Source organism: Carcharodon carcharias, chromosome 2 (genome assembly GCF_017639515.1).
Source record: "Carcharodon carcharias isolate sCarCar2 chromosome 2, sCarCar2.pri, whole genome shotgun sequence".
Classification (NCBI taxonomy): domain Eukaryota; kingdom Metazoa; phylum Chordata; class Chondrichthyes; order Lamniformes; family Lamnidae; genus Carcharodon; species Carcharodon carcharias.
The window spans coordinates 115,754,069-115,898,247 of record NC_054468.1 but is presented as its reverse complement, the minus strand read 5'-3'; positions in this window follow the sequence as shown (position 1 = coordinate 115,898,247).

The following is a 144,179-nucleotide window of genomic DNA, read 5'->3' as shown; positions in this document are numbered from 1 at the left end:
CCTATGATGACCAATTGCCAAGCTATATCTTTGAATATTTCCAAATTCCCTGGCCAGCTCAGTAGGTTTTCCAACTACCACAGGCACACCACCCACTCCCCCACCCCTCCCCACCCCCACCACCACCACAGGCAGAATTTGAAGCAGTCTACCTAGCTCTATTAACAAGAAGGCTAGTGCATAAAACCAAACAAATTATTCTGCATTTTTCAATAAGAATTGACCAGCCTTCCTTACTGACTAGACTCCAAAATTAATTAGGTCAAAGATTGCTTGGTGCCTTGGAATTCACCATTTGAAATGTATATGAGTCCACAGACTGGGGAATACGCTAGGAAGGAAAATAGTTAATACCTCACTGTTGACATCTGTGACATAAGACTTGGCATGAAGAGCCTAGCTCTTCGATCTTGTTTGAGTTTGTTCGTGATATTGAATTCCATCAGCTTGAGATAGGAATTGCATTGTTGACTAATATCTTCATATTAGGAAGTCCAGGATTAAAGTCTTGGCATTGATGGGACCGATTATGTGCATGCTAAGGAAGATATTTTAACACGTTTCTGACTGATTTAAACTTTAATATTTTAAGCACTGTATTAATGGCTTCTTATCATGTCTTGCTGCCTCTGTGTAATTATTCTATTTGTTAGTAAATCTGACTGTTTGTTTTAACCTGCACATAATCATATTAGAGTACAGTATCTACCATCATTCAGAGAAGAAAGCATGGTGATCATTACTTAAAATTCCTGGTGTGCAATATCATAATTAAAAAAGAATTGTTCATCTCATGCCACTCAAGGTACTTTGAAAGCCATATAGAAAGGAAGGAAGACCGTGCATTTATTTAGTGCTTTTTATGACCACTAGATGTCTCAAAGTGCTTTACAGCCAATGAAGTGGAGTCACTGTTGTAACGTGGGTGATGCAGCAGCCAAATTGCATACAGTGGGTGGAATTTTTCGTACCCATTAGCATCGGGCATCATGGCAGATATGAGCAGACAACATGGCGGGAAGGTCAAAAATCAGTTTCACGTCGTTGTGAAACCAGTTTGCAATCATCCACTCCACCCACCAATGGTGGGCCGCGTTTCCTGTGCCGCACAGAGGGAATGTCATTTTAATTGACGTGTTTCACAAATGAATATAAGCGACATGCACCTGGCGAGCTGGTACTTTGCACTGGGCCTTGAGGTTTGTTTGCCTACCTTACTCTGGGCAGCACTCATGGTCATCATTGCCAGGCTTCACAGGCAGCTCCGCATCAGTTTTAGGGCGGAGTGATGGGGGGTGGTCACGGGTAGGTTTCTACCTACCAGACCAGCAATAAGGCAGACGTAGCTCTTCAATGGCTGCAGGGCTTGGGCTTTACTGGGAAGGGTGAGAAGTGGCCTCAGGTAAGGAAAGAGGCTGCAGAGCAAGGGCTATACTGGGGAATGAGGGTATCCCAGGGTGTGTGTGGAGGCAGATGTTGATTTGTGCAAGTGGTCTCAAGAGGGTGAGAGCTGAGGAAGCAGACTCCAGAGGTGATGAGGCCTAATGGAGATGTGAGGGTGAGAGAGTGAGTGGTGATATCCCTTGAGCTGGCAGTGAGTGAGATGCCAGTGAATGTGTGATGGCCTTGTGAGTGTGTGAGCTTAGAGTGATGAGATGGTTGCCTTAGCCTGGGGGCTCGGATGAGATCATTCATCCTCTTTCTGCACTGGATGGTGAACCTCTTCCAAACAGCTTTGGCATTGACCACCTTTGCCACCACCTCCCAAGCTGGAGCGGTGACACTGTTGGGTCTCCTGCGGCCAGAACGGGGGTAGAGGACAAGGCAGCAGGCTCCAACAGTGTCCAGAAGTAGACCTAGGGATGCATCACTGAATTGGCAGTTTGGGGGGAGGGGGGGTGTTGTGGGGTGCTGCAGTCTTCTTGCCTTTTGGGGTCATGTCTTCTCTGCAGCAGTTCTGGTCTGGAAGCACTGAGAGGTGCGCGCGCAGCTGCACTTTAAATATGGCGCCCGGCGTGAGGAAGCAGCAAGGTGATGGCGTGACGGGCGAATCAGTCGCCTGCCAGAGAAATGGCATGTTTCCCGGGAATGCGTGATTAATGAGGCGGGATTGGGACAATATGGTGCGAAAACCCGCCAGCTGTGGCCAGCAGTTGGAATGTTCTTTCTCCCGCCTGCTACCTCACTTAGTGAACGTCTGGGACAATTCCACCCAGGAAGCTCCCACAAACAGCAATGTAATAAGGACCAGGTAATCTGTATTTTTTAGTTGTTAGGTATTGGTCAGAACACTGGGGATAACGTCCCTACTCTCCTTTGAAATAGTGCTGTGGAATCTTTTACATCCACCCAAACAGGGTCTCTGGTTTAGTATCTCATCCAAAGGACAGCACATCCAACAGTACAGCATTCCCTCAGTACTACACCTGAGTATTGGCCTTGATTTTTGCACTCAGGCCCTGGAGTGGGACTTGAATCCAGGCACTTTTTTTACGCAAAGGGCAGAATGCAACCAACTGAGCCATAGCTGGCATTCAAAGCTTGCACAAGTCTTGCTTTATAGATAGTGGTCTACTTGTGGCAAGCGACCTTCTGCCATGAGCACAAGTCAAAAATATTGAGTTAAACGACAATAACAAGCTCAATATTATAAAAGCATGAGAACCAACAAATTATAACTTCATATCAGGAGGTGATCTTAATGAGACTGAAATATTTTCACTGATTATAACATAACTTTTTGCCAGAACTCAGGAAGAATATGTTATTTCAGATTGTGCACTTGTGATAACAATTATCCACAATAGAATAAATCATTGAATGAAATGTATGGATGAAAATGACAATCTACGTGCACAAGAAGTTTATATATAATTCAAGCAGTTACTGAAAAAAGGATGTGTGTGTGTGTTTGTGTGTGGGGAGTTTGTGCACATGGGGAGTTTGTGTGCGTGGGGAGTTTGTGTGCGTGGGGAGCTTGTGCATGTGGGGAGTTTGTGTGCGTGGGGAGCTTGTGTGCGTGGGGAATTTGTGTGCGCGGGGAGTTTATGTGCTGGGTGAGCTTGTGTGCGTGGGGTGCTTGTGTGCGTGGGGAGCTTGTGTGCGTGGTGAGTTTGTGTGTGCAGTGAGCTTGTGTGCGTGGGGAGCTTGTGTGCATGGGGAGCTTGTGTGCGTGGGGAGTTTGTGTGCACAGTGAGCTTGTGTGCATGGGGAGCTTGTGTGCGTGGGGAGTTTGTGTGCGTGGGGAGTTTGTGCGCGGTGAGCTTGTGTGCATGGGGAGCTTGTGTGCATGGGGAGCTTGTGTGCATGGGGAGTTTGTGTGCATAGGGACTTTGTGTGCTTGGGGAGCTTGTGTGCGTGGGGAGTTTGTGTGCATGGGAAGTTTGTGTGCGTGGGGAGTTTGTGCGCGTGGGGAGTTTGTGTGCGTGGGGAGTTTGTGTGCGTGGGGAGTTTGTGTGCGTAGGGAGTTTGTGTGCTTGTGTTTATAGGTGCACATGTGGCGGTGGCGGTTGGTTAGCTCAGTTGGTTTGAGCGTGATGCAGAATGATGTCAACAGCATAGATTCGACACCTGTACCAGCTGTGGTAATTCATGGAGGCTGCCTCCTTGCCTTGCCCCCATGCTCGATGTGGAATGATGCCCCTCGAGTGAGATAGCTACTTGTCTCTCTCTAAGAGAGATGTCTGTGATTCCCTGTGGACTATGGCCAACTACCTTACCTTGTATGGGTGCATATACATTGTGTAAAGGCATGGTTGAACTTGACTTGTTGCTCCTTACAATCAAACATTGGCAACACTACTGTCAAAGTCCACACATGAATAATAGCTGTTAAGCAAAGGAAATGGAGAATGAGCAGTCAGCTTTGAACTGTGACCAAGCAAGAAGTCCAATGCCTTTTGGGGGAGGGGGTAATTTGTGGAGGAAAGATGTTGAAGGTGGGGGGAAAGAATTCTAAAATAAGACAAATTGTTAATTAAGCATAGTACTCAAAGTACTTTACCCAAAGAAACTATAACTTTGCAAACATAAAAGCTACTAACTCTGATAATCTAGAGGTTATATTCACATCCAGCTGAGTTATTCCTGGTGGCCTGGTCAATGTTTGTCCCTCAATCAACAACACATAACAGTTTATCTGGCCATTATCACATCGCAATTTGTGGGAGATTGCTGTGCCCAAACTGGCTGCCACAGTTCCTACATTCCAACAGTGACTAGCCTCCAAAATTGGTAAGTCTTAAGGTCATGAAAAGTGCTATATAAATGCAAGTTTTGCATCTTGTAACAATATGAGAATAGTTTTCAGGAAATAACTAACTAATTTTGGTGTCAAAGGCATGTGTCGGCAAATATTTTCTTGACAGAGAATATTACAGACTATAGAATCAGGCTGATAGCAACTGAATCATGGGCATAAGAACTGGTTAAACACCAACCTTTAAATTATTCACTGAGACCCACCAGTATTGTTCAACCCTCTGGGTTTTTTTGTTTGGTCTACTGTCTGTCCAAAAGGAATCTCAATCCAAATAAGTTATGATCTTCCCAACATTTTTGGCTCACGGGTTAACCGAGTAACCTTCATAATCTGGTAAATGAATTCTTACAACTGCGTAGTACCAACAAAAATTCCTATTTCAGTAAATAAATGCTTCCATCTCCAGAATGATGATTAAAGAGCACTGAGGCATAAGAAATAAAAACTAAAGTATTACTGTAAAAAGATACATGTTGTCGAAGCTTTTCATCTTGCACTTATCAGGACAATTCGCAGAAATACTAAATGTAAGTGGAACAACAATTTATACAGCATGAGAAGAGAGTGCTGATTGGTTGGCAAGTTGACTCTGATTGATAGAGGTGTTGCCATGGGGAATGCACCAGTTAACTAATGATTGACATTTGAATGCCAAGCTTTGTTTAAATTCAAATCAGGCAGGCTGACTCCGATTGGTCAAGGCATTGCCCTGGGAAATGGACCGGGGAATAGCTGTCACGTATTGCATTTAGTTGAAACAGGTACAATATGAGTAAATATTCTTTCTGTCTGCAAAGAGCAGGGCCCTGTGTATTAACATATGTAGCTTCTAGCACACATAAGTGAGCCACACTGTGAATCTTGAATTGGTTTTCTGTGTAATCCTTAGCACACCCACAATTGTTTAGTAAATGTTATCTAATCATGGAATCACATCTCATGTTGGACGTTATGCTTTGAGTTTTGCAAGCACGGGCTGGTTGTGTACGGTTAGCACCTTGCCCATTGCGAACAGCGGAAGGGACATACTGTTTGATATGTTCCGGCAGTCTTTGGAGCGTACAGCCTACAATGCATCACACCAGCTTGAAATTCACCAACACTTAAAGAAAAACTAAATAGGAGACTTCACAGTTGAAGTCTGTCCCTAAACCTCCCTGCGTCTCCTCTCTCTCCTCCTTTGACATGCTCCTTAAAACCTACCTCTTTGATCAAGCTTTTGGTCATCTGGCCAGCATCTCCTTATGTGTTTCGGTGTCAAATTTTGCTTCACAATGCTCCTGTGAAATGCCTTGGGACATTTTACTATGTTAAGTGTTTAATATCTAAATACTTAATTTTAAATATCTATGTTCTATCAAGGTATTCAAAAAGGAATTGGATTGCTACTGAAAAGAAAGGATGTGCAAGGTTACAGGGATAAGGCAGGGGAGTGGGACTAGGTGGAATGCTCTTCCAGAGAGCCAGGGCAGACCCGATGGGTTGAATGGCCTCCTTCTGCACTGTAAAGATACCGTGATACTGTATAAACACCAGTTGTTTTTGCTGCTTCATTTTAGTGATTACATACTTTACTCTAGCTTGCTTATTGTGGCCTTATGTATGCTATGGCCTCCCAGGCAACCTTTAATAAAATTGAACATACTACATACACAATTGGGCCTTTGAATTTTAATGTGGCATGTTCATGTCAAACATGCAGCATATATAAAGCAAGACTTCTTACCACTGAGGAAATGTTTTGACTGAGACCTGACTTTATGCTAGTGCAAACGTGAATAGGAGATCTACACTTAAATACTTAACTAATACAAATGCGATGGCAAATGATAGACTCAGAGGCCAGTTCGAATGTGGATTCTTTTGAATCAATTCACCACTGTTTATGGAGCTGATTCAGAACACCTGCAACCATCAAACTGCTATCACTTGCAATGCAAATTCTGTTGAGCTTACACATAGATTGAAATCTGATATGTTCTATTCATAGACACCCGCTGATGTTGCATTTTCCCAGCACTGAGAATATGTTAGATGTGCTATCAAAACAAATCATAATGGAACGAGCCACTTGCTTTACATTTCATTTATCCTTAGTTAGCCATGAAAATCAGGGGAATTTCATTCTTCAAGAGCAGACTTGTGATATTGCTTTCCAGGTCACCCACTGTGAAGGTAAAATGAATATAATTTTACAGTAACTAGCGTACTCAACCGCCAGGACCAGGGGCATCCTTTGTCAAAGCTTTTCATCTTGCGCTCATCAGGACAGTTCACAAGAATACCAAATGTAAAGGGAACAACCATTTATACTATATGAGAAGAGAGTGTGGATTGGTTAGCAAGTGGACTCTGATTGGTAGAGGCGTTGTCATGGAGAATGCACCAGAGGATGGTGACTGACAGTTAACTGCCAAGCATTGTTTGAAAATTTAAACCAGGTAGCTTGACTCTAATTGGTCAGAACATTGCTCTGGGGAATGGGCCAGTGAATGTCTGTCACTTATTTTGTTTAGCTGAAGCAGGTACAACATCTGTATATGTCCTTTCTGTCTGCAAAGAACTGGGTCCTGTGTATTAATATATGGAGCTAACATGATGGTACCGTCAAGCCAAAAAGAAATTCTGCCTAGCAAACAAATGAGTAATGTGGTATATGAATTTCAGTGCCGGTGTGATGCTAGGTATATAGGTCATATGTCCCAAAGACTGACTGATCATATCAAACAGCATGTCCCAGCTGCTGTTCGCAATGGGTAAGGTTCAGGCTGTAACCAACCAGCCCCTGTTTGCAAAACTCAAAACACATTGTCCAACATTGGATGTGATTCTGTGATTGGACAACATTTGCTAAATAATCCTCAATGTGCTAAGGATTAAACCATTTTGAGATTGCCAGTTGGGCTTGCAGTGTGGCGCATTGTGGCACATTTATGTGTACTGGAACATTTATTAATACATGGGGCCCTGTTCTTTGCAGACAGAAAAAACATATACACACAACATGCCTGTTCCAGCTGAACAAAATAAATGACAGCCATTCGCTTGTTCATTCCACCAGGAAATGCCTTGGCCAGTCAGAGTTAAGCTGCCTGCCTGGTTTAAATTTTCAAACAGTGCTAGGCAGTTAACTGTCAGTCACTATCCACTGGTGGATTCTCCATGGCAGCACCTCTACCAATCAGAGTCCACTTGCCAACCAATCAGCACTCTCTTCTCATATAGCATAAATTGTTGTTCCCTTTACATTTGGTATTCTTGCAAATGGTTCTGATGAGTGCAAGACGAAAAGCTTCAACAAAAAATGTCCCTTTTTTCAGCAATACTCGAGTTCTATACTACCAAACAACTATTAGTCAGGAACAGGTTATTGTTGCAATATTAACCATCAACTATTAAATTAAACTCAATTTTGAACACAAGTGAAACAGCCTATACATTTTGCCTCTGCCCCTTTCACGTTGTCTCTAGGTTGTCTGTTGAATTCTACCCTTTCTTCTCTCAAAACATATTTGACTATTTATTTCAACAATCTGCTTTTATACAGCATCTTTAATGAAATAAAACATCCCAAGGCACTTTTTAAAAATTTCACTTTTTTTAATTCATTCACGGGATGTGGGCTTTGCTGGCTGGACCAGCATTTATTGCCCATCACTAGTTGCCTTGAGAAGGTGGTGGTGAGCTGCCTTCTTGAACTGCTGTAGTCCATGTGGTGTGAGTACACCCACAGAGCTGTTTGGAAGGGAATTTCAGGATTTTGACCCAGCAAAAGCGAAGGAACAGCATTACATTTCCAAGTCAGGATGGTGAGTGGCTTGGAGGGGATCTTGCAGGTGATGTTCCCATGCATCTGCTGCCCTTGTCCTTCTAGGTGGTAGTTGTTGTGGGTTTGGAAAGTGCTGGTGAAGGAGCCTTGGTGAATTCCTGCAGTGCATCTTGTAGATGGTACACACTGCTGCTACTATGCAGCGATGGAGGGAGTGAATGTTTGTGGATGGGGTGCCAATCAAGTAGGCTGCTTTGTCCTCGATGGTGTCAAGCTTCTTGAGTGTTGTGGGAGCTGCACTCATCCAGGAAAGTAGGGAGTATTCCATCACACTCCTGACTTATGCCTTGTAGTTGGTGGACAGGCTTTGAGGGGTCAGGAGGTGGGTTATGCGTCGCAGTATTCCTAGCCTCTGACCTGCTCTTGTAGCCACAGTATTTATATGGCTAATCCAGTTCAGTTTCTGGTCAATGGTAACCACCAGGATGTTCATAGTGGGGGATTCAGTGATGGTAATACCATTGAACATCAAGGGGCAAAGGTTGGATTCTCTCCTGTTGGAGATGGTCATTGCCTGACATTTATGTGGTGCGAATGTTACTTGCCACTTGTCAGCCCAAGCCTGGATATTGTCCAGGTCTTGTGCATTTGGACATGGACTGCTTCGGTATCTGAGGAGTCACAAATGGTGCTGAACGTTGTGCAATCATCAGCGGACGTCCCCACTTCTGACCTTATGATAGAAGGAAGATCATTGATGAAGCAGCTGAAGATGGTTGGGCCGAGGACACTACCCTGAGGAACTCCTGCAGTGATGTCCTGGAGCTGAGATGACTGACCTCCAACAACCATAACCATCTTCCTTTGTGCTAGGTATGACTCCGACCAGTGAAGAGTTTTCCCCCGATTCCCTTTGACTCCAGTTTTGCTAGGGCTTCTTGATGCCACACTCTGTCAAATGCTGCCTTGATGTTAAGGGTAGTCACTCTCACCTCACCTCGGGAGTTCAGCTCTTTTGTCCACATTTGAACCAAGGCTGAATGAAGACAGGAGCTAAGTGATCCTGGCAGAACCCAAACTGGGTGTCAGTGAGCAGGTTATTGCTAAACAAGTACCACTTGATAGCACTGTTGATGATCCCTTCCATTACTTTACCTATGATCGAGAGTAGACTGATGGGGCAGTAATTGGCTGGATTGGATTTATCCTGCTTTTTGTATACAGGACTTAACTGGGTAATTTTCCACATAGCTGCGTAGATGCCAGTGTTGTAGCTGTACTGGGACAGCTTGGCTAGGAGTATGGCAAGTTCTGGAGCATAAGTCTTCAGTACCATTGCCGGAATATTGTCAGGGCCCATATCCTTTGCAGTATCCAGTGCCTTCAGCCATTTCTTGATATCACGTAGAGTGAGTTTAATTGGATGAAGATTGGCATCTGTGATGCTGGGAACCTCCGGAGGAGGCCAAGATGGATCATCCACTCAGCACTTCTGGCTGAAGATTGTAGCAAATGCTTCAGCCTTTTCTTTTGCTCTGATGTTCTGGGCTCCTCCATCATTAAGGATGGGGATATTTGTGGAGCCTCCTTCTCCAGTGAGTTGTTTAATTGTCCACCAACATTCATGACTGGATGTGGCAGGACTGCAGAGCTTGGATCTGATCCATAGGTTGAGGGATCGCTTAGCCCTGTCTATCGCTTGCTGCCTATACTGTTTGGCACGCATGTAGTCCTTTGTTATAGATTCACCAGGTTGACACCTCATTTTCAGGTATGCCTGGTGCTGCTCCTGGCATGTCCTCCTGCACTCTTCATTGAACCAGGGTTGATCCCCTGGCATAATGATAATGGTAAAGTTGGGGATATGTCGGGCCACGAGGTTATTGATTATGTTCGAGCACAATTCTGCTGCTGCTGATGGCCCACAGCACCTCATGTTTGCCCAGACTTGAGTTGCTAGATCTGTTCGAAATCTACCCCATATAGCACAGTGGTAGTGCCAAACAACACGATGGAGGGTTTCCTCAATGTGAAGTACGGACTTCGTCTCCACAACAACCGTGCAGTGGTCACTCCTACCGATGCTGTCATGGACAGATGCATCTGTGGCAGGTAGGTTGGTGAGGATGAGGTCAAGTATGTTTTTCCCTCTTGTTGGTTCTCTCACCACCAGCCGCAGACCCAGCCTAGCAGCTATGTCCTTTAGGACTTGGCCATCTCGGTCAGTAGTGGTGTTACCGAGCCACTCTTGGTGGTGGACATTGAAGTCTTCCACCCAGAGTACATTCTGCACCCTTGCTACCCTCAGTGCTTCCTCCGAGTGGTGTTCAACGTGGAGGAGCACTGATTCATCAGCTGAGGGAGGGCGGTATGTGGTAATCAGCATGAGGTTCCCTTGCCCATGTTTGACCTGATGCCACGAAACTACATGGGGTCCAGATTCGATGTTGAGGGCTCCCAGGGCAACTCCCTCCTGACTCTATACCACTGTGCCGCCACCTTTGCTGAGTCTGGGTCCGTCCTGGGACACCTGGTGGTGGTGGTGCCTGGGACATTATCCGTAAGATATGATTCCATGACTATGTCAGGCTGTTGCCTATCTAGTCAATGAGAAGACTCCCAATTTTGGCACAAGACTTTTGCAGGGTCAACAGGGCTGAGATTGCTGTTGTCGTTTCCGGTGCCTAGTTCAATGCCGGGTGGCCCATCCGGTTTTATTCCTTTTTTGTGACTTTGTAACAGTTTGTTACAACTGAGTGGCTTGCTAGGCCATTTCAGAGGGGATTTAAAAGTCAACCACATTTTTGTGGGTTTGGAGTCACGTGTAGGCCAGACCAGGTAAGCAGATTTTCCTCCCTAAAGGGCATTAATGTTGCAACAATGGTTTCATGGTCATCATTAGACTTTTAATTCCAGATTTTTATTGATTTCCGCCATTTGAACCCAGGTCCCCAGAGCATTACCCTTTGTCTCTGGATCACTAGTCCAGGGACAATACCACGACGCCATTGCCTCCCCATTACTTCACAAGAGTACTATCAAACAGGAGAGAAATGGGGAGGTACATAGAAGGAATACCAGTGCTCAGGGCCCAGGCAGCTGAAGGCATGGCCTCCAATGGTGCAGTGATTCAAATTGGACAAGAAAGAGGAGTTGAGGTAGAAGATTCACCATGATTGTATTGATTGGGACAGCAGACTCAAGGGACCTGATCCTCCCCCAGTTCTTAAGTACTTAATAACTCAGCAACTCCTTTTAGCCAGATCCCTTATCAAACCCATCAACATTTACTGCTCAAACAAAACACATTAAAAAAAGCCAACAAAATAGATAAAAGTATGTTAATCATTTTGAAGAGATTAGCTTTATTAAAAAAAAACAAGCTACTGGTAGTGAGACTCTCTGATGGCAGTTCAGTACCATGTCAGGATGGAATGAGCTTTAGTCTAACCTCCTCACTGTAAAATATTATCCAAGCCGTGAAAAGAAATTTCCAATCTTCCGAATGGAAAAGCTGCCTGCTAAAGATAGACCATTGCCATCTCTCCCAGCCTGAATAGGCCTGCCCAGATGATATACATGGCAAGTGCAGTTTTAGTCCAGCCTTCGTCACGTTGAGCAGGATCGGCATTCTCTCTGAATGCCGTTCTCAATCCCTCCCCACCAACACAGGTGAAAGTTTCCATCCCAGCTGCAGACCAGAATGGAAAAAGTGAGTAAGGAAACTGGTACCTGAATCAGGAACAGAACACGCATATTGACTCGGACAGTGGGATGCAAAACCTCTTGATCTCTTCAGATAAAGAAAACTGAAACTACCTGCGCAGGTAAAGGTGGTGAAACCTAATGATCTGCAGAACTTGTGTTGAAAACATAGACAGGGCAATCATTTTCTTTTACTCATTCTTGGGATGTATGGGCCAGCATTTGTTGCCCATCCCCTAACTGCCCTTGAGAAGATGGTGGTGAGCTGCCTTCTAGAATCGCTGCAGTCCGTGTGGTGTAGGTACACCCCCAGTGCTGTTAGGGAGGGAGTTCCAGGATTTTGGCTCAGTGACAGTAGAGGAACGGCGATATAGTTCCAAGATGGTATGTGACTTGGAGGTGTGAATGTGAGAGAAAGGAGGCACAAAAATGTATCAGCAATAATTATAATTCCAATACCCCAACAAGCCTCTGCTGTCAGTAAAGGGAATGTCAGCCTGGGGTATCAATGTCACTTTTAAGAACTGATTACAATCATTCTGAACCAAGGGAAGGTGTATTCAGGCCAAGTTTCCCATTGGCATTCAGATTTCCGAGGATAATATAGACTTCAAGTTGGCACTGTGTTACTAGTGAAACAGTACCAGACCACTATTTACATCCAGCCCTGGCAAAACGTCAGGGCAGCAGCTGCTGATGCAACAGAGTGCATGAATATTTCTCCATGAAGGCCAACCCCTGAGTGTAAGATTACCTACAAGGAGAAGGACGTTCATTCATTCTACGCAAATAAAATCGCTGTGGGGTTGGAAAAGAAACTGGAGAGATTTTCTAGCCAATTGTAACAACTGAGGGAGAATCATGTGAGCTGGCAAAGACAGCCAGGGAAGAACGTATTTTAAATTCACACTTTCACTTGGATCCAAAGGCCCCGTGAATTATCATCAGATTCAACTCAAGATGACTTTCCATTCCTGTCTTCATTTATTCACAGCTGTGGACCAGCTAGCATTTGTGCGCTTTCTGTTTACCAAGGTATTTGGGTTAGGTTACTCCTCCTCTGCCAGCAGAACTCTGAATGCCAGAAACTAGGGTTTAACACCACCCATCTGATAGAATTAAACGAAGAGAATTGCTGGGATCTGTCAGACGGCTGGATTCCACCCACAGCCGGTTCCTGATAAGTTTATAAGGTCTGCACTGGGGAGGAGTGATTTGGGAACTTGGCAGGCTCACAGCAGTCAGAGAGTTGGGTCAGCTGTAATACTAGCTGAATGCTAGCCACCTAATCTGGACACTTTGAACAAGACTAGTTTGACTGACGCACTGGGTTTTTTTCTCTCTTAAACATTCTGCTCTACAGCCACTTCAGACTATTTTTGCTGTTCAAATTTAATGGTGCAATTTAAGGACCATTAGTTGTGCAATAAGATGCAGGCCCAAGTTTTGCGCTCTGTAGTTATTAGTAGAGAACTGAGCTTTTCGTCATGCGCATGAGCTGTCTGCAGGACTACAAGTGAACTGAGCAAGTCTGCAGGTAAGGACCTCACTCAGAACTCCACAGCTGATGGAGGGCTGTGCTTCCTCACGTGAACAAGGGGGAACTGTTTGGATTCAACTACTAGAACTGGTACTGCACATCACCAACAGCCAAGGTGTAAACCACCTTTTGGATAATGCTCCATTTCCTATCTCAGGCTCCATTATTCTCATCGTACGCATGACTAGATTACACTCAAAGTCACCTTCCATGGAGCTGAGTAGAGTGACTTCCTCACAGCCCCCACCACACCACCCAAAATGAGGTTGGACATGCATGGTGTTAACCAGACATGGTGTTAACCAGAATATTGAACTCAACCAGTTAGTTTTCCATAAAGCAGAACGGAAATAACCTTAGATCCAAAGTGAACAATGCAAGTAGCATCGGTTGATCATGCGAATTTACATGGATCCAGGGAAATGGTAGCATAGTGGTAATGTCAATGGACTAGTAAATTAAAGGTACAGGCTAATGCTCTGAGGACATCGGTCCAAATCCCACACCAGCAGCTGGTGGAATTTAAGTTCAATTACTTAAAATGAAAGTTGGAATGGAAAGCTGGTATCAGTAATGGTGAGCGCATGAAAGCACCATTGATTGTTGTAAAAACCTATCTGGCTCACTGATGCCCTTTTGGGGAAGGAAATCTTACCTGGTCTGGCCTAGATGTGACTCCAGACCCACAGCAATTTGGCTGACTTCTTAACTGCCCTCTGCAATGGCCTAGCAAGCCACTAAGTTCAAGGGCAATTAGGGATGGGGCAACAAATGCTGGCCTTGCCAGCGACACCCACATCCCATGAAAGAATAAAAGACTTCTGGAGATGGCTGGATTTCTGTTCAGCATTATAGTACCAGGTATAAAATGTTTACGACCCTGAGTTGACAATCTAACCTGTGCCAGGCCTCTGAAGGTGAGAAGGTTTTCTTGTTAACTGATAGCAGTTAGGTGCTGGATTGTTTTGGGGATTTCTTGCACACTGAGATACATAATTCCATAGATCAAAGCAAATCCTGTGAAATTCCAAAACTTATCGGCTCTTGTAGAAAGTTTCTATAATAGTTGACATACTGTATAAAGGAAGACGACATACAACAGTGGCCTTTTTTTTATTATTTCTGTATTAATGACTTAAGATTCACATTGTAACTGATGGGTACTGCTTCTCCAAATGCACACACCCCAGCCCCATTGATTAGGATTCATGATGAGTGCCTGGAAAATGTGGAAGACTTCCAGTAGCTTGGAAATTATCTTTCACAGATGGATGACATTGACAATGAAATCCAACATTGCCTGAAATCTGCTGATGCAGCCTTTGGCCACCTGAGGAAGCGAGTGTTTGAGCAATGTGACATCAAAACTGAAACCAAGTTCATGATCTGCCATCTGGTCGTGATCTCTCCCTTACTGTACGGGGCTGAAACACGGAGAGCGTGCACAGGGCACCTCAAGGCACTGGAGTCACACCATCAACACAGGCTGTGGCAAATCTTACATATTACATGGGAGAGCAGACACACCAACATCAGTGTCCTCTTACAAGCAGAAGCCAAAAACATCAAGGCCATGATCACCCACCATCAGCTTTGTTGGGTTGGTCATAGTTCGGATGTCAGATACCAGGCTTCCAAAGCAGGTGTTCTTCTCCCAGCTCAGTCAGGGCAGACGTACGAGAGGAGGACAGAAGAAAGACTTCAAGGATGTGCTGAAAGTCAACAAGAAGAAATGCAACATTGACATTAACTCCTGGGAGACCATCACCTTGGACTGAACCAGATGGCAGCGGAGTCTGTGAGAAGGATCCCAGCATTTTGAAACCCAACAGCAAAATGAAGAGGAAAAGTGAGAGTGGCAAAAAGAACACATCTTGATCCAAACTGGTAACACACAACCCGACATCCCACATGACAACAATAAAGTCTGCAGATCCCAAACCGGCCTCATCAGCTATCTTTGGACTCAAGGAGAATAATCACCCTCGCTAGCGAGGGATTGCAGATAGTAATAATACTGCTTCTTTCAGCAACAGTAGAGGTAAATGGAGCATTTGTTGCAAACAAAGATCATTCCAAAACTTCATTTTATCAGCAATTTAATTCCATCAGGAGTTGCACTGTAACTAAAATTGCAACTCATTTCATTAGATCACTTGGATGCACCGCAGACATCAAAATATGTTTTTTGTGGGCTCCTGAGGGATTTTCTCAATTTTGATTTTGATTTTCAGGAGATACTTTTTAGTTTCCAGGGGTTCCTTTTTCATTCCCACTAACCCCTTTATTTGCTGATGCAATCACATACCAACATTACCTCCTATATTTGTGTTGACACATGGGGTATTTGGACTCACATAGAAGCAGAATTAAAAGAATCCATCAATATCCTCAATAATCATCACCCCTCCATTAAACTTAAAGCCACAACAGCTAAGGAAAGTGTTATGCCCAGGGGAGGCATGCCCTATTCATATCTTCAAACCTGGATTGTGTCCCTCTGGAAGCTTCTGGAACTGTCTTTTATATTTTAAAATTGACTCTTACAAAGGTGGCCAAGATGGCGGCCAAGAGGTCAGGTGACTTTGCTTATTAAACAAACCATACCAAGCTTCTGGAAAATTCTAATTGAATCGCCCTGGGTCGGTAATTCCACCCCATCTGGAATGGATGTATCAAGACAGAATCCCTCCGTGGAATTCACATCTGCCATTGTTTGAAGCTCACTCCAAATACAGAATCAATGGACTCTTTACAATTTAACAAAAGAAATCTGACAAGACAGGTTATCGACATGTTAAGCATGAAAGATCAGCATCTACCTCCTATAATGTGGCGATGGCTTTGGACTTCCAAACCATTCTGGTTTGACAATATCAGTATTGGTTATATGACTGAAAATGGCTTCAGGTAACAAGTTTTATCCAAAGGCCCAGAAAGACAAGGGTAATCTTCAGAAAAACACTGAAAAGACAGCATTTTCAGAAATGGCAGTGTCCTCTTAGCCGTTTACGAACCAGACGGCTGTGAAGTCTTTTAAAAGCCTCCCAACCTGATTCCAAAACTGCAAGTCCATCTGTAAGCTGCAACTCAGGAGTGGAAAGGATTTTCTATGTCACCAGACCCAAAAAGATTATTTTCCTACAATGAGCTATATTTGTGATCTATTAACGATTCCTTTGTTTTAACACTTGTAGAAGTGCACTATTTTCTTTCACTGTATCTTTCTTGTGTGTGTGGTGCGTGATTGATGTCACATTTGATTTTCTGGGGTGAGTAAATGAATAAATAATCTTTATTTTTAAATCAACAGAAGTCTTCTGCTGGACGTTTAAATTGGCCACACACTGAAGGAGGTTGGAAACATATACATTTACCTTTTCAAAATAAACTCACTGATTCTGGACAGAAGGGGAGGAAATTGGGGATTTCAGTTTATCTCTCCTCCCCAGGCAGTAACAAAAGCTTTAGTTTCCTAGACACCACTGTATTTAAATTGCCACAGGAAAACAACAGGCAAAATCAGCAACAAAAGTCTTTTTTTCTAAATAACTGACACACACTTCTATATGCAAAAGGCCATCACCCTAAGCATGACTTCTGCAGACTGCTGAGGCCATTTTCATCGCATGTGCACAAAGCTGGAAGATTTTAACCAGGCAGTTACAACATCAGGAGTTAATCAATATTGGGTGCTCGCTAACTGAAGTTAAGTGATTGTCAATGTAAGAAAACAAAGTAAGTTCAGTTCGACTTAATGACATAAAATCATTGAACTGTTTACTTTCATTCAAAGGCTGATTTAAAATCACCCTGTTCCAAATAGGGTACCAGTCTCTTTGTGATACGAGCTTGATAGGAAACTAAGCAGATGCTTTGGTGAAAGGGTTGCGTTTCTGAATGTTTCTGGTAATGAAATAAATGGTTTGAAGGGAAAACATATTAAGAAAACCATCCAGTTCACAAACAAGCACTGTGGGAGTGCGTGCATCGATTCCATTGCTCCGTGAGGCACGGTTGACTGAATAAATTAAAACGACTGATCAACAGCGCTATATATTACAGACACTCTTTACAGGCAGAGGTTGGCTAGTCCACTGAACTCTCCTCACCTTTGAGTCTGTCCTGGCAGAGTTCAAACTCCGATTTCCAGATACATCACCTTCCAGCATAATACAGCAAGAGGAATTTTCATCTTTAACAGCCAGTTGGCAATGTGGTAGAACAGATAATCATCCCATTTGTAGAATTCACTCAGCGTGACGAAAAGTGAGCAGTTTCTGCGCTCGGCAGGAAACTTGCCTCTCTAGGTTGCCACGAGAATTCAGCCCTTCACATTCCAATGCTGGGATTCTTCACTTGTGTGAGACGTGAATAGTAAAATACAAATAGGCTGGCAAGTGTAAGTAGTGAGCTGTAGGGGTGGAACTCCATCAGAGGTTCTCCAGATCGCCTGCTGGAACATTTGTAGAGATGCCCAGAACCCCAGGAGAAATGATACAAATGCACATTTACACTGTTTCTTCAGCATGCCCATGAATCATCTGCCAAAGCTATAGTGGGCGGCTAGTAAATCCCTGTGGAAACCCAATCCCATGGGATATTTTTCTTTACTAGCGGTATATGTGCCTGGGAGTGCCCCTGGTAAAGTACTTCTTTCCAACATGAGTTGCATGTGTGCATATTCATGCAGCAACCCATAATTTACATCGAAGCTGCTCACAAACTGTTCCCTTTAAGACACCACAAAAAAATTTAAGGGTATCATACATTGCAATGAATAGGACATGCAAAATCAAAAGAATTTTCTTCAAAAGAATCTTCAAACTTTTGACACATACCTGTCACCCAACCACTGCTGTTTGATATTTCCTTTCCCTTGCTATTTATTCCTGGGGTGTGGCTAATGCTGGAAAGGCCAAGTTAATGTCATTTACTAGTTTCCCTAAGGAAGTAGCAGTTGTATATTTTATATATCTAAGAGTATTGCAGAGATGACATTAGTTTCTAAGTGTGCAAAAGGTTTAATTACAAGTGTTTTAAAATATCCCTGCAATCACAAAATGTCTGCATTCAGGCTTACAGCTCAGCTTCAAGTAGCTTCTGTGCTGTCTATTCACTTTACTCTGAGTCCGCAGTGAGCATAGATCAGTTACCAAACTCACATAATCAAACACAGAACAATTAAACCATTGAACACTACATTGTGGGCCATCTCTTCTCCAACTAGCTGGATTTCTAGCCCATTTGTAATGGCTAATCACATAGCATGGGTCTAGAAGTAGGGATGGACCAGAGTAGCTGTGGCAGTCAGGATTCCCTGGAGGGCATTAGTGAACCAATAGGGCTTGGATGTTGATCTGGTAGCTTTCCTGGTCATCTCATGTTCTCTCCTACCCAGTGGTGTCTTGCAGTAAAGTATGTGGCCCTTTTATCAGGCTTCCAATTTATAAAATATTGATCTCGTAAAATACAACTCGGCTTATAGTTTGAAACCAGGTAGGTGGCATGTTACAAGCAGTATGCAATCCTCTTTATCACAGTCGCATTCTCAACACCAGTTCATAGACCTCCATTAGTTTCTTGTCATCTTTGCACGGCAGCAAAGCTATCTTCAAAGTTGTGGCTGCGCAAAGTGCAAACAACCATTTAAAATTGGAGGATTAACCACAGGGGTATAGTGCAGGCATTTTTTAGTACAAAGCTGACAATGTCTATAATGAAACAAAATTGAAAACATTCTGCCAGAAATCTGCTGCATGAGATATTAAACTAAGTCCCCGTTAAGTGGTCGTATGAATACTATTCAATATTAGAAGTGATATATAAATGCAGCTTCTTGTTGTTGGAATGTTCTTGCATCTAACTTACTGTTTCCCTTACTCTGCTCCACCCTCAGCAGCAGACCCTTCAGCTACTAGCCCTCTGCAGATTAAATCTCTCTCCCAATACCTCTCCATCTGGCGACTTCCTCACCATCAAAACTCAGCTCGAAAGCTTTTTCTTTGACTGTGCTTTCAGACGCCTGTCTTAAAATTTCTCCCAGGTCTTTCTCCATGTCTTTCAAGTTTGTTGGAAAATGCCTGGAATATTTGTTATATGAAAGGCTCTATGTAAGTGTAGGTGATTGCAATATGCCACATATTTATCGACATCAATCTGTATTACAATGCCTATGTGCATGAATGCTCTTCCTCTCTGCCCCACATCCCAATGCTTACTTAAACATCACATAAAAATTCCACAGAGTAAGTGTGCTGGAGCGGGACATCTGTCTTTTTCTATTCATGCATGGGATGTGGATGTCGCTGGCAAGGCCAGTGTTTGTTGCCCATGCCTAATTGCCCTCGAGAAGGTGGTGGTGAGCCGCCTTCTTGAATACAACTGAGCGACTTGCTAGGTCATTTCAGACGTCAGTGAAGAGTCAACTTCTTTCTTGCTTCTGACCAATTCCCAAATCCCAAGGCTGGGTCATTTGAGGATTTGGGATCAGAGAGGTGCCTGCTCTGCCAAGGAAGTGGACTCCAGTACAGAGATCTGTCATTCCAAAAGAAGGTGCCCAAGGCCCAACTCAAACTAAAGATGAAGCATAGAATCAAAAAGAAGGAAAAAAAAACTTGCTCTTCATCAATAGGCCATCTTTTTAACGAAAAAATTAACTTCTCTTCTCCAAAGTATTGAAACTACCTTAATGTCCAAAAACAGGACCAAACAGCTGAGGAGAATTCCTGGATGACCTGGGAACACCCTGAAACATGCCCTCTGAAGTCGGTCTGTAATGCAGTGGAGGGGGAGAGCACGATATAAACTAGTGCCTAAATATGGGACATCATTTCCACTTATTATTGCAGGGAATGACAGCTTTTGAACAAGAAATATAATTTGTACCATTTTTACTCAAAAATCTTTACACAAACCCCTAACCATGAGGGAAGTAAAAAGGTTGTGTAATGGAAAACATTAATATTTAAAATTACATCTTGAGAGAGTTATAAACCTGGTGAAATTGCTTACTTTTATGCAATATGCCATAAAAAATACATACCTTTTATCCATTGGGGGGGTGGGCTTGAGATTTTTAAAATTTTAACATCTTAACCCACTCAACAGGTCTTATCCAAAAACAAGAACCTTCTGACAGTGCAGCACTCCCTCAGTGCTGCACTGGAGTGTCAGCCGAGACCTTTATGTTCAAGTATCTGGGGTAGGGTTTGAAGCAACACCTTCTAATTCTAAGGCAAGAGAACTACCCACCTAACACACCTATTCCGAAAAGATGTCTATCTTATAGCCAACCAGAACTTACTCGCCACTTTATAAAACATCAAATACTCGCATTACCAATATAAGCTATGAAATCTGATTTTTTAAAAAGATGCAAATGTATTTTGAAACAAGATCTTCCTACTCCAAGAGCACATAATAAAAGGCTGGACTGGACTCAGGCACAAATTGCCCCCAGAATGCTTAATGTTCATATTCAGCAGCAATTAGGATATGTATCAGATATCCTTCCTACAGAAACAGTAAAATAAATCTTTGAAAATCTGAATGCCAAAAATTGAAACAGATTTCAAACGTGATTGGTTAGTTTGAGTGGACTTTGTCAGCTAGACTTTAATCAACTCAATTTAGAGTTTCTGTGTGCATGGAGACTCCATAGTTCAGCAAGGATTACAATCAGGGTTAAAGCGTGCATTAAATAGTTACTGGAACATACCCTACAGTATGGCCACCCACAGCTCTTGGTATTCTGCATTTCAGAGCACATAATGGGAGTTAAGACATATTCTCTCCTATTCTGAGCGAAAGAAAACAAGTATTTTCTTGGCGGAGTTAAGATTGAACAGTGTTACTCTTAAGTGTTCGAAGAGGAATAAAAATGGTCAAGGCATCTGCCTGCTCAGTGTGGCCATAAACCAAGATTTAAGGGGCTAGTTGAGAAAGTGCCTAAAGTCTATATTTCCAGTTGGTCCAGCTGTCCTGACTTTAGGATTGGTTTGCTGTCTAACTTTTGGGATCAGGTGCACACAAACTGAGTATCTGAACCCAAGGCTGACATTTTTGCTCTGCCTCTTTGCCCCTTTGGCGCCTTAAGGGTTAATGAGCACAGCAACTGATAAAAGTGCCAGTGATGTATTTAATATCGCCCAGTATCACAGGGAACCTGAAGAAGATAAGACACTTCACATTTGACCTTAAATTATATGTACAGGTCACAAATTATGGTCACAAATGAAGACTAATTCACCAAAGTCAGAAAACATCAATTCCAGCACTTAATGGTAATTCAGCCACCGACAGATCTAACACGCTGGGAGGAGAGTTATTAGATTTTAAAATAAGTGATATGGCTCTAGGGAATAGTAATGAGGTCAGTACATAAGCCAGATGCTACCATTTCCAGGTTGTAACAGGGGATCTCAGATGGGGACAGTCACCCTCAAACAATTCAATTTTTGGAAGATAGATTTCTCCCCAGAGATTTAGAAAGTGAATTTAGGTGATAATGTTTCCAGTGAGTCATCGAGCAGGGATTAGAGTATGTTTCTAGTGTTCAGCATGAAGTATGTTCTGGGTTGAAGTGCTACTCCAGGACTGGAGCATAAAGATCAAGGCATCAAGGCTGGATGTCTTTTGGATGAGACATTAAGCCGTGATTCTATCCATCCTCTTCTGCAGCCAAAGAATATTCCATGGCCATTAATTTCGAAGAAGAACTGGGATTTAGCCCTGGCATCCTGCAATCATCACCAAAAACAGGTTTTTATGATCTTTAGCACATTATTGGTTGTTCGTCCTTGCTGTACACAAATTGGCTACTGCATTTCCCACATTATAACAGTGACTCCTCTTCAAAAGTACTCCACTGGCTGTAGAGCACTTCTGCATCTCCTGACCTTGTGAAGGGTGCTATATAAATGCAATTCTTTCTTTCTCCAGGGGAGTCATCTTCTTGCTGTTCTGTATTCATTTCCAAGTTCATGAATCTTGAAGATATCAGAAATTCCTTGTTACTTTTAGACAACCAGTCAAACAGAATCAGTGAGAAGACTTTGAGATTTAGAAAAAATAATTATTATACATTTACCCACAAGTACCCATCCTCTGCAAGCAAAAGGAATATGTTCAAGCCTTGCTAGTTTTTCAAATTCTGTTATAATGCAGTGTTCTTCCTTTTCAATTTTTGCTGACCTTTTGAAAGTGCTTTTAAACTTTATTAGCACATTTAGTATTCTAATCTTTTCATTGGTGCATTAGGGCACCAATCATCAAACAAAAGAAGATTAATTTAATGCAAGTGCCTCCTTTATAAAGGGGTAGAAACAATAAACACCCAAATTATACAAAAGAATGGAGACAAAATAAATTAAATGAGACTATTTGTCTCGATAATGTCCAAACATCTCAGCCCCCCTGGTGTCCACTTGTTGGAGAAGGCCTCAAGCTTACCGGCAGCTCTTACTCCAGGTGCACACAGGGAAGAGCAGCAGGCCACTAGCCAGAGCCACCCCCCAAGGGCCACATTCCATCTGGACCCATGGATCACCACTTTGGCCAGGACCAGGGTCAGACCCATGAGGAGACACCTCTCTTTCCCACTCCAGCACCACAACCCCATCCCCGCTGATTGTCCTGGTGAGGTCCTTGAATTCCTCCCTGCACCAGTCCTGGGCGTGATACTGCCAAAGGGTAACCGTGCCCCATAAGAAGAAGAGAGAACCTCCTTCTTGATCTTCCCTCCCTCCACCAACGCCACCACAGCTGCATCATGAAAACAGGGGCCTTTGCTGCCCACAATCTTCCTTCAGCTTATATATAAAAGCTCTGCCCACAAACAACAACTAAAATACATACTAACTTATGAAATAGGAGCAGGAGTAGGCCATTTGGCCCCACTAGCCTGCTCTGCCATTCAATAAGATCATGGCTGATTTGTTTGTGTTTCGAGTTCTACATTCCCATCTACCTCCAATAACCTTTGATCTCCTTGCCTAACAAGAATCTATCTACCCCAGCCTTAAAAATATTCAGTGACCCGCCTCCACTGCCTCCTGAGGCAGAGAGTTCCAAAGTCACACAACCCTCTGAGAGAAAAAATGTCTCCTCATCTCTGTCCTAAAAGGGCGATGCCTAATTTTAAAACAGTGCCCACTAGCTCTGGACTCACCCACCAGAGGAAACATCCTTTCCACTTCCACCTTATTAATATCATTCAGGATCTTATATACTTCAATCAAGTCACCCATCCCTCCACTGGAAACAAGCCCCATCTTTCTAACCTTATCTCATAAGACAACCCACTCATTCCAGGTATCAATCTAGTAAACCTCCCCTGAACCGCCTCCAACACATTTACATCCTTCTTTAAATAAGGAGACCAGAACTGCACAAAATATTTGAGGCAAAAACAAAAAATGGTAGAAAACCTCAGCAGATCTGACAGCATCTATGGAGAGAAAGACAGAGTTAATGTCCCCCCCACAACTCTTTCTCTGGTACATTGATGACTGTTCAGGTGCCACTTCATGCTCTCATCTGGACCTGGAAAAATTGATCAATTTTGCTTCAATTTCCACCCTTCCATCACTTTCACATGGTCCATCTCCAACACTTCCCCTCCCTTCCTTGACCTCCATGTATCAATTTCTGGTAGTAGACTATCCACCAATATTCATTACAAGCCCACCGACTCCCACAGTTACCTTGACCACAGCTCCTCACACCTTGCTTCCTGTAAGGACTTCGCTCCATTCTCTCAGTTCCTTCGCTTCCATTGCATCTGTTCCGATGATGACACTTTCCTAAACAGTGCTTCTGACATGTCTTCCTTCTTCCTTAACCGAGGTTTCCCACCCACGGTGGTTGACAGTGCCCTCAACCGTGTCCAACCCCATCTCCCACGCCTCTGCCCTCACACCTTCCCCTTCCTCCCAGAACCATGATAGGGTCCCCCTTGTCCTCACTTTTTACCCCACCAGCCTCCATATTCAAAAGATCATCCTCCGCCATTTTCGCAACCTCCAGCATGATGCCACCACCAAACACATCTTCCCTTCACCCCCCTGTTGGCTTTCTGCAGGGATAGTTCCCTCCAGGACACCCTGGTCCACTCCGTCACCCTCAACCCCTTCCCACCGCACCTTCCGATGCAATCGCAGAAGGTGCAATACCTGCCCCTTTACTTCCCCCCTCCTCACCATCGAAGGGCCCAAACATTCCTTTCACCAATGCAGTCTCCTCTACATTGGAGAGACCAAACACAGACTAGGTGACTGCTTTATAGAACACCTTCGGTCTGTCCGCAAGCATGACCCAGGCCTCCCTGTCGCTTGCCATTTCAACACTCCACCCTGCTCTCATGCCCACATGTCCGTCCTTGGCCTGCTGCATTGTTCCAGTGAAGCTCAACGCAAACTGGAGGAACAGCACCTCATCTTCCGACTAGGCACTTTACAGCCTTCTGGACTGAATAATGAGTTCAACAATTTTAGATCATAAACTCTTTCCTCCATCCTCACCCCTTTCTGATCCCCTCCTCCCCCACCACCTTTTTTCTAATTCATTTTTTTTTATTTTTTCCCCACTTATTATTATTATTTTTAAAATTCATTTCCATTTTATTCATTTTTTTATCCCCAGCTTTTAGCCTTTCCGATCTTTTTTCCCACCACCATCCTCTCTCCCCATCCCATCCCCACTAGGGCCACCTATCATTTTCTAGAGTGCTTACTCTGGTCCGGCCATGATCACATTCTGCTTTCCACTCTCAGTGTTACCATTAGCCAGTACCACCACTATTAACCATTTGACCTTTTGTTTCTGACATCTTTTGCAATCTCTCCTTTGCCTCCACCTATCATTGGCCTTCTATCCAGCTTCACCTGTTCCGTCCCTCCTTAAACAGTATATATAGCACCACATTTCTACTTCCCTTCAGCTCTGAAGAAGAGTTATACAGACTCGCAACGTTAACTCTGCCTTTCTCTCCACAGATACTGTCAGACCCCCTGAGTTTTTCCAGCATTTTTTGCTTTTGTTTCAGATTTCCAGCATCCACAATACTTTGCTTTTATCACAATATTCGAAATGTGGTCTCACCAATTCCCTGTATAATTGCAGCATAACATCCTTACTTTTATGCTCAATTCCTCTCGTAATAAAGGTTTATTAGCCTCCTTAATTACTTGGAGTATCTGCATACTAACTCTTTGTGACACATGCACTAGAACACCTAATAATCCAGAGATTATTACCTCTCAGGTTCTGCTTCTTAATTTGGTACCTAGCTTCTCATGGTGACTATGCAGAACCTCCTTCTTTGCCCTGCCTATGTCATTGGCACTTACATGGACCATGATGACTGGATCATCCCCCTCCCACTGCAAGTTCCTCTCCAGCCCTGAGCGGATGTCCTGAACCCTCGCCCTTCTCGTTTAAAAAAGGTAAGCCAACCCTAAGAAAAATGGTTGGAGTTTTCCCATTCATTAATAGCCATGTAGCACAATCACTCCACATCTTCCCTCTTCACCCTGCCATCTGATTAGTTTATACTGCGAATCAAAATCTGGTACAGCCATTCCTTGAATCAAAGAGAAATATCATATAGTCATACACAGTGACCTGTTCTCTGCAAACAAGGATAATATGTTCAAGCCTTATGCCTTTTTTGAATTAGCTGCAAGCTTGGGGAGCCTATAGTTCCCCATTGCTTTCTCCATGGAACACCTTGACCAATCAGAATCAACTTGCCAACCAATCAGCACCCTTTTCTCCTATAGTATAAATTGTTGTGAGCATTTGAAATTTGGCATTCTTGTGTTTGTCCTGATGAGTGCAAGGTGAAAAGTTTCCACAACATATCTCTCTTTTTAGTAATATTCAAGAATTGTTATTGCAGTTAAATTCTTTAACCAGGGTATTTTCAAATGCTTATACTGTGGTCTATCAGTTTGATATATTTTTACAGTTTGGAAAGTCTACTTCAGTGGTGTGGAAAGTAACACCCCAAATGTGACAGTACCTACTAACTGAAGACTCTACACCTCATGTTGATATCAATTGCCTTTCAGTGGATGAAGTTGGTCTGATTCCTGAGGAAGGAACATTGCATTTTCAAACCAGCATACTTCTTAGTTTCAAAGGATTATACTCAACCTGAGCAGAGCTTTCTCTGCTTTGACCAATATTGCATCCTCAGTTATTTTAATTATATAATATATGCTTCCCATGAAAGGAAACACAGTAACTTGCTATGTATTGTATCCAGTAAAAACCACTCTGCTTATGACATGACTGCATGAACAATAATATTTTCACTAGAATGCCACGTAAATCCGTCTCCCTGTAACACACTGAGTGCAGCCAGATTACATAATCATATAAGTTTCTGTACTGACAAGAACATTGCTCCCACTTCTGTTGCTAACACAATAAAGTAAGGTATATTTACATCAGTAAAACAAGCAACACAGAATTCCTGTAATATATTGTAACAGCAAAACCATTCCCCAGAGGACACCACACGCATGGGCGTTTAGTCAGCATTGAAAGCATCATAAGTGTTTGATCTTGATAATATAAAGCACCGTAGGTATGTTTTAAGTGAGGAACGCTGCAAAACAACTAGTCGTCTCCAAAGTGTACTTGGCGGCAGATTCTCTGAGATACCCAAAATTAGAACAGACGCAGCAGGTATATGAGGAGGACCTGACAACAGTGGGTATAGTGGGTCAGGCAGATGCAGACTGCCCCTGAAAAAACTGTTTAGAGCAATAACAGTTGTTAACAAAGTGACAGTTTTAAGCAGAAAGTCAAATCCAAACTTGGAAGCAAAACTGGTGCCAAGATTTTCCACTTTGGGACGCAGTTAGTAATCTAGGTGCAAATTGCGCTCACAATTGCACAGGTTCTGAGAAGTGTTTGTTTCCTTGAGTTTCTGCTCAAGCTCACTTGCATATTACGTGTTTGGCAATAGGAGCAATGGAGACATGAGGAGAAATGTTTTAGTGCAGCATGTTTTTTTTTATTTGGGATTAAATGAGATGTGGGCATCACTGGCTAGGCCAGCATTCACTGCCCACCCATTTGCCCTTGTTCAGACAGCATTTAAGAGTCAACCACATTGCTGTGCGTCTGGAGTCACACCTAGGTCAGACCAGGTAAGGATGACAGATTTCCTTCTCTAAAGGACATTAGTGAACCAGATGGTTTTTTACAACAATCGATGTTGGTTTTGTGGTCATCATCAGACTTTTAACTCCAGATTTTTGTTGGATTCAAATTTCATCATCTGCCGTGCTAGAATTTGAATCCAGATCCCCAGAGGATTACCCTGGGTCTCTGGAATACTAGCCCAGTGACAATACCACTACTCCACTGCCTCCCCCTTAGAATCTGAAATGCACTAAACTGAGAGTGTGGTGGAGGCAGGTTCAGTTGAGGCATTCAAGAGGGAACAGGATTATTCTCTAAAAAGAAAGAATGTGCAGGGCTATGGGGTGGGGGAATGGGACGAGGTGCATTGCGCATTCCGAGATCCAGCGCAGACATAACAGGCTAAATGGCCTCCTTGTGCTATAAAACTTCTATGATTCTGAATGTAAATCTTCCACAAACCAGTGCAATCAAGCAGTCATTTTATTATAAACAAAAACAGAATTACCTGGAAAAACTCAGCAGGTCTGGCAGCATCGGCAGAGAAGAAAAGAGTTGACGTTTCGAGTCCTCATGACCCTGTAACAGAACTAGGTGAATCCAAGGAGAGGGGTGAAATATAAGCTGGTTTAAGGTGGGTGGGGGGGAGAGAAGTGGAGGGGGGATTGTGGTTGTAGGGACAAGCAAGCAGTGATAGGAGCAGATAATCAAAAGATGTCACAGACAAAAGAACAAAAGAACACAGAGGTGTTGAAGTTGGTGATATTATCTAAACGAATGTGCTAATTAAGAATGGATGGTAGGGAACTCAAGGTATAGCTCTAGTGGGGGTGGGGGGGCATAATAGACTTAAAAATAATGGAAGTAGGTGGGAAAAGAAAAACCTATATAAATTATTGGAATAAACAAAAGGAAGGGGGAAGAAACAGAAAGAGGGTGGGGATGGAGGAGGGAGCTCAAGACCTAAAGTTGTTGAATCCAATATTCAGTCCTAGGCTGTAAAGTGCCTAGTCGGAAGATGAGGTGCTGTTCCTCCAGTTTGCGTTGGGCTTCACTGGAACAATGCAGCAAATGCACCTCATCTTCCGACTAGACACTTTACAGCCTTCCGGACGGAATATTGAATTCAACAACGCTGCACGCACTCCCGCAGTACTGCACTGGAGTGTCAATCTCAATTAGATGCTCAGGTCTATGGAGTGGGGCTTGAATCCACAATCTTCTAACGTTTACGAGAGAGTGCTACCCATCACACCACAGCTGATAACAAAGAAGTGCGCAGGTGTAGTCACTGTGGTAATGTCGGGAAATGCAGCAACAAATCTCTGCTTCTTTCGATCTTTTGCTTTACATGCTTTGTGCAGTTCCAGCCATTGTGCTCCAATGTTTATAAGTTAGTAGCTAAACGTCGTGGAATGAAGTCAGTCCTGTGGCTGCAGTACAATATCACGGTTAGCTTTTCGGTATTTACACCATATACTGTTAAGAAGATGTGCTTTTTCTCTTTTTTTAAAGATACAATTTCTAATTTTTCTTTTTCTAGCTGGATTTATATAAAAGCTAAAACCTTCTAAATACAATGGAGACTGCCCAGGCGGCTACAATATATAGCTTGCATTCCACCAAGTGGGATGGAAGAAAAAGACACTCAACTCCCTGGGGAGTGTGAAAGACCCCCATCTCCTGTTGGCTTTACACTCTTCTTGCAAATGATGAAATGAGACATCAAAACACAATTACTTGTTCTAAAACAATGCTTTCAGCAGACATCGACCGATAGAATTTCTCTGGAATATACAGCCAGCAGGGCGTGCTAAGGGAATGTTTGCCAAGCAGGTGAGAGATTAGGACAAATGCTTTACTGAAACAGGCTGAAAAACCTGTTTGCTCTCTCCCTCTCCCACCATAACCATAAGACGTAGGAGCAGAAATGGGCCAATTGACCTATCGAGTCTGCTCCGCCATTCAATGAGATCATGGCTGATCTGATAATCCTCAACTCCACTTTCTTGCCTTTTCCTCATAACCCTTGATTCCCTTACTGATTAAAAATCTGTCTATCTCAGCCTTGAATATACTTAACGACCCAGACTCTACAGCCCTCCGCAGTAAAGAATTCCACAGGTTGACTACCTTCTGAGAGAAGAAATTCTTCCTCATCTCTGTTTTAAATGGGTGACCCCTTACTCTGAGATTATGCTCTCTGGCCCTAGACTCCCACGAGGGATAACAACATACCCTGTCAAGTCCCCTAAGAAGCTTATATATCTCAATAAGGTCACCTCTCGTTCTTCTAAACTCCAATGAGTACAGGCCCAACCTACTCAATCTCTCCTCATAAGAAAATGCTTCCATACCTGGAATCAAGCTAGTGAACCTTCTCTGAACTGCTTCCAATGCCAGTATATCTTTCCTTAGATAAGGGGACCAAAACTGTTCACAGTATTCTAGGTGTGGTCTAACTAGTGCCTTGTATATTTTAGCAAGACTTCCCTATTTTTATACTCCATTCCCTTTGAAATAAAGGCCAACATTCCATTTGCCTTCCCTATTACCTGCTGAACTTGTATGTTAGCTTTTTGGGATTCATGCACAAGGACTCCCAAATACCTCTCTGCTGCAGCTTTCTGCAGTCTGTCTCCATTTAAATAATATTCAGCTCCTTTATTCTTCCTGCCAAAGTGCATAACCTCACATTTTCCCACATTATATTCCATCTGCCAAGTTTTTGCCCACTCACTTAACCTGTCTATATCCCTCTGTAGACTCCTTGTATCATGCTCACCACTTGCTTTCCTACCTATTTTTGTGTCATCCTCAAACTTGGCGATAGTACATTCACTTCCCTCATCTAAGTCATTAATATATATTGTAAATAATTGAGGTCCCAGCATTGAACCCTATGGCACTCCACTAGCTACAGGTTTCCATCCCAAAAATGATCCCCTTATCCCAAATCTCTGTCTCCTATCAGTTATCCAATCCTCTATCCGTGCTAATATACTACACTCAACACCATAGATTCTTAAGAAGCCTTATGTGTGGCACCTTATTGATGCCTTTTGGAAATCCAAATATATTACATTTCCTCTTTATCCATCCTGCTTGTTACCTCCTCAAAGAATTCAAATAAATTTGTTAGGCATGGTTTCCTCTTCATGAAGCCATGCTGACTCTGCTTGATTAGAATCTATGTTTCTAAATTTTCTGCTATTAAATCTTTTATAATAGATCCCAACATTTTCCCAATGACAGATGTTAAGCTAACTCACCTGTTTTTTGCCTCCCTCCCTTTTTGAATAAATTTGAATAAACATTGGCTGTTCTCCAATCCTCTGGGACTTTTCCAGAAAGTAAAGATTCTTGGAAGATTACTACCAGTGCATCCACTATCTCTGCAGCCAGTTCCTTTAATATCCTAGGATGCAACCCATCAGGTCCAGGAGACCTATTGGCCTTTAGTCCCATTAGTTTCCCTAGTACTTTTTCTCTAGTGATAGTTATTGTATTTATTATCTCGCCACCTTTTGCCCCTTAATTATTTAATATTTTTTGAACGCTATTAGTATCTTCTACCATGAAGACTGAAGCAAAGTATTTATTCAACCCCTGTTCCATTTCTTGGTTCCCCCTTATTATTTCCCCAGCCTCATTCTCCAAGGGGCCTGTTCACTTTGGCCTCTCTTTTACTTTTTATATATTTAAAGGAGCTCTTACTATCCATTTTTATATTACTTGCTCGTTTACCCTCAAAGTTTATTTTCTCCCACTTTGTTATTTTTTTTGGTCAACTTTTGTTGGTTTTTAAAACTGGTCTTGGGCCGGATTTGCAAAAAAAAGGATTGTGCCCAGATTTGCAAAGTAACCATCCTGAGAAGAGATGGCTACTGCAAAACAAGATCTTTTGGGAATAAAACATGAAAATCTGCTCGATACAACTACACCCTGTAGGACCAACAGCCACAACTTGGGATCACCACAGCAAGACCAGCCAAAGAACAGCTAACCTTATACTCCTTTGCTTTATCTCTTTCGCTAACTGTAAAGCATCCCCAAGCCTGCCCTCTTATTCAGCCAACTGTATTGGTGTGTGTGTGTGGGCCCAGGCGAGTGCGTGTGGCATAATGTGGTTATGGTGGTTGTAATTTACATAGTATTTTTTAAATTCAGGAAATAGATTCAATAAACTTAGCTTGTTCTTTGTTTCACCTAAGGAAACCTGTCTGACTAATTCTTTACAATCTAAAAGCATAAGTCGTGGGATCCCTGTAGCACTGGCAAAGCACATCCTCTTTAAATTCACTGTTACCGTCAGACCTGGAGTGGGAGACTAGGGGAGACATTTTGCTTGTCCTCCTGTAATCATAACAACACCAATGTAACTGGACTTCAGCTTGTCTGCCCCCACTGCTGATCACTATATCGTAACCCCAGATGAAAGATGAGCATGTATGAATGTGGGCGTCAGGTTAGGGCAGGAATAGCCTCTGTTGTGAAGCTGCCGCCCTGTCACGGTCAAGACACCTCCCTATATTCACTGTTTGGAATCACACACGTCTTGTATACAAGGTTTGCATAAGGTAGACAAGGAAAAGCTGTTCCCTTTAGCCGACAGTAAAAGGACTTGGAGACACAGACTTACAATTTTGGGCAAAAGATGCAGGGGGAATGTGAGGAGGGACTTCTTTTACGTGGCAAGTGATAATGATCTGGAACTCACCGCCCACAAAGATGGTGGAAGCAGAGATCATCAATGATTTGAAAAGGAAATTGGATGGGCACTGAGGGAAATAAACTTGCTGGGCTCTGGGGTTAGAGCCGGGGAATGGGACTGACTGGATTGCTCCAAGGAGGGCCAGCATGGACTCGATTGGCCGAATGACCTCCTTCTGTGCCATAAATGACTCTATAATTCTATAATCTGTACCCTTAGTATGAGTCATTGTCTTGAGGAGAGGCAAAGAGAAAGGGAAAGAAAAATCACCCAAAATTAATTGCAAGGAACATATTCCCTCAATCTTCCATCTGTGGAAGACATAGTCTGTGGTTCATTGTTTCCAGCCACACACAGCCTGGCCTCATTTCACAGACAGCGTGTGGTACAGTGACACACTGAAGAATCTCAGTCTTATGTCTGTGGCTATAATACATGAGCAAAAAGAAATTCTCTTATGGAGAGCATTGAATCAACATTAAAGAAACATCTTCACACATCAGATCCGTGTAGCACAACTTAACTTTATGATCACTGATGGACAATTGGATTGACTAACAGATAAGACAATAGTCTGTCATTATGTGCATGTTGGTCCAACCACTTTTCTTGAGACAAGATGGTACAAAATTGAAAAGGAACAACTGGATTCAGATTCACAAATACATGAACAACAAGCAGGTAACTTTATATCGTGCCCTTAATGTAATAAAACATCCCAAAGTGATTTTTAGGAGCATTATAGAACAAATTTGAGACTAAGCTACATACGGAGACATTGGGGTGGGTGACCCAAAACCGTTGTCAAAGAGAAAGGGTTTAAGGAGCCTCTTAAAGGAGAAAATGGAGGTAGAGAGGGGGAGAGGTTTAGGGAGGGAATCCAAAGCTTAGGGCCCAGGCAGCTGAAGGCACAACTGTCAATGGGGGAAGAGATGAAAATTGGAGATGCTCAAGAGGTCAGGATTGGCGGAGTACAGAGATCTATAGAAGTTGTAGATATAGAGGAGACGGCAGAAATACAGAGGGTTGAGACCATAAAGGAATTTCAAATCACAGGTTCCTTGACTCTCTTCGAAGAGTCCATCCTTAATAGAATACTTTTTAGGAGGTTTTAGAGTTTGGTTATAATTGGGGGGGGGGAGATGTAGAGTAAAGAGTTAACATCAGAAGCATCTGATGTTGATGTAACTCTGATGTAATGACACAAGACTGAGCAACAGGGATTTGGAGTGGGGAGTGGGGAGAAGTTTTAACCTCCTGCAGGGTTCCTAAGATGTATTTAGAGCTGTAAATAAAGAGAAATGGTTTTCAAAAACCACAGTCTTGAGCAACTTACTTTTGGAGAAGAGCCAAACCCCAAAGATCCCCACCTAGATATCTTGTTGACGGGTGTTTTTGTGGCTGGAAGGCTGTTTCCAGTGGGCTCCCGCAGGGCTCAGCACTAGGTCCCCTGTTTTTGTGGGTTTTTTTAACTATTTGAATAAAAGTGTTGGGGGGATGATCGAGAAGTTTGCATGCTACACAAAAGCCATGTGGTTGATGGTGAGGAGGATTGCTGTAAACTGCTGGAAGATATCAATGGACTGGTCAGGTGGGCAGAAAAGTGACAAATGGCATTCAACCCAGAGAAGTGTGAGGTGATGCATTTGGGGAGGTCGAACAAGGCAAAGGGTTACACAATAAATGGGAGGATACTGGGATGTGCAGAGGAAGTGAGGGACCTTGGAGTGAATGTCCACAGACCCCTGAGAGCAGCAGGGCAGGTCGATAAGGTGGTTAAGAAGGCATATGGAATCCTTTCATTTATTAGCCAAGATATAGAATATAAGAGCAGGGAGGTTTTGCTGGAACTGTATAAATCATTAGCTATGCCACAACTTGAGTGCTCTGTGCAGTTCTGGTCATCTCATTACATAAAGGATGTAATTGCATTAGGGAGGATACAGAGGAGATTTATGAGGATATTGCCAGGGCTGGGAAATTGCAGCCATGAGGAAAGGTTGGAGAGGCTGGGGTTGTTCTCCTTGGAACAGAGGAGGCTGAGGGGAGATTTGATTGAGATGTACAAAATTGTGAGGAGCCTGGTTGGAGTAGATGGGAAGGGCCTATTTATTTTAGCAGAGAGGTCAGTGACTATGGAGCATAGAGTTGAAATGATTGGTAGAAAGATTAGAAGGGAGATGAGGAAAAGATTTTTCACCCAGAGGGTTGTGGGAGTCTGGAACTCACTGCCTGAAAGGGTAGTAGAGGCAGAAACCCTCAACTCATTCAAAAGTTGTCTGGATATGCACCTCAAGTGCCTTAACCTGCAGGGCTATGGACCAAACACTGGAAAGTGGGATTAGGCTGGGTGGTTTATTGTTCGGCCAGCACAGACACGATGGGCCAAGTGGCCTTTTTCTGTGCCGGAAACTTTCTATGATTTTATGACCCCCAAACACATGACGAAACAGGAGGCAGTTGAAGAGTGCTTTTAGGAAGGAAGGAAGGAAGTCAAACCCTTACAGGAGAATCACTAAAATGGTCCAAGGATGCATATCTTCAGTTATGTGGCAAGACTGGGCTTGTTCTCCTGACAGCAGAGAAGGGGGGATTTGATAAAGGCGTTCCAGATCCTGAAGGGCCTCAGTAGAGTAAATAAAGAGGAGCTGGTTCTACTGGCAGAAGGGTCGATAACCAGAAGGCACAAATTTAAGGTAATTTAGCAAAAGAGCCAGAGGTGACATTATGTAGCAAGCTGTTATGATAAGGAATTCACTGCCTGAAAGGGTGGTGAAAGCAGATTCAATGATGACTTTCAATAGGGAATTGGACAAATACTTCAGAGGAAAAAATCAGCAGGGATATGGAGAAAGGGGCGTGGGACTAATTGGCTAACTCTTTCAAAGAGCTGGCACAGTCATGATGGACCAAATGGCTTCTTTTTGTGTAGTATCAGTCTATGACATCTTTTCAGATCACAGCTTGGAAATAACGGGCAAAGTTGAAGCAGAGTCCTGTCCCAAATTGAAGTCTGGTGCTATCCTGATCTTCAATCCTGTCCTCCTTCTCACACTGTCTAACACATGGTACACACACACCCGCACACACACACACACACACACACCCACACCCACACCCACACCCACACACACACGCACACACACCCCAATATAGGCAACATACAGTGTCTTGACAAGTGATCTCTGTTTGAAGGTACCTATCACAGTCAATATTCTAACATTCATCTCTGTTCTGTCATTATTGGCCTGAGAAAGCAGCCTTGTCCACTTTCCCATTGGTCTAGAGTGACCAACCATCCAGGATTGGCGTGGAGTCTCCAGGAATTGAATATCAATCTGCAGGAGACTGCTGCATGAAACTCTGGAGAAAAATCATACGGACATTGAAAAAGATTAAAATTTTTTTGGCATTTTTTTCGAACATTTCTCTTTACCAGATATAAAAATATTGAAAATGGGAAATAAAGCTGATTGGCAGACATTCAATCATCATCAAATTAGGTAATGAGTCTTTTGCTTTCTAATTGGTGTAGGAAGGTGGCGTGTCACAAGGATGGATATGGTGGCTGACTAATGACTGGAGCGTGGGGCCAGGTCATGTGCTGAAAGCTTCAGGAATACATTTAATCACAGTTTGCAACCTTAAGAATGAGGCCTTATCACTCAACTTTAGAAACAATACCTACAGGTGTCAACTACATGGTATTTTTAAGGGGAAGCAGGATAAACACATGAGAGAGAAAGGAATTATATAGGGTGGAAGAAGGCTCTTGTGGAGCGAAAACACCTGCATGGGACGGTTGGGCTGAATGCTTGTTTGGGTGCCATATATGCTTTGTACTTCAATGTATCCGAGAGTGTATGTCACCGGCGACACCAGTTGAGACAGAGTGCATTTGGAGGAACAAATGGTGGTGGCAAGAAGGAACAGCAAGCTGCTGGTCAGATGGGTACACTGCTGCCATCTATGGGTCTCTTCATCCCTTGCCACCCAGAAGGGAGCTATACTGTGCTGCACATTTCCACCCACATACAGCCTAACCCCAATTCACACCACAGTGTGTGGTACAGTGACACTCTCAAAAGTTCCAGTGCCATATCTGTGCCTCTACATAAAGGACCAAAAGAGGTTCACTTTATGAGGACTGTTCACCCCTTGTTAGTATTTCAAACCTTACAAATGACATCTGAATGTCCCTAAAATGTTGGATTAGCTTCACACCTGGCCGCAGTGGTATTGTAGCTGGTCTGAAGCTATTGTGGTGTAATGCTACCTAATGTGTCTCCAATGACTAAGTGATAAACAGTTTGCCAAGCTGAATCTACTTTGTCCAAAAGAGAAAGAAAGTCTTGCATTTATTAAGTGCCCTTCACGGCCACCGGCCGTCTCCAAGCACCTTACAGCCAATTAAAGGCTTTTTGAAGCGCACTCGCTGTTGGGATGTAGAAAATGCAGCGGACCAGCTTGTGCACAACACGCTCCCACAATGTGATGACAATTTGTTTCTGTAATGCTAATTGAGGGGTAAATATTGGCCAAAGCACCAGGGGATAACTCCCCTCTCTTCTTTGAAGGGATGCAAGCTGTAATCGAGCTACCATCGACACATTCCTTTAGTTGCGCTGTGAAGGGTTAAATGCCACTGGTTTTCTCGAGGTGAACTATCTCATTAGGGGTTCAACAAGGTCTTTGCTGCCACTTCTACAAAATGGCCATTTTGGGTTTCCCCAGTGTAAAGTATGTGGTTGCAAAGAGGTTTATCTCAAGGCAATCAGTCTGGAGTCAATTAGGACGAGAAAGGTGAATTCCTGATAAGAGCAATTCCTAATCTAAGTGTTTTCAGCCTTAGTGAAATATCTGGAGGAGACTCCAAAACACCACACTGAAGAATCCAAATGGGATTTCATTAAGATAAGGAATGATGTAAAGGGTACTGAGTTGTAACATTTAAGTGTGTTTAATGCTAGCACAAACATGATGTGAAAACAGGCCACTCTGCACTGAAGTGTAAATGCTGTCTTAATTTTGTGTGTCATGACAATTATATGCCACAATATTAAAATTGAATGACTTTTTAATACAATGTCTAGTGCACGAGGGACAGGGATTCTCGTAGTGTCAGTACATTAAGGGTCCTTTGTCCCACTTTAGTATTCTGACTGCCTCTGAGAGATGTTCTCAATGATGTCAGATGAGGCAAAATTATTATGGCTGTCACATTTCTGTTTCTTATCTGTGTTCTGTGCTGTTGTGTCCTGTTGTCTCAGAGCTGTCCCTTAGTTGGTAGCACATTCGCTTCTGGGTCAGAAGGTTCATTTCAATTCCACTCCAGAACTTGCGTACAAACATCTAGACTAGCTCTCCAGATTCCACACTGAGGGAGTGCACACTGTCGGATTACAGATGATGCTTTAAATTGGCTAATGAGGGAGTAGATACATTGGTGTTAATTTTCCAAAATTCCCCATATTCTGGAAAAGTTCCATCAGACTGGAAGGCAACAAGTATAGCCCCTCTAATTCGAGAGTGGAGGGAGGCAGCAAACAGGAAACTATAGGTTAGTTAGCTTGGCATCTGTCGTGGGGAAGGTGTTAGAATTGATCATTAGAGATTATAGCTGGGCACTTGGAAAAATTCAAGGTAATTGGGAAGAGTCAGCATGGTTATATGAAAGGGAAATCATGTTTAACCAATTTATTAGAGTTCTTTGAAGGAGCAACAAGTGCTGTGGATAAAGGTGAGCCTGTAGATGTACTGTACTTGGATTTGCAGAAGGCATTTGATAAGGTGCCACATCTAAGGTTATTCTGGAAAATAAAAGCTCATGGTGTAGGGGGTAACATATTAGCATGGATAGAAGATTAGCTGGCTGGCTGAAACAGAGAATATGCATATATTGATTGAAACTTACAGAATACTGAAAGGCCTGGATAGAGTGGACGTGGGGAAGATGTTTCCATTAGTAGGAGAGACTAGAACCCGAGGGCACAGCCTCAGAGTAAAGGGAAGACCTTTTAGAACAGAGATGAGGAGAAACTTCTTTAGCCAGAGAGTGGTGAATCTATGGAATTCATTGCCACAGAAGGCTGTGGAGGCCAGATCATTGAGTGTATTTAAGACGGAGATAGATAGGTTCTTGGTTGGTAAGGGGATCAAAAGTTACGGGGAGAAGGCGGGAGAATCGGGTTGAGAAACTTATCAGCCATGATTGAATGGCAAAGCAGACTCAATGGGCCGAATGGCCTAATTTCTGCTCCTATGTCTTATGGTCTTATGGCATAAATGGGTCTTCATCGGATTGGCAGGATGTGACTAGTGGAGTCCCACAGGGGTCCGTGCTGAGGCCTCAATCTTTTGCAATTTATATCAATGACTTAGATGAGGGGAGTGAAGACATGGTTGCTAAATTTGCAGATGACAGAAAGTATGGTAGGAAAGTATGTTATGAAGAGGACAGACGGATGTCAACAACTTGAGTGAGTGGGCAAAAATCTGGCAGATGGAATATAATATGAGAAAGTGTGAAGTTGTTCACTTTGGCAGGAAGAATAAAAAAGCAGAGTATTACTTAAATGAAGAATGACTGCAAAATTCCGAGGTGCAGAGGGATCTAGATGTTCTCGTGCATGAGTCACAAAATGTTAGTATGCAGGTACAGCAAGTAATCAAGGAGGCTAATGCAATGCTATCCTTTTTTACAAGAGAAATTGAACTTAAAAGTAAGGATCTTTTGCTTCAGTTATACAGCATAATGGTGAGACCCACATTTTGAATACTATGCACAGTTTTGGCCTCCTGATTTAAGGAAGGATGTAATTGTGTTGGAGACGGTTCAGAGGAGGTTTACTAGATTGATACCTGGAATGATTGGGTTGTCTTATGAGGATGAGGGTTGGACAGGCTGGGCTTGTATCCACTGGAGTTTAGAAGAGTGAGGGGTGACTTGGTTGAAGTATACAAGATCCTGAATGAACTTGAAAAGATGGACGTGCAATGGGTGTTTCCTCTTGTGGGCGAGTCCAGAACTCAGGGCACTGTTTTAAAATTAGGAGTCATGCTTATAGAACAGAGATAAGGAGAAATTTTTTCTCTCAGAGGGTTGTGCGACTTTGGAACTTGGCCTCAGAAGGCGGTGGAAATGAGGTCATTGAGTATTTATACGGAAGAGGTAGATAGATTCTTTTTTTTAATGATTCACAGGATGTGGACTTCACTGGCTAGGCCAGCATTTATTGCCCATCCCTAGCTGCCCTTGTTAGTCAAGAGAATCAAATGTTATCGGGGGTAGATGGGAATGTGGAACTCGAAACACAAATGGGATCAGCCATGATATTATGGAATGGCGGAGCAGGCTTGAGGGGCTGAATGGCCTTCTCCTGCAGCTATTTCGTATGTTGGTATGTTCACGCGTCTGGTGGCTGTTATAGATCCCGTGACACTATTTTGAGGAAGAGCAGGGGAGTTATCCTGGCCAATATCACTCAATCAACATCACCAGAAAAAGATTATCCGATTGTAATTACATTGCTGAATTGTGGGAGTTTGCTGCATGCAAATTGGCTGCCACATTTCCTACATTAGCACAGTGACTGCACTTCAGAAAGTACTTCATTCACTCTAAAGCATTTTTGAGATATCTATGATCATGAAAGCTGTTATAGAAATGCAAGTCATTTTCTAAAATCTAATCATCAGGTAAAATAAATCTCAATACTCCACAGCTGCGCAAAAACTGACGACATCCTGCAAGTCTGGGTTTTCTGTCTTCCCGCACCCACAAAAAAATATTCTTAGCAACCCCCATTTCCTCTCAGGGTTTGGCCAAGAAAAAAAAGCAGTATTTAAGGTATTTATCAGCAGGAGTTAAGAATAAATTAATTTTTTTGTGCTCATATTCAACACTGTTTCTTTTTTGTAACAGTGTTGAATATTAACACGAAAAAAATTAATTTATTCTTAACCATACATTTGTACTGAACAAATAAGCCAGACGTTTGCTGGTTTCAAGGGAAGCAAACCTCCATTGGCAACAGACGTCGGCAGAAGCACGGCTGGAACACCAGGCTAAAACCAGGAACGTCTGGCAGGAAGATGACCGCAGGTGTCACTCACTGACCTAGAGATTCACCTGCACCACACCAGCCTAAGAGCAGTAAAACAGGCACCTACATCCGATAATGTGGGTGGAGCGTGTGCTCATCACACACTGGACGTGCACTGTCTGCCTCATTGATAGGAGAAGAGAGTTGCCCAAGGCACACATCTGAAGCAGCAGTTAGGCTTTCTGCATATGCAAGGGGAAGGGCATTCACTCTTGTTTGAGACCCCCCCTTTGCAAAAGCAGACTTTACTGAATCAGTCGATTCTGGGCTGGCTGCACTTAAGAAGACAGGTTCCAACGAACAGAGGAAGGTAAGTTTATTGAAAGTATACTTACCTGAATGCTGAGGTGTGAGGTGTGGGGCTCCTGGTTCCAATGCAGTGGTGAAGGTGGTGTCCATCATCGCCACCGCCCCGCCCCATGCAGATCGCACCCCTTCTGTCTCCCTCTCTCTCTTTCTCTCTCTCTCTCTGAATTGTCCCTGATCCCATTTGCCATCGATCGCTTGCCCTCCCGTCTCCCCTTCTCAATGATCTACCAGAGGGCTGTTCCTGACGACACACCGGCCCAAGATTGAAATTCGGCCTCTTGTAAGTGAGGCCCGAGGCCCAATATCGGGTGTGCCTCAGGCCTACATGTGAGGAAACACTCACTGTGTCCACTTCATGCTGGCCTACAGGTTTCTAGGCCATTTGCTCACATGGAGCAGAACACCAGAGAGGGTGGGCCGAATGGCCTGTTTCTGTGCTGTAAATACTTCGTAGTGTGTTTTCATTAGGCCTGTGGACGTAATTCTTCCTCTAAATTTCTTTCCATTTTCTCACCTCGGGCTATCAGTGAACAGCTAACACCATTAAAACATAAGGCAGTCTCTACCAATTAGCAAACATGGTGCAGCTCATTGCTTTTGAAGATTTATGCTTTACTGATGAACTCTTCTTAACCCTGGGGGTGCAGGGGGGTGGTTGTGGGGGTTTGAGTTTGTTGAGGAGGAGAAAGAGGAGAGAAGGAAGTGTAAATTTACCAAAAGCTGCTGTACTTTTAAACAGTTCGAGTAGAATGACAGGAACTTTAGGGTTAGACGACGCAGTAATCCCCTTGTAATCAGGGGGTGAATGAGGCAAGTGGGTTCAATTGACTCCTGAGGATCAAAGGGAGTAGTATTTCAATGTCTAATGATATTCTTTCTGCAACTGTGCTTCCCACTCAGCTGACAGCACTTCCTGTAAACTATTTACAACTGCGTTACACAAGGTGATGTGCCTTAAAACACCCATTATGCGTGTGCTCTGCGAAATGCTGTGTACGATGTGAACAAGCTATGAAAAATTGAAGGACCTATTGCTGATGGGCCAATATTCAATCATTCTAAATCTCTATTGTTCTGGACAGATAAAGCGTCAGAACGTGATCACTTCTCTTTCGACGCTGTACTTAACCCTCCGCCAACTTAACAAGCCAATAGTACAGTTAGGAAGTGGTCGTGAGAACGTGTAGCGTCGATCGGCGCTATTCAGTGTTTCCTGCTCAAAGCAAAAACATAATGTTGATTTGAGTTTTCTTCCATCGCGCACCCACCAGACTGACAGCAGCTTCTTCTTGAGACACCAAGAAAAGAAATCAGATAATAGATTGGAGAAGCCGGAGCTATTCTCCTTAGGGAAGACAAGGTTGAGAGGAGATTTGATAGAGGTAAAAGCAAAATACTCCAGATGCTGGAAATCTGAAATAAAAACAAAAAATGCTGGGAAAGCTCAGCAGGTCTGGCAGCATCTGTGGAGATACAAACAGAGCAAACATTTCGTTTTGATAGAGGTGTTCAAAATCATGAGGGTCCAGACAGAGACCGGATGTTCCAGCAACCATGCCCGCCAGTCCGCAGTGTGTTCCCCGGCAGCGGGACCAGTGAGCCATTGAGATCTCCGTTCGCATCGGCGGCACCGGAAGGTCCCGCCCGGCGTGAGGGACTGGAAAATTCCGGCCAGAGGAACTGTTCCCATTGGCCGTCGGGCCAAGAACCAACTGGGCACTGATTTCAGGTGAATAGTGGCAAAATAAGGGAAAACTTTTTTTAAGCAGCGTGTCATTAGGATCTGGAGCGCACTGCCTGAGGGGCTGATGGAGATAGATTCAATCGCAGATTTGAAAAGGGACGTGGAGAAAAAGATTTGCAGTGCTACGAGGAGGAGGTGTAGGAGTGGGGCTGGCTGAGTTGTTCGGTCATTGGGGGGCCAAATGTCCTCTATAACCGTGCCATGATCCTACCCTTTACTTTTAACCTGGTTACAACCTGCAAACTGGTTTAAAGCCTATTTTTGCTCCAAGTTTCTCTCATCCTCTCCTCAAGACACTGACTCGCGCTGGAGTACAATTTAAAAAGCAACTATCGCACCTGCTACCCTGTCTTACTGCCTTTTCCTCAGTCAGAGCCTAGAAAGTCACGGGCAGGAGGCATTGCAGCAGAGGCCTATGGTAGCCTGTGTGTCTCAGCCTACGAGCATGTACTGAAGAGGCTGTCAACTAAGAGAAGCAACAAGTAACAAATACATTCAAATCTTCACCTTTGCCCATAGGTATTCTTTATTATCTCTCCTCTTTAAGCGTGTCTCTACTAAATTAATACACGGAACCTTCGAGAGGCCACCAGAATTACAGCTGCAGAGATTTGTCAATGTTCCGTAGCATCTTTGACTGAACCAAAAATTATCCCTTAGATATCAGTGCTTTCAGGGGTGCAATAATGTGACCCAGATGAAATAGTGGAGGCAGCTGGCTACATGATGGGACATGCTCACACAGGATCCCAGTTTTACACATGACATGTTGACATAATTAAATGAGACGGCCTTTGTTTAGGCTGTAAATAATGTGTGAACCATATGTGAACCAGAAGTAGGCAGTCAAGCCGGTGGCTGACCGAACAATAGGGCAGATTTGCAAATGCCTAAAGTCTGGCTGGGGCTGCGAGGGGAAAAAAAAGAGCAGAGATTCATTGCCTTTTGTTTTTTTTTTTGTGTGTGGTCAAATTGGAAGTGATATAATTCTTGCAGGGATGCAGATGTCAGCATTTGCTCTCAGCACCACGAAAGCCATTCTGAGGGTTCAGATGGGGAAACGTGGAGCGGTTAACAAGATGTGTTCATTTGATCTCTTTTCCCCTGTGGCTGATCACCCAAGGTCGCTGCAGGTATTAATCTGCAGCGCAATTCTCACCTGCCTTCAGCCCGGAAAGATCCTACAAAGAATAAAGCTCAGATTGGGAAGGCAACTTGCTGCAATTGATAACTCTCTTGCCATCATCGCAGTTGGCAACATTATTTGAAAGGTTTGGAGTTCCTTATTTTAGCAGTGCCTCGTCTGATATCACACCTACATTACTCATTTGCCAGCCCAATTTATCTGCATGCAATCAAAACATTAGCAAGTTTCTGCTGACCCCCACGGCACTGCCCTTGTCCACGTAACTTCAGTGGTAGGAGCAGGTTCAATAATAACTTTTAAAAGGGAATTGAATGACTACTTGAAGGGCTGAAAGTATCCCAGGGTTAATGGCAGGAAGGGCAGGGGTAGCGGAACGAATTGGATGTCTCTTTATTTAATGAGCTGGCACAGGTACGATGGGCTGAATGGCTTCCTTCTGTGCTGTATCACTCACTGATTCTGTGGAAGGCCAATTGCTTGTGTCACTCTTACTTTGCACTTTTCCTACTGCCCCGTCCTCTGTCATTATATTGGCTTGTTGACATCAATGCTTGATGTTAATTCATAATAATTATATTAATGTAACCCTAAATCCAATTCACTAGCTCAGTCTCCAGCAGCACTTGTGTAAAGCAAAGTATAGGGAGTGGCATGGGGAGTAGGGGTGGTGGGGTGGGGAGGGGGATTGGTCGGGGAGCGGGGGTTGTTTCCATTGGCTCTGCTTGATGGAAACTAGACAGGTTAGTACCGCAATAATCGTGGAGGGAAAGCTTACTGCCAAGATCCCGCTCCCTACCCAGTCAGTATCACCCTGAAATCAGGCCTAATGCTAGGGTGGTTGGAGGGCCAATCTGGTTCAGATGGTAAGCCTGGTGAATGTGCAAATCAGGTCCAATGACATACGTAGGACCCTGACTGCCATTTTGAGTTATAATTGGGTGGAAAATGTGCACTCCGCCTCTATGATGTTTTGAAGGGGCTTGATAGCGTAGATACTGAGGGATTGTTTCCACTGATTGGGGAATTAAGCACAGGGGCACAGTCTCAGGATAAGGGGGCGATCACTTAGGACTGAAATGAGGAAAAATTCAAAGGGTTGTGAATCTTTGGAATTCTCTACCCCAGAGAATTATGGATGTTCCATCATTGAATAAATTTAAGGCTGGGAAGGACAGATTTTTGGTCTCTCAGGGAACTAAGGGCTATGGGGAGCAGGCAGGAAAATGGAGTTGGAGCCCCAAGATCAGCCATGAACATCTTTGAATGGCAGAACAGACTCGACGGGCTGTATAGTCCACTCCTGCTCCTATGTCTTGTGTTCTTGCCTCCCCCAGTATTATCTGGCAGTACTGCTGAAGAGGGCCAAAACAGCATAAGAAGTGTAAAATTATTTTTATAGGGCTAGGAAAGTCCTCTCACTCTGGACTGCCATCTTTTTGCAATTACCCCTCAAACCTTACTGCAGGCTTCATCTGCCCGGTCTGGAGCTAGCGAGTTTGGTTGTCACCAGCTGGACAACGTAGTGATGAAGACCCATCCACAAAATGCCCTCCCAGAGCACCACTAGCGGGTGGCCAGCCAACTGCCTGATTTAGAATCCACTCCAGGACAAAATGCAATTTTCAAAAATTGGGTTATGAAGTCCAATTTTTTTTTTAAACCGATAAAGAGTTTTCAGACCGGTTGTCATTTTATTTGTGCTTTCAACAATAGCATAAAATATTTAGCTGGGTTCTTCTGTCCATGAACTCAATAAATTCTCTCCGGTGTGATACCCAGTGTCAAAGAGGTTTCATTTGGGGCCTATTAGCGATGATGCAAGAGATTCCCAGGGGTTCGAACACCTGCTGCCCATAGAAAGTGAAATAATTAATTTTGAGGAACAATTGTGCTTCCTGGGTTCTTAAATAGGTGAACAGACGGAAGGAAAGGGTGAAAGAATTGACCTGTTCATCCAGAGAGCCACACTCTTGACAAGTGTCACTTTACCTATTCATTACCCAGTGATTTCTCTCTATTCATTAATTGGTGTTTAATCAATCGGTTACAACTTTAGTGCAGGATTGCATTCAAAGCAAACAAGGCACTGAATCCAGTCTATAATTATTCATCGCGGTCAACTGCTGTTGAACAAAATGTGACACTATTTGATGTACAAAGGAAACACACCACCAAATTCATGTGCTGCTGGAGATCCAAGAGCACAATCGGATCTGTCTTTTAAACATCCTGGTTTTACAGGAAATGCAGATTTTATGCCTAAGGTTATGGTAGGATACATGGCAGATCCCCAAACTTTTCCAGACACTTTCATCAATGTCATGCATTGAAAGAGTGAGCTTTAGGATTAAAGAGTTGATCACTGGGGGATACATGGAAGGCCAAGATTCCCGTTGCCATTGTTTACGAACGTGATCTCTCCTGGCTTGTTTCTTCCTGCATCTGGGAAGAAAAGACTTCCATTTCTCCGTTCCCAACTACCAGGCTTCCCAAAACCCATTTCAGCCAATGAATGAAGTACAGTCACTGTTGTAATGGGAACGTGGCAGCCAAATTGCACACAGTAAGCTCCCACAAATAACAATGTGATAACGACTAGATAATCTGCTTTCGTAATTTTGATTGAGGGATAAGTAATGGCCAGGACACTGGGGAAACTCCCTTGCTCTTCTTAAAAATTGTGTCTTACTAGGTAATTTCAGAGTCAACCACATTGCTGTAGGTCTAGAGTTACATGTAGACCAGACTGGGTAAGGGCTCTCTTAAAGGACATTAGTGAGCCAGATGCTTTTTACAATTGACATTTAATTGTATGTCCCCCTGAGGCAGGTTACTAATCCATTGACATCACCACTACGCCACTGCCACCACCTGAGACAGCAGACTAAGCTTTATAATGTCACATCCAAAAATGAGCACCCCTGACAGTGAAGCACTCCCTCTGTATTGTACAGGAATGTCAGCCTAGCTCCTGTCAAGTTTCAAGAGTGGGACTTGAACCACAATCTTCACATTGGTGAGACCACACCTGGAGTACTGTGCACAGTTTTGGACCCCTTACTTGAGGAAGGATGTAGTTGCATTGGAGGCGGTTCAGAGGAGGTTCACTGGATTGATTCCAGAGATGCGGGGCTTGTCTTATGAGGAGAGATTGAGCAGTTTAGGCCTATATGCACTAGAGTTTAGGAGGATGAGAGGAGATCTAATTGAGGTAAAAAAGGGGACAGACAAAGTAGACGTGGAGCGGATGTTTCCCCTTGTGGGGCATTCTAGAGCGAGAGGCCATAGTTTAAGGCTAAGGGGTGGTAGATTTAAATCAGAGATGAGGAGGAATTACCTTTCTCAAAGGGCCGTGAATCTGTGGAATTCACTGCTTCAGAGTGCAGTGGATGCCGGGACGCTGAATAAACTTAAGGAGGAGATAGACAGATTTTTAATGAGTAACGGGTTGAAAGATTATGGGGAGAGGGCGGGAAATTGGAGTTGAGGCCGAAATGAGATCAGTCATGATCGAATTGAATGGCGGGGCAGGCTTGAGGGGCTGAATTGCCTACTCCTGCTCCTAGTTCTTGTGTTCTTATGTTCTAACTCAGAGACAAGAAGGCTTCAAACTGAGCCACAGCTAACAGGCAAGGACCTCCAGCATCCTGTATAGCTTTTGAACATGCTGGTATCATCCTAATGAATGAGTGAGCTGTCCATTATTCCTTTGGTCTCCTGACCCCAACACACAGCCCGTTCCAACCCCACTGGCTCTGCTTAATGTGATTCCCTAATGTAATTGCTAAAATCAAAAGTCTAACTTAAGAAACTTAATCTTTTTAAAACAAAACAAGTAGATTCGCTCAGAATGCGATTTTTATGTAAATCGTCTCCGTGTCTAAAGAAATGTTATGTTACTTGTCACTGCCACACCAGTGATGTCACAAGATCCTGTGTTCCAAATGTACCCAGCTGTTCCCTGTATTAATGAACTAAAACTGCCTGGAACAGGCTCAAAATTACCAGGAGCACGGTCAACTTTTCACTTTTCTTAATATGTAATATGATACATGAATTTAATCAGCACAGGGTAAACCTCAGAATCGACCGCGGGCAGTTATAGGCAGAGGGATGAATACTATAGCTGTGTCTCTTTCAAGGATCAACTGAGCAGATGACTGGAACACGATGGGATTGTCTGAAGGGAGGGGGGCGGCTCCTTCTCAAAGCCTCTGTCACATTGCTGACACATATACTAGGCTAACAAAAGAAGAGAGGGGCAGCTTTACCCTATTTAGAGTCATTAAATTCATTGATTCCTTTTTGCAACAGGGACACACGCCCTTTATGAGTGGAAAAGGATTGCACAGGGAGCATTCTGTTTTTGTTTTGTTTAACGCAGGCTTGGATTGGTCCAGTGTCCCTGCCGGGTCACTGGTTGGACAGCTGGTAGGCTGTGAAGCAGGGCAGCAGCAGGAAAAGCTCTCCACTGACCACGTGACTTCCAAAAACAAAACTAACAGAGAATCATCCACAGCCACTTGCTCCCCCAACGCCCCTCCCCACACACCAGCCCCCACTCCAACCTCCTCCCCCATGAAAGACATATGGTCACAGGCTGGTGAGCGAATCTGTGCTACACATTTTTTTTCATGCATCATTGTACACGGGTTCTTCTTCTTCTGTGGCAGGTTGTGACCATTAATCTGGTACCTCTGATTTGAGATTGCTCCAGTGCCGGACTAAAGTTTGAATATTAGAGGAGTCCAAGGAAATTTGGGGCAAAATTGACGTAAGGATATGCTAATAAGGTTGGCGGGCAAGGGGCTGAAAGGAGGCTTGTGTGGAGCATAAACATCGGCGCATGGACCAGCTAGGCCAAATGGCCTGTCTCTGTGCTATAAATTTGTTGTAAGTCAATGTAAATTCAGTCACTATGCTACAGTGCCCCACATTGCAATTGTTATTCAATGCTATTAAAAGCTGCCTGTACCAACTAATGTGATGCATGGCCAGTTTATTTTCAACAGTAGAGATAGATTTATCAATGAGAACATCACATATATATCTCCATAAGCCTCTCTATTCCATCACCAGCAATGTTGGTGACCCAGGGAGCTCATTACCATGAATACGCACCCCATTACATTCAAGAGAATGAGCTTCACAGAATAACTTTATTACAGAGCACACAAGGTAAATAAATATAATCCCTCTGAAATTTCAAACATTCTCACGGGTTAGATGAAGAGTATTCTCCCTTTAGACCGTCCTATCAAATGCTCACTGGGCAGGTAGAGCACAGGGTTAGATCCAGAGTAAATTTCCATCTACACTGTCCCGTCAATCACTCACAAAGTGGGTGCAGCACAGGATTAGATACAAGGCAGAATGGTCACAGAATCGCACTAAGTGTGGTAGTAGGGAGACGGCGGAAGAACGATTTAACCGCCGGCCACAATGGCGGCATTTCACGCCGTATTGTCCCATTTCCGCCTCATTAATCATGCATTCCCAGCAAACACGTCATTTCAATGGCAGGCTGGCACTCACTTGCCAGCCACACCATTACCTCACCATTTCATCACGCCGGGCGCCATATTTAAAGTGCAGCCGTGCGCACACCTCTCAGAGCATCCAACCCAGCACTGCTGCACAGAAGACATGGCCCCAAAAAGCAAGAAGACTGCAGCCCCCAGGTTTAGGGACATGTCCCTCAAGCCTTTTGGATGAAAGCCCGCTGTGATGTCCTCTACCCCCGATCTGACTGCAGGAGGGGCAGCAACATCACCCATCCAGCATGGGAGGCGGTGGTCAGTGCCAACGCCCTGCAAAAGAGGACAGCCACCCCGTGCTGAAAGAGGATGAATGATCTCCTCCGTTCCGCCAGGGTAAGTCACTCTTCTCATCGCTCTCAACTCTCACACTCACAAACCCATCACACATCCTCAGGGGTCTCACTCACTGCCAGTTCAAAGGACATCACTATTCAGTCTCTCTCACACACACCTTTATTGTCCTCATCCCGTCCATGGGACCACTCACCACCCACACATGCCAGGCATATTTATCATCTGGCCTGGCAGGCATCCTGCTTACACTCTCTCCATGTCTATTTGTGCAGGACAAGCTGGCACACAACAAGAGGGAGAGATCACAGACCGGTGGAGAATGCCTGAAATCAAGGTCCTTATGGACACAGCTGGCGAGTGAGGATCTGGACCGTTCCTGTGCTGACGTTGAGGTCAGTACTGCTCTACCAAGTGAGGGTCCAGCAGCGCAACATTCATCAGACAACCATGCTGTGAGTGATGTGTCCTCTTTCACAGGCTACTGCCTGTGAATTATCTCTTCTTGCTTTCGCAGGCACAGCTGCCAAACAGCGGACAGAGTCCATGACCCAGGGCCTCCAATCAAGCCCTGAAGACACATCAGAAAAGAATCTGAAGGCACCCTCATTGAAGACCCGTCACAGTGCTCACCCACACTCTCCACCAGCGCAGAGACACATACCTTGGTGGAATTTAGTTTTAGAATAGCCTCGGGATCACATTGAGCACATTGCACTGTTGACCCACAGCAGGAGGAGGCAGGGACTTCCCAGGTTTGTAGCACTTGGAGAACTGCTGGAGACCAGAGCTCCATTGAGTACGACTCAGATGAGGAGCCTCTGGACTTGGTCACACCTTAGTAGCTGGAGCTGCAAAGGCAAGCTCGGGAACATCAGGAAGGGATGTCTGCTGCACTCCTCAGATTGCAAGGCACAATGGAGTCCGTCTGCCTTCACTCTGAGATGATAGCACCGGCATGCCAATGCACTGAGGTCAACACTGGCAGGATGGAGCCATGGAGATCTCGGTCCAGTATGTCGCTCCTGCACTGCTGCACAGGCTGAACTCCATCGCCGACGCCATAGTTGGCCTCCAACAATGTCAACGTGAGAGGGGTGCCAGGCAGCCCGATCTCACTCCATCTTCCCCTTCTCCTCAAGGAATCAGCTGGGGGCCTTCGGGCACCCATTGGAAGGAGGATCAGCAGGTGCACACCCCGGGACCATCCACCCCAGGACCATCCACTCCAAGAGTGTCCGGCCCATCTGAATTCCCTCTTGCTGTGATCCCAGCAGCTCCAGCTCCACAGGCTGAGGAGGGTGCCACTGCCACACAGCTGGACCCCAAAAGCAGGCCGGAGCCCTCCAGATCTCGGCTGTCCAGGGAATGCCTGTCAAGGTCATCACAGACAGGGCATAGCAGTCAGCAGGCTGCCTCCACCTCTGCTGTGGATGTCCAGGGAGCACCAAGACATAGTGGCAAGGGTAGGAAGGTTAAGAAGATGTAGTTGCACAGCCTGGGCATGGGTATTAATCACTTGCTCTTAATGTTCAGTATTGTAAATAAACTGCCAAGAATGTCTCCTTACCTATGTCTTCTGGTTTTGATGAGCAGTGTTCACGTCACTCAGATGTGAAACCTTGGTTCCTGCACAAAATAAAAGCAGGTGTCTCAGTCCAGGGCCTCTTCCCTGTGCAATGTGTAACCTTCAGATCCAAATGATGGTCAGGCTTCACACTCACTGACACATTAGTGATGGCTGCACCTCGAAGCTGCTTGTCATTGCTGCCAGAATGTCATGGGCAGGCGTCACAGAGTTCCATCATTCTCTCTGTGTGTTCTCAGCACCTTTGAGGTGGGGCTGGGCCCTGGGTCCCCATCTCTTCAGCATCTGTGACCAGTGATGGTGTGGTCCTGAAGGGGTCAGGTGCTGAAGGCTGACAAAGGATCAGGTTAAAGTTTCACAGCTGCATTTCCATGATACAACCCTGATCACAGAGCGCAAGTGAGCTGCCATCAGCCAGGCTACAGTCAAATGTTCATAGATGCAAGAGAGGGTCTATGGTGTCTCCTCACTGCAGGTCTTCATCATCCTCCATAAATCTAGCAGCTATGAGGGCCTCCTAATCGCACCTGCCTCGTCTAGCCAATATGATGGCCTCATTGCCATCATCGTCACCTTCAAAGATCTCCTCACCCTCATCTCCATCGACGTCCCTGCCTTTGGAGGAGACCTCCAGCTCTTCCATCTCCTCCTCAGACAGCTTCTCTCCCCAATCAGCCCCAGGTTGTAAAGTCTGCAATAGACGACCACAATGTGTGACACCCTCTGTGGGCTATATTGCAGGGCTTCACCAGACCGGTACAGGTAGCAGAACCTCACTTTCACCATCGTAATGCTTTGCTCCACCAAGTTGCAAGTTGCAGCATGAGCCTTATTATACCTTTGCTCTGCTGTATTTTGAGGCTGCCGCATGGGTGTCATCAGCCACGTCCTCTGCGGGTAGCCCTTGTCCCCAAGGAGCCAACCCTGCAGCCTCTGTGGACCCTGGAAGACTTCAGGGATCTGTGACCGACTGAGGATGTAGAAGTCATGGACATTCCTTGGGAACTGAGTGCAGACCTGCAGGATATGTTTGTTGTGGTCGCACACCAGCTGAACATTCAGCGAGTGGAAACCCTTGCAGTTGACATAGTTGACCGTGTGTTTGGCGTCTTGCACCTGTGGGAATCCCAAGTTCTGCGGAAATCCAATCGCTGTTGTATCCTGGCTTTCTTGGTCCCGGGCAAAATACTCAAAGTTGTGTGCCTTCACGAAGATGGCATCCGTGACTTCATGGATGCATTTGTGGGTAGAGGCTTGTGATATCCCACAGAGGTCTCCTGTGGAGCCCTGAAAGGAGCTACTAGCGTAAAAATTGAGCACCGTGATCACTTTCACAGCAACTGGCAGTGGGTGCTCTCCATGTTCCCTTGGCACCAAATCCTGCAGCAGCTGGCAGATGTGACCAACCAGTTCCCCAGACATGCGCAGTCTTCAGCGACACTGCTTCTCTGTCATCTGCAGGAATGGAAGGCAGTATCTATAGACCTTGAGTCTAGCTATGCACTGGCCAGTGATGGCTCGCTGTGGGTCTTCAGTGGCTTGTATGGGAGCCAGGCCCCTCTGTCGCTCTCTCCTCCTTTGTCTCCGCTCCCTGTAAGCCATGAGGCATACAGCTAGGTAACCAGACTCCGTGCTCCTGATGTACTCCTCCTGCAGGATGAAAGAGAGAGATGTGTGAATTAGCTTGAATGTTCTAAGAAACTCTCTTGGTTAAATCTGAAGGACTCTTAACACATCCCGGAGAGTGCTGGCCACCACTTGGATGGCCAGAGATTAGTGCGCTCTATGGCTGCCCAAAACCCCGCCCACCTCCACCCCACTCCACCTGACCGATTGGCAGCAGCTTTACCCATTGGACTGCATGCTGTGCTCTCAGCTCAGGTGCAGGCATTCTCCTAACCCACACTGCAAGGCTGCCCTGTTAGCTTGAACCATGGGGGAGACTGGTCCAAACCGGGATGCTGACATTGCCAAGGGGCTGTGAGTGCCACCACCAGTGACTGCTCCATGGCCAGCTTTAGCAAGGTGATTATATGACGTGCCCAGTTGTCCAACTGTTCTGCAGTGCACTAAAACGCTCATTAGTTTGTAGTCTGTGCCCAAGGGGTGAAAAGCTCTGGAGCAGTTGGTGGCACTTTCATGCCTCTGTGTTGATTGAGCAGCTAAGCTAGAAGCCCCAACTCCAATCATATCAATGTGGCTGTGCCTGAACTGTCTCAGACGCAGAGGAATGGTCACTTTATACAAGGTTTCCCTAATGTGTGGCCACTTCCCTCCCCCGACCCCACACGTGCTTGTGCACTAACATAAACCGCAGGGCAGCGCTTGCCCCGCCACCACAGCCAGCCGGGAAAAAGGAACTTACCTGTGCCCTCGCCTGAATGCACAGCGCCTCAACCTTGAAGTCCAAAAGGTGACTGTCACAAGCACTGCGCAATGTTACTGTGCACTCACCTCCGAGCTCCCCACAAAGTGCAGCTCGCCAGGGGACACCTTATATATGCTGTCGTGAAATGTATCGGTATGCAATCACACAACGTGCTCAGATGATCTGGTGTGGGGGCAATGATTCCGGCGATCTGGGCTTATAATAATATGCAGATATATTACAATGAATTCCCAGCAGTGGGAAACGCGACCTGCCATTGACAGACATAGCAGACAATTGTAAACTGGTTTCATGATGTCGTGAAACTGATTTTTGGCCTTTTCGCCATATTGTCTGCTCATGCCGCCAAACACGCCTGATGCCACTGGGCATGGAAAACTCCACCAACAGAGTAAAACTCCTTCTACACTGATCCATCAAACACTCACAGAGCAGGCACAGCACAGGGTTAGATACAGAGTAAAACTCCTTCTACACTGTTCCAATAATCACTCACAGAGCAGGCACAGCATGGGATTAGATACAGAGTAAAACTCCTTCTACACTGTTCCATCAAACACTCACAGAGTAGGGACAGCACACGGTTAGATACAGAGTAAAACTCCTTCTATGTTTTTCCATCAATCACTCACAGAGCAGGGACAGCAACAGGGTTACATACAGAGTAAAGCTCCCTCCACACTGCCCCCATCAAACACTCACAGAGCAGATAAAGCACAGGGTTAGCTATACAATAAATCTCCCTCTACACTGCCCCATTAAACACTCCCGGGCAGGTACAGCAAAGCTTGTAGGTTTTGATGAGATTAAACTTCAGGCTGTATATTCGGGTGCCTGCTCAGATTTCCAATAGGTTGCCAATTAATTTGATATTATGCCACACTGCCTCATGACAAACATTGCCCTTTTGAGGATTTCTTATTCCACGTAAGGTGTCTTCATGATGAAGTTGTGAAGATAATGCAATGCATTTTTCTGCAGTGGATATTTTAAAGTGATGAACCTTCACTGAGTTTCATCAGAGTAATAGATGTCTGGGCTCTCAGCCAAGCCTCATTATGTATGCTTGACTAAGAGCCCAGATATCCATTACTCTGATGAAACACTTGAGCCTCAGAGAAAACATTGCTTAATTGACAGCTCTGGCTCTCTGATCTCTGCTGTCAATTTCACAATGTTTAATTACACAGCGTTAAAAGATTTCAAGGGACGGCAGTTTCAGCTATTGAAACTTTAAACAGTCTATATGATTGGCACTTTTATTGGGCCGGAGTAAAATGCCTTTTTTAAAATAGTGAATAGTAATGAATGAATTACTTTTTAAAGCTTTTTTTGCACATCCTATTGTCACTATAGGGTCCATGGTTCTATATAGTGTATATGGGTCAATGGGCATAGAAGTGCCATAGCATGGCATAGGTAGCATGAGGGTCCATGGAGGTGGGTTGAGGGGCATAGCTTGGCATAAGAGACAGGAGGAGCCATAGGGCTGGTTGGGGGGCATGAAGTGGCATGGATGGGGCATGGACAGTGTGTGGGGCGTGAGGGCTGGAGGGCCTGTTTTTATTTTAACTGGGATGGTGTCCCACAGCACTGAGGGGGGCCTTTAAAACAGCTCACCTTGGCACCCAGAAGCCCTTCTGACTGCCTCTGACCTCTTCCCCAGGTTAGCTGGCCCAACTCTAGTGCTCACCCAGCCCCGGGGCAATGAAGATCCCACCTTTGCAGCACTTTCTCCCAAGGCAGGTGGGCTGAGCCAGGAACTTCCCCAACCACCCCCCCCCCCCCGCCCCCCCACCCAACTACCCACCTCGGTGAGGAAAATCCATCCCATTATCAGAGAATCATAGAATGGTTATAGCACGGAAAAAGGCCATTCAGCCCTCTGTGTCTATGTGCTGTCCCTCAGCATGAGCAACTCAGCTACTCCCACTCCCCTGCCTTTTCCCCCTAGCCATGCAAATATTTTCTCTTCAGATAACTTTCCAATTCCCTCCTGAAAGCCAGGGTGGCACCTGCCTCCACCACACTAGCAAGCAGTTCATTCCAGATCCTCACCACTCACTGCATAAAAATGTTTTTCCCCTTGTTGCTTTTTGTTTTTTACCACTCATAGGAACACAGGAAATAGGAGAAGGAGTAGGCCATTCAGCCCCTCGAGTAGGCCATTCATCTTGATCATGGCTGATCATCTACCTCAACCCCATTTCCCCACACTATCCCCATGTCCCTTGATATCTTTAATATCTAGAAACCTATCGATCTCTGTCTTGAACATACTCAATGACTGAGCCTTCACAGCCCTCTGGGGTAGAGAATTCCAAAGATTCACCACCCTCTGAGTGAAGAAATTCCTCCTCATCTCAGTCCTAAATGGCCTATCCCAAATTCTGAGTCTGTGTCCCCTGGTTCTTGAACCCACCCCCCCAACATCCCCTCCAGGGGGAAAACATCCTTCCTACATCTATCCTGTCGAGCCCTGTAAGAATTTTGTAGGTTTCAATGAGATCACTTCTCATTCTTCTAAACTATAGAGAATATGGGCCCAGTCTCCTCAATCTCTCCACATAGGACAATCCCGCCATCCCAGGCATCAGTCTGATGAACTTATTTTTACAAATATTTCTTCTATCTACTCTGTCCAGACCCCTCATGATTTTGAACGCCTCTATCAAACCTCATCTCAACCTTCCCTTCCCGAAGGAGAAAAGCCCCAGCTTCTCCAATCTATCCACATGACTGAAGTTACACATTTGAACATGAAGGTTAATGAACTCCTCTCTCCCCATTTCAGTAGAGGTGTTAGCCAATTACCCTAAACAGATCAAAGTTCCATTCAAGTAGTGAAGAGTGGGGGAGGACCTCACTGGATGGGCACAAATATCATAGCGGGTGCATTGTTGGTACCCAGCCTATCCCATAACAGTGGAAACTCTAGATTTTGTGGTGGGGGCAGAGAGGGAGTGGACAGATTGGCCATGGCTTGCCAACTTTGGCAATGTTCCTGTTAGCCCCTGTAGCCATTGCACCACCAGCAGGGACTGTCTGTGCTCAAGTGGAGCTCAAGACATCTCCACTCAATCAGCAGACTGGTTCCTGTTATTTATTTTATGTGTCGGAGCTATGCAGAGATGACACTAGTTTCTATGTGCGTGACGGGTTTTATTCACAGTGCTTTAAAATATCTGCTTCACCTCTGGCTTCCAGCTCTTTCTACAGTTGGTTTATTTTTCTCTGATTCCACACCCAGGCTTTACCAATCAAGAACAGTGAGCATCAGTAGTAAACAGACTCACATAATCAAGCACAGAACAATTGAGCACCACAGTCACCACTCGGAACTTGGGTCTTGGTTGAAGCTGAGCAGTGGCTTGAGGATCTGCCCTACTCCTGACCCTGCCATTTCCCTTGTACCTACCCCCTACACAGCAGAAACCTGAGGTTGGATGTCCAGCATTTTATTGCCAACTTCACCAGATTTTCATCAGGGTTATGGTAAGGAAGTGGCACAAGAACCCCTATTAATTTTCAGGGCCTCTGGATATCCATTGCAATCCGGATACACATTATCCATGCAGCAGACCACCCAAGAGACAGTGGAACTTTTTCAATGCACGAGGTCAGCTTTCTGAAGCTCTATTCTCTGTTGAACAATAAGAAGTGCAGTGCATCTATCTCTCACAACCCAAACCTTCCTCACCCTGTATAAGCAGTATCCCTTTAAGAATGCAGTCAAGGAGACCTTGTGACTCTGACAGCTCCTTTGCATTAAGAACACACCAGGAGTTATATGTTTATGCTTCCTTGCAGCATTAAAATCAGTAGTTATATGTGAGGAAGCTAGCCCAGTCTGCTGCAGCAACAACCATATATGGTGAAATCCTGTCAAACGAAACTAAAAATAGACAGCTCTCAGAGTCACTGGTAATTTGATACACATACAATCGATTCCAATCTGGCAATTCAGTGCCATGACGAATTTGATTGAATCCAGTCTGATATTTAGCTTTTAATGGGGTTCTGAACTGATAAATAATTGGCTACCATTGCTGTCATTTTTAAATTATCAACACACTTATGCTACTATTAGGGTTGCCAACTATGATTAAATATATTCCTGGAGGTTTCATCACATGACTTGTCCCCACGGTCCAGCTGTTAGTCGGTCAACACATCCATCTTTGTCTGCTTTATTACGGAAAGCAAAAGACCCAATTCGATGATGCTTGAAGAATCAAGGCTGCCAAGCAGCCCTTTTTTATACTCATTTTTAATATTTTTATAGCTGGTAAAGAGAAGTGTTCAAAGAAAAGTTCTTAAAATGATCTTTTTAAATGTCCTGATGATTTTTCTCCAGGGTTGCACACAGCAGTGTCCTGGAGGTTGACCTTCAACTCCTGGAGACTCCAGGCCGATCCTGGAGTGTTGGCAGCCCTAACTGCAATGGACATAAAATGGCTGCTGGCAAAAGCAACAATTTGCGCCTATCAAACATCTTCAATGTATTAAAAAATTCCCAAGGTGCACCGCAGGAGCATGATAAAGCAAAATTTGACACCAGGCCTCATAAGGAGGCATGATAGAGTGGCCACTAATACAGGACACCGTTGTGACGTGTGGGGATGAGTGCACCACGTACAGAGGTAGCATCATCACGCGCAGAGATCCATCATGGTTTGAGACGGAAAAGGCCCGATTGCAAATTAGTGAGAGGCAACAAGAGGACACGGGGTGGGAAACTAATATGAAAACCAACCTCTGGTTTCTATGTTGGCTTGAGGCTGTTACAGATGACAAAAGGAATATCAGGCCCCTCGTGGGCGTTTCACTGAGTATACAAGGTACAAAGTACTGGATATAAAACCATCCAGTACCGGACAGTGACCAGACCAGCTAAAACCAGACTGTCCGGTATGAAACCAGGCAAATGGCCTGCCCTAAAATATTAGGACAGGGGGCTAAAAGCTTGGTCAAAGAGATAGATTGTAAGCACCATTTTAAAGAGGAAAGAGAGGTCAAGAGGAGGAGAGATTTAGACTGAGAATTGCAGAGCCTCAAGACTTGGCAGCTGAAGGCATGGCCACCAATGGAGGAACGATTAAAATCACGGATGCTCAGGAGGTCAAAATTAGAGAAGCTCAGGGATTTCAGAGAAAATGACAGGGAGGAGCGAGGCCATGGAAGGTTTGAAAAGAGGGATGAGAATTTTGAAACTGAGCCGTTGCTTAATCGGGAGCCAGCGTAGGTCAGCAAGCACAGGAGCGATGGGTGAACGGAACTTGGTGTGAGTTAGGAGATGGGCAGCAGAATTTTAGATGCACTCAAGCTTTTGGAGGAGGGAATTAAAGGAGGAGAGAGAGAGAGAGGATGAGAGGTTTAGGGAGGGAATTCCAGACCTGCGAGCCAATTGGCAGATGAAGGTACGGCCACCAATGGTGGAACGATTAAAATCAGGTATGCGCAAGAGGTCAGAATTGAGAAGCACAGAGATCTTGGAATGCCGTAGGGCTGGAGGAGGTTACAGAGATAGGGGGAGGCCAGGTGATGTGAGGATTCTCCTGCCCCAGATATGACCCAGCTGCCGATTCGGAAGCCAGTGCCTTCTGAGTGTTCAAGGCACCCTCCTTAAACAGACATTATACCTGTCGATTATGCTAATCAGGAAGCCAGCTCCCCATTGCTGCACAAACTGGGTGCAATGTGTAAAGAGCCCTCCTTTATCCTGGTATACTGCAGCCTAACCAGCAATCCTTAACTTGGGCCTCTTAACTGGGCCACTAAAGGCTGCCAGTCAAAAGCTAAGTAATTGTTTTTATTCGTTACTTAGTTATCATGGAGTCAGGAGAAGCAAGCCCAGATTTGCCCTCCAATTCACGACCCCCACCCACCCGCCGCCTCCCCCTCTACATCATCCCACCACCAACCTGCAGCCCAACTGGCCAATTTTGCAAAGGGGCCCAACAGCGACCCGCTTAAGGTTGGCAGGTTGTCATTGGCAACACGCCAGGGTGAGGCCAGAGCCCTAGTTAGGGACCAAACTCAGGCCAACATCTTCAGGAATGGGTTCCCAAGGCTCATTTGGGATGACCAATAAATGTAGGCCTTGCAGCAACACCTTTATCTCAAGGGTGAGTGAAAAAAAATCCCGTCTACACAAGTTTTACATTCGCCAAACCAATTTTGGAGCCCATGTTTGCTTCCTCACTGCAATAGAGCAGCAACAGAGAACCCCGACAGGAGGACTATCAGCAAGGTTGATCTCTATGAGTGACAAGGGTACAGAAGGTGTTTATTAGAACGCTTCCAGGGATGAGAGCTCACAGCTACATGGCTAGACTGGAGAAGTTGGAATTGTTACCCTTAGACCAGAAAATGCTAATAGGAGACGCCGGGCCCCAAGCCGTTCCCCCCACCCCCATGCTCCCCATTGTGAAACAGGATGCGGCTGCTATCTTCACTGAGCCAGGGCGTTCATTGCCTAAGGGCGGGTCTGCCGTCCAATGAACTGGCAAAGGCACGGGAATGGAGGCGGGTCATTGAAAACATGGGCCACATTGTGACTCGCTTTGACAGCCATTACTGTGGTTGCCATTTGCACATTAACGTTTCAGGACACACGTTGGCAAAGTTAACATTTCCCACATTTTCGGAGAGCAGCAGAAGGCCTGGAACCTGGCATGGGGTAAGATGGTGGAGTGCTCTTTGAAATCCATGAATTTTTTATATAACAGGGTAGGACCCCATCCGCCACGCTCAGCCCCTTCACACTGCACCTTCTCAGCTGACCCTGCCCGGGCCTCCATCAAGTTGGCCTGGCTCCCAACAGTTGCTAAAGTCCGATCACCTTGCTAATAATGAGAAAAGCTACCTGGGACGGGCTCTTAATGAGCCAAAGTGATGTTAAGTACCTTGTTAATGGGGCTGGACCTGTCCTAAAGCCAGGCCCCTCCCCCTACCCTAGGGAAAGTGGCAGAGGGCAAAAATGGAGGCGGGAGTCCCAGCCGCCATGCTCCTCAATGACCATTATTTTCCTACAGTATCTCCTCTGTTCCCTGGGGAAATCCAGCCCCTGATCAAGGACATGATTTCAAAGTTTACAAACGACATGAAACTGGGAAATGCAGTAAACAGCGAGGAGGATAATAACAGCCATTGATAAGCCTTGAAATCAGGGCCATAGCCTACAAAAGCAAGGAGGTGTTGCTTAAACCTTTACAAAACACCGGTTCAGCTCCGGCTGGAGTATCGCGGACAATTTTGGGCACCACACTTTTGGGATGTTGTCAAGGCCTCAGAGAGAAGAAATTTACTTGAATGGTGCCAAGGGTGAGGGACTCCTCCAGTTGTGTGAAGAGACTCGAGATGCTGGGGTTTCCCCCCTTTACAGTAGAGAAGGTGAAGGGAAGATTTGATAGACGAGTTCAAAATTGGAATAAAAAAGTGGAAAAAGTGTCTCCAGTGACCAAACGGTCAGTAACCAGAGGCCACAAAGTTAAAATGAAAGGCAAATGACCTGGAGGCGAAATTGAAAAATAAAGTTTACCTGGGAATTCTTATGATCTTGAATGCTCAGTGTGTAAAGGTTTTAGATAACTAATTGAAGGGGGGAAAAAATGACAGGGCTATGGGGAAAGAGTTGGTCAGAGAGACTATTTGGATAGCTCTTTCAACAGGAATGGTGGGCCAATTGACCTCTGCTGTATATTTTATATCTCAGATCTATACAGAGATGACACTAGTTGCTATGTGTGTAACAAGTTTTATTCACTGTGCTTTAACATGTCTGCTCCATGCTTCCTGCTCTTTCTACAGCTTTGCTTACTTTTCTATAAGTCCACACCCAGGCGTAACCAATCAAGCACAGTGAGCATGAAAAGTAAACAGACTCACATAATTGAACACGGAACAATTGAACACTACAGCCTCCTCCTGCATTGTGTCAATCGACGATTCTACATAGCATTACGGAACTGATCGAATCACAGCAAAAAGAAAGAAAGTGGTCACTTGACCCACCAGAATAAAACTCCTTTCCCTATTAAACCAACACTGACCAGGTGCCAATCTCTAGAATCCAGTTGTGCTCTGAGTAGACCATGACTGGATTGCAGTGTTTTGCTAAATGAATGGCTGAATTCTCCAGCGAGATATGGGAAAGGTTAACGCATCTGCCATTGATTACAGAGGTGGCCGACAACTGCAAAAGTCAGCCAGCTCTCAGACACAATGACCAGTTGCAGCATCTCCGCCCTGTCCCATAAGAGAGTTTTTTTCTGATTTAGCAGACACCTCAGGTGCAGAGGTCCCGCCACAATGAAATGGTTATAAAAATCTGCCAGGATAAAATTAAAAACACATTGGTAAGTAATATGGAAGCAGTCCACTCAGTTTATTGTTCTACCCACTGAGATTATTAATTTTGAGTAACTTAAGTTGGCAATGTTGCAATCAATCCCTGTCTTCTCTTTGCTATTGGAACAATGTCAACTCCCAACTTGCTTCCTAACCTGATGTATTAATGATCGTAGTTCCTTTAATGCTGAGCTTTCTATTTTTAGTTACCACACAGTTTTGGTTCTTTTTTCTGCTTTGGAATCAGAATTCAAGGGTGACACTAGGACAACATTCTCCCCCACCGTTGGCGGGGGCGGTGGGGGGTGGGGGGGGTGGCGGTGTTGGGGTGGGGGGTATGTGCGGGAGTGGGTGTGGGCGTGCGGGTTCCCGATTGGCGCCCCCAATCTGGGGCGCGCCGCCATTTTACTTGGACGGGCCAATTAAGGCCCGCCCAGCGTGACATCCACCAGGAAGCGCTATGCACTCCCTGTGTGGGCGGGGGTGGAATCCCTAAACCCAAGAGCGTGGTCTTTCACGTGTGCTCACGAAAGAGCACACTCATCTCCCTGAGGCAAAGTGCTGCCTCAGGGAGATCGGCTCAGGTTTCAAACATTGAATAAAGATGAGAAAAAAAATTCCTGACGTGTCCCCTGATGTGCCACTGTCACAGGAGCTGGGACATGTCAATTTCTTTCATTTAGACATTTAATACAAATTTTAATACCCTCATGAAACCTCACCCCGCCAGTGGATGAGGTTTCATGCTTTCTCTGAAGCCCGCCAGGGTTCCCGGCCTGACTGCCTTAAGGTTGGACGGGCAGGTCCATTGATTGATTCAATTACTTTATTAATGGTTTTAAGTGGCCGTTGACAGATCGGCGGGTGCGCAGCTGACTCAGCTCCGCGCCCGCCGACCTGAAAATGTAAATGACGCGGGGCGACGTCCGGACGCACCCGCATCATTTTACGTGTCAGCGACCGGGCCCCGCCCTCCCCTCTCGCCAATCGGAAGATGCAGCCCTAAGAGTGTCACTAAATACCTGACATGACCCATAAACAAGCTACTGCTTCGAAAGTGAAACATAGCATTAACCCCATTTCTTTTTTTAAGAATTTTTATACTATATTTTTGAATATTTCTCTCGTGGGCAGACTATTTTCCCACAGAAAGAGAAGTATGGGAGATGGACATACGAGTCAATATCTACACATTTCCCTTCCAGCAGCAGCCACCAGTCAAAACAGTAGAATAATATAACATGGAAGAAGGCCTTTAGGCCCATCATGCCAGTGCTGGCTCATTGGTAGAGCTATCCGATTAGTGCTACTTCCCTGCTCTATCCACGTGGCCCTGCAAATGTTTCCCTTTCAGGTATTTATCTATTTTCCGATTGAACCTGCTTCCCTTTCAGGCAACGCTTTCCAGATCACAGCAACTCACTGTGTAAAAAAAAGTTGTCCTGTTACCCATGGTTTAGATTCACAAGATTGTTGCCAGGGCTTGAAAATTGCAGCTAAGAGGAAAGATGGGAAAGGCTGAGGTTGTTTTCCTTAGAATAGAGGAGGCTGAGGGGTGACCTAATTGAGGTGTACAAAATTCTGAGGGGCCTAGATAGGTTTAGCTGTGAGGTGTCAATTACTGGGGGGAGGGGGGGTATAGATTTAAGGTGATTGGTAGAAGGATTAGAGGGGACATGAGGAAAAACTGTTTCACCCAGAGGGCGGTGGGCATCTGGAATTCGCTGCCTAAGTTGTTGGCTGAGGCTGAAATGTTCAACTCATTCAAAAGGACCTGCACCTGAAGGGCTGTAGCCCACAAGGCTATGGAACAGGCACTGGAAAGTGGGATTAAAAATAAGCAGCTAGCTTCTTTTTACCACATTTTCTGGCCAGAGCAGGCATGATGGGCTGAATGGCCTCTTTCTGCACCGTAACCTTTCTATGGTTCTTTTGCCAATGACATTAAAGTGGTCTGCTCTGGTTACCAACCCTTCTGCCAGTGGGAAAAGATTTGCTTTATTTACTCTATCTGAGCCATTCGTGATTTTGCACACCTCTGTCAAATCTTCCCTTAAAGCGGTGGAATTTTCAGACTTCTTTTCCATGGGCTGGGTTTTACGGGATGGCACACTGCCTGCACCCTCCCCACCTTGCAGCCTGACACACACAAAAGAAGCCAGTCCCACTTGGCGCACTATGGGCAGGCTAAACAAGCTCACAGTGGGACATCTGCCCCCCTCAGTGGGAGGAAGCCCTGCCCTTCAAGAGCTGCCGCCCAGTCGGATTGGCCAGCAGTTCCAGCAGGCCCAGCAGCTGCCAGGATGGAGCAGCGGGTGCTGCTGGGGCTGCAATCAGGCCCGTGAGGAAGGCAGACCCATCATCCGGGGGCCCAGGTAAGTTGGGGGGAGTCTTGGATGGGGGGATGGTCAGTCACACTTGGGGCGGTGTGGAGCATGGGGGATGGGGGGAGGGAGGTGGCGGGATGCAAGGTGGGGGATGGGAGGGGGCGTTTTGGAGATCAGGCAGGGAGGAACAAAGTGGGGGTGGTAACATCTTTGTTGTGGGGGCGGGGGGGAGGGTGCAGGCCCCTGATGTGCAGAGAACACACTGGAACGATGTGTCCTCCACCCTTTCCTTGCTGCCATTACACAATTTTAAAAACAAAACGGCCTGCCCACTCCTGCCTGCCTGCCTATGCCACTGATTCATGACGTGGGCATGCTCAATTGACCCTTAACTGTTTACCAATATGGCAGGCAGGCTACCGATTTTGGGGCTCGCCCACTAATTGTGCTATGTGGCAGTTCGAGTGTGGGTGGAAGATGGTGGGCTGGGCACCCCTGGCATTATGTGCCCTCCTGCCAAAAACAAACCAGGCAGCAGGGGTGGAGTGGGGGAGCAGTAAAAATTGCCATCTGCCTTCCCCCCCGCCGCCCCCCCCACCCCCAAATAACCCTTGACTCCCTGGCCTAACAAAAATCTGTCTAACTCCACTTTGAATATATTCAATGAACCAGCCTCCACTGTGCCCTGGGGAAGAGGGTTCCACAGACTAGCAACCCTCTGACAGAAAATGTTCCTCCTCATCTCCGTCTTAAAAGGCAGATCCATTCTTAAACTGTGCCCCCTGTTTCTCATCTCTCCCACGCATCCTCCTGGTATCTACCTGTCTAACTAACATTCTGGCAAATAGTAGGAAATAGCTGGGTATTCCCCTGTTCAGGGATGTTGAAATGCACAGTAAACACAGATGGTCCCATTTACTTTAATGGAATAACAGTGGAACACGATGCCGTTACTGCTAACCCCATCTTTGCAGTAACTGATCTGTCTCTGTTTATATCAATGGTTTGTGAACGGAAGTAAAGAAATGTTTTTTTTTCCCAATAAAAATCAGATCTTCTCATTCACCAGTGATCCATTTTACTGCCTTCATGGCAACCATTACCCTTTCTTCTAGTGACTCTTTGAACTTTAGGTTGTATGTAGGGCCTGTTATTGAAAGGATGTGGCTGTTAGTGGTGGAGTCCCAAAAATTATGACAAGAGTGAAAATCATTGTAACATCGCTTCGTTTTTTATTCGTTCATGGGATGTGGGCATTGCAGGCTCGGCCAGCGTCTATTGCCCATCCCTAATTGCCCCTTGAGAAGGTGGTGGTGAGCTGCCTTCTTGAACCGCTGCAGTCCCTGTGGTGTAGGTACACCCACAGTGCTGTTACGTTGGGAGTTCCAGGATTTTGACCCAATATAAAAGCAGTGATTACAGGCAGATTATGGCTTAAACGGACTAATGAAGGTTACATTGATCTCCGTGTAGAGGAACTTGACAAGAGAGTCCAACATCTGCTTCCTTGCACCAACTCTGTTTTTTAATATAATACTACACTACAGACTGTTCTGGACTAATGACACTTTCAATGGAAAGAATGTTTGTAAACATTAAGCCATGTCTTTGTATGTCATAGATGCTGTAGTTTCTTCCTTTAACTAAATCTGTGTGATTTCACATTCCAAAGCCTCAGAACAGTCTGCTGCATGCTGCCAAAGTAAACAACAATAACAACAACTTGCATTTATGTAGCACCTTTAACTCAATAAAATATTCCAAGGTGCTTCACAGAAACACTATCAAAGAAAAGTTGACACCGAGTCACAATAAATAGACATTGGGGCCAAAATCTTGACCAAAGAATTGGCTTTTAAGGAGCATCCTAAAAGAAGGAGAGAGAGAGGTCAAGAGGCATAAGCGTTCAGGGAGGGAATTCAAGAGCTTAGGGCCCAGGCAGCTGAAGGTACCAATAGTGGAGTGATCAAAATTGGGGATGTTCAAGAGGCCAGAATTGGAGAGGCTGAGATATCTCAGAGGGTTGTGGGACTGGACGTGATTACAGAGATAGGGAGAGGTGAGGCCGTGGAGGGACTTGGAAACAATGAGAATTTTAAAATCGAGGCGTTGCCGGAGCAGGAACCAATAGAGAATAATATATGCCATTTAGGGATTAGGAATCCCAACAAAAATGTGTCCATACTGTTCACTTCACCGAGTTCAACATTCTCACCACTCTTTGGATAAAGAAGTTTCTTCTGAGTTCCCTACTGGGGTTATTAGCTCACCCCTCACCCTTCTTTCTTCATGAGAGAAGAGACTCAACCTGTCAGTCCTTTCGCATTTCTGGTATCATCCTTATAAAGTTTCTCTGCACCCTCCCCAGTGCCTCTATATCCTTTTTATAATATGATGACCAGAACTGCAGTGTACGGCCGTGCATTCCAGATCATGATGTACACATCTAAGCATTACTGCAAGCTGGACTTTATGTTTCAACACAAAGAAAAGTCATTCCTGATATAAAGGCTGAATGACAATACAAGATGTTACCTTTGGGCAAAATAGCCCTGTGACCCTGTTAGTTAGGGCAATGAGTAATGAGCCAAACACAACAGGTTCCATCCTTACCTGTGCTAAGATGGCTGATCAAAGTGGCAGCCAGTAGTAGAGATTTCTCATTATCCCGAGTTACAGATGGTAAAGTCAGAGAGGTACCTGTACCTGATTGTTATTCTGTGCTCCCCGCTGGAAGGGCTAAACTGTGGATCCCCAGACACTTAGGTGAAGGACAGAGAACAGTTAGGATCTATGGAACCATCCCTCAGCAAGCAGCCAGCACATTCAGCAGAGGGAGATGGAAGACTTTCACTACCAAACAATCACAAGTTTCTTCGGGTTATCAATAAAAAAGTAGCAGAGGGAAAAGATGATTCCTTTTCATCTTTGTTGTTTACTGACCGGGGGAACCTTCCTTAAAACATGTCACCCCTCCTAAAATGCACCAATCACACAGCTCAATTCAGTTTTGGGTTTGCTCAAGCTACTTGTGCATACTGGAGCTACTCTTCCTTCCATTTGCGCATCGCCCTTTGGAAATACATCCAGTGAAGCGGGAATTCATCAGCAAAGTGGGAACTTTGGCCAACTAAACACCGTCTGCATCTTCCAAGGAATCCCAAGCAAGATCCCACAGACATCTGCCAGCAGCTCCAAACAACTCGGTAGGTGATAAGTTGCCAGTTTAAAGAATGGAGGCTCGCTATTGTGGCTGAGCTTCAGAAAGCTTCATGTCCCATTTAACCAACCTGTGACTCGAACAGTTCAGCTTGGACTGGATTACCTCTCATTTTTAAGAATGATCTTTTTGTTTACTTTTCCACAAACAATGGACTGGGTTTTCATTTCAGAGACGGGACCTCGACGTCGGAATCAAATCCAGGTCCGGACCCCGCAGGGTGTTGGATAGTGTCGCCCAACAGTGATTTCAATGGAACGTCCAATTAAGGACAGTGAGTGGACTGTCGAAGCTGGAGGCGAGTAGGAAGCCCTCCAGAACTGAAGATGCTGCAGCCTGCCATTGCAGGTAAGGGAGAGACAGGGCGCTTCATAGTTTGCCAACCCACCGTTGTGGAGGAGGAACCCCTCCGTCAGAGAACTTGTTAGCCGTTGCTATGGCGATGTGGGCATGGCAGCTGCGGGTGGGGGCCTAAAAATTGAAGATGCCAAGAAACTAGCGTGCCAGCTGCCGCCAGGAATTTCTGGGTCTAACCATTCCCGTTTCCTCTCCCTGCCAGACTTCCAATAAACTCCTCACAGAAGAAAATAGTGCTGGAGCTGATCATCCCCTTTCTTGAAATTTCAGGTCATAAAAATCACAAGTTTGTCACCATATAAAACAGAAAATCTTTACCCACACCATGGAACACCTTCAGTCGGTCAGGAGACACAACGGACTTTGCCAGTAGTTATAAATCTTCAGTTAAAAACAGAAAAGGGAAAAACATATTAATTTTTAAAATTCTGTTTTCATATTTTTCCATGTTTTTAGTGGGGCTCTTTGATCTTGTTGTTTGACCTTTCCTGTGGGTTCGGTCTGCGCTTCTTTCTGGGGTTGCGAACAATTGGAGCACTGCTGCGCATGTAAAAGTCATATTGACCGGTCAGTATGTACGGCAGGTTTGTGTCCTGCGTGGGCTTCCATTGTTTCCAATGGCAGGGAACACAAGGGTGTTGATAAACACAGTAAAGCCCATAGTTACACTCGAGTTAATGACGGTGTTTCTATAATACAAACAAAAATCAGAGCTACTGTGGAAGCTTTTTCTAAAGGAATTACGATTCATTTTATGTCGTAGCTCTGCTGGCACAAGCCTAATTTGCTTTTCATAACTAGTGCAGTAGTTGCTCTGCAATTGCCTTGAGGTTTGATTATGTCACACAGGGCCCGAGAATGATACAGCGCAGAAGCAGACATTCAGCCCATCGCACTTGTGCTGGCTCTTTGGTAGAATGAATCAATTGCCCTTTCCACATAGTCCTTCAAGTATTCATCCAATTTCCACTTGCAAGTTATTATTGCTTTGCATACTCTTTCAGGCAGTGCCTCCCAGAACATGACAACCCACTGTGTAAAAGAAATTGTTTCCTCACGTTGCCTCTTGTTCTTTTGCCAATTACCAGAGTCTTATTGTGAGTCTTTGGAACTCTCTTCCCCAAAAGGCGGTGGAAGCAGAGTCTTTGCATATTTTTAAGGCAGAGCTAGATAGGTTCTTGATTAACAAGGGGGTGAAAGTTTATTGGGGGTAAGCAGGAATGCGGGGTTGAGGTTACAATCAGATCAGCCATGATCTTATTGAATGGCAGAGCAGGCTCGAGGGGCTGAGTAGCCTACTCCTGCTCCTAATTCATATGTTTGTATGTATCTTAAATTAGCGTCCTCAGGTTGCTGACCCTTGTGCCACTGGAAACAGTTTCTCCTTATTCCCAAAAAACTTCATGATTTTGAACGCCTCTATCAAATCTCCCCTCAACCTTCTCTGCTCCAAGGAGAACACCAAAGGTATTCTAGGATCAACTCAGAATTGGTTGGGGTGATTATGCAACATGAATTGGAGTTGACCATTCACTCAAAAAAGAATGCTGCACAATCATGGTGTTTCATCCATCAATCATAGTCACTTCTGGTTGTTAGGTGATGAAGTAAACTGGTTTGAGGAGATGGATAATGGAACAAATCATGTTTAGTCCCAGTGCACAGAAATAAGTGACAATATCCCTTTTGGAGCTCCTGAGATTTGACCCTTGTCCTACGTGGAGGTGGAGGAGTTGGCAGGGGGGGGTGTGGTGGAGGGTCATTTGTGCTAGGTGTCTCAGCGTGATGGTAGCAGAGCGGTTATGTTACTAGTTTAGTGATCCAGAGGTGTGGACTAATGTTCCAAGTTCAAAACCCATCAGCAGCTTTGGGAATTTTAATTCAATTAGATAATAATTTTGGAAATAAGATGCTAGCCTCATTAACAATTATCATGAAGCTACTGGATTGTCGTAAAAACTCATCTGGTTCACTAATGCCCTTCAGGGGAGGAAATTTGTCATCTTGACCTGGTCAGGCCTACATGTGACTTCAGACCCACAGCAATCTGGTTGACTCTTAACTGTTGTAGCGTGCCTTTAAGGCGTAGCAGCATGACATCACTAGAATGGAAGTGTGTCACGTTATGGGTTCATTTATTAAGTTGGCACATAGGAACATTTATACAAAAGTATAAAGCTTGAAGACATCAGCAGCAGAGCTGTGCATGCTGTTTTCTGCTCACAAGCCAAAGTGAAACTGAGACTGGATTTCATCAATGTGTCATGTGGTCCAGTCTCAGTTTCACTTCTGGCCTGTGAGCAGAAAACAGCACACACAGCTCTGCTGCTGATGTCTTCAAGCTTTCTACCTTTGTATAAATGTTCCCATGTGCCAACTTAATAAATGAACCCATAACGTGTTTGCACAATCCCCAATGAGTGATTGGTGCCTTTATATCATTATAAAACCACAACATTAACTGCCCTCTGAAATAGCAAAATAAGCCAGTCAGCTGTATCAAACCACTACAGAAAACAAGCACTGTGGGTGTACCTACACCACGTGGACTGCAGCGATTGAAGAAGGCAGTTCTCCATCACATTCTTGAGGGCAATTAGGCATTGGCAATAAATGCTGGCCTAGCCAGTGACACTCAGATTCCCAGAACCAATAAAAAATAGGGCCCCTGTGGGCGGGGGGAGGGGGGAAAACTGGTACACATTAAGAAACTTAGAAACTTGGCCATGACACCAAAAGGACCCAGAGCAGTAAATCTTGTTGTGTTACAGAACAGAACGCAAACGAATCACTGGTCATTTGGCTGTTTTCTTTTATTGCTTGGAGATTTGGTCCATGACTTAGCCAAAACTCTGGATGCTCCTTGGTCACAATCTCCAAAAACTCTCTTAACCCACATCAGGAGTAAATACAAATGAAAACGCCCACACTAAAATCCTAGCACTGATTGTCATGGCACTGTGCCACAAGGCTTGCGGTCAAACATTACAACTTGGTATCAATCCCACCAGTATTAGCAAATATAAATTATCTTTACGGTTTACCAGTGCACTTTTTGAAAGATAAAAGTGTGGAGCTGCTTAGCTCTGCACAAACAGTTTCATTACACAGTGGATGTACTTAATTTCAGCAAATATGACCACACCTAGGTTAATATAGTGATGTATTCTGCTGAAACAGCTCAGTCCTTTCATTGAACACTCATTCAGCTTATCCACTGGTAGAACAGTGATTTTGAATTTTGTACTAAGCTTGAAACGTAGCATCCAAAGGAGAGAGCAACTGAATGTTAGGTTGTGATCGGACTTTTATCATAATCGCATCTCCCACAGAGATAATTATGAGGCATTGTCACATGACTTTGATTGTTGCAAAATTCAATTACAAACAAGCAGCCAAAAAAAAAATACAGCAGATTTTATTCTCAAGCTTTAAACATAACCTAGAAACCCTAGGAACATTCCACAGACTGTCAATCATTACGCACTATATGAAAAAGCCGTGTTTAGTTGCATGCACAAAGTATAACAAGCACAGTTAATGTGTACACAGCCGAAAGAACATCGTGATCTGGAAAGGAAGGATCCATCAACATATTAAGGGTTACCATTAACTAGAAATATAACTAGACCGGCTACGTAGATACTATGCCTATAAGAGCAGATCAGAGACTGGGAATTCTGGAGCGAGTAACTCACCTCCTGACTCCTGAGAATCTGTCCACCAGCTACAGGGCTCGAACCAGGGGTGTGATGGAATTCTCTCCACTTGCCAACACTCAAGAAGCTCAGTGCCATCCAGAACAAAGCAGCCCTCTTGATCGGCACCCCATTCACCACTTTGAACATTCAATCCCTCCGCCATTTACTGCTACAGCAACTCACCAAGACTCCTTTGAGAGAACCTTGCAAACCCATGGCCTCTACCACCAAGAAGGACAAGGGCAGCAGATGTTTGGGAACACCACCACCTGCAAGTTCTCCACCAAGCCACACACCATCCTGACTTGGAAATATATCGCCGTTCCTTCGCTGTCGTTGGGTCAATATCCTGGAACTCCCTTCCTAACAGCACTGTGGGTGAACTGCAGCGGTTCAAGAAGGAAGCTCACCTCCACCTTCTCGAGGGTAATTAGCGATGGGCAATAAATGCTAGCCTAGCCAGCAATGCCCTAATCCCATGAATGAACAAAAAGAAACAAGACAGTCCACAAGGTCTTTTTATGAGGAACCATGCAATGAAATGGTTAACATGAACTCCAGAAAAATGGCAACATCTTATGCTGGCCAGACTGGGCTCTTTCATGCCTCCAGATGTCCGTGTTTGAAGCTCGGCACTTCAGCTTTTAATTTTTCAAAATTCACTCAAGCAGATGAAATCATTTGAAAGGGGTAACATTATTCCACACTTACTCAGGAGGATCAGAAAACTATGAAGACAGAGGTACAGCATAAACAAATTAAAGAAACTGCAGAACTTAGAGTGCCATAAACATTTATCAAGAAATATACCAGCACCAATGCTTTAAGAAATACAAATGTAATGCCAGAGAACAAGGAGCTTTAAAAACTATTTTTAGATCCATCGTAAATTAAAGAAAGCACAAATGAATGGACCAAATGGCCTCTTTCTAAGCTATAGTGAGTGAATGGGAAAGATCTTGGATTTAGTGACTGATTGAAGTGTCAGTCAATTGCCAAGTGATTAAATCATCTTGAAGTCCTCAACGCCGAAGTGCAATTTGCAAAATCAGAAAGAGAGTCTAAAAAGGACAAGTCAGGCTGAGCAATATCAACATCTGTCTTGGGTGCCTAGAGGAATATCTATTTTCGGCAACAATTAAAGATTCTGAATGCTGTCAGAAAGTTTTTTGGTCCCCGGTGCAAACTGAGGGAACTTGTTCACCAAAGTGCGTCTGGTAATTAGATTGACGGATCAGCTGAAACACAGCAGTTAATTGTTTGACTTTCAGACTGTGGTGGGCTGAGCAATATTAATGGCAGAGAGGGAAAAATTTGGCACCCCAAAACACCCATTTTCAACTGAAGATACAACAAATTTGGTTTCTTGATCAAAATGATTTGTGAAAAAGTGGGAGGAATGTCCCATCCATTTCCTGTTAGGTGGGGAAGGAGCCAGCCAAACATAAAGAGGAATTATGATGAAAGCAAAACATTGCCGATGCTGGAAACCTGACACAAAAACAGAAAATGCTGAAAAAAACTCAGCAGGCCTGACTGCAGAGTAAACATTTTGACTCCAGACTCGAAACATCAACTCTGCTTCTCTCCCCACAGATGCTGCCAGACCTGCTGAGTTTTTTTTCCAGCATTTTCTGTTTGTGTAATTATAAAGATGAATTACTTGCGACATGCAAGTCAGGGCTGTGTACTGAAATTATGTCTAAAGAAAGGTCCAAATTTTTCGAATCTTTGTTTTCCTTGAAGCAATTGGGCCATTTGCACATAGTCAGTTGCAAAGGCTCACATTAGAAAGGATACTTTAAATTAGCTATAATTTTGTGTGAGGGTTAGTTTCCTCGCTGCAACATTTTTTAACCAAGGCTATGTTTTGCAGGGGGCTGGTTAGCTCAGTTGGCCAGTGTGTGGTTCAGAATAATGCCAACAGGACTGGTTCAATTCCTGCTCTGGCTGAGGTAGACTTGGCACATGCCTCTTCACCCTGACCCTGAGATTGGAAGGCAATGGCAAACCACCACTGACACAAACTGCCAAGAAAATGGCTCAGGATGAAGCACCAGCAGGCAATGGGCCAGGAACCTGCCTTTGGACAGAGCACACAGCATGTATTTTACAAACATTCATTCAAATTTAAAGCATGTGTATTGGTAATGAGGTTTCTGTTAGAAGCTCATGTTTTTGCTATATAGGCTTCAGTGTGGCTTGGGTGCTGGTACTCCTGCCTCTGGATCAGGTGCTTGTGAATTCATAACTCCACCCCAGAGACTTGGTCAATGAAGATCTTGGCATCTATTGGATGAGGCATTAAACCAAGGTTCCATCTATTTTTTTTATTACTTCATGGGATATGGGCATCGCTGGCAAGGCCAGCATTTATTGCCCATCCCAATTGCCCTTGAGGGTTATTTCAGACAGCAACTAAGAGTCAACCACAATGCTGTGGGTCTGGAATCACTTAAAGGCAAGACCAGGTAAGAACAGCAGATTTCCTTCAATATACGGGCATTAGTGGACCAGATGGTTTTCTACAACAATCAGTCATGGCTGTCATGGTCATGATTACTGAGACTCGCTTTATCTCTTTTCTTTAATGGGATGTGGGCATCACTGGCAAGGCCAGCACATGTTGGCCATCCCTAAGTGCCCTTGCTAATTCATTTCAGAGAGCAGTTAAGAGTCAACCACTTTGCTATGGATCTGGAGTCACATGTAGGCCAGGCTTACTACAATTGATGATAATTTCATGGTCACATTCTTTGAGGCTGGCTTTATATTCCAAATTAATGAATTGAATTTAAACACCACCAACTTCCATGTTGAGTTTTGAACCCATGTCGGTGTCTCTAGATTACTCACACAGCAATATTGCCACTATGCTTCTATCTTCCCCGCTGAGACAGATTATTAATTGAATTCAAATCACAGTGAGATTTGATACCATATCCCCAGAGCAGTAGCCTGGGTCTCTAGATTATTAGTACAGCAACGTTACCATTATGTTACCATTTCCCCCTCTCAAGTGGATGCAGAAGATCCCAGGGCCATTATTTTGAAGAAAAGCAGGGGGCGTTCTCCCCGGTGTCCTGGTCAATGTGTATCCCTCATCCAACATCAGAAAAGTAGATGATCTGGCCATTATCACATTGTAGTTTGTGGGAACTTGCTAAACAGAGATTAACTGCCGTGTTTCATTAATTACAACAGTGACTACACTCCAAAAGTATTTAATTGGCTGTAAAGTGCTTTGGGACTCCTGTGGCCTGCAAAGGTGCTACATAAATGCAAGCATGTCTTTCCTTTATGCTCAAAATTTGCTTCTTGTGTAGGTCACTGGGAAGCCGTGCACATTTCCTGCTTTTACAGGGTTAGCCCTGTATTGGGCTTGCAGAGTGTCTTATTATGCTCTGGGCCTTGAAGTCCGTATCCAATGGGCATGTATCCAGATTAGTAATGGGGAGACGAGCTTGGCACCATTCTGACAGGAGTTGCTAGGTCCAGCTCATTCTACTGATCATGATGGGGTCTTGGCAGTATTTGCCCTCCTTTGAGGCCATTTACCTCAGCTGGAGGGATGGAATGAATGGCTTGCATTTATATCACACCATTCACAACCATCAGAAGTCTCAAAGTGTTTTACAGCCAATGAAGTACTTTTGAAGTGTAGTCACTGCTGTAAAGTAGGAAACACTGCAGTCAGTTTGCGCACAGCAAGCTCCCACAAACAGCAATGTGATAATGACCAGATAATCTGTTTCTTTTTTGTGATGTTTATTGAGGGATAAATATTGGCCAGGACACCAGAGAGAATTCCCCTGCTCTTCTTCAACATCATGCCTTCGGAGCTCTGGCATTCACCCGAGGCCTTGGCTTAACATCTCATCCAAAAGACAGCACCTCTGACGATGCAGCACTCCCTCAGTAGTAGGCTGGAGCACTCAAAAAGGGTATATACTCAAGGCCTGGGAGTGGGACTTGGACCTGAGGCCTTACAACTCAGAGACAGAGTGCTACCCGCTGAGCCACATCTAACACAAGCACTGCTACAGCTTGTCATAACTAAGGCTTCACACTCTGGGCAAAACCTTTTTTTCATTATATAATATTTTTTCAACTCATTGCTGTGAATTTTGTCCTTTAGCTTTTGATGGGTCCTCTAATGCCATAGCAATACCATCAATATCACCCAAGCATTAATGACAAAAAATATTTTGGATGACATATTGCCATCGTTAACATTTAATGTGAATGGTACTATTTAGATCCCACTATCAGATCTGGTGGGAAATCTGCCAGTAGTGGCTGGAGAGCCAGGACATCTGCTCCCTGCAATATTTCCTGTGCTTTTCCACATAAAATATGTCCCAAGGAGCAGCTGGGAAAAGCTTGGAAAATCTGCATCATGGCTTCCGATTCAATGATCTGGATTTTGCAGGGGACTTTGATGGTGAGCTGCTAGCATTCGCCACCATTACCCCTTTGAAACAGCGCTCTGTCACTCGATGGTCTGCCCCAGACTGTGCTGTGAACACTCTCCCCAGGGGCAGCAAACAGGGAAATCAGCTGTTCTGGCAAAAACCTGCCCCTTTCTAATCACATCACTAAGGAAACACCATAAAAAGCTAAGCCTTGTCCAGTCAGGTGTAACTGGGTTTTTAATGGCAATTTGAGTAACAACCATTGCTTAGCAACAGACCTGATGCTGTAAAACCATTCTATACCTGTGGCTTGTTAAATGCCTCCTTAATATTTTTAAAAATAATAATTTTGTTTAAAGTTTCTGTCATGATATTTCAGCTTCCCTCTTCACCCCATGTGTCCATCTCAATATTTATTTTGTCTATGTAAAATTTCAAAGAAGTGATTTGATTTTAGTGCTGTTCATTCCTGGTTGGCTGCCTGTGAGAATCCTTCATTGGTTGGTTGGGATAGCTTGATGGCATCATTGTAGATTCACTCTCCCGTTAAAGAACATAGTGCACATCAAGAGAGGTAAGGTTCTTGCCACAGAGACTGTAAGATTTTTCAGGGTAGATGTCTTCAAGGTCATCAGCAAGCATACTTGTTCACTGCTGAACACAAAACCCAGGTCAAACAAGATGGTCCAACTGCTGAAATCTGCAGATGCACACATTGACTTATTGCAACCTGCATTTTGGATCAATAGCTGCAGTTGTGGCCTTTAACCCCTCTGGCAGTCAAGGAGATTCATGCAGAGAAAGGACAATCAGATCATTACCAAGTGTAGCCTGATCATTGCGGTGTTGTCTACTAATCACGATAAGTGCTTGTCATGGAAGGATGAGTCCAAAGCTAGTCTTTTACCTCAAGCAGGTTTATTCTCAAGACAGCTCTGAGGTGTAACAAACTCTCCCAATTCCTGCCACACTGGAGTGTTACAGCTGTTCCAACTTATAGGTGAGCCAATGCCCATCACCTGTTTTAACAATTTAATTGTCTTAACAATGTAATTGCCAGTCAACAAGAAGATTGTTATTGGACATTGATAAAGTAATTACTGATACATTGACATTGTCTTGGGTCAACTGATGGAACTGACTTCTTGGTCCGGACTAATTGTGCTTTAGGGGAGTTAGGGTGGGAGGAGGTTTGATAGGAACTAAAATAATTTGAGAGGGTATGAATAAAATTAAATAAAATCATGGAATTTTACAGCACAGAAGGGGGCCATTCAGCCCATCATGCCTGTACTGGCTCTTTGAAAGAGCTGTCCAATTAATCCCACATCCCAGCTTTTTCCCCATAACCCTACAGATTTGTCCTCTCAAAGTATATGTCCAATTGTTTTATTATAAGTTCCTATGGAATCTGATTGCATCACCCTTGCATCCCAGATCTTAACAAACCCTCTGTGTGAAAAAAATTTCACCTCCAAATTCCCTCTTGTTCTTTTGCCAATTGTATCAATTCTACAACCCCCTGGAGAAATGCAAAAAAAAATTGCATAAAACTCAATGTTTTTAAATATAATAAAGAAATCTACTCTCCCACCCCTGAGCAAGAATAGAGTTGAATTAAAAATGAATTTGAGTGTACAGCACAGAAATAGGCCTTTCAGCATTTATTTTTCACATGAGCCACCTTCTGCCGCAGCCCCCCCACCCCCTCCCCAACCTTTCACCTGAAATCCCCCCAGAACATGAATGATTAAAGGTATCGGCTGAGCTGACAGTGTTACGTTATTAAATGTTTAGTCAATAAAGTTATATTTTGAGAGAAATCAGGGTAAACGCCAGCAACAGAAAGAGTTTGTCAGCGGGGAAGACTGTGTGGGTTACGAGCCGTGTTCCAAAATCTAACATACATTGACCTACAGTTCGTTGGAATGCTGTAAAATGCATGAGTCTGGCGATTTCTACACAGGATTGCTCATTCAAGGCACATGAAGAGGCTGAAAACTCATTAATGCCAAGCAAAGGTGCAAATTATGTGCCAGGTTGCACACTGAAGAGTGTGCATTCCTTGTCCCATTGAGACCCAGCCCATTTTTCCGAATTAAAGCATCTAATCATCGCTCTTAGGCAGCAAGGGCAAACGTAAACACAGCTGAATCGCTTTACAGCAAATGTTGCTGTGACCGATCTTTTTCTGGTCTGGCTGAAATTGCATGACCGTTATGGTCGAACAGGGTAAGCCAATCTCCTGATATGAGGCACTGCTTGTGACAATCTAGGGCAATGGGGTTAGGCAGTAAATGAGCACAAGGAACTGAATTCCAAAACATTAGCATTTTCAGATTTTATTTATGTTCACGGCAAGAAGTAAAAGAAAGGGAACAGGCATTAATTTTGGTGCTAATTTATGCTTCCTGTGAGCAAAATGGCAGTTTAGTAACAGAGCCATTGTACAAAATCAACAAACAGAACAAAATATGACATTTTTCCAATTGATTTTGTTTAGTTTACATCTGAATGAATAGGCAGAGGGTTTCATGAGAGTAAATGTGTACAATATTTCTCCGGTGTCTATATTAATTTCCATCTCTCTTCCTGTACTCTCTGGAAGCTAATTATATCTTTGTACTGCTTATTTATCCCCAATGGTTACCAGTCAACAGACCACATGTGGTGCAGTGGGTTTGTAAATTATACAGAGGAGTAAGTAGATACCAACTTGTATTGAGAATGACAGGACCAACATTGCACTGCAGTCTATTTGTGAGGTGGGAATCATAGGGACAAGAGACTAAGCAACATTAAACAGAATGACATCACATAAGGCCTTTATGTAACATTATTTCTTAACTAACCGTGACAGATACTTGAGCCACAAATAATCTGTGGAACATGATGGTCTGTGAGCCATAAATATATCTATGGAATGGAGTCAGCCGAGATGACAGCACACATGCTGTATCATTCGACTAATATACTGGAGATTTCACTCGGATATCTTCGTAATTAGGGAACAGTTTCATGTTAGAAGTTATCCATTATCAAATGAACTACATTGGAATAATTCACTTTAGGACCAAGCATCTATCAGGAATAGTAAGTTCAATAAATTTAGTGGCCTTTTACTGCCACGCTATGCGATGTAGCTGTTTTCTATTATTTGCAAAGAGCAGAGCAGATTTCTCTTGCGCATACAAAAGAGCCTTTGACAAAATGTCTAAGTGAAGGACAGCGATGAGTTTGAGCTTCCCCCCTCAATGGTTACTTAATTCCCTTTTGCAAGTTATTATTCCATCTGTTTCCACCGCTCTTCCAGACAGCGCATTCCAGATCAAAGAAAGTCTTTGCGTAAAAAAAAATCTCCGTTCCGTTTCTTTTGCCAACTGTCTTAAATCTATGTCTTTTGCTTACAGACCCTCGCAACTGTGGAAACAGTTTCTCTTCATTTATTCTATCAAAATCCTTCATGATTTTAAATGCCTCGACTAAATTTCCCCTTAACCTTCTCTGCTCAAAGAACAACTGCACCTTCTCCAGTCTCTCCATGTAACTGATCCTTGGTACCTTCAGGTACATCTGCTCTGTACCCTCTCCAAGGCCTTGATACCTTTCCTAAAGTGTGGTGCCCAGAATTGGACACAGTACCCCAGCCGAGGCCAAACCAGTGTTTTATAACATCCTTGCTTTTGTCTTCAGTGCCTCTATTTATAAAGTCAATTATAATTTAATTTTAACTCTGTTTATATGTTATAATAAGGTATTACATTTCAGTGCATCACATTATTAAGTGCTTCAAGATTAAAAAAAAATCTATCTTTGCAGGTTCAATAGTAAGAACGCGGTCAACATATTATTGAGTTGTCAAATGCAAAAGTGTATATTTAAGCTGTGAAGTAATTCTTATTGAGGAGTGTCACTTGGATCTTGATTAGCTTTGGCTGGCAGGCTGAGTAAATATTAGACATGTGACTAAATTAGGTTGGCCCCAGTTACAAGAATTCTCTCACTCTGATTCATTGACTGCTGCAATGTGTGCCTTCCATTAACAACAAATGCTTTCTCCCCACCGGAACAAACAATAAACCCAGCAAGACGAATGTTGGGGCAACTGGAAATCACCCTTCCTCCTGTCAAAACAGTAGGCGTGCACCTTTAGCATGGTAAAAGGCCACTTTATAATAGAAACAAGAAGACATTGGACTTTAAAAACATAGGAACATAAGAAAAAGGAGCAGGAGTAGGTCATTCAGCCCTTCAAGCCAGTTCTACCATTCAATAAGATCATAGCTGATCTTCTACTTCAACATCACTTTCCCGCACTATCCCCGTATCCCTTGATGTTTTTAACATGTCGAAACCTATCGATCTCAGCCTTGAGCGTACTCGACGACTGAGCCTCCACAGGCTCCTGGGGCAGAGGATTCCAAAGATTCAGCCCCCTTTGAGTGAAGAAATTTCTCCTCATCTCAGTCCTCAATGGCCCGTCACTTGTTCTGAGACTGTGTCACCTGGTTCTAGAACGTGAAGGGTTCACAATGTTCAGTAAGGGAATCTCAGCCACCTCAGCTGCCTACTAAAGGCCAATGCTACAATCTGTCGAGTCTTTCAAATATGCCATCCTGCCTGTCTTCTGTGGCATTGTCAGTGCCTGGAGAGCCCTAAAGATGGGACGTACAGTGTCTGCTGACTGCTTGGAGCCTTCTGCGAACGCTGGTCACCACAAGAACTGGAGTCACTCATATATGAACGCCAGGAATAATATTATAACTTAGCCTTATAACTTTCCCTTTGTCTGGCTCAAAGTTATTAAAGAAAAAGAAAAAAATTATCCGGTCGCAGTTGACCAACTGAAACTGAAAGAAGCCACGTCAGTATAATTAGTAGAGAAATGTCATTGTTTGTGGTAAGTTCACGGTATTGGAAAGATATTTAACATGTTGGTATCTCAATGAGTGGGCAGGTGGTTGCCCAAGAACCCTGGAAAACCCAACAACAACAAGGACTATAGCTGTAAATGTTATTACTGCTGCACTGCTTTGGACGTGTGCATCTTCTGAGAACATTCTACTTAAGGAAGTTCCTCTGCAGACATCCATGCTGGATTTTAACCCAACCCAGCCAAATCGGTGCAACAGATTATCAATAGTGTTTGTGGGACCTGCCTCTGTGTGGATTGACTGCCACGTTTGCCTACAAAGCAACAGTGACTCTGAACATAGTTCACTGGTTGTGAAGTGCTTTAGCACATCCTAAGGGTGTGAAAGGTGCTATAAAAATGCAGGTTTACTCTTCATGTGGCAGCAACAAGTGGTTAAGGTATACAAATATGCACCCCAGTATTTTGATGGCAGGCTGTTACCACAACATGGGTAAAGGTGATCTTGTTTTATTTTGCTGCACAAAATAGTTGGCTACAGTCCCATCCTCCTGGTAAAAGGCTTCCATCCTCATGATTGGGGCAACAGCTGGGATAGCTAGGGTTAGACACCACGGACAGAAAGCCAACCATCCCCTAACCAGTCTAGTCCAGCCGAAGCTAACACCAAAACATCGAGGGAAAGGGTATTGTTGTCCCGTTCTTTCGCCCCCCTTGGCAATCAATGCAGTGAGAGAGAAGGGAAAGCTGAAGATTTTTAACAGTTTCCAAATTCCCAACCCTGAGCAATAAGAAACTAAATCATCACTACCCACCCCCAACCCCACCCCACCTCATAGACAAGAAACTTGGTGACTACGTTAGCAAAACATACAAGAAGCAAATCATATTGCTTAAAAACTGTATTTGAAGATTTTATGCACGTATATTTATTTGGGCAATCTTTTCCCTTTTCAAATACATGGTATGTGACAGTGTAAGCATTGGCACAGCGGGTTTAATGTAAGGGAACTGCATGTTTAAGGGGAAAGGCAGTTTACTTTGTGGCTGCAGTGTGTTTGATGAGTTGGGCAATAGCAAAACGATTGAAAGGCATATCTGTTGCGTTTGGTCAGATTTTGCTGAATTACTGGCCTTTATCTCAAGGCCCTTCTAATACAGAAGTGAAAAAGTGATGCTTCAGTTGAACAAAACTTTGCTTGGACCACATTTGGAGTACTGTGTTCAGGTTTGAAAAGCAAACCACAGGAACAATATATTAGCCTTCAAGGGGATAGAGGGGGTATTTATCGGAATGAGTCAGAGGGTCAAATTAGTAGGATGGGTTTCACAAAATTGGCTTGTATTGCTTTGACTTTAGGAGGCTGGGAGTGATCTAATTGAGGTTTTTAAAATGATTAAGCGATTGGGTAGAGGAAGGGAAACTCTCCTCTGGTGAAAGAACCCAGAACAAGAGGGCATAATTATCAAGTTAAAGCTAAACCATTTAGAAGCAAAATCAGGAGCCATTTTTTCACACAAAAGGTAGTGGAAACCTCTTCCCTCCACCTCCACCTCCACCCACCCCCACAAAAAAAGAGCTGTGAATACTGGTGGGTCAGTTGAAATGTATGGGGCTGTGAGTGATAGGATTTTGTTGATTAAGATCATCAAGGGATACAAGGAGAAGGTGGGTAAAGAGGATAGTGTGGCAGGTCAGCTATTATCTACTGAATGATGTACAGTACAGGTTTGAAGGGTTGAATGGCCAGTTCTGATTCCTACATAACAAAAGAACATCAGGCAAGATAATCATCTTTCTGTGTGTTTAGAAGGCTGCTTTCCTTAGCTCTGAAATCCCATGTGAATTATATACTTGCATTCAGCGGTTAATCAGTACATGACATGACTACCTCTGCTATGCGTGCATAGTTTAATCACGTTATGGGATTCATGGAGTGGCATTGTACATGACCATTTAATGGTACATATATCTAGTCAACCATCAGACATTCAATTCCTTCTAACTAAAGCTAAACCAAAGTCACGCCATCAGGGTTTTTGTATCAACCTTAGCTTGATTCTGAACCTTTAGGAATTGCTGGCAATCAGCCTGTCTGTTTTAAATTACCTTGAACACTGTGTGGGTGTTATAAAATGTTGCAGTGATTTAGAGTAGGCAGGTGGTCCTTATTTCAACTGTATAATTATATAAATGGAAAATTGAATTGAGGGGCATAAGCTGAAATCATTAATGGTATTTGGGGTGTTTCTGGGTTCGCTAGCTGTTCTGCGTTTTTAACTCCACACGAGCTGTTCCAACTTAGCGTTCTGCGTATGTTCATTAATTTATAACAGTAAATATCAGTTCAGAAATTATGGAATTATGCAGCAAAAATTCCCCCTCACACCCCTATCATTTTCTTTACATAGCTAGCATTATGCGCTAAGGCCCGGTCCATGTTACTATGGAAACCACTGCCAAGAGCTTATAGAGTCTGTAGTGAGTGAGACGGTGCAGGTTAGCAGTTTGGGGCAGTTTCCTACTACATAGACCTAGTTCCAAATTGATGTGCATGCAGCTACAAAGGTGTAACCACTACAAATGAAATTGGACCTTTCAAATTATTTTTTGAATGATCATGTCAACCATTAACAGTGAACAAAATGAGCTATTCACTGTTGCAGTGTGGTAACATAATCGTTAATTTTATTTCTTCATAGAAGTTTGTTATTTCGAGAACTTTCTAAATGGTGACAACACAAGTCAGTAACATGCATTTAGTTTCATCAGTAACAGGACGGAATATATTAAACAAGCATGCCAGGTTTGTCTTCAGGTCACTGAAGAAGAGTGGGGATGTTATGTTAGGTAGTGAAATAAAAGATTTGCATTTCTATAGCACCTTTCATGACCTCAGGATTTCCCAAAAGTGCTTTTCAACCAATGAAGTGCTTTTTGAAGTGTAGTCCCTGTTGCAACATGGGAAGACACAGCAGCTAATTTGCACAGTTTAAACAATTGATCTAACAGGCTATGGGTTCAATAAGATCAAACCAATGGAGGAAGAAGGTCTGTGGACACATTTCCTGCAATATAATGGTCTGGCACATACAGGGTTAATGTGGGACTGAACGCAGTACCACCCACACAGTGATGTAAGAAGGCACATGACAAGACCTCAGCTTGGAAGTAGTTCCTAGCCTGTATCCTTTGTTGTAGTATGGTGCGCAGTGGTGTCTCAATGATGAGATCTTGAGACTTGTATACTTAAATATGAACCCTTTATTGTTAGTCTTTAACTATTTACAGATTAAACTAAATGCATATTACTGAGTTTATGTTCCCATCATTTAAATATTTCCCAAAATAACAAACTTCTATGAAGATGATCAACTATTTAAAGATCCCAGGCTACTGTCATGCAGGCTGGTTCCAGGGTGTTCTCTTTAGACTGTTCTCTCAGCATATTACCAAGTGACTCTATGCATCATACCATGGGTGGGGCTATTCTCCAGTCCCACATAACCTTTGCTCTGCCAAGCACCTGTACATTGGCATGAAGACACAGCGTACAACACCCTTTATTGTCCATGTGAAAATTGTTCTACTTGTTAATAAAGACTTACAGTTAACCTACTGGAGGTTACAAAGACTTATTTAAGAGACACTGTTCTGTAACCAACATCCTGCCAACATTTCCCTGCGGAGTTCCAAATGCGTCCAGTTCTAGAGGTTCCTCAAAAAGGTGGCAATCAAAAAACTTCAAGGCAAGCTCTTTGAGAGTATTATGTGGGGCCAGAAACTAGCAACTCTAACAGCCTACTGCATCTTTAACAATGGCAGGACTGCTCTGGAAGGGTTCCAAATTAGACCAGGTCCCAGCTTTATGTGGGGCCCAGTAAGAGTTTGAGCCCTTGCACTCTTCAAGTGAGGCCAGTGGTGTAAGAGATGGCAGGGCTGGAGGAATGTTTTACCCACGCGAAGAGCAGACCAAGTCCCCAGCTATGTCAGTTGGAATGCTATGAGAGCCCAGGCCTGCTAGAAGTTGATTAGCAGTAGGGTGATGGGAGTTGCAGTTCCATAGAAATTCAGGTCTGAATTGTGGCCTGGAGCACCACCACCCCCCAACCCCCACAACCACACACAAAGAGGTTTCATAAATCTTTCTGACAAATTTCAGCCCCCTGTCACAGGGGACCAAAGGACATTTCCCTCCCATCACTAGTACCATCGTATTTTAGATGTTGTGGACATCCCTCTCATGGTATGGACACCTGCCCTTGAGATGATGATCAGATAACTTCCCCCGAGCCCAGTACAGCTGTTAAGGGAAGCAGAGGAGATTGCCCACTGGGCCACATTCTAGCACTTAGGCCAGGTGGCTGCCATTGGTTTTTTGGCCCTTTGTAATTTTTCATGTCATCTTTCAGGACGATCAAAATATGATAAAGCAGTGTGATAGTTGGAGCAAGAAAGACGATCAGATTTAATCTACACATTATGATTTTTAATACTCATTGGCTAATTTTCTTCTAGGAAAAAAACATTTTACATACCTGCTCCCTGAGCAACAGCAAGCAATTAGGAAGGCAAATGGCACATTTGCTTTTGCTACAATGGGAAGCTTTAGTAGAATTGTGCAGAATATTGGTGAGACCACACCTGGAGTGTTTGTTTGCAGGTTTGGCTTCCTTATCCAAGGAAGGCCCTGGAGGGAGTGCAACAAAGGTTCACTAGACTGATTGGATGAAGGGATTGTCCTATCACAAATGATTGAGTAGACTAGGCCTACATTTGTTAGATGAATGAAAAGCAATCACATTGAAACATATAAGATTCTGAAGAGGTGTGACAGGGTAGATGCTGAGAGGCTGTTTCCCCTGGCTGGGGAACCGAGAACACAGGGTCACAGCCTCAGAATATGGGGCCAGCCACTTGTGATTGAGATGAGGAGAATTTTCTTCACTCAGAGGGTTGTGAGTGTATGGAATTCTCTACTGCAGAGAGTTGTGGATGCTTAGTCATTGAGTATGCTCAAGATAGAGATAGATATATTTTTGGACACTAAGGGAATTAAGGAATATAGGGATTGTGGAGGAAGATGGAGTCGAGGTAGAAGAATAGCCATGATCTTGTTGAATGGCAGGGCAGGCTCAAAGGACCAGTTGGCCTATCCTGGTCCTCATTCTTAAGTTCTGCAAAACATTAAAATACCATGGAAAGTTCTACCAAAAAAGGTAACATATTATCATGGATAGAAGATTGCTTAGCTAACATGAAGCAGAGCTTAGGGATAAATGGGTACTTTTCAGGTTGGCAAGCTGTACCCAGTGGAGTGCCACAGGGATCAGTGCTGGAGCCTCAACAATTTACAATCCATTTCAATGGTTTGGATGAAGGGACCAAATGTATGGTAGCTAAATTTGCTGATGACACAAAAATAGATAGAAAAGTAAGTTGTGAGGAGGACATAAAGAGTCTACAAGGGGATTTAGATAGGTTAAGTGAGTGGGCAAAAATTTGGCAGGTGGAGGCAAAATATGAACTTGTCCACTTTGGCAAGAAAAATCGAAAAGCAGTATATTATTTAAATAGAGAGAGCGAGCAATTACAGAACTCTGAAATGCAGAGGGATCTGGGTGTCCTGGTACACGAATCAAAAATGGTTGTTATAAAGGTACAGCAAGTGATTAGGAGGACAAATTGAATGTTGGTGTTTATTGCAAGGGGGTTGGAATATAAAAGTAGGGAAGTTTTGCTACAGTTCTACAGGGCGTTGGTGAGGCCACATCGGTTTTGGTTTCTGTACTTAAAAAAGGATATAATTGCATTTGAAGCAGTTCAGAGAAGGTTCAACTGATTCCTGGGATAAAGGAGCTGTATTGTGAGGAAAGGTTGGACAGATTGGACCTGTATCAATTGGAGTTTAAAAGAGTGAGAGGTAATCTTATTGAAACATATAAGATCCTGAGGAGACTTGACAGGGTAGATGCTGAGAGGATGAAAGAGACAAGAATTAGGGGATACATTTTAAAAATAAGGGGTCTCCCATTTAAGTTGGAAATGAGGAGGAAATTCTTTCTCTCAGAGGGTCGTTAATCTGTACAAGGCTCTTCCCCAGACAGCGATGGAGGCTGGGTCACTGAGTATTTTCAAGGCTGAGTTAAATAGATTCTTGATTGACAAGGGATTCACAGGGGATAGAGGACAGGCAGGAAAGTGGAGTCGAGGCCACAATCAGATCAGCCCTAATCTTATCAAATAGCAGAGCGGGCTCAAGGGGCTAAATGGCCTACTCCTGCTCCTAATTCGTATGCTCGTATGTATGTTGCTCTGCCATCCCTCAGAGAGGAGGACTGTGTGGATGCAGAGTTTTAACTGGAAGGAGGAGAAACATCGGAGTTAACCAGGGAGAACAAGACTATACTACTTCACCTGCATTAATTATTATGGAAGGAGAGGTCAATAGGGCCCTGGGAAAAGCTGTCAACTTTTATTCATGGCCTCCTTTGTAGCTTGGGTTCCCAGTCCAAGGGCAAGTGTGAATACTTTATTGTAGAACTGTGGGAAGAAAAGCAACTGAATGATTCCGATATAAGCAAATGAAAAAATATATTAGGGATATGGTAGTCTGCATTTAAGTGTGATGGAAGGCTGGGAGGGAAATCAGTGTGGGAAAAACTTAGGGAATGTGGCAGAATGATGAAAAGAGTAATCCATTTTGCTTTCATTTACGTGACACATCATGAACTGTGGTAATTGCATGTTTCAGTGAAGCTAAATCATTTTTAAAATTAAAACAATTAATTATTGCCTGGCAAATACACTAAGGGCAGAATTTTTTGCGATGGGATTTTACGCTCACGCCGACGTGAATGGAGTTTTGAAGGCTTGTCACACTTTGCGGCCCTGCCCCCGCTACAATGGGGCCGTAAAATTCTACCCTAAAATCTAAAACAACGCATTGTGATTAAAAAAATTTAAGGAATTAGATTGTTTTAATGAAAAATTTGTTTACTCACCTTTACGCGAAGTTGGCAAATGGTGGAACAGGCTGGAATTGTTTCAAGTGATATGTTGGCGCCTTTGGCCAGGATTTTCCTGGCAGCGATTTGGGGACAGGGCCTGCTCGCCGACGGGAAAATGACGCGGGATGACATTGGGAGGAATCCCCGACGTCATCCCGGTCCATTTAAATATTCAGGAAGGCGGGCGGACAGTGAAATCAATGGCCAATTGAGGCCATTGACAGGATAATTAAGGCAGTTAAAGGCCCTGCCGTCCAACCTTAAGGCTGGCAGACAGGCCAGGAGCCCCACTGGGCTCTGATAAAACACGAAATCTCATCCACCGGCGAAAAGAGGTTTCATGTTCGTTTTTAAAAACTTTAATAAAGTTTATGTGAGATTTATTAACATGTCCCATCTCGTGTGACATTGTCACATGAAGGGGACATGTTAATAATTTCTTTATTTTTTCTATTTTTCATGATTTTTAAGTTGTCACGAATCTCCCTGAGACAGCACTTAGCCTCAGGGAGTAGTGCGCACTTTGACACATGGGGATTCCCTCCCCCCACCGTACAGGAAGTGCATAGCGCTTCCTGTCGGGCAGGCCATTGGGCGGGTCTTAATTGGCCCGCCCACTCAAAATAGCGGCGGGCCCCGTTTCGGCAGTGGAGTTCAGGTGCCCGCCTGCCGCCAAGCCGCCATGCAAGGGCAAAGTTCTGCCCTATAACTCTGTGCCCAGATTAGCAGCTGACAAACATGATTTAATGGGGAATAACGTTGGGAGGGACAATACAACTTTATACTTGCATTTTGCTCATCTCACCAGCATGAAAATCATTATCTGTGCTGCAGGGCTGGCTTAGAAATAGAAAACTGCCTGGTTGTGTGTTGGGACAGTCCTGATCATCACAACGCCAGTGTGAACAGGAAGATTGACGGGAAGGACCCTGTCACTGCATCGAAATTGGTTCCATTTGAAATCAGAATTTTCTGCCTGTTGGGTGGGCGGAGCGGGAGTGAGCGGGCACGGACCTGATTGGCACCCCCAGTTGGGTCCGTGCCGCCATTTTACATGAGCGGGCCAATTAAGTCCCGCCCAGCGTGACGCACGCCTGGAAGCGCTGTGCGCTCCCTGTGCGGGCAGGGTGGGGGTTACCTGAGTTGCGCATGAGCTCTGAAGAGCGCTGAATTCTCCCCTCAAGGAGATTAGCTTGAAGTTCAAAAAGTTTAATAAAGTGACGAGAAAATGTTTATAACACATCCTCTCATGGGAAACTGTCACTTGAGCTGGGACATGTGCATTCATTTCGATAGAAATTTTTGTCAAAATTTTAAGTCATTCATGAAACCTCATCCCACCCGTGAATGAGGTTCCATGAAGGTCGCCTGGGCTCTTCGCCTGCTCCCCCCACCGCCAACCACCCCCCCCACTCCGCCAACCTTAAGGGCAGCTCCATTAATTATTTTAATTGAGAGTTAAATGGCCTTAATAGGCCGTTGACAGTTTGGCGGGTGCACAGCCGACTCGGGCACACGCCTGCCGAACTGAAAGTCTGAGTGACGCGCAGTGAAGTCAGGACGCACGCCCGACAACACCACGCTTCATTTTATGCCTCGGCGAGCAGGCCCCGCCCCTGCTCACTGAGCCAAAGATTCTGCCCCATTTTGTTTTTACTTTGAATTTGCTCGTTTCCAATCAGTTTGATATTCGGATGCCACCTGTCCTTCTTTCAAGCAAGTACAAGGGCAGGTGTTGCAATAGGTAACACTAGAAACTGCCTTGAAACCTGAGCGCACAGATTAGTAAATCCTAATGCATAAACAATAGATTCCTGGTTCCAATCCAAAGTTTGGTCTGGGTTTCACCAACACACTGAAATCTGACTCATACAGCTTGCCTGGACGCAGTCTGACATATGATTTTTCACCTGCTCTTTGCTATCCTAAGTTACTATCCACCCTCCTTGCCTTGCCTTTCCTTATCTGGTGTCCATTTAATTTTCTCTCTTCCCCACCACCCCATGCCCACCCCAATTCCTTGCTGGACCTCCCTACTAACCATTTCCCTGAATTGTTCTACCGCCTTTGCTGAATCAAGTAGGTGAGCAAGCACACGTGAAAGCTTCACAAATCCAGCTAATCTACTGTTAAAACAAGCCTGCCTTAGTCAAACAAGAGGAACACAGTCACTTGAACTAAGTTTACGGCCAGGTTTATGTGATCACCAATGCCCTGCATCATGTCATGCATGAATTTTCATGAGGCCTACACAGCTGCTCCTGGTCCTCTACCTACACACAACGTGTTTAACAACTAGTAAATAGTAAATTATTTATTAAACATTCACTATTGCAGTTGGGCCATTGCCAATCCCAGGCCATAAGCTCAGCATTCCTGTGAGCAGCATATTTCTCAATAAGTGCATATGGTTCATAGCTAACAGTGGTCTACGTCTTCTTCACTGTACAGAAGGAGTCTCTGTGCACCTGCCTCTGGCTAATGATTCATAAAAATATGTAACTGCTACTTTGCCTTGCCTTGTCCATCTTGCTGTACAGTATCATTTGTATTCTGGGCTGCCTGAATATGGCCTGGGGATTAGTCCTCAGAACATAACCCTTTTGCCTCTCCAATATGAGCACAATAGGCTTCGACCCTAATCAGTGGGCCTGACCATGAGCTGACAATTTTTTTCTCTGCTCAGAAGCTGTCAAAGTGTGACTGGGGGATTGCCATTGATTGCTGGGAAACCAGCAGCTGCCCTGGGATGAACTGGATTAAGTGAGTCCTGCTGAAGAGTCAGGTTACTGGTGCTGGCACACTGTCACATCTCAATATCCCAATGGGTGGAGCCCAGGGCCTTCTGACACCTGCCAATGTGTGGCCTCTCTGCCCTGCCCGTCACCAGCTCCCCGCTCACACAGACAGGGCCCATTCCATCTGCGGCCTCCCTATTATTAGATGGCTTTAGAGGGGAGAATATGATTAGCAGCAACGAGGTCAGGGATTTGGAGGAGCACAATGGAATGTGACGGAACGCCTCCTGATCTGATTCCCCCCGATATGACGTGTGTGACTGGGCTGCTCCTGACAGCGTCGGAGAGAGGCTTGAAGGTGCCTGTGTACAGATGGGAATGCCAGAGCAAGGGGCAGTGCCCGGCCATCCCCAGGTGATTCCGAGACCTCAGATATTTCAGATGGTGCACAATATAAAGCAGCCCTAACGTGATTATAAGTGGTCACAAAGAAGCATTGTAGCAGCGGCAGCTGTTGCTGCGGAAAGCTTACGCTATCACAAGTCAATAATGACACAGCTAATTCCCTATTACTGCTTACTCTGGAGAGAGGTGTCGAGCTGCTAATTGAGCTGGTATATTGTTTCTCAGTGCACTAAGCTCAATTCATTGCCATGTAAAACACACACTCAGCAGCACTCCAGTGTGTCACCGGGCGTTAACGCAGATGGAGCAGCCTGCATGACGTCACCCGGGCAGCCAACAGCTCTCTAAGGTTTTGTGGGCACGCTCCCAACAAACCGTTATTTTATAGAAAAGGATAAATGTTCCCTCATTGCCAAAAAGCTGTGAGTGTTTGCTGACATTGTGGTCGCTTATTGTGTTTCCTACATTCCAACGATTGACTGCATTTCAGATGTTCTTCATAGGCTACAAAGTGCTTTGGGGCATCATAAACAGCGCTGCTTAAGTGCAAGTTATCACTCACTCAAAACCCATTCTTCTACGCAGTGTTAAAAGCGAGCAATGTGTGATAAAATACCACCCGTCTGGAGAAATTCAGATGGATATCAACATATGGCGGAAATAAAAGTTTTTGTTTAGAGAACCATGGGGCATAATTGGAAAAGTTTAAGGCTAAGTTTTATTCTCTCCTGATTTCCTTTTGCCAAGTCACTAGCATGCTGGGATGCAATTCTACATGTGTCTCAGGCTCTCTGGTGCCTCGCTGAAAGTGTCCAGTCTTCCTCCTCGTGAATTGGTTAAAAGAAAACCAGGGCGACCTTGTTTAGCATCAATAAAATTCACAGTGAAACTCAGCAAACCTCAATGCAATGGAATTCAAGTGCACTGATGGTGCTACAGGTTGAATTGGATTTCCTATCTTTCTCCTGTCCTCAGAGCTGTGTAAGCATTCTGCCAAGAGGTTTTGACTCAGTGCCCGTGCTCGTTCACCTCGCAGCTTTGCACTGGGCTCCGGTGAATAGATGAAGGCAGATTCCTGACCAGCCAAGCCACTATTTCTATTTTCACCCTGCACATAGCAGAACACTACAACTGAGACCTGAAATCAGGGCATTTTGAAGGCACAGCAAGATCCCATAATATGCGATGTGGCGCATAACCACAATCTATTTTTGGGAGTGATGGTTGAGGGAGGAATGTTGGCCAAGGTAGAGCCAAGGGTTCTGACTGCACCTGAAGAAGCAGACCTGGCCCTCGATTTAGCATTGAGTTGGAGCGTTCGTTTAAATTATAGCCCTGAAGTGACAAGACCCTAATATTGCTCGAGCAGCCAACAAGATTTGTGAAATCAAGCCTAGGGGTTGTAGTTGTAGCCCTAGTTCTGGCATGCCTGATTTTGGAAAACAGTTTGGGGTGTCCTCTGGAGGTCTGCCCTTTTGGCATGTGTGAGTCTCATTAAACATATGTGAATGGGCCTTTATACCTCTAAGGCCCAATTTTACATGTTTGAACAAGACTCTGCCCACGGCTACACCCATTGAAATCAATGCAGCAGAAGCTCTTTTGCCACTGCCAGCTCCAAGAGCTATCTCAAGGGGCCAGGCTGAGCTTCCTCATTTGTTCTTGCTGTTTTATTGATTCCCTTTGCTTCATTTCAGCCTGTGCAGTCTTGTTGAACGGTCCTCCATTTCCTCCCCCAGCAATATGTTGGGTTTCTGATTGCTTTCCAAACATGGTTCATCATTGAAATGAGGAGTTGCTGAGGCAGAAGAGACCACCCTTGAGACACCCACCCTTAGTGGGTTTCCACTTTCCTCCTTTCACAGAGAATAACATTCTGGGTGATGATATATGAAGCATTTGAGATGTGTGGTGAGTGCAGCGTGCTTGGCAGGTTTGATCCAAGATTCCCAAAACTCTCCACCACTGGTATTTTCCATACATGTTTTATGGTGGCCTAATGGTATTGTCACTAATTAGTATTCCAGAGACCCGGTGTGATGCTCTGGGGACCTGGGTTTAAATTCCACTGTGGGATCACTGTGGCAGATGGTGAAATTTGAATTCTATAAAAATGAAACCATTGTTGTAAAAACCCATTTGGTTCACTAACGTCCTTACCTTGTCTGGCCTACATGTGACTCCAGACCCACAGCAATGTGGTTAAGTGCCCTCTGAACAAGGGCAATAAATGCTGGCCTAGTGAGTGATGCCCACATCCAATGAATGAAAAATTCTGTTGTAGACTATTTGATGGAGATTGAGTGCTATGATTGATCAGCCTTGTTATCAATACATCATGTGACTACCGGAATGGTAGTATAGGTGAACTAGCTATCCTTGGTCTTTTTGCATCTAACAATGCCTAAGCTCCTGCATTCCCTTCATAAGTTGGTAGAAAGTTGTGCAATCTGCTATCCAATGATCTGTATAGACTGTCTGTATCAGGCATTGAACTGTCCAGAGAAATGAACTAGCTGGAAATATTCATGACACCCCAGGACACATCCACCACGTAAGGTAATCTGCAGTGCACACCTGTATCAGGGAATTGACTTTGGCTGGAAAGGGCTGATGCCTTCATCATCGTTCCTTTGGAAAGGAGGCAACACTGGGGCAACGCAGGGAGTTTTTATCGATGGCAAGGAGCCATACATAGTACCCATGAGGGTATTAGGATTCCTCATATTAACACCTCAATCAACATCACAAAAACAGATTATCCATTATCACATTGCCTGATGCGGGAGCTTGCCATTAGCAAATTGGCTGCCGTACTTCTTACATTGCAACAAAGGCAACGCTTCAAAAAGTACTTCATTAGCCATAAAACACTTTGGGACAGATTGTGGTCATGAAAGGTGCTGTATAAATGCAGGTCTTTCATTTTTATAACTGCCTCCTTCAAGAAATAAGAGAATAACCTGTGTGTTTTTTTAATGGGCATTGCTGACAAGGCCAGCATTTGTTGCCCATCCCTAACTGCCCTTGAACTGAATGGCTTGCTAGACCATTTCAGAGGGGCAGTTAAGAGTCAACCACTTTGCTGTGCGTCTGGAATCACATGTAGGGCAGCAGATTTCCTTCCCTTAAGGGAATTAGTGAACCAGATGGGTTTTTACAACAATTGATGATAGTTTCATGGTCACCATTACTGAGACAAGCTTTCAATTCTAGGTTTTATTAATTGAATTTAAATTCAATCCTGTGGTGGGATTTGAGCCTATATTCCTGGAGGATTAACCCTGGATTACGTGTCCAGTGACATTATCACTACGCCACCATCTCCTCCTAACTCAGGACTGTAACTATAAATCAGTTAGTTTAATATCAATTATGGGCAAACCCTTGGAATCTATAATTCAAGATAAAAATAGTCAGTCCTCAGAAATGCCTGGGTTAATCAGGGATAGCCAGCATGGGCTAATTAAAGACAAGTCATGTTTGACAAATTTAGCTTTGACCAATTGAAGAAGTGACCAATTGGATGAAAGGGTTGCAATACATGTAGGTTACATGGATTTTCAGAAGGTCCTAATGAGCAGTCTGTAGAAGATTTGTTACAGAAATGTAGCGAGCATACAGCTGACATTCACTGGCATGATGCCAGGCTTGAGGTACTGAGACTATTTCAACTGGAACTGAGAAAACTAAGAGCCGATTTAAAGAAGGCTTATAAAATCATGAAGAGTTTGAATAGAGAGAGACTATTTCCTCTGATCGGGGATCCAGTGACAAGCAATCATTAGTCTACAATTATCACTGAGAGAGTGGGGACAGAGGTTAGGGAAAACATCTTTAAACTGAGGATTGTTGGACATCATTGGATATGTGCTTTACGACAGGGAGTTTCAAGGCCAGGAATAATTCCTTCCTTTAAGAGAAAATTGGGTAAATCTTTGAAAGAGAAAGATACAGGGCTATGGGGAAGGAGCAGTGCAGTGAGATTTATTTCAAATTGCTCGTGCTAAAAGGCAGCACAGACGTGACAGGCTGAATGGCCTCTTTCTATGTTGCAGACTTCCATGGTTCATTCTCCTCTTGCCATTGACTGTGGAGTGGGGTTGGGCAATAGAACTGGGTACAATTAACAGCAAATTGGCAAACTGACTGCAAAAGGCTTTGAAGAACATGGATGCGGAAGATACGATTGGTGCAATAGGTGATTGTATCCTGTGGGTATGACAGAGGCATATTGTTGGGGCAATGTAGAAGAAGATTCAGCCAGCATCTAAGTTTGCTGTACTTAACCTGGAATATGGTACTCAAATTGGAAGTGAAAAAAAAAACGATTTGCATTTATATAATACCTTTCATGACCTCAGGATTTCCCAAAGCATTTAACAGCCAATAAAGCACATTTGTAGACACCCGTTGTAATTTAGGAAATGCAGCAGCCAATTTGTGCACAGCAAGCTCCCAGACAGGAATGGGTTAATGACCAATTAAATTATAATTTTTTTTTTTGATGTCAAATGAAGAATAAATATTGGCCAGGACATCAGGAGTAACGCTCCTACATTTCTTTGAAATAGTGCCATGGGATCTTTGACCTCCACCTGAGAAGGCAGATAAGGCCTTGGTTTGGCATCTGATCCCAAAAAGGCAGTGTTCACTCAATACTGCACTAAAGTGAGCCTTGATTGTTAGGCTAGACTGGGATTTGAACACAGAGCTGCCTGGACTCAGAGACAAGAGTGCTACCAACTGAGCCACTACAAATGCCCACCTCCCTAAAAATCCCTGACATCCCCCACGTTGATGAGCACAAGTACTGAAGCCCATGTAATTTTCAAAAAGTAAGTTGCCATGCTATTGCTGGAGGAACCATCAATCAGAGAGGATCCATCTTCTGGAATATCTCTTCAACTTCAACTGATTGCAAAGACAGACAATACTAAGTGCAGAATCCACAAAGCATCAACTGTGAATGCAATAGAAGGATAAAAGAGTGTATTTCGAGTATTGAATAAAAGTGTTTCCTCTGCAGGAAATAACAACTAAAGGAATTTAATTGAATGGAACGGGTAAGATGGGTGTGTAGAGAAAATGGTTTGAATTTTGGAGATATCTATCATTTGTTGTGGGCAAGACCCATCACCTTTGTTGTCAAAAGCTTTTTACAATTACCACTGCTCTGCAGACAATACCTCAACTGTGTCTGCTTCTGACATTTCCAGTCTCTCTCTCTCTGATTTATTTTGAATCTGTGCCTTCTAATCTATATTTATTTTCACTTGCCAACAGTGGAGAGAACAGCCAGAGGAAAATGCAACTGGCAAGTCTGCATTGCAGCATTTCGTATGAGAACCTACCTCCACCACTGTGAAAATGTTTAAATATTTATCAAATACCAAGCTGCAGTTCTCGGACATTTTTCCTTCCTACTTGCCAGCGCGGGGGTGGGGGGGGGGGGGGGTGCGGCGGGTGGGGGTGGGGTGGCTTGGGGTGGATGGGCTGCTGAATAGAGGGTTGTCACAACCTGAGGCACAATGCGTCACTTTTGGACGAAGACTTCTCAATACAATTAGCAGATCGTTGAAGTAAGCTTTGCGTTGGCTTTGTTGCGATCTGTGCTAGTTTTCCAAACAGAATGTTTCGGGACAGAGAGGACCACCAGTGTAGTGGGAAGTCCTAGTGGAGCTTTATGTTACAGTCATTTTCTAATAGTCAGCCAGATGAGGGGAGTTGAGTCTAAAATAAACTGGATTCCAGGCCAAGTCAAACATTTTCCTGCAAATATGCCTTTACCAGGCTTTTTTTTTTCTGAAATAGTTCTCATGTATAAACTGGAACAGAAAGAGATCGGACAATGTTTTTTTTACCCACACACACAGACACACACATGTGCATATGTATACTCAGGAACAAGTTACAAAATCCTGCACAGCTGCTTCTACATCTTACTCTGGAGTGGCCCAAAGCAGCCTACTTCTGATAAAAGTCTTTGGTATTTTTATGCTTTGACCACGTCGGCAGAGTGTAGCTGTTCTATTCCAGGAAGCCAGTTGGTGAAGGATGATACTAGAGCCAATCTTTACTCAGTCTTACATTTATTTGCAGAGTGAAACATTACAAGCATACACCTCCAAACTCAGCCACACCACAGTTTCAGTGGGCAGCATTTTACAATCACTCGCCAGCCCATTTGCAGGCAGGGACTGTCTGTAAAGTTCTGTGGGTGACCTTCCCTCTGCCTACCCATTCACCCTGACCTGGCAGCGATTTTATGGGGGCAAGGATGCAAGCAAGGCCTAAGGCGGCTGGCCCGCCCTCACTCTGAGCCATCAATAAATGGCCACTTGCTGCCCGGCCACAGCTTTAGACTGGTGGGAAGAGGTCAGGGATGAGAGGGGGGAGCCTGGCAGGGTAACATACTTGGACTTTGTGCAGAAGGGGGTGGAGCCTCCCTCATGGGTCCCTTTCCTGGTGGGGGGGCCTTTCACCAGGGTTTGGTCTCCCTGGATGACCCTACCAAACCCACCGACTTTTACAAACTGGCCCCAACCCCCTCAGTCCCCCTTTCTCCTGGGACCATAAGACCATTCGGCCCATCTAGTCTGCTCTGCCATTTGGTGAGATCATGGCTGTTCTGATAATCCTCAACTCCACTTTCATGCCTTTTCCCCATAACCCTTGATTCCCTTACTGATTAAAAACCTGTCTATCTCAGCCTTGAATATACTTAATGACCCAGCCGCTACAATCCTCTGCAGTAAAGAATTCCACAGGTTGACTACCCTTTGAGAGAAGAAATTCCTCCTCATCTCTGTTATAAATGGATGCCCCCTTACTTTGAGATTATGCCCTCTGGCTCTAGACTGTCCCACAAGGGGAAACAACCTCTCAGCATCTAACCTGCCAAACCCCCTAAGAATCTTATATGTTTCAATAAGGTCACCTGTCATTCTTCTAAACTCCAATGAGTACAGGCCCAACCTACTCAACCACTCCTCATAAGAAAATCCCACCATACCTGGAATCAACCTAGTGAACCTTCTCTGGAATGTCCCTAATGCCAGTATATCTTTCCTTAGATAAGGGAGCAAAATAGTTCACAGTATTCGAGTTGTGGTCTCACTAGTGCCTTGTATAGTTTTAGCAAGACTATTTTTATACTGCATTCCCTTTGAAATAAAGGCCTCCCCTATTACCTTTTGAACTTGTATGTTAGCTTTTTGTGATTCATGCACGAGGACTCCCAAATCCCTCTATGCTGCAGCCTTCTGCAGTCTTTCTCCACATAAATAATATTCAGCTCCTCTATTCCTCCTGTCAAAGTGCATAACCTCACATTTTTCCACATTATATTCCATCTGCCATGTTTTTCCCACTCACTTAACCTGTCTATATCCCTCTGTAGACTATGCGTGTCATCCTTACCACTTGCCTTCCCAACCATTTTTCTGTCACCCACAAACTTGGCGATAGTACATTCACTTCCCTCATCCAAGTCATTAATATATATTATAAATAATATAAGGCCCCAGCACTGTTCCTTGTGGCACTCCGCTAGTTATTGGTTGCCATCCTGAAAATGCCTTCCTTATCACAACTCTCTGTCTTCTATTAGTTAGCCAGTCCTCTATCCATGCTAATATATAACCCCCAACACCATCTTATTAAGTAGCCCTATGTGCAGTACCTTATCGAAAGCCTTTTGGAAATCCAAATATATAACTAGAACTCCTATCCTGCTCCCACCAGGTGCCCACCATACTTACCTTTACCTCATGGTCCTGGCACATTGTTCTATGGGACTTCATGTATTCCCAGCAGTGACCATTGTTCCTGGTGGTGCTGCTGGCAATCAAATGGCCTGCAGCTCTCTAAGGCAGGGTTTCCTCCCCAGAGAGGGGCAGAAGGCCCACCTCCAGCCACTTAATGCTCTGCAGAGCATGTTCCCCTACTAATCTGTTCCAGCCATGCCATCTGAAAGGTTCTGCCCAGTGAGTGTCTCCTTATTTTCATTTAGCATGCTGACTGTGAGGAACACATGAAGAGGGCTCAGTGAGGACCAGCTGCTCTTCACAATCATTCTTGTTGAAATTCAGTTGCCATTTATGTGGCCAAAGCACAGCATTGGATCTAGTGGGGCTTGAACCCAGGACTTTCTGCGTGTAAAGCAGACATGTTAACCACTACACTATGGAAACCAGCGCTGATGTGCTTAAGTGAAACCCCAGTTGATGTCTTCCACCTGAATATAATTAAACACAATTGATATACGATTAACAGCAGTCAGTTCATTTTATGTTGCTTACTGCCATCTCGATGAATGGGCAATCACTACAATGGCTTGTCCACCTTTTCCCATGCGATCATTCGGCAGTGATGAAGGGTTGTGCTTTCTTGTGAATGGGAAGGTACTGCATTTATACAACACCTTATTGCATTACCCAGAAGTTTTTCATATACAGCAAATTGCTTTATAAAGTGTAGTCAACTGTTGTGTAGGTAAGCACAGCAGCAGGGCTTCCACAAACTTCAGTGAAATGAATGCTTTATTGATTACAAATTACTTACAGCACAACAGGCCATTCAGCCCATCAGGTCTATGCTGGTGTTCATGCTACACACAAGCCTCCTCCCACCCTTGTTCACCTAGCACCTCTAATCCTGGCACTTCACACAAGCATTATAAAGCAAAATTTGAAATTGAGCCCAGTTTCCAGAGTCCATAGTCTGCATGAATGAATTATTGTAGTGATATTTATTCCATTTTTTTTCTATAGTTTGTACATTTTACTCATTCCTTTTGATAGATTTTCCATAGTGAGAACACAAGAAATAGGAGCAGGAGTAGACCATATACCCCATTGAGCCTGTTCCACCATTCAATATGATCATAGCTGATCTTTGGCTTCAATTCCATTTTCCCGCCTGCTCCCCATATCCCTTGATTCCCCGAGAGACCAAAAATCTGTCTATCCCAGCTGTAAATGTGTGCAACGATGGGGCATCCACAATCCTCTGGGATAGAGAATTCCAAAGATTCATAACTCTTTGAGTGAAATAATTAAATAATTGTGAGGTAACTCTCCGGTAGAAAATAATGGTAAATATTATAGGTCAGCCTCCATCTGGTGTGAGTAACTGCCTTAACATCACAATCAGGAGGTGGCAATTGTCTCACACTGCCCACGTTCGCTCGAGCAAACATAATAGCAGTTCCATAATTATTGTACATCAACTGCAGGTTTGGGTCATTTTCAAACATAAACTCTGTCTTGCAGGCACATAAGAAGATATGAGGGCAACTAACCAAAAACCTAGTCAGATAGGCTTCAAAGACCACCTTAAAGGAAGAAAACGAGATGAAGGGCAAAGAGATTTCGTCAGGAAATTTCAAAGCTTAGAGTTTTGGCTGTTGAAAGCAAGGCTGCCAATTGCAGAGTGATTAAAATCAAGGATGCTCAACGGGCCAAAATTAGATGTATGCAGACATCTAGGAGGGTGAAGAGATTGAGGAGAATAGAGATAGGAGGGGTGAGGCCATGTAGGGATTTGAAAACAAGGATGAGACAAGCCTCCTGGAAAATATAGGTGGGCACGGATCGCCAGTGCCTGTCAAAAGTCATCACTGCTCTTAATTTATTCACCTCTGGCGTCTCCCAGGGAGCATTTGCAGAATCTCTCAATCTGCTGTAAATCCATTTCACAGGTGATCGAATCCTTGTTTGCCGGCGCCACCACTAAGCTGAAGGTTGCAACTGATGACACCAGCCAGAATGAGCAGGCACCTGGCTTTAGGGTTCTGATTGGCTTCCCACAGGTGCAGCCAAGTGGTTAGGATCTGGAATGCACTGCCTGAGAGTGTGGTGGAGGCAGGTTTAATCGTTGCTTTCAAAAGGGAACTGGTTAATTATCTGAAGAGAAAATAAAATGCTGAGATATGGGGAAAAGGCAGGGTTTTGGGACTAACTGAGTTGGTCTTGCAGACAGCTAGCACAGACACAGTGGGCTGAATGGCCTCCTACTGCAATTCTTTGATTCCAATATATATGGATCATATATATAAACATTTGTGGAAAACTAGACACTCTGAGAGGGGATTCCTCTTCAACAGGTAAATGAGAAGGAGCTATTTTCTCAGTTGGGGAGAGTCAGCGTGAAGGTTCAGTGTTGAGAGAGTTACTTCACTGCCACCCATGCCCCATTACACAAGAATTAACAATGAGTCAAGACCACATACTGGCAAAATATGACTCCATATCTCAAGCCACATAAAAAAAACTGTCCTCCAGCTATGCCAGGAGCAACCTTACTTGCAAAACAGGGAATATTGTTCTGCAGCAGCAACAAACTGCTGATTCAGCTCAATGTGAAGGCTCCTCTTGACAAGGCCCTAGACTGAGCTTTGAATGGGGAGTAGGGAGCGCGGGAGTGGCAGAGACTGGCTCCTTGTAACGTTTTGCCTGAAATAGATGGAAGAAATGTGAACCAAGTCATAATTATCATTTGACCCAATAATGCTGCACTGGCTCGCAGATGATTAAAGAGGAAGGAAGATCAACATTCTTTGCATACATATAGCAAACTAGGCGTTTGAAGTTTTTTGGCCCACTCAGACAATATCATTAAACTCATAAGCATGGAGTTTCTTAGTGTGTGAAGGACAGGGTAGTTCAAACAGTGTGTAGGTGGCTTACACAACTCCCTCTCAACTTTGACCCCCAAATCTAACCAAGGAGCTGATTTCAGCTATGCCATTTCAAAGGCCCGATTGTGATACAGCCCAACAACTTCATTATGAGGGAGAGAGTATGCATTTCTTCAACTTCTAACAAACATAAGTTAGCATTATGAAAGATTTCTATTGTTCTTTTTTATTGAAGTCAAGTAAATGTGTTTAAATGGCATTTCAAAGAATTTTCAATTAAAAGCATATGTTACAAATGAAAAGGTCCATTATTCTTCACAGAAAAGGAAATGCCATTATGCACAAGATATTGCTGCATTGCAAACTTGCTGACATGCTGGATACTGGACACAGAGGCTCCATGTGTAGAGGATATGTGACCACGAGATGTGGGATACTATTATTATTCCATGAATGGGTTGACCTAATGCAAGTTATTATCGGTACCTAGAGCAATTTATAGATAGTATCTCACGCACACTCTTTGTAATGTTTCTACCAAATATCAGAGAGTGCCACTCGGCACCACTTGATGGTCAGTGGATAGCAATGAGGAGTGAGAACCCTGACTAATCTTGCCATCCCTTGCCCTTGGGTACAATAACCAGTTATAATGCCTCTACTGCCACCCTGACTCAGCCGAGATAAGGAATGAATCTAAGACCCTCTTGTCTGAATGGCTTAAATAACTTGCCAAATGAACCACCTGAAGAACTTATTTTGCATCTCTATGTGGCTTCTCTGCTCTGGAAGCTTGGTGAGACGATGCTTCTTATTTTCTGGCCACTGCAGAGATGGTTTGATTTAGCCCTTTGTTTATTTATTCATGTGATGTGGGCATGGTTGGCAAGGCCACTGTTGGTTGCCCATCCATAATTTCCCTTGAAAAGGTGATAGTTACTACACAGGAGGCCATTCAGCCCATCGTATCTGTGCCGATTCGCCAAATGAGCAATTCACCTAGTGCCAACTCCGCCACCTTCTCCTCGTAACCCTGCACGTTCTTCCTTTTCAAATAATAATCCAATTCCCTCTTTAATGCCTGGACTGAATCTGCCTCCACCACATTCTCAGACAGTGCATTCTAGATCCTAACCACTCACTGTGTGAAAAAGCTTCTCCTCATATCTCCATTGCTTCTTTTGACAATTGCTTTTAACCTGTGCCCTCTAATTATCGATCCTTCCACCAGTGGGAACAGTTTCTCCCTCTCTACATCTGTCTGGACCCTTCATGATTTTGAATACGTCTATGAAATCCCCTCTCAACCTTCTTTTCGCCATGGAACACAGTCCCTGCTTCTTCAATCTATCTACGTAAGTGAGGTTTCTCATCCCTACAACCATTCTTATGATTCTTTTCTGCACTCTCTCCAACGTCTTCACATCTTTCCAAAAGTACAACACCCAGAACTGGACACAATGCTTCAGTAGAGGCCAGACCAGCATTCTGTACAATTTTAACATAATTTCTTTGCTTTTGTACTCAATTCTCCTATTTATAAAGCCTAGGATACTATATCTTTATTTACTGCACTCAGTCTGTCCTTACGCCTTCAATGATTTATGCATCACTGTCCCTTTGTTCCCTCATAATATATTTTTTAAATTCATTCATGAGATGTGGGCATCGCTGACTGGGCCAGCATTTATTGCTCATCTCTAATTGCCCTTGAGAAGGTGGTGATGAGCTGCCTTCTCGAACCACTGCTGTCCATGTAGTGTAGGTACACCCACAGTGGTGTTAGGAAGGGAATTCCAGGATTTTGGCTCAGCAACAGTGAAGGACCAGCAAAATATTTCCAAATCAGGGTGGTTAGTGGCTTGGAGGGGAACTTCCAGGTGGTGGTGTTCCCATTTATCTGCTGTCCTTGTCCTTCTAGGTGATGGTGGTTGTGCGTTTGGAAGGTGCTGTCTAAGAAACCTTGGTGAGTTCTTGCAGTCCACCATGTAGATGGTACATACTGCTGCCACTGTGCGTCTGTCATAGAGGGAGTGAATGTTTGTGGAAGGGGTGCAAATCAAGTGGGCTGCTTGTTCTAGATGGTTTTGAGCTTCTTGAGTGTTGTTGGAGCTGCACTCACCCAGGCAAGTGGGGAGTATTCCATCACACTCCTGACTTATGCTTTGTAGATTGTGGACAGGCTTTGGGGAGTCAGGAGGTGAGTTACTCACCGCAGAATTCCTAGCCTCTGACCTGCTCTTGTAGCCACAGTATTTATATGGCTAGTCCAGTTCAGCTTATGGTCAATGGTAAATCATTGGGGATAGTGGGGGATTCAGTGATGGTAATGCCTTTGAATGTCAAGGGGCAATGGTTAGATTCTCTCTTAATTGTTCAGTCATTTCTTGATATCACATGGAGTGAATCGATTTGGCTGCAGACTGGCTGGGGACCTCAGTAGGTCTTCAGCCTTATATTTTGCGATAATGTGCTGGGCTACCCCATCATTGAGCATGGGGATATTAGTGGAGCCTCCTCCTCCAGTGAGTTAATGTTAAGTAATAACAATAATGATAATGTTAGACTATCATATCGTTAAATTAAATTAAATTAAAATAAAACCTGAAAATAAAACCTGAAAATAAAATGAGCAGAGATTCCCTCCAACTAAATCTTGGGAAGACAGAAGCCATTGCCTTCAGCCCCAGTCACAAACTCTGATCTCTTGCACCAACTCCATTCCTGTCCCTGACAACTGTCTGAGGCTGAACCACTTTGTAATATAGATGCAATTTGCTGTTGAAAACTGGTGGAAATTTCTGAACTTTCTTCCTGTTCCCCAACACCCCCCCCCACCCCCCTCCATTCTGGCAGGAAATCTAACATATTTCAAGGATGGGTCAGGGAAGCAATTTGGGAAATTGGCATTTGCCCCGGAAGTGAGAAGCAGGGATGTTAAACACCTACTGACGTGACGACATGTGCAGAAGATTCGGTAATGAAAATCCGTCCAATTTCCCCTCATTCCAACTTCATTTCTGAAAGGGCACAGACACTGTTTTCACAGGGGACTGCTTCCACAAAGGCTTTACAGACCCTGGCACTAATAACTACCTGAAATTGGCCACCGTCCAAGGCTGAAGCATATTCTTCACAACTTAGGCATCCTATTTGGTCTGAGCTGTACTTCCGACCCCATAATCCTCTCCAGCACAACGACCCCCCTACTGCTGCTTTCGTAATATTGCTCTTCTCCACCCCTCCCTCCGGGCATGTGCTGCTGAAACCCTGGCACAATTGCGGGACTATGGGCAAAGAGCAGACGAGCGGGATGAATCAGATTTCTCTTTCAAACGGTCAACACGGACATGATGGCCCGAATGGCTGTGCTGTAAAATGCAATGGCTCTATGATAGAAGAGAGGAGAATTAGGAGAATACAATGCTGCTTTTATATTATAGATTATTCCCAGAAGAAGTGTTTCTGTAATATCCGAGGTTGCAGGTCTTGTTTGAGTGACATGATTTTTGACTTTTATTTTCTGGGTGCTGATCTCCCACCGATAGTTCGTTCTGAAGAGGTCAACAACCGATACATCCACATTGCTGGCCAAATGGGGCAGCCAAATATTCAATCTGCCTGTGGCTAGAAGAGGGTCACCATAAGCAATATTGATATTGTGGCCTTGGCACTGCCCTCTGCATCACAGCCCACGACTAGCACCACTGGTGGCGCCAATATTCTAAAACAGCAGTTCCCAAACTGTGGGTCATGACCTCCCCCCCAATTGGGGTCACAGAACAGCGAGCTCCCCCTCCTCCAAGAGCCAGCACCAAGGCCCAGGCAGCTTCTGGCCATGCCCTTCCCCTGCTTATCTCTCGGCCTCCCTCTGGGCCGTGGGCCCCTGTTTGGGGTTGCTTCACTGAGTCGTGAACCCGGCCTCAACCATGAACGTGGCAGCGATGCAACCACTGCTGAGCTGCGGCCTGTCTAAGCCCAACCCCATCACCCTGACTCTGCGGAATAACCTGGGCTCCAACAACAGCTGCCTCAAGCCTCAACCTCCACTTCCTGGCCAATGTCCATAAGCTAGTGCGACTCAGATGAAGTTATGGATTGGTGAGTACATAAAATAATAACATTTTTACAAAGTACTTCCAAAACACAGATTTTCACATTTATTTGAAGTATTATCTGTTGACCTATAATACATGAACTTTAATAATTATACACTGAATGATACTATGTTGCTTTATTGCTATTTTTACTTTGTTGGCACCTGGGTTCTCATTAATTATCATGCATTAAAATTGGGTCATATTGGAAAATAGTTTAGGAAGCACTTTCCCAAATAAAAGGCACCAATAGCTTAACATCACAGGTGACAAGTATTCCCACATTGCCTGAGCAAACAAAGCTTTCTAATGGTCGAATTGGAGAGCTGAGTATCTCATGCCTGGTACAAGAGGGTGTGACAGTCTTTTAACAGATCGTTTTGAATGAGAAACACAACCCCCAACTCACGGTGAGCTTGGTGTAAGTGTGCATGGAAATGTATATGGTTGAAAATTAGCTCCTCAAGGATAAAATCGACTGAGATTTATTGTTTACCTGTTCAGCTAGTGTAAACTTGAGAAGACAGCCACTTGTCACAGTATCTCTATAGAAGTCAAAGAGAAAACAGATCCTTTGTTTGCAAACAGCTAGATAGCGACTAAAGTGTGTTCCATAGTAGCCTCATCCTTATCAACAAGGATAATTTGAGGGCTTATCAATCAATCACCTGGGAAAACGACCTCTTCCTTACCCAGCACCAGGGGCAGAGTCACATATGATAGAACAAAATAGCCTTTATGTGTTGAGCTACATTATAAGGAGTTATGATTCTCTGGAGAACATTGTGACCATTCTGTTTGCAATAAATACCCATCAAAGCTTCACCCTTGAACTTTCAATGATTTATTTGTTTATTGATTAAGTCTATCTTCTGTCACTTATTTTCAACTTCCTTTCTTTAAAACCAGAAAAGCATTTGTCTTCCCAAAAATATATTAACCAACTTGTTAGCAACAAGCTATTCTCTGACTTTGTGTGTCCAATAATTTGCCCAATCACATTGCAGTGAAGAAATTCTGCTCAATCACCCAGCAATAAAATGCTTGATAAGAAATTAGCACCAAGACAGTTTGTCACTTGGTTCCATCTTCAGTGGCTCAGTGGGTAGCACTCTTACTTCTGAGTCAGAAGGTTGTAAACTCATAATCTCACTCTAAAGCCTTCAACAACATCACAAAAACAGATCATCTGGCCATTATCACATTGCTGTTTCTGGGAGCTTACTGTGTGCAAATTGGCTGCCTCATTTCCTAAATTACAACAGTTACTACATTCAAAAGTACTCCGTTGGCTGTAAAGTGCTTTCAAGCATCTGATGGTCATGAAAGGCGCTGTATAAATACAAGCCTTTCTTTCTTTCAGCACAAAATTAAGGTTGACCCTATGATGCAGGACTGAGGGAGTGCTGCACTCTCAGAGGTGCTGCCTTTCAGATGAGATGTTAAACTGTTTGCTCTTTCACATGGACACAAAAGTGGCACTATTCCGAAGAAGAGCAGGGGAGTTCTGCAGAGTTTCCTGGCCAATATGTATCCCTCAAAGAGCATCACCCAAACAGATGGTCAGATCATTGCCACGTTGCTGAGTCTGGGTGCTTGCTGCATGCAGATTGGCAATCACAATAGTGATTACATTTCAAAAAAGTATTTTAATGATTTGTAAAGTACTTTGGGAAGGCCTAATATTGTTAGAAACTTGTTTAAATAAAAATGTGAAGCATTATTTTTGCCTTCAAACACCAATGCTTTAGACAATTAAATTCCCAAAATGTGACCATTCACCTGGTAGCCAACAGGTCGCCCATGTTTGCGATACAAGGGTGTCTGCAGGTAAGACTTGGAGGTGACCAGGATCGGAGTCAATGCCTGGGAAGTCCTCACTGCTGACTGGAGCACCTCGAGACAAACAGGAAGTGCATAGAAAAAGCAGAGCACAAAAGAAATGACCAGGTGGTGGAAAAGAGAACCCGCCAAAAGGACAAAAACAACAGTCAACCTCGGGCCAATGTTATTCATCTGTGCCAGATATGGAAGGGGGTGCCACTCACGAATCAGCCTCTATAGCCACAACAGACGATGTTCAATACAGAAGTAACATAGACCCTGGGCGCAGTCCATCATCTCCCAAGACGGACTGATGCCACCCGGTTGTGCCCTTTTCTTATTTTAAAAGTACCATCACTTAAGCTCATCTGGACTATGTAACTCTTCCGTTAATATTATTGCTATTGGCTATCCCTCACTCATGTTATGACCACAGCCCAAGTCAATTGCTGTGCAAACTGAATCCCAGAGGGGAACTTGGCTCACGGGCCATAATCTTTTTTTTTGTATGATGAAAATGAAAAGAAGGTGTACTGATCTCAGCAGCAAGAAATCCAGTAACAGTTTTGGGATTTTAAAAATTAAAAGTAAAAGTTTTATTAACAAGAATAAAAGGAAACTTAAGCACACAAGATTACAGTTACACAATTAAACTTAGTCCTACAAAACTTTTCCCAAAAAATACTCTCTACTTAGTCAGACCCTCAAGTAAACACCTTCCAGGCAAAACTTCCTATAGATGTTTAACTATAAAAATTCAGTATTATTACTGAAGGAACACTGTTGTAACTTTAATAAAGGCATGCCCTTTGACCTGTAGCTCTCCTCCGCTTTGCTGTAAAAATCCAAACTTTAGAATAAAAATGCTTTTTGCAGCCCAAGAATTTTCTGGCTTGACTGGATGGCTGAATCAAACTGTATCCTCTCCCAGCCCACAGCTCCAGCTATAGTTCCAGCTGCTACAGCTCACAGCTCCAGTCCCACAACAGTTATGGCTACCCTAAGCTCTCCACAGTAACTCTAAAATGCCTTTCTTCCCCTTTCATCTCAGTTTCCATTGTTCTCACACCTCTTTGAAACTGAAATCTTTCCAAATATCAGAGCTTTCATGTTTCTGTTTGTCTTTGCTTTCGGGTTAATAAAATATAATATCCCCACTACTGTTTACCAAAGGAACTCCTGCAAGGTGCAAACTTGTTTCTTTGCACCTCTAACTTCCCTTTGATATTCAAACAACCTCTCAACTTATCTAAAAACGCAAATGTTAGATCTAACCTATTCACTTCAACCTCAAACCTAACACCTCTATCTTTTTCATGTTTTAAACCCCCCAGACAATCTGTCCCCTATTAATCTCTGCCCAGCTTAATTAAATCACACACACACACACACAGCCTTTTCATAGAATAACACAATATTTACCAAAAATATTTTTAAAATGTCCATTTCTCACACTAGCAAGAAAGATTCTCTTCCATGAGTCCAAAAATGAGTAATGAGGTCGATTTGGGATCTGCAGACTTTATGGCACTATGGGCATTTGTTGTTATGTGAGATGTCGGGTCGTGTGTATTCACTTTGGGTCATAGCATGTTCTTTCCACCGCTCTCGTTTTGCCTCTTCATTTTGTCATCATTGGGTCTCAAAATGGTGCGATCCTTCCCACACATTCTGCCGTCATCTGTTTCAGCCCAAGGTGCTGGTCTCACAGGAGTTGATGTCAGCGTTGCATTTCTTCATGTCTCAACGCATCCTTGAGGCAGATCTTCAGCCCTCCTCTGGTACGTCTGCCCTGATTGAGCTGGGAGAAGAGGACCTACTTGGGTAGCCTGGCATCTGACATCCAAACTCATCCATCACACTGGAAGGATTAATTCATTGGGTAGTGAAAGTCCAATTTATATTAAACTTGATGTACTATCCTACATTTCCTGGCTCTTTCTGTGTTATCTGGAATGAAACAGCACAAAAGAGGCCATTCAGGCTATCGTACCTGGACCACCCATTGGTGGCCTTCTCCCAAAGCTGGAATTCCACTTATGACCTGAAACACATACAAGGTCTAACGTTCTGCGGTAAAGCAATGACCAGTATTCATCATTTCCTTGTTGTGGTATACCTCTAAGGAACGTATCTAAAACTGCTGTACATCGCCAGACAGGATGTGAAGTATATACTCATGTAAACATTGGGCAGATGTGGAGTTAAAGGCACATTGGTAATGTCATTGAACTTGTAATCCAGTGACCCAGGCTAATACCCTGGGGTTCAAATCCCACTACCACAGCTGATGGAATTTAAATTCAATGAATATATCTGGAATAAAGACAGTCTTAGTAATGGTGGCCATGAAACCATCATCGATTGTCGTAAAAACCCATCTGGTTCACTAATGTCCTTTAGGGAAGGAAATCTGCCATCCTTACCCAGACTGGCTTACATGTGACTACAGACCCACAGCAGTGTGGCTGATTGATTCTCTGAAATGGCTGAGCAAACCACTCATTTCAAGGGCAATTAGGGATGGACAACAAATGCTTTTTTGACCTTGTCAGCAACACCCACATTCCATGAAAGAATAAAGGGCAAAAACAATGATAGTAGCAGCCCTAGAGTCCAGGCATGTTTACTAACTGCCCAGATATTATTATATATTTGTACAAAGTAGAAAACACAACACGGGGAGCTACTCATTGTATCCTACCCAATATTCATCCCTGAAACAACACTTAACCAGGTTATCTGGGTCAGTACCATTCTCAAAGTAATTCACATAAAATGATACTGCACAGAAGGAGGTCATTCAGCCCATCACATCTGTGCAGGTTCTTTGAAAGAGCTATCCAGTTAGTTCCACCCCGCAGTTCTCTATTCAAAGCCCTGTAAACTTCCTTGGATATACAAGAACATTTTGAACAGGCTATTTTGAACAGAAAAATTGGAATTTGATTGTGTTTCGTTTTGGTTTGGAAGAGCTCCTTCAGCACTAAAGTAACTGATTTTCCTCCATTTAATCCCGGCTGTTGTGTTTAAATATCTACAAGAAGAGAAAGTTCCTCGGAAAATTTGTACAGCAGCCTTCACTGTCTGGATCCAGGAAAGAGCCATTGCTATTATTTTGATCTGGTGGTAGTATTCTCATCAAACAAGTACTAGATTTCAGTCTTTGGATGTGTTTTCACCTCAGAGATCCACGCCCACCTCTCTCGTAAGAGTTTCATCCAGCTGCAGCACCAAAATGTCTCTCATTAAAGCCAAGAACGGAATGGGGAAATTATCTCTCCGAACTTCCTCAGCCACCCTGCAGCTTTTAATAATACCAACCACACCATTCTCCTGCAAAGCTTTTCCTCCAATGTCCATCTCAGAAAAAATACCCTTTCCCACTGTGCCTCATTCAATAAAAGCCAATGCACCAACTGTTTCCCTTCACACTGTCACTTCAGAGAGAAGCGTTTCTGAAACCAACCAAAGAGGCAAGCGATGCAGAAAGGAAACCATGAGAATTAAATAAATGCGTTTATGGTCTGAACAATGCCTTGAGGGTGTGGTATTTTTTGGTGAAATTTGTTTTGCTGAAAGTAGGCTGTGTTCAACTAAAAGCAGATCCCACAATATGTTAAAAGCAAAATACTGCAGATGCTGGAAATCTGAAACAGAAACAAAAATACCTGGAAAAACTCAGCAGGTCTGACAGCATCTGCGGAGAGGAACACAGTTAAAGCTTTGAGTCTGAATGACTCTTCATCGGAACTAAGAAATATAGATATCTGTCACTTGCTCGTCCTGCTTTCTACCCTTAATGCCACCATTAGCACCTTCCTCAGCTAATATCACCACTGTCAACTCCCCTTTGTCCTTTTGTCTATGACATCTTTGGCAATCTCTTCTTTGCCTCCATCTATCATTGGCCCTCTATCCAGCTCTACCTGTCCCACCCTCCTCAAACAGCTTATATTTCACCTCATTTTTATACTTCTTAGTTCTGATGAAGAGTTATTTGGACTCGAAACGTTAACTGTACTTCTCTCCACAGATGCTGTCAGATCCACAATATGCTATTGGTATCAAAAAGGAGATCTTTCAGGCATCTTCATGATGCATCTTGGTGATTGGGTGGTACGTGTGGAATTTGAGAAAAGTGTGATTAATAAGCTTAAAGTGGAATTCAAGATTGGAAGTCAGGCTGCAGGAGCTTTTAAATATATTGATTCTATTCATTAAGCAACATAGGTCTGGAGTAATTTGGAATCAGCAATCCTATTTGGAGAATGTTACTCCTATCCCGGTTAATCACAGAAAGATGATGTTGCACCTAAACAAGAAATAGAGCAGTTGCAAAGTTTAATTGGCCAGCTGAATTATTTATGCACTCAGACAAGACTGGATGCTGGTTTAGATGCACTGGAACTAAGTACTACAATGAAGCACCCTGAAGATGAGGATGTATTAAGGGCAAGTAAAAAGTTAGAAAAAATTAAATAAAGGTAAAAGCTTACTTAAGTTTCCATCTTTGGGTGGCCCAAAGAACATGAAATTCATTATTTTTGGTGATGCTTCATTTGCTAACCCTCCTGATGGGTGTTTGACTGCAGCTGTTCCATAATATATTTTTGGGTGAAAATGGGAAATGTTGCCCTTTAGTCTGGGGAGCTAAGAAAATAAAAAGGTTGTTAAAAGTACTTCAGCTGCAGAAATACAGGCTCTTGTGGAATTTGGGATTCAATTTGTCAAATACTTTAGGGGAAATTCCATGCACAGGATATAATAAGAACCGTTTTCCCTTTGAATATTACATAGATAATCATTCCTTGTCGGATAGACTACAAAAGGTGGAAGTGAAAAAAAGATTAAGGATTGACTTTGCTAGCATGAAACAAATGTTAGAGAAAAAGAAATCTCCAAGGTCAAATGGATTGATGCACGTCATCAATTATTTGATTATTACACAAAAAGGGGTGCTTATATTATTGGGGGTCCTAGAAGAAGGGTATCCTGTAATGTAATACTTTATGGAAAAAATGGAAAATTATTTTTCTCTTCAATTTGTTTTGAAATATTGTTTCTAAATATTATTTATTAATTTTTATTGAAAAAATAAAAGGGAATCTGTTAATTGTACAAATTAAGTTTAAATGTTTACAGCTGGGGGACACTCATTGGATAATTACTTGTCCACATATAAAAGCATATAGACCTTCTAAGGGGTTGTTAAATAGTTACATTATTTAATTATTTAATTACTTTTATTGGTAAACTTAGAAGAGTATAAAGAGGGACTGGCCCCTTTCAGAGGCTGTAAATTTGTTAATTAGTTCATTTGTATATTCAAAAGAGTATAAAGATGCTTGAGTGCATCATCAGGCCTGGGAATGTTATATTAATTTAATTTGATAAGTTTCTGTTAACGTTTTTGATTTTTGTTACAGTGCCCCTTTAAGGGGCTGTTAATTTGTTTATTTGACTTCTACTCAAGAGAGTATAAGACACGTATATTGGCATCTGATCTTCTCCTTCACTGGCTTCAGGAGGACAAGGACAAAATTTAACAAGGTCAAAAGGATACTTGGATGAGATGCCCCTCAGAGCTAACCAACCTGTCATGAAGAATGGCTGCTATTGGTGGAATTACCAGGGGATGTCCAGTCCCTGCAGTATTGTCACCCACTGTGACTTCTTTCTTTGTGACTTCCCTTTCGCTCCTGTCTATCTTGCATTATTTTTATTTGCTCAGAAAAAATATATCTTTAGCTGCAAACGACCTAAGCAACTTCTTGCTGTAAGCCAGCATGAAATGCTGTTTAAAAATGACGTGATCGCCACAATTATCTTTTTCAACACAATGAGTGAAATGTGAAAGAAAGAAAGTCCATTTGCAACCTCAGGATATTTCAAAGTGCTTAACAACCACCAAGTACTTTCGAAATGTAGTCACCGTTGTAATATAGGGAAACGCAGCAGCCAATTTGCTGCCACAAACAGGGATGTGATAATGACCAGATAATCTGCTTCTGTGATATTGTTAGAGGGATAAATATTGGCCAGGACAACAGGATAACTCCCCAGTCTTCAAAATAGGGCTTTTTTTTAAACAAGCACCTGAAAGGACAGGCTAGGTTCAATGTCTCATCCGAAAAATGGCACCTCTGACAATGTAGCACCCCCTCACTGGAGTGTCAGCTTGGATTTTTGTTCTCAGGTTTCTGGTGTGGGACGTGAACCCACAACCGCCTGACCCAAAGGTGAGAGTGCTACTAACTGAGCCTTGCAGACCAGACTTGGCCATTATATCAAAGGAGCATGATGCTGCGTCAAAATTGTTCTCCAGCTTTACTACACAATAAAAATACTCTTAATTTGTCAGTGTAAGCTATTACTATAGTTTGATTAGGTTCATGTTTAGCTGAATCGTGTTCAAAAATTACAGCTAGACCTTATAAATCTCGAGGAGCTGTCTCAGGTGCCAGACAAGTCCGGCTTTTGTCAGAATTTTATCTGAGGAGAAAAGGGAGATGGGGAAAGCAGCTGGCGCAGAGAGAGAGCGGCACACTTTCTCACATTTTTATTTTCCACTCTCTGCAAGGCAAGGTTCCGTGACAGCTTTCTGTTATTCCTGCTGGTACAGCAAACACCCTGTCTCTCAGCCCCTATTCATCTCGCTACCAGGGAAGCATGGACTGTGCAATAGAAACTGCAATCACTCAGCCTGCTCTCCTGTAATTCAATTAGAAAAGCAAGCATGAAGTCAATATTCAGCGGGAAGAATTGAAGAAGGCGAGGCTTATGTAATGTAATGAAATTATAATGAGAATGTGGACAATGGACACTAGCTTATTGATAAGCTTTTGAAGAAGTGCAGCAGTGTGTGCGACTGGACAACACACAGGGGATGCATGGGGCAACGGCAATGGAATTAGGCTATGCCGCACCATCTGCAGTTTGCACAGAAAGCTGGCTGGAAGCCAGAAAGCATCCCATAATATGGTCTCGAGGCCAAAATCATCCCAGACCTCAGAATTTTCTGGAAACAATTCAGCTTTAGATCACATACACATGGGCAGATGTTTGATAGGATCTACATACCCAAAAAAATAAAGACTGGGGATCTAGAAACTTGCCTAATGTGGACTTCAATAGCAAGGGAGACAAAAGATAATTCGGGCTTTAATTTTGATGATAGAAATCCTGAAATGGATTATTTGATTATGGTACTTTTACCTTTAGAAACTCACAACCATTATAATTTTCAGTCTGTTCCATCTGCTCTAACCTCCATTCAACAGACTTTGGCTTGTCATTCATTTCAATAAGAAAGTATTTGATTTTGATTATGATAGGGGTTATAATGTGAGCCTCTTGCTTTTTATACATAGTCACTGATTTTTGATTTTCATTTTACAGCTCGGACCTCTTAAAAACGAGCAAAGTAACCAAATTCAATTTGTGATTTTCATAATAAAGTATCACTCCTGACAAGCAGTGGAATATATTCATACAATTTCAACTTCAAGATAATCATCATGGAGGTGAGAGATGGCGAAAAGCAGGGTCTATAAAATAAGAGAATTACAGCACATGTGAATGCGAATTAAAATATCTGAAAGGTTTAATCCTGCAATTGTCATGAAGCAAAATAGTCACTTTTGTTGAAAGCAAGTTGGAAATTCTGAACTTTGGAATTATTATTAATTATTATTTGTTGAATTAATTGAAACTATTCCTACCAGTTGGGGAGTTGAGGACTAGGGGGTCATAGTCCAAAAGTTAGAGGTAAACCTGAAGGAGTGAAGTTCGGAAACACTTCCACGCAGAAAGGGTGGTAGACATTTGGAACTCAATGGCATATGATGCCAGATCAATTGTTAATTTTTTAGTCTGAGATTAATAAATTTTTGTTAACTAAAAGTATTCAGGGAAATGGATAAAAGGCAGATGTAATAAGGTCTGGTATGTAAAGGGTTAAAAGACTTATAACAATATAAGACTTGGAAGTAAACTAAAGTAACTCTATATCCCTTGGGGGGTGGTGTAGTAGAAGGGTTTGGTACATAAAGGGTTAATATGGGACTGAGTATAGTACTGCCCACACAGTAATGTAAGAAGACACATGACCCAGAGCCAGCATCAGTCCAGAGAAGGGTAAAGATGTAAACTGGTGGGATTCAAACTCAGGTCCCCAGACCATTACCCTGGGTATCTGGATTACTAGTCTAGTGACAATATCACTGCACCACCCCTCACCTCGGACTGGTGAGGTCTTATTTGCACACCACCCCCTTGTGGCCAGAGGTGTAAGTGCAGGCCTCACTTCCATATTGGAATGACTCTCCTTTGCCCGAAATCCTAAATTTCTTTACATGAGTCAGTGCTTGTTTTGCAGGCTCAAACCACCATTTCCAGGTCTTGAGCAGCATCATCAGAGTCCACTAAAGGCTTCGCTGAAGGCCACTCAAAAGAAAAGGCCACAAAATGCTGAAACACCATCATTGTGAAGTCAACAGGAGCTTATCCATGCTCCACAAAATGACTCGGAGGTAGCTCTCCCCCCAAATCCCACCCCCTCGCACCCTCCATCCTTCAATGCCTCACTTACCTGTGGCTCTCCATGCTGGCCAAAAAATAGGTTAGGCCCCATCAGGCAAGCTGCATCAGTGCACCTGATTGGTGGCCACAGTTTGTCCGAATTATGATGACCAGGTGTGAGGGCAAAGTTAGTGTGGTCCTCAGGCCTCTCCATCCTGGTGCTCATCACTAAGAAAGAAGAGAAGGGAGCCTTATTTCAGGAGTTAACAAATTACATCGAATGTACCCAACCGGTATAGACCAGTGTTTCTGTTCAACACAAGCCTCCTCCCACTTCACTTCACCTAACCCCATCAACATATCCTTTAACTCCTTTCTCCCTCATGTGTTTACCAAGATTCCCCCTCAATGTATCTCTGTGCTCTCCACCTCAACCACTCCCTGTGCAACAAGTTCCACATTCAAATCACTCCCTGGGTAAAGAAATTCCATCAGAATTCCCCTTTTGGATTTACTTTTTGGATCGTCTTATATTGACAGCCCCCTTAGTCATGGACTCCCTCACCAGTGGAAACATTTTCCTCCATGCCTACCGTTTTGAATCCTTTTGTAACTTTAAAGGTCTCTGTCAGGTCGCTCCTCGTCTTTCTCTTTTCTAGAGGAAAGAAACCCCGGCCTGTTCAGTCTGGTAAGTCATAGCCTCTAGGTTCTGGAATCATCCTTTATTGCACTTTCTCCGCCGCCCTGTCCGTCCTTTTTGTAACATGGAGGCCAGAACTGTACACTGTACCCTAACTGCAGATCCCATGAGGTCAGAATTGAAAATGAGGAAAGCAGCATTGCCATTGTGCAGAAATGAATTTAGAAGTAAGTCATCCTCCTAATTCTGTTGAGTGTGAGTGGTTTGTGAGGCCTGTCTCCTGAACACTCCTGGTAAGCGCTTCCATATGTATTGAACATTGCACGTTTTCCACATTTTATTATCTGGTACATTGCAGATGAGCTTGTCTCTCTAAATCCCGTCCATAATCCATTTAGTTAAGGCCAGTTCATGCTGGTATCTGGGACAGAGAACTTCACAGTGATTCTTGTCGCTTTACTGCTCAACTTTGCATTAAAAACACACACAGACACACATAAAGCTCAACCTGCATAACCTCTGAGGTCAAGGCGCTATCAGGCATAGGATTTCTTAAGTGAAATGTGTGAGGCATCATCTGACACCATTTATAGATAGAGTTAGCCTCTTAGCAAGCACAGGATGAAACTTAAAAGCATTGCTTTCTGACTTGAAAAAGTGCTAATGTCCAATGTGATGCTTGAAATGAGAACTGGAACCTGTGGTAAGTTGCAGTCTTCAAGATCATGTACATTCAATCTGTCCCCATCCTAAAAAGCTGTGCTGTTTGAAGATAGTGTGTGGCATTTGAAGATTGTGTGTAGATAATACGTTGTCTTTGAACAAAGCCAAAACAGGTTGCTTTAACTTTAGGAATTTGAAGTACTTTTTTATCCCATCAGGAAGTATATACGTTGTCGCAGCCTTTCATACTGCATTAGTCCTTGAACTATGAGGTATTTGGCAAATTTTACAATAAACTTCTTTCTCTCCCATTATTTCCACAATTGTCCATGGCATTGTCCTTCCTGTATTTGGCTCTGATTGTTTTTTTTATTTGAGCAAGAAGTGCTTGTTCTGTAAAATCAGGGTATTGTTCAGTTCATTAAAGGACCAATTGCTGGTTTAAATATGAGACGTGAGTAAGTTTGATGAGTCCGACAGCAATCCAACTACCATTGAATTTAGGCAAATCTGAATTAAGGTAGGAGCTGGTTCAGCCTCTAAGGAACCTGATAGTGCATGTGTGTTGCCATATCAAAATAAACTCACATCCTGATTTTCTTTGCACCAATGGTTTTTAATGAAGTGTATTCCGAGGTAGCACATTATTAAGTGTAACGTGAAATACAGCAAACATTACATGTGACTAATTTGTACAATTAGGCCAGGTTACCAATGCAATTGCCTCATCCTAAATTATTTCTTCATAATCATACTTCAAGCAATGCAGGTGAGAATTAAATGATTGAAAAGGGATAACATTACACAACGTAATGCGCAGCAACAAAATACATTCCTGTCATAAAACTTTTGGATTTTTAAAAAATCCCCTCCAGGCATTAGTTGTTGCAGAATTCTGTCTGCTGATAACTAGACCCTGATTATATGGCTCCAAGTTAATAGATGATCAATAACTCTCTAAGTAATTAGCAGCGAAGAACTCTAAGTGGGTCTTTACTTCATGGAGAGGCGGCTGGAATGCTCAACATCGTTTGTCCATTTTACAGCAGGGTGCATTCACTGAAAGTGGTTCAAGTGATCAACTGACTGAACAGTAGCCTAAGTTGGGGAGAATCAATGAAGCTTGAGGGTTCTGCTATGTGCCTGGTTGAATGCTCCAATTTTCCTTTGACTTGTGTTGTAGAGTTGGGCCCATCAAGATGAGGCCCCACCAGTGCAAAATAATTTTTCCATTTTTCTTTTGCATTAAGTAGTATTGACGAAAAGAGAGACATGTTGCCAAAGCTTTCTGTCTTGCACTCACCAGGACAAACACAAGAATGCAAAATTTCAAACACTTGCAACAGTTAATACTACAGGAGGAAAGGGTTCTGATTGGTTGACAAGGCAACTGTGGTTAGCCAAGTCATTGCTATGGAGAAAGCTAGGGGAAACTATAGGCTCCCCAAGCTCCTGGGTAATTCAAAAAGGGCACAAGGCTTGAACATATTCCTCTTGTTTGCAGAGAACTGGTCCCTACGTATAAATTTATGTTCCTTCTAGCAAACATAAATGAACCTTGTTACAAGCTCAACTGATTATCTTAATAGTCATTTGGTAGTACAGAACTTGAGTATTGTTGAAAAAAGAGACATGCTGAAGCTTTCAGTCTTGCACTCATCAGGACACTTTGCAAGAATACCAATTTAAGGGGAAAACAACAATTTATACTGCATGTGAAGAGAGTGATGATTGGTTAGCAAGTGGATGCCTCTATCAATCAGACCCCACTTGCTAACCAATGAACACTCTCTTCACATACAGTATAAATTGTTGTTTTCCTCTTATATTGGTATTCTTACGGTGTCCTGAGGAGTTCAAAAAAAAAAGCTTCAACATAATTAAGCTAAATTGGTTGTTAGTAGTAGATCAGATATATTTGAGGCCCCTTATTCAGCAAAGTTTCACATGATCATCTGTTTCAAACTCAGGGTAGATGCTTGAGAAGGGGCTGGAAATTCTGGGCCATTGTTAATACAGACATAAGCAGGGTATTCACTTTGGACTGTGAGCTTAGAACACAAGGAAGAATAGAGACAGACTCCATCAAAAATAGAGAACCTTAGAGATTAATAGATAGACAGGTAATCAAATATTATGGCATTGGGTTTTTTGCAGCCAGGAAGCCCTACTGATCCTGCTCTGGACCCCTACACCCCACCACCAGACCCTCAAACCAATCCTCTCCTGGCCCCTCAAATTGCACCTATTGTCTTTAGGTGCCTGCATCTCTATTTCTAACTGGGCTCCATGGAGTAGTTGCTGAATTTCACACACATCCCTCTAATGCAGCACCCCCAACGCCCAATTTTAGACTAATGATGAAATTTAATGCAATGTGACCACACCTCTTCCTGAAATGGCAGTGAGCCAAGAATTTATGTTAACTCCATCGTTTACAGATGTAAAATGTAAGTTCTTTTATCCGCAACAGAATAACTTGTGCCGAATTATGATGGCCCGGGGTCCCACCAAGATAGGCCACAAAGTGGCCTCATGCACAGATGGCCATTTTGATGCTGGGGAGGAATTTGAAGTCACAGTGCTTTCGCAGAGAGAGACAGGAGAAATCTGATCCTTGTAAGCAGACTCTTTCAATGATAGTGACCTTAGGCTCCATGTTTACTCCGAATAATTGGAAACCCAAAATTCAAAACAGACCTACCATGGCAGGAAGGAATCCTCTGGTCATTATTGCCTACAAGTGATATTAGTCAGCGACTGCTTATAGCGTAGTTTAATGGCACGAAATAGCAGAGGCATTAACCCATTGACAATAAATAAGTCAACGCCTACATTCAGATAGCAGACAAAGGAATGCAATATATACATGCTACCCACAACATCATAAATATCTTCAGGAGGATTCCCTCCTTTCATTACTTTTAGCAAAATCGTAAACATATCTTAGACTCTTCATGTGTCTCTCTGGAATCTTTAGAAACACATGCACAATGTGCCTACAGAGGATTCCAAGCCCCTTATCTCTATCGTTCTCAGTGTACTTTTACTATCTTCATAATAATGTCTGAACATTCATGAATATCCATAACCTGATACAGATCTAAAAATTTGTTTATATTTTTTCTAACGATGAGATATCCAACTTTGATCTCAGGACTAAATTTGTCATAAAAAGCAACAAGGAAACAGTTTTACTTCTGAAGCTACACAGTAATGGCATTTCTCTTCACTGATATTGTTGAGTGATTCATCGGAGATAACCTTGGATATATCTCTCTATATATCGCTGCCTCTCCCAATTATTTTATTCTCTATTCTTCTGTCTTTACTCGGTTTGACAAATTATAAACTGTTAGTAAATATGGTAAAACAAAAAAAAAATCAATTTGTCCAGTTGTGAATAAACCTTTCCACACAAGCCAAACACACATGCTACAAAAGGTTCCCTTTATTTAATAAACATTTTGAATTTTTCTTTTGGAGAAGTATTTTCAAAAAGTCGATCAATATCAATTTGCATTTCCGTAGAGCCTATGAAAAAAAAAATCCCAAAATAGTTCACGTAGATGTCAAACAAAAAAAAGGAATCAATAGGAAGGGCGACTAAAGCGTGGTCAAAGAGTCAGGCTTGGAGGAGGAAAGTAGAGAGATTTAGGAGGGAGTTCCAAAGTGCGGGTCCTAGGCATGGTCACCAATGGCATGGTAAAAGGAAGGGATGGATACCCGGGGGGCTAAAGTCAGAGGAAAAGGGAGGTCAAGGTGGTGGTGAGGCTGAACAAGGTTACAAAGATAGGGAGCAGAACTTTGCCTTTTGGTCAGGGTGCCTTCGGAGTCAAATGGGTGTCATTTCCCTGCACTGTATGGGAAATGGTCACCTGGCAATGATTTTTATTTCTCCCCCAAATTGGACAATTAATGGTCAGAGGGCAGAATCACAATCCAATGAAAGGCAAAGGACAGGCTCTTGAAGCTGGAGGAGCAATAGGAGGTCCTCCAGCTCAGAAGGAGCAACAGCCAGCTGATCAGGTAAGGACAGAGAGGATGCCTCCATCTTGAGGTGCCCGCTCTGCACATTTATGGAAGCTTCAAATTGAAAAATGACCTCAACCTTTACCTCCTTCATCATTGTGAAGGGGAGAACACCTCCATGGGGCAGCCTGTCACCGCAGGCTGCTGGCCAGACAGGTAGGGAGGGCCTCAAAGCTTACCTGGACCAGTGAAACCACACCCCCTCCCCTCCTCCTCCTGGCCCAGACACACCAACTTGCGGACGGGTAGTTCTTCAGCCACCAATCCCACTTCTTGGAAAAAGACACGGGGATGGAATGGAAGCTGGCCAACAGCACTAATATGCGAGGGGAAAAAATCCTGCCCCATGAGGGATTTATACATGAGGATAAGAATTATAAGCTTGAGGCAACGGGGGGATTGGGAACCAATGTGTCGTTAAGCGAGCACAGTGTTGACAACCAACCAGCAGTTGGTACAGGAAAGGTCATGGGCAGCAGAGTTTTGATGAGCCAAAGCCTGAAGAGGTTAGAGGATGAGAGGTGAGTCATGAGATCATTAAGACAGCAAAGTCTGGAGATCACAAGAGCATGGATGAGGATTTCAACCACAGGAAGAGCTAAGGTTGGAGGCAGCTATGTGTGTGATACATCTTTGTCATGTCATTTTAGGGCATTTTAATGAGCTTCACCCTTTTGCAATGGTTTTGCAGCACTTCTGTTAAGCCCACAGCAAGTAGTGCATGAACCAGATGCTGAAGCCCTGTCGTTTTCTGCGCCTACCTCAGCTCCATACAATCCCGAATCATGATCTCCAGTCCACGCTGCAAGTTGATCTTATCAACGCTCTATACTCAAGCTGCATGGGCTCAGATTCTGAAGGAGCCAACGAGGTTTCTGTCAAGAAAATTACAGAACAACACAAGATATTGTACAGTGACCACAGAAAATGATTAGGTCTTTTGAGCCTACAATTTGGTCCACCAGCAATTAATGCAGAGACTCTCGTTGCCAACAGTCTGTACTACATCCCAACATTGGTTTGGGTTCTATTTCTCTCAGGACCACCCTGGGGTTGAGGCCACTGTCTCTATGTCAAGCAATGGACTTAAATGCCCCTTTTGCCTTTAAAAGTAAATTCTGGATAGGCATATAAATATTTTTGTTTTACACTTGACTTGAATCTCTGTATTTCTATTGTATTTCAGACTGAATGATCCACTGGTGAATATTGCCCACATCGATTAAATTGGTTCCCAATCCCCTATTGCCTCAAGCTTATAATTCGTATTCTCATGAATTAATTCCTCATGGGGCAGGATTTTTTCCCCTCATGAATTAGTGCTGTTGGCCAGCTTCCAGGCACCATCCTACCCCCCATGCCTTTTTCCTGGAAGTGGCTGAAGAACTACCTGCCCGCAATAACATTAATATAGTTGGTAATCAAAGACACACCTTCTGTAAAGCAAATTCACTAGAATCAGGTGGGCATTTTAGACCTTCTGCCACCCTTAGGTTCATTCTGCGCAATCATCTTCAGTTCTCTGAACAAAGGCAGGTCCATGGCAATTATTCGCCTTCTCTGCAGCAAAGTGCTGCAATTTTTACTACGGGTAGTGTGAGGAGGCAGGCCCCAAGTCTGCTTCAGCTGGAACAGGAGTTGAACCCTGTGCTGTTGGCACTAATCTGATCCACAAGCTAGCTTTCCAGCCAAATGAGCTAACTGGCCCCCCTACTGCACAATATACTCATTTGTATTTATACATGAGTTCTGTCTCTACACACCCACATACAGTGACAATACCAACAGGCCTCTTACAAAATGTCTAAGTTAAACAGGTTAATGATCACATCATAAGGGAGTAGGGCAGGTATTAAAAAGTGCCACAGAGAAAATGAAACTCAAACTAAGAAGGAATTAAGCAGCGATATAGCCAAGAAATAGCATTCTGTGTATGTAATGATATCAACCCAAAAAGAATGTAAGATTGTCATGCCTCATACGACCAGCACAAGGCCATAATGAGGCCTATATTAAGCTGCCATGGCCTTTGATATCGTTGGTGGTTTTAAGCATTTGCATTCTTCACCTACTGTTTTCACTTAATGTCTCCGTGCCGTCTCCATTTGACACATATTTCAATTCCAATGTTTGACCAACTTTAAATTCCTGAGACTGGAGCATCTCAACTTGAGTAAGGGATTTTTGTTAAACACTATGTCTAAGATATTCCTTGCCTTCTTTTTCCCTTTCCCACGGTTATCAACCCAGGGAAATTTGATACTGTAACATCCCTATCTAAGGGACTTTACTTCTCCCAGATGCCTTGCTTAATGGCCAGGCCTAGGATTGAGGAACCTCATCACTTGCACATTTGGTTTATTTGAGTGCCAGGCATTACTGAGAGACAAATCTATCATCACAGACCTGTCAAAGGAAGTCCCTTAAAAAACCATGACACTGGTTTGTTTCACTGAAGTATTACTCATCTACTAGGTGTTCCCCATTCTTGGTTGTACTTAGACGGTGATGGAGGGGGTGCTGAGTGGATCTGTGCTACTTTACTGAAAGGTGGGATGATTTTAAACGCACGCTGGACTCCAAGCAGTTCGGAGTATAAGCAGCAGGACCATGATAAAACATAGAGCTGAATGTTTAATGAGAATATTAATCCAAGGCAGACTTCATCATGGTACAAAATGAAAAGTCTTTTGGATTAACTTTTTAAAAACGATAATGACCCCCTTCATTGCAAGAGGTCAAAATCCCGCTAACCACTAAAAGGTGTACAGGAGGCACTAGTGATTCCATCATGATTAGTAACCCAGAAGGGAAAAAACAGTTCTGGCCAGTACTCTTATTTCCCAGTTGTTACTGGTGTTCCATTTTAAGGTATACAAGACCAGTTCGAACCAGTATTCTTATTTCCCAGATTTTACTGCATTTTTCTTTCTGGGAATGCTTGAATATCGACATGTCCCCACTTGGAAAAGAACGCTCGGATTTACTCAGCCTTTCAGAAAGAAACAGCTAGAGCAATGGGATTGCGGCATTACCCTGACTAAACCATTCTGTGGTACGTTCTGTACTCTAACTTTACCTGCATTCACCCAAATCATAAGATGTTGTTGCACAATAGTTATAAAAATAAGAAAGAAACAATTAAGCTGCATTTCCAAATTGGATATGAAGATAAGATAAGAGCATGGAGAGGGTGGTTGGAGTTTGGAACAAACTTCCTGGGAGGGCGCTGGAGGCAGGTTCAATCGAAGTATTCAAAAGGGGATTGGATTGCTACCTGAAAAGAGGGAATGTGCAAGGTTGCGAGGATAAGGCAGGGGAGTCGGCCTAGGTGGAATACTCTTTCAGAGAGCCAGGGCAGACTCGATGGGCCAAATGGCCTCCTTCTGCACTCTAAAGATACTGTGATACGGTGACAAAAAAGCAAGTCTCCTGAAATACCACATTCCGGAACCAAAAGTAGTGAAAATCGCCGGTACAGAATGAATCCTGAGTAAGCAGCACAGTTTGTTTAAACTCTGCTACTGTCCAATCACTCAACGAAGCTATAAAGTGTAACGCCTCTTCCCTCTTAATGTTTATTTGTTGACCTGGTCTTATAAAGGAATCCATCAGTACCCAATCATCACACAGCTATAATAGACACCTGCTCTACCTCAATCTCAACTCTGTTCTCAATGCTCATTACGGATACTCCTATTACACTCACCTAGCAGGTAGAGTTAAGTGTTACATCCTCTTAAAGTTATTCAAAGCCAAATGTTTCTTTTATATTTCATGATGCCCTTGACAAAGATTTTTGCACATTAAGGCAACTCTTTTCCTCAAGGCTGGACTTAGGAACAAGCAATGCAGGAGCAACTTTTGACAAGATGTTATCAGTCATGTATAAAGGATGTTATGCTTTTTACCAAAATGTGCAATAATGGAAATGTTTGAAGATAACCCATTTTCAGGATTACGGGTGCTTATTGTCACAACAACAAAACAACAACTTGCATTTATATAGTGCCTTTAACAATGATAACAATAACTTATATTTATACCCCACCTTTAACTTAATGAAATGCCCTAAAGTGCTTCACAGGAGCATTATAAAACAAAGTATGACACTGAGCCACATAAGGCGAAATTGGGTCAGGTGACCACAAGCTTTGTCAAGGATGCAGATTTTAAGGAGGGTCTGAAAGAAGGTGAGAGTTATCCAGGCGGAAGTTTAGGAAGGGAATTCCAAAATTTAAGGGCTTAGCAGCTGAAGGCGGGGCTACCAATGGAGTAGTGATTAAAATGTGGGGTGTGCAAGCTGCCAGGGGCTGAGCTTAGTGGAGTCCGCTGGGGTAGCAATGATGGCGTGGGGCAAGGAGAATTGGGCAGGAGTGTCACATCCAATTCCTGACGTTGGGAAAACTGCTCACAGTTAGGTTGGGGGTGGGAGGGACCCAACGCAGGAAGCCTACCCACTAGTGGTTACTAAGTTCATTGATGAGCCACTTAAAACCAGTACCTCCGAGCCCACTGGAATTTTGTGGCTGCTCAGAGATTCACTGGGAGCTGCCCAAATTTCCTGCATCTTCCAAAGGGGGTCCAGCAAACCAAGTCGGATGTTCCTGCAGCCTCGGAGGGGAGGGGAGGATCCCTCATTGGCAGGCATCATTATGGATCAGCATCAAGGAGGGCTAGGGAGGCGCTACTGAATGCCAACCCCTTGCCCCTACCTCCACTCCCTATGCGCCACCCACCAGCCACACCCCCCACCCCTACTCCCGACCCCCATCCCACCTGCACTCACATGTGTCCTGGGATCTGGCAGCAATCCTTAGGCTGGACCACAGTGCATTACCAGCAGTAGCCACCGCTTCCAGTGGCGCTTTCTGCAATGGAGAGCTGCCGGCTTCTGATTGGCTGGCAGTCATCAGGGTGGGATTTTCACCCCACTGGGGATTAGATCGCATGAGAAGCTCGACGCTGTCCAGTGAGGGGCCTGACGGGCACTTGATCGCTCTAGCCGCCCCCTCGGAAGTGACACAGGGTCGCAGTCAGCTCTCCAAAATCCAGCCCCAGGATTGGAGGAGCGTAGATATCTCAGAGCGCAGATATCTCGGAGCGCAGATATCTCGGAGCGCAGATATCTCGGAGCGCAGATATCTCAGAGCGCAGATATCTCGGAGCGCAGATATCTCAGAGCGCAGATATCTCAGAGCGCAGATATCTCGGAGGGTTGTGGGGCTTGAGAAGATTACAGAGATCAGGAGACCATCTTGGTATTTGAAAACAATAAAAATTAGAAGGAGTATCTGAAAGGAGGAAAGAGAGGGAGGGAGGCAGAGAGATTTAGAGAGGGAATTAACGCAAAGCACATAATGTTAGTTTGTCATTGCTTGAGGGCAGAGAGATGTTGCACTTTCAGTCTTGGTGTTAGATACATATAGGGCAGAGCTTTGAGGCCTCCGTCCAATAGGAACAGGCCTTCATATCTCAACAAAAGTTGCACTGCTCCATTTTTGTCGCTTGTGCTGCCAGCACCATTTTCTTGGGGTCCTCAGCTTAAGTGGCCTAGAGGTATGCCTGAATGAATTGGTAGCCCGACAGCATTACGCAATTCAGGGTCCTATGACCAATTAGGACCCCAATGGGATCTTTGGTTGCCAAAATGGGATTAGCACTAAGGAGGCTGATCCAGGAAGCAGTGAGCACATCACAAACTTCGTCAGGAAAATACAGAGGCAAATTTGAGGTGTCGGAGGGAGCACACAAACCTCCAAACAACCCATCCACCCAACCCTTCAAATACCAAGACTGAGTAGATAGATTTTTTTATCGACAAGGGAGTCAAGGGTTGTGGGGGCATAGTCAGGAAAGTGGAGTTGAGGCCACAATCAGGTCCACCATGATCTCATTGAAGGCGGAGCAGGCTCGAGGGGCCGAATGACCTACTCCCGCTCCTAGTTCTCGTGTGTTCACCACTTCCCCCGTGTGTGGCAGAATCGGCAGATCGCGCATTAGACTTACCAACCATCTCAGAATCCATCAAACCAGAATGGAAGCAAGGCATCCTCGATCCCAAGGGACTGCCTTAGGGAGAGAAATAGAGAGAGAGAGAACGGGGTTGGGACAGGCAATTCAAATTTAAAGGGGCAAGTACTTGCAAACAAAAATACGAGCAGATGAGCACTGACACTCAGGGAAATACCTTCTGGTCCATTCAGCCTTCTCCACACTATTTCTACAATGTGTGTCACAATATATGCACTCCCCACCCAATCCAAAAATTACAGAGAGGCACAAAACCCAATAAAAGCTCAAGCCAATTCAGGAGGTCAGAATCTGAGAAATTCCTCCTCTAAGAAGGGTGTATTCTTCCCCTGAAATGTGTAGTTAAGAGCTGTAGAAGGACTTGGGACTTCAGGAGTGATTCTAACAGAGGATTCTTCGACAATTCCTGTCAGAAATGGTTCATTGTTTTCAGTGAAGAGAGGAGGAATATTGGAAAGATGGAAGCCCGTGTACTTGGTACTCACCACGGACTCTATTCTCTATCCCTGACTCCATCCAACTCCCTGGCAACTGTCTGCTGAACCAGACTGTTCTTAAGTTTGGCCTGCGTTTGACCCCAAGGTGAGCTTCCAATCACATTATGAAGACCATCTACTTCCAACTCTGTAACATCACCAACCCCATCCCTGATTTTTCATCTCCATTTATCACCCATTTTACACGGTCACACAAAGTCAAAATGACCCGCAAGGTCCCTTTGACAAGATCAACACAAGAGCGGACAAAATTCTGTTTGTGTGGAAAAATCTGTCAATCTCAAACTTGAATATACTCCAAAACTGAGCATCCACAGACATCCAGGGTAGAGAATTCCAAACAAAAACAAAAATACCTGGAAAAACTCAGCAGGTCTGACAGCGTCTGCGGAGATGGATACAGTTGACGTTTCAAGTCCGTATGACCTTTATGGACTCGAAACATTAACTGTATCCCTCTCCGCAGATGCTGTCAGACCTGCTGAGTTTTTCCAGGTATTTTTGTTTTTGTTTCAGATTTCCAGCATCCGCAGTATTTTGCTTTTATCTTAGAGAATTCCAAAGATTGACAGCCCTCTGAGTGAAGAAATTCCATCTTATCTCAGTCCAAAATGGCCAACCCCTTATCCTGAAGCTATGACCCCTCATTCTGGACCCTCTAGCCACTGGAAACAGCCTCTCCATGTCCAGCCCTGTAAATAATTTTATGAGCAACGTTTTCCCCCCGTCGGGGGTGGGGGGTGGGTGTGCGGGAGTGGGCGTGGGCATGGTTCCTGATCGGCGCCCTCAGTTGGGGTGCGCGCTGCCATTTTACGTGAGCAGGCCAGTTAAGGCCCACCCAGCGTGATGTCCACTCGGAAGCGCTGTGTTCTCCGTGTGGGCAGGTGGGGGTGCGATTCCCCAAGCTGGGAGTGAGCACGTGAAAGAGCCCACAGATCTCCCGGAAGCAAAGTGCTGCCTCAGGGGGATCGCTGGAAGTTTAAAAAATTTGTGGAAGTGTGGAAAGAAAATTCCCGACTTGTCCCCTCATGTGCCACTGTCACACGAGCCGGGACATGTCAACTTCTTTTGTTTCAACATTTCATAAACATTTTAATGACCCCATGAGACCTGAACCCTCCCGTGGATGAGGTTTCATGTTTTTTCTAAAGGCCGCCTGGCCTCCTCGCCTGCCTGCCAACCTTAAGGTTGGATGGGCTGGTCCTTTAATTGGCTTCATTGCCTTTTTAAAGGCCTTAAGTGACCGTTGACAGTTCGGTGGGTGATTTGTTACAGCGCAGAAGGAGGCCATTCGGCCCATCGTGTTTGCATCAGCCCTCCAAATGAGCATTATGACTTGGTGCCAATCTCCTGTCTTTTCCCTGTGACCCTTGCACGTTGTTTCTATTCAGATAATCATTCAATGCCCTCTTGAATGCCACGATTGAACCTGCCTCCCCTACATTTCCAGGCAGTGCATTCCAGACCCGAACCACTCGCTGTGTGAAAGCGTTTTTTCTCACAGTGGGTCAATAAAATGTCACAATATGTAGCACTCAGCCTGGAATGTACACATGAGAGCAGAGACACTTGAGTAGCAATGTCAACACAAGGGGCTGGATTTTACCCACTGGGCATGTTTTTGGCAGGGGTGGGGGGCCGCACAAAATAGGGCGGATGCCAACCCCACGACCTTCCTACCCATCCCCAAGCTCAGCCCCAAAATACGGGGGAGTGAGCAGCTGCCAAAATCTGTAGCCTGCCCACCATATTTAGATAAATAATCAAGGGTTGATTGAACTTGTTAACAAGAGAACTGACCCTGATAATACACTGCTCACACCAAAATTGAGTTGGCATGGGCAACCAGGCGTGAGTGCAGGCCCTCTTTTTAAAAAAACTTCTTCAAAGGGCGTAAAGAAAGGGGGGTACTTTCTTTGGGGGTGGGGCACCCTTTGCGCATCGTGTGGGAGGGGTGGCAGCTCCCCTAAGATACGACATAAAAGCAAAATGCTGCGGACGCTGGAACAAAAAAAAGGAAAATACTGGAAAAACTCAGCAGGTCTGACAGCGTCTGTGGAGAGAGAGACAGAGTTAACATTTCGAGCCTCTGTGACTCTCATACAGAGCTGAAGAGAGGTAGAAATGTGATGGGTTTCATACTGTAGAAGAGAGAGGGAGGGGAGCAGGTAGAGTAAAATCAGTGATTTTTGGGAGCTCAGGAGAGGTTTGATGAAGATTTCATGGACACAAGGCAAAGGGAGTGTTAATAATAGTGTTAAAGACTACGGCAGGTGCTACGAGTGGCATAAAGGTAAGATAGCAGAATGTGTTAATAGCAGAACAAGGGTCAGCACTCTGTGAAAGCACAACATGAGAGCAAGTTACAGACTGGCCATGTTGGGGGAGGGGGGGGTTGGTTAAAAAAATATATATCAAGATGGAGGAGGACAGAATTCATGATGTGAAGTTGTTGAACTCAATATTCAGTCCGGAAGGCTGTAAAGTTACTAGTCGGAAGATGAGGTGCTGTTCCTCCAGTTTGCGTTGAGCTTCACTGGAACATTGCAGCAGGCCAAGGACGGACATGTGGGCACGAAAGCAGGGTGGTGAAATGAAATGGCAAGCAACAGGCAGGTACTAAGCTAGTACATCCACTTCCTTTCCATCCGTCTGCTCTTTAAAACACACCACCCCAGCCCCTGCCCCTCTCCCTATACTGCCCAAACTTTCACTGCCCAAGGTCCCGGACTTACCTTGCTCTGGGATCCATGGACCTTCTTCCTGTGCCTGTTTGCTATCCAGGCAATGGCCATGAATGCGCATTTGGTGCTGCTGGGACTGCTGGAGCTGCTGGTCAATCAGATTGGCCTGCAGCTCCAGTGGGCAGGTCTTCCTCCCCATTGAGGGCGGAGGTCCCACTGGCAGAGTATTTAGCCTGCCCACAGTGCATTATGGTTCCATGCTGATTCTGCTTCTGGAGGTGGGGGCGGAATCGAACTGACTTTACTCCCCCCTCCCTCCACAATATACTACCCAATGATGGGGTACCAAATAATTAAAATCAGTTAACTACTGGGTATCTTTTGAGGCACAACTGGAATCTTCTACTCTTGCTGGAGGCTGGAAGGGCATGTACCTAGGTGGGATGGTAGCGTGCCAAAACATGGCTGCTCTCCAGCCTCCTCCAGAATTAGGTTCTGGGCGAGAAGGCCCATGGTCAACCATTCCACCCCACCACCAACTGAGGCCCTTAAATGGCCAATTAATGACCACCCACCACTGCTGGGATTAACCCAACTGCAAGTGGGCCTGTTGCCATGCGACATGCACAACAGGTGAAACAGTGTGGCCAGCTTGTCACTTCCAGGGTGAGAAGGTATCCCTCGCTCAAAGGCACTCAGTGCCTGATCGAGGGACTGGGCATTGTGGGGGGGTGGTGGGGGTGGCGGCTACTGAGAGCCACCCCCTGCCCTCACTACAGACTCCCCTGCGCCCCTCTCCCAACTCCCCACACCCAGTGAAACTGCCCCCACCCTACCCCCACACCCCACACTACTTGCCTACAGCCTGGGCTACTCCATGATCCAGGGACCTCGATGCCTGTTCTTCCAGCAGTAGCCACAGCCTCCCCAGTGGTGCTACTGAGTGCACAAGGGTTGCCAGCCTCTGATTGGCCAGCAGCTTCCTGCAGGCGACATTTCTGCTTTGACTCCAGGGGAGGGCCCTCTTCTGGCCTCGCCACTGCCTGATTGGCGCGTGGTCCGGTGGGCCTTCTGGAAAAGAGGCAGTGCTAGCCTCTCGTCGGCTCTGTGCAACATGGGGACCTGGGAGCAAGTTCCTTCTTAATCCTTTTGCATGCAATATCATTCATGGCACGGTGCCCCTTCAGCTTAACAGAAAGAGACAGCATTTTCCTATCAAAACAGAGCTAATATTTTTATCTTACATGTAAGATTTGAACAAAAGTCACTGTGTAAACTTTGCAACGCGCAAACTGACTAAAAATAGGGGAAAATTCCAAACTGTGCCCAGAGGAAGATCTTTCCCTTATAAATATGATGGCCCCCGAAGGAGGTAGTTAGCTTATCAGAGAACATAAATAATGATAGATAAGAAAACCTCAGGAATTTGTCTGGGTCCCATTTTGCTGAAGACATTATTTTACTGGATTAAGAGATTTGGAAGTAAGCTAAAGGCATTTTCATGTGAAGTGAAGGTTTTAAAAAGCTTCTGCTAATCCAAGAGCAGAGCTGCACTCTTCGCTTTTACTTCAACAGTGAGGCAAATTGTTGCGCACTTAGACCTTCCAACAATTGGAATCCACATCACTTTTAAGTCTGGTACAACATCAGTGTCAAAAAAAACTGAAAAAATGTTATCTCAGTGATGACAGTGTGAATCTAGATTACGAATTCTCAAACCCCATAATGGTATGGAATCAGCTTGCTGTTGCTTTCTGAGCTAGTCAGCTCAGTTGGTTAGAAAGTTAAAAGTGCAGTAATGATTAACGCCAACCATGCAGGTTCAACCCTCCAATTGGCTGAGCTGGTTCCTGGGGCCTGCCTCCTCACCTTGCCCCATGGTGATATCATGATGTGTAGATTTTATTGGCAATACTTGAACAATGAGGATACTTTATAAAGAGATAGCAACTTAGAGCAAACGCTGAGCATCTTTTAGAAAGCGAGGTGAATTCAATCGATAGTGTGAGTGTATCCTAGGAGGAAGAAAAGGTTCAGACCAGTGCTCTTATTTCCTGGTTTTTACTGGTGTTCCATTTTAATGTATACAAGACCATAGAACCATAGAACCATAGAAAAGTTACAGCACAGAAGGAGGCCATTCTGCCCATCTTATCCATGCCAGCCCAAGGACACCCAGGTGCCCTTTCTAATCCCATCTTCCTGCACCCAGCCCATAGCCCTGCAGCTTACAGCACTTAAGGTGTAGATCCAGGTACTTTTTAAAAGAGTTTAAAGTTTCTGCCTCAACCACCAACTTGGGCAGCGAATTCCAAACACCCACTCTCCTCTGCGTAAAAAAGTTCTTCCTCATGTCCCCCCCTACACCTTCTGCCACTTATCTTGAATCTATGTCCCCTGGTTCTAGAATTCTCCATCAAGGGAAACAATTTTATCCTGTCCACTCTATCTATTCCCCTCATAATTTTGTACACCTCAATCAAGTCACCTCTCAGCCTTCTTTGTTCTAAGGAAAATAACCACAACCTATCCAATCTCTCCTCGTAGCTATACTTTTCTAACCCTGGCAACATTCTTGTAAACCTCCTCTGCACTCTCTCCAGAGCTTTTACGTCCTTCCTGTAATGTGGTGACAAGAACTGCACACAATACTCCAGTTGTGGCCTCACCAGTGTTTTATACAATTCCAACATTATATCCTTACTTTTATATTCTATACCTCTGCCAATGAAGGAGAGCATTCCTTATGCCTTCTTTACAACCTTGTCTACTTGAACTGCTGCCTTCAGGGACCAGTGTACTTGTACACCAAGATCTTTCACTTCATCTACTCCTCTTAGTATATTCCCATAGTATATTTCTATGGTTCTAAACTCAGTACAGGGAGCATTCCAGATGCTGCATCAGATAGGCCTGAGGCTCACTTGATATTGAGTCTCAGGGCCTCAAGCATTTATCTCTGAGGGCTTGCTGGGCATCACAGAGTGAATGACTTTTAAATTTGGGGCCATTGCATTGCTGGGGCAGGGGGCGCAGAGCCATCATGAAGGGCTAGCCAGCGAGGCAAACTGGAAGATGGAGGCGATTATAAGGAGGGGAGGCTCAAAGCAGTGATCAGAGTGGTGGAAGGGTCAAGCATTGGTTGGCAGCAGGTCAGTGGCTTTAATGTGGAGCAGGAAGGAGTACTCCTGCACTAGGCCCACTCCACATTCAGGTGACTTTGTTGGACATCTGCAGCGGACTCTTTTAGGACTGTTGGTTAGGCCACATATACATTGTGTTTTCCTGAATGTAGTCTGGCCAACTGCATTCAGAGCAAACCTGCTTGGCAAATGGAGGCCTCAAACAGGCCTTAGCCAGTTGCTTGTTTGTCATAGAATGGTTACAGCATAGAAGGAGGCCATTCAGCCCATCGTGACTTTGCCAGCTCATTGCAAGACCAATTCAACTAATCCCACTCCCCCACCTTTGTTCCCCTTCAAGTTTTTTTCCCATTAGGTTCTTGTCCAGTTCCCCTTTGAAAGCCATGCTTAAACCTGTTCCCACCACCCTCTCAGTGCATTCCAGACCCTAACCACTTGCTTCGGAAAAATGTTTTTCCTCATGTCGCCATTGGCTCTTTTGCCAATCAACTTAAATCGGTGTCCACTGATTCCTAATCCTTGTGCCCGAACAGATGTTCCCCATCTATTCTGTCCAGACCCCTCATGATTTTGAGCACCTCTATCAAATCTCCTCTCAACCTCCTTTTCTCAAAGGACAAAGCCCCAGCTACTCCAACCTATCCGCGTAACTGAAGCTCCTCATTCCTGGAACCATTCTCGCAATCTTTTCTGCACTCACACCTTTCCTAAAGTGTGGTGCCCACAATTGGGCACAATATATCAGTTGAGGCCAAACCAGTGTTTTGTAAAGGTTCATCATAGCTTCCTTTGAATAACTTTGAATGTGCAAAGTGCCTAACACCTGTTTCGGGCTCAAGCTCTGGAAACCTCGTTCAATGCCTATATTAATACGGTAAACACTGCATTTCTGGTGCCTTCCATATTGGATGCTTTGGCAACTGTTCTACATCTGTAAAATGGGGCGAGGGGGTGGCGGAGCGACATGGAATTTCTAGCTGCCTTTCTTTTGCAGAAGGCTGAGTTTCCTTTCACAGTTAGGAGAGCCTTGATGTTGTTTGGTCATCATATCTCTTTGTGTGACATAAATAGAAATGCTGACAAGATGGTCTCCTTCTTGGTTTTCCCGCCCCGTTGTAAATATACTGGGAGCATTGTCGATCCCAGTGCATTAGCAAGTAGCATAGTGTTTGTACCCATTAAAACCCAGAGAGAAAGATTACAGGTCAGGGTGACCTGTAACTATATGGACTTTGAATGGCTTTGTTCCCCGGTTCTTTGTTCTTTCCTCACTGCTTTTAAATCTCCAGAAAGAATCTGTAATCTCAACCACTGACCATATAATTTAAAGAAACTCATTGTGTTACCTCAGCTAGTAACAAAATGCAGTGGCAAATATGCTACATGGAAGAATAATGTGATTCCTTGCACAGTTGTTGTGTTTCATCTTACCGTGTGCTCGAGCAATGATATTCCAGGATGTGGCTTTACAATCAATATATTTGTAATCGAGGGATATTTGCACCTCCGCTAAACATTAAGATCATTTATAAGATCCAGGATAGTTCAGCTGATGAACATACTGTTGGACCAAATTATAAAGATTCATTTGCTCGTTCTTTGGTGAATTTGTCAAACTCCTTGAGTTCTGTGAATGCCTTAGTATCTCAACTGGGTAAGGAAGAATAGCCAGCAATCCCATGGGAGGGGATGGGGGGGAAAAACAGTAGTGTAGTAGTAATGTCACTGGACTAGTAATCCAGAGACTCCTAGAGGCTAATGCTCTGGGTTGTGGGTTTAAATCCCTTCACGGCCGCTGATGAAATTTAAATTCAATTAATAAATCTGGAATATAAAGCAATCTAACAATTGTCATTGATTGACATGTCTGGTTCACTAAATCCCCTTTAGGGAAGGAAATCTGCCATACTTACCTAATCTGGCCTACATCTGACTCCAGACTCACTGCCCCCTTGCCACTCAACACAAGGGCAATTAGGTATGGACAACAAATACTGGCCTTGACAGCAACACCCACGTCCCAAGAGAAAGAATAAAGACATAATGTCACTCGCAGGAGAAATGGGGGGGTTCAGGTAAAGAGAGGATGATATTCACTGGTGATGCCACTGCCAGTTTCAATGCTTCCACCCCACCCAACAGGAGAACTCAGCCAATCTCCACAAAACCAATCATTTAAGAGGCAGTGAGATGTTGGGGTGCATGGGGCAGGGGTGGGGGAATGTGACTTGAAAAACCAGACAAACTCCCTGTCTTTCTGCTGCTAATAAACCAAACGCAGGTAAGAAGACCTGGGTTTGAAGACTTATTCCGTCAGACCCATGCCCCTCAGGCTTTCCAGGCTTGAACGTGGCCTAGCAAATAGGTAGGTCAATTTATATTTTGTTTCTGAATGACATCCCCCTTCCAGCACTCATGGGGACCAGCGAGGCAAGTGGCTCGAAATTCACCTGCTTCAAATAGGCAAGCTGCTTCTAGAGCGACAAGCATCAGCACCTTGGCTAAGTTATCGAAATCAGCCCCAACACCCAATTTCGAGCTTGCTTTAGGCCTCTCGGTTGCAGTGCGCCATCGGCCCACAACCACTTTGTCCACTTCAACGACCTTTTGCGCTAATTCATTTTGCAAGTTATACATTATGCTACCTGAAAGGGAGATTCAAGTAGTAACTTTCAAGATGAAACTGGATCTGCACTTTAAAGTGAAAAGATTTGCAGGGTAATGGGGAAAGAGCAAGGGATTGGGACTAAAGTTCGTTCAGAGAGCTAGCATCAGCACAAAAGGCTGAATCATATCCTTCTGTGCTACTTGTTTTTATGATTATTACTTGTTAAGAGGTGAAATGCAATGCGTCAATTTGTATCCTCAATGTGGTGAATAACTTCATGAACTCAGTTGATGAAGCCTGATTCTAGAAAAAACGTCAATTCTTGTGAATGTGATTCCAATCTGCAGGACCCCTGCCCCTTCCGCCCCTCAGTGTTCAGCCCTCATTGAAAAGGGTGACTGATTCCACAAATACAAAGATGTCTTTGTGAGGATGCTTTCAGTTTAAATAGTCGCTCACCATGTTGTGGTGAGCCAAAAGTATGGAGAAGTTGTGTTTGTGTAGAGTGTCTGCCCAGTCAGTCTGCTTAAGCTCTGACACTCATTCGAGAAGCCAAACCAGTGTCAATTAATCGGCTTCCCCATGGTCTGGTACTATCCTGTTTGTTGATACATACTTAACCTTGTTTCCTGGTCTTAAGCAAGAGTCTTGAGAACTGCACAGTATCTGGGCAATGGACACAATCTCACCCTGGCAAGCCCCAACATTTTTGTTACAGGCAAGGTACAGAAACCATTTAGTTGTCTGCCTTGGGTGGCGAGAATACAGTCCTCAAAATGTCCCAAGCCATAACAATCTCTGTTTTACTTTTACGATATTTGCTCCCCTCTTCCCCCCTGCAACACCACTCCCTGCATTCTCAGACTGAAGATGTTGACTCATTGCTGGTCTCTGGTGCTTTGCCTGTGCAGACACATGTATGTCTCAACAATGAAGGTTGATTTGATGAACGATTCATCCATGGGAGGTAAGTCACCGTTAATGTCAATCCCATCCTCACCCGAGGGACATATATTTCCTAATGAGCTGACAGGAGAGTGATCAGGAGCTGGAGCCCTGTAGCTGTTTTCCCTCCCTATCCCAGAGTGTTGTCCCAATACTACCACCCAGGCTGACATCAGCCAACTCATAATACAATCAGGCAGAGTCAACATGGTTTTGTGAAAGGGGAATCATGTTTGGCAAATTTATTAGAGTTCTTTGAGAATATAACCCATAGGGTGGGTGAAGGGGAACCAGTAGATGTTGTGTATTTGGATTTCCAAAAGGCATTTGATAAGACGTGATATAAAAGGTTCCTGTACAAGGTCATGGTGTTGGAGGTGATACATTAGCATGGATAGAGGATTGGCTAACTAACAAGAAACAGACAGCTGGATTTTATGCTCCAAAAACAGTACTGTTGTAGTTCCGAGGAAGGGTAGGAATGTAAGATCATGGGAACAGGAGTAGGCCATTCAGCCCATTGAGCCTACTCCACCATTCAATTAGATCAAGGCTGATCATCTACCTGAACACCACTTTCCCGTGCTATCCCCATATCCCATGATGTCATTAGTATCCAGAAATCTGATGATTCCTGTCTTGAACCCTTCCAATGGCTGAGCATCCACAGCCCCCTGGTATAGAGAATTCTAAAGATATACCAACTTCTGAGTGAAGAAATTCCTCCTCATCTCAGCCATACATGGCCTACCCCATATCCTGAGATTAAGTCCATTGGTTTTAGACTCACCATCCAAGGGAAACATCTTATCCACATCCACCCTGTCACGCCCTGTAAGAATCTTGTAAGTTTCAATGAGGCCACCCCTCATTCTTCAAAGATCAAGAGAATACAGACAAAGTCTCCCCAATCTCTCCTTATAAGACAATCCCGCCATCCCAGGGATTACTCAAGTAAACCTCCATTGCTCTCCCTCTATAGCTAGTATATCCCTCCTTAGATAAGGGGACCAAAATTGTGCACAATTATCCAGGTGATGTCTCACCAAAACTCTATATAACTGCAGGAAGACATCTTTACCCCTGTACTCAAATCCCCTCGTGATGAAGGCCAACATATCATTTGCCTTCCTAATTGCTTGCTTCACCTGCAAGCTGACTTTTAGTGACTCATGAACAAGCACACCCAGGTCCCTTTGGACACCCACACTTCCCAACCTCTCACCATGTAAGAAATATTCTGCCTTACTTTTTTTTTACCAAAGTGAATAACGTCATAATTATCCACATTATATTCCATCTGCCATATTCTAGCCCATTCACTTTGCCTGTCCAAGTCCTCTTGAAGCTTCCTTGCATCCTCCTCACAACTTACGTTCCCATCCAGTTTGGTGTCATCAGCAGATTTGGAAATACTAAGTTTGGTCTCCATATCCAAATCATTTATACAGACTGTGAACAGCTGTGGACCTAGCACCAATCCTTACGGGCCCCCACTAGTAACAGCCTGCCATCCTGAGAAGGACCCTTTTCCCCCTTCTCTCTGCTTTCTTTCTGTTAACCAATTCTCAATCCATACCAGTATATTTCCCCCATTCCTAGGCGCTCTAATTTTATTTACTAACCTCCTGTACAAGACCTCATCAAAAGCCTTCTGAAAATCCAAATACACCACATCCACTGGTTCTCCTTTATTAATACTATAAGTAACATCATCAAATAAATCCATGAATCCATGTTGACTCTGCCCAATTTTACCATTTTTTTTAAATGTCCAGTTATCACATCTTTTATAATAGCTTCTGACATTTTCCCTACTACTGACATCAAACTAACAGGTCCGTAGCTCTCCATTCTCCCTCTCCCTCCCTTCTTCAATAGTGGGGTTACATTTGCTACCTTCCAGTCCATAGAAACCTTTCCAGAATCTGAAGAATTTTGAAAAATAACCACCAATGCATCCACTACTTCTCTAGCCGCCTCCTTCAACAGAATCACAGAATCACACAGTGCAGAAGCGTCCCTTCGGCCCATCGAGTCTGCACTGACACGTGAGAAACACCTGACTTCCTTACCTAATCCCATTTACCAGCACTTGGCCCATAGCCTTGAATGATATGACGCACCAAGTGTTCGTCCAGGTACTTTTTAAAGGATGTGAGGCAACCCGCCTCCACCATCCTCCCAGGCAGTGCATTCCGGATCATCACCACCCTCTGGGTAAAAAAGTTTCTCGTCACACCCCTCCTAAACCTTCTGCCCCTCACCTTGAACTTATGTCCCCTCATGACTGACCCTTCAACTAAGGGGAACAGCTGCTCCCTATCCACCCTCTCCATGCTCCTCATGATCTTGTACACCTCGAACAGATTGCCCTTCAGTCTTCCCTGCTCCAACGAAAACAACCCCAAGTCTATCCAACCTCTCTTCATAACTTAAATGTTTCATCCCAGGCAACATCCTGGTGAATCTCCTCTGCACCCCCTCTAGTGCAATCACATCCTTCCTATAATGTGGCGACCTGCACACAGTACTCCAGCTGTGGCCTCATCAAGGTGCTATACAACTCCAACATGACCTCCCTACTTTTGTAATCTATTGATAAAGGAAAGTGTCCCATATGCCTTTTTCACCACCTCACTAACATGCCCCTCCGCCTTCAGAGATCTATGGACACAAACGCCAAGGCTCCTTTGTTTCTCAGAACTTCTTAGCATCATGCTGTTCATTGAATACCTCCTTGTCAAATTACTCCTTCCAACACTCTGGGATGAAGCTCATCTGGTCCAGGGGATTTATCAACCTTCAACCCAGTTAACTTTTCAAGTACTATCTCTTCACTAATACTAATTTCTTTTAGTTCCTCAGTTTCACAAGTCGCTTGGTCGCCTGGTATTTCGGGGAGATTTTCTGTACCATCTTCCGTGAAGACAGACACAAAGTAATTGTTTAGTTTCTCCACCGTTTCCCTGTTTCCACTAAAAATTCTCCTGTCCCCACCTGTAATGGGCCCACATTTGCCCTCGCTAATCTTTCCCTGTTCACACACCTAAAGAAGCTTTTACAGTCCGTCTTTATGTTCCTCGCTAGCTTCCATTCATATTCTCTTTTCCCATTTTTAATCAGTTTCTTGGTCCTCCTTTGCTGGGTTCTAAATTGCTTCCAATCCTCAGGCTTGCCACTTTTTCTGGCATCCTTATAAGCCACTTCCTTTGAATAATGCAATCTTTAACTTCTTTCTTTAACCACGGTTGATTTATCTCTCCCTTTGGGTGTTTACAGAGGAATGTATATCTGTTGTACACAGTGTAGTATTTCTTTAAATACTAGCCACTGCCTGTCTACCATCAAATCTTTTAGTGTATTTTCCCAATCCACCCTAGCCAACTTACCCCTCATAACGTCATAATTTCCTTTCTTCAGATTTAAGACCGTAGTTTCAGAATGAATTATATTGCATTCAAACTTAATGTGAAATTCTGTCATATTATGGTCACTATTTCCCAAAGGTTCCTTTACAGCTAAGTTATTAATTAGCCCTTTCATATTACATAACACTAAATCCAAAAGCCCAACTCGTAGTTGGCTCCTCAATGTACTGCTCCAGAAACTCACCTTGTACACGTTCCAGGAATTCCCCCTCCAGAGCTTTAGTGCTGATTTGGTTCACCCAGTCTATGTGTAAATTGAAGTCGCCCATTATTACTGTATAACCTACATTACATGCATCTCTAATTTCCTGATTCATACCGTGTCCAACATTAGCACTACAGTTTGGTGGCCTGTAAACAACTCCCACCAATGTTTGCTGCCCCTTGCCATTTCTTAGCTCAACCCAAACTGATTCTACATCTTTGATAAAAGCAAAATACTGCAGATGCTGAAAATCTGAAATAAAAACAAAAAGTACTGGAAAAACACAGCAGATCTGGCAGCATCAGTGGAGAGAGAAACAGCTGAGAGATGGACATGGTCCATCTCTGAAACTTCCCTTCCTTTCCTTGGCCTCCCTGTCTCCATTTCTGGTGTTAGACTGTCTACAAATATTCATTGTCTATCAATATTCATCAAGCCCACTGACTCTCACAGCTACCTTGACTACAGCTCCTCACACCCTGCTTCCTGTAAGGACTCCATCCCATTCTCTCAATTCCTTCGCTTCTGCCACATCTGTTCCAATGATGCCACCTTCCAAAATGTTGCTTCTGACATGACTTCCTTTATCCTTAACCAAGGGTTCCCCCCACCTCGCCCCCACTGTCGTTGACAGGGCCCTCAACCGTGTCCAACCCATCTCCCACACCTCTGCTCTCACCTCTTCCCCTCCCTCCCAGAACCATGATAGTGTCTCCCCTCTCCTCACTTTTCAACCCACCAGCTTCTGCATTCAAAGGATCATCCTCCACCATTTCCGCCAACTCCAACACCAAACACATGTTCCCCTCACCCCTACTGTCTGCATTCCATCGGGACCATTCCCTCCATAACAACCTGGTCCACTGCTCCATCACCACTAACTCCTCAACCCCTCCCCGTGGCATCTTCCCGTGCATTCGCAGAAGGTGCAACACCTGCCCCTTTACCTCCTCCCTCCTCACCGTCCAAGGCCTCAAATACTCCTTTCAAGTAAAGCAGCATTTCATTTGCACCTCCTTCAATTTAGTCTACTGCATTTGTTGTTCCCAATGCAACCTCCTCTACATAAGGGAGACCAAACGCAGACTGGGTGACCACTTTGCGGAAAACCTTCGCTCCGTCCACAAGCATGACCAAGACCTCCCTGTCATTTGTCATTTCAACACACCACCCTGATCTCATGCCCACATGTCTGTCCTTGGCCTGCTGCAATGTTCCAGTGAAACCTAACGTAAACTGGAGGAACAGCACCTCAGCTTTCGATTAGGCACTTTACAGCCTTCCAGATTTAACACTGAGTGCAACAACTTCAGACCATGAACTCTCTCCTCCATCTTTAACCCTTTTTTAATCCTATTGTTTTTTGTGTGTTTTTTAATTTAAATTTTTATTTTATTTATTTATTCATTTTTTATTCATTTTTCCCAACGTCCCTACCCCTCAATAGGACCATCTGTCACTGGTTTCTATGTTGTGCTTTCTCAGAGTGCTGACCCTTGTTCTGCTATTAACACATTCTGCTCTTAACTTTATGCCACTATCAGCACTTTCTTTGGTCTTTACCACGACCATGAATGCTCCCTTTGTCTTGTGTCCATGACATCTTTGTCAATCTCTCCTTAGCTCCTACCTATCCCTGGCCTTCTATCTTGCTCCACCCCCTCTTAAACAGTATAAAATCCATTACCCTTCTGCTTCTACAAAAATAGCTGGAAAAACTCAGCAGGTCTGACAGCATCTGCAGAGAGGAAGACAGAGTTAACGTATCAAGTCCGTATGACTCTTCATCAGAACTAGTGTTTTGGTTTTTGTTTCAGATTTCCAGTCTCCGCAGTATTTTGTTTTACCATTCTGCTTCTCTTTAGCTCTGAAGAAGAGTCATACGGACTCGAAACGTTAACTCTGTTTCTCTCACCACAGATGCTGCTAGACCTGCTGAGCTTTTCCAGCACTTTTTGTTTTGATTCTACATCTTGATCCTTCGATCTAAGATTCTCTCTTACTAATGTACTTATCTCATCCCTTATTAAGAATGCTATCCCACCTCCTTGTCCTTTTTGCCTATCCCCTAAATGCCAAATATCCTTGGATCTTCAGTTCCAAATCTTGGTCACCCTGTAGCCACGTCTCCATAATGGCAATTAAATTATACCCATTTACCTCAATTTGTGCATTCAAATCATCAGCCATTTTGCAAACGCTAGTTGCAGTCAGATAGAGTACCTTTAATTCTGCCTTTTTAACATTATTCTCTATCCTGATCCTATTTGATGGCTGCCTTTTTTATGTCCTTACATTCTTAACTCAGCACAAGCCCATGACTGAATCTTTACAGAACAGCGCAGCACATCCTCTACCAGTCAAGCTGTTTTAAATAAAACTAGTATACTGTTTATTCCATTGTGCTTTTCCTGTTCTTGCTGGGTCACAGCAGATCAATAAACAATTTAATCGAGAATCAGCATCTTACAGGGAAGAGCGAAACTCGAGGCCATCAATATAAGTTGGTCACCAAGAAATCCAGTAGGGAATTCAGAAGAAACTCCTTTACCCAGAGAGTGGCGAGAATGTGGAATTCGCTACCACCCGGAGTGGTTGAAACAAATGGTGCATTCAATGGGAAGCTGGATAAACACACGAGGGAGGAAGAAGGAGAAGGTTATGCTGAAAGAGTTATTTGATCAAGGATGGGAGGAGGAGCATAAAGACCAGCATGGACTGGTTGGGCTGAATGGCCTAGCTGTTCCAGTGCTGTGTTATTCTATGCAGTGATGTAAATGATGAGCTTTGCCAGAAATATTTGTGATGACAGGCCAGGGACTCTCTCCATTCCATGAAGCATTCTCAAATTAGCTTGACTACACTTAATTAAAATCTGTTGATTAAGAATGAATTTCTGCCATGGGGTAGACCATTTTTGAAATGAGGCCGCCTCCTCCATTTCCTGTGGTAAACCTTTTTCAACGGGAGCCAGAAGGAAGGACCAGAGAGTAATGCACTGGAGAAGTAGGCGCCAGCATGATGTTATTTAATCAAAGGCAGCCTGTCTGTCATGACCAACATGTTGCACAATGCCTGGATCCTCAAGTACTATCTGTACACCATAACAGACAGCTGAGTACTTAATTTAAAATAAAAATAGCTCTGACTTTATTTTAACAGACACGACTCCGGTTTCCTTCTGAATTCTGGCACACCGCAGCAGCTCTCCCCAAAAAAAATCATTTTGAATTATCTTTTGTGGTGTGGATCACAATGACTGAAACAGTTGCTCTGAGGCAAAATGACAATTGGTTCATATAAGCCTACACACTCCTACACAATATAATTCAACCGATCATCTACAAGACATGTCTGTGTTTTTGATTGCTAAATAAAATCATGCCCTTACAAGCTGGTAAACTTTTGGAAGGATTTTTTCCCAAGAACAAAACATTTTGTTTCAGACCAGGAGATCGGCAATATATTTAAATAATTTACTTTTGAAAAACTATTCAAATGCTATTTGTGATTTGCCTCAAACCATAGAGTGAGGTGTGTTCCCACATCAGTTA